This window comes from Ammospiza caudacuta, chromosome 8 (genome assembly GCF_027887145.1).
Source record: "Ammospiza caudacuta isolate bAmmCau1 chromosome 8, bAmmCau1.pri, whole genome shotgun sequence".
NCBI classification, from domain to species: Eukaryota; Metazoa; Chordata; class Aves; order Passeriformes; family Passerellidae; genus Ammospiza; species Ammospiza caudacuta.
The window spans coordinates 11237019-11379346 of record NC_080600.1 but is presented as its reverse complement, the minus strand read 5'-3'; the positions used below and the strand labels follow the sequence as shown (position 1 = coordinate 11379346).

Genomic DNA, 142328 nt, shown 5'->3' with positions numbered 1-142328 from the left:
GAATGACTTGGAGGAAAGGATCGAGAACACCCTCAGCCAGTCTGCAGATGACTCCAAGCTGAGGGTGCAATGCCACACCTGAAGGACTGAATGATGCAGAGGGACCTGGTCAAGCTCAGCAAATGGCCCATGGAAGCCTCATGAGGTTCAACAAGGCCAAGGGCTGATGCTGCACCTGGGTGAGGGCAACCCCCAGCATCAGTCGAGCTTAGGGGAAGAAGGGATTGAGAGCAGCCCTGCCAAGGAGGGCTGTGGGTACTGGTGGGTGAGAGCTGGACATACCCAGGCCATGTGTGCTCACCCCCAGAAACCAACCCTGTCCTGGGCTGATCCCACAGCATGGGCAGAAGGACGGGGGTTCAGGGTGAGACCTGGACACCTGCAAAGCTGTGGGAACACAGTTTGTGGTGACTGGGAGTGGGGCTGGGGCCCAGCCTCATCCTTAATGGGCTACAGCTGTGAGAAGCAGGTGAGCAGCACTGACAGCAATGAGCCATGGAGTGCCCAGGGGCACTGAGCAAGCACCAAAGGGAACAGAGGGCACACAGGTGCAGGGCATCAACAGGAGGGGATAAAAGGCTGGGCTGAAGAACAAGAAGGGCAGATGCTTGCAGCCTGCTGAAGAGATGAGGTCTTACTCTGTGTGGGTTGAAGCTTTCTGAAATTGTGTGGTGATGCTCTGTGTATGGTGGCCATCTCAACTGCTGTATGTGCTGTGATATATGCTGTGACACAGAGCTGCCTCCAGCCCTGGGACTCAGCACAGGAAGGACATGGAGCTGTTTGAGCAAATCCAGAGGAGACCACAGAAATATTCCAAGGGCCTGAGCCCTCTCCTGCGAGGAAATGGTGAGAGCTGAGGGTGTTCAGCTTGGAGAAGGAAAGGCTCCAGTGAGACCTTAGAGCCTCTTCCAGTGCCTAAAGGGCTTCCAAGAGAGACTGAGAGGGGCTTTGGACAAGTGTCTGGAGGGCAAGGACAACAGGGGAACGGCTTCACACTGCCAGAGGGCAAGGTTAGATGGGATATTAGGAAGAAATTCTTCCCTATTAGAGTGCTGAGACCCTGGCACAGGCTGCCCAGAGAAGCTGTGGCTGCCCTCGATCCCTGCAAGTGTCCAAGGTCGGGTTGGATGGGGCTTGGAGCAGCCTGGTCTGTTGGAAGATGTCCTTGTCTGTGGCAGGGGGGTGCAATGACTCTGTCACTTGATGACCTACCACTGCTGAGTATGTGGCACTGCCAAGCAATGGGAGACACAATGAGGAAGCAATGGCCGGAGAATGGGGATGTGCTTCAGGCTTCAGTTCTCTGAGGGGGAAGATGAGGCAGGACTGCTCACATCTTCTACACAACACCATCCTGAGCAGGAAGGCTCCTCCCAAGACAGAAGGAGATTCCTGGCTGTCTATCCCTATATCCTACCTAACCCACCCAACAGCATCCCCCCTGGGACAAAGGCTTCTCTCCTCTCAGGACAGAAGGAAACTGCTGATCACCCCTTTGACCCTACAAAACCCCTGTTGGGCAGGAAGGCTCCTGTCCCTCCAGAACAGGCACTGAGATTGTGGGCAGGAAGGAACAGAAGACTTGTGGCTAACTGTAGCATCTCAGGTGGGTGAGGGGGAAACCGGGATGCCATGGGAGGACACCCTTGTTTGAGAGACATCCTGAAACTCTTCCCCACAGTCTTCTGGTTTCTTCTGGTTCTGTAGGTTAATAATCTCAGTAACATCATCCCTGTTCTCCTCCCCAGTTCTGCAAAGTTCACTGTTTCTAGCTTGCCCATTGGCATGCCCTTGGCTTGAGGATACAGTGGAGGCTTGACGCTCCTGCACTGTATCCCCGTTGGTTGTTTCCTCCTTACTCTGCCTTCCTTCCACCACCAGTCCCTTTAGCCATTGGCCCCAAGATTGTGCTACCCCGCCTACTCCTGACTGTTTATAAACCCTGGACCCTTCTCTAGTTGGGGCTCTTCTATCCCTGAATTCTTTCAGTGTGCTTGTTATTAAACACCCACAGAACTGGAACTTGCATACAAAGAGCCCCTCCTGCTTTCTGCATCGGCCTGTGTTTATCAACTGACTGTGTGAGGGCCTGGTGCCTGCCTGAGCCATCCACCTTCTCCAGAGGAAAATGCTCTTGGGAGGGTGACTGTCCAGGCATCATCTGCCATGCAGTCACAGATTAACTGCCCCTTCTACCCAAAAGGATCCCTTCCAGGCACAAAGGCTCTTGCTCCCCCAGGGCAGGAGCTGTGCTTCTGAGCAGGGAGCAGCCATGGACAGTGTCAGCCTGTACCAGCTGTTGGACTCTGCTATCGAGGGCGAGGCTGGCATCAACTTTGCAGTCCTGTAAAAACTCCTGCAGGCCATGCTGGAGCAGCAGGAGACCCTACTCATGGTCTCCCCACTTCCTTAGCAGTGCTTGTCACTGTCCTCCCTGCACAGGCATTGTTTGAACCTGTGGCAGCAGGTCTTTGCCATTGAGATGGGATTCCATGATCCAGCATGGAGCCTGGCTTGGGTAGGAGGTGCTGGATCCATCCCTGCTGACCTGGCTGTGTGATGGACTGCACAGGGCAGGATGAGGGATCCGAAGCCATGGGTTTGTACTAGGGTCTCCACGAGGAGGTGGGCGAGATGAACACAGAACAATCCAGCATGGAGCAGGCCATAAAGATGATATAGCAAAGGCTTGGCCAGCTGAGCTGCTACCAGGAGGCAGTTGAATGCACAACCCCACCTCAGGGACTCTGCCACAGCTCCTGCTGCCAGCGGTGCCCAGGGGACAGAGCAGCATTGATGCTCTGGGCCACAGGTCCCGTGCCTGTGTCACGCCCCTGCAAGCGTGCTGGCCACCCAGCACCGGGACTGGTCCCAAAGAGGCTGTGGCAGGGCCTGTGGAAGGCCCCGGTGCCCTTCCCGCTCTGCTGCGTCGGCAGCCGTGGGGGCTCATTCTGCTGCCCTGAGCAGGCAGAGCAGGCAAAGCAGAGGAGCAGCTGCTTCTTGTTGAGCTGTTGCTAAAGTTCCTGCTGGGCTGTGCCTTCAACACTTGGGGCAAGGTCTTGCCTGCAAGCTGGGGCAGTTTGGGTGGGGTAGGGGTGTCCCCAGGGCACGTGGAGGTGTGTCCTGGGGCTCTCTGTAACACAGTGCACCGTGGTCGCCGTGGATGGAACAGGACAGAGCGTGCAAGGGTGACCCTTTGTGACACGTCGTGCTGTAGGTGCTGGTGACACCACGGCCACACCACAGTGCTCAGTGCACGCTGTGGAGCAGAGCAGTGCTGTGAGGAGTCCCCACACAGCCACGTTGTTCCTTGCTTTTCCAGGCGTTCTCTGTGGAGGTCACCTTGAGGCCACACTGTGGGTCTCAGTGACCCAGAGCCTTTCCAAGGTTTCTCTGCTGCAGGTGCCCTGAAGGGCAGTGTGTCAGACTTGCTGACCAGAGCCTTTACAAAATGTTTCTTGTCACTGTGGCAGGAGGCCTTCAGGCCAGGCTGCAGGACTTAGTGTCCTGCAGCTGTTCTAAGCCCTCCCCATTGTAGCTTTCTTCAAGGCACAGCTGCAGCCCTCGCTGCCCTGCAGCTTTCCCAAGGCATCTGTGCTGCCCTTGTTGCCCTTAATCCCGACAAGACATGGCAGAGAGACCTCCCACCCCACCCAAGAAGGTGGAGAATTGCCCTTGTGGTGCCGCACTCCAGCGACGTGCTGACTTGGAGCAGCTGCAGCTGCTGCAGAGGAGTGAGTGAAAGAGCTGGGCCACAGGGCTGGCCTGCAGCCAGCTCCACTCTGCCCCATCCCATCCCTTCCCTGCGGACATGCCCATGGATAGGACAGAAGAGGGGCTGGGGCATCCTGGGGCTGTCCCTGCCTGGGGAGACTGCAGGGCTGGCCTGTGCTCTCTGGCCTCTCCTGCAGCTCCTCAGCTCTGGCATTCCTTGCTCTTTGCCAGATGCAGCCAAGGACCCGGCACAAGGGCTGGATGCTGCCCGTAGCTGCTGGCGCTCTGTAGGCCAGGTACTGAGAGCCATCCCCTCCTTCCGAGCCGAGCAGCAGCACTGCAGCACTGCATGGATCATGCCTCTCTTCCCTGTTGCTCCTTCTTTTGCAGAAGTTCACAAACCTCGCTTGGTGTCGAGAGATGATCAGCATGTTCACCAAGGGTGCAGCAGAGGCTGGCCCCACAGCCCCTCAGAGCATACCTCCTGCTCCCAGCCTGGATCAGTTTGGGGAGAGAGTTGTTTCCAGTCCCAGTCAAGTAAGCGGCCTGTGGCCGGGGCTGGGTGTCCCCAGCAGTGCCGTGGCGCCTCAAGCCTTTGAGACCCGGCCCAATGTGGTGGCAAGGGAAGAATTTCTCAGGGGAAGCTGGGCAAGCTGCTGCTCTGGCAGCTCTGCAAGTCTCCCTGTGCCTCGTGTAGGTGCCAGGCTTTGTCAGGAACTTGCACCAGAGGCTGGCGTCCAACGAGCCTCCAGACGACTGGCTGTTCATGGACATCCTGCGGCTGACCGAGGAACAGCCCACTGACGTGGCAGTGACCCTGCTGCGGTGTAGCCCAACGTGTGACAGGTACAGGGCCCACCTGCCTTGGGGGCTCAGGCCTAGCCCTGTACAGCCAGTGCAATGGGCTCTGCTGGACAGGCAGAGAGTTCCAGGAGCCACTGGAGCCTCCATTTCCCAGCGCTGGCCTGTCAGCCCATAACCCTCCTGACGTGCTCCCTGCCTACCCCTCAGGGCACTGTGGCTCTGCCATCTGGGCCCTTGTGGCTGCCCAGGCCACAGTGCCCTGGCTGAGACCCCCGTGACACCCAGCTCTGGTCCTGCAGAGCTGCTGCAATCATGTGGAAGACCATCGCCTCGTCAGGAACGGCAACGGAAAAGGTGCTGCCCACGCTGCTCTGCGTGATGGACGGCTGGCCCATGCAGAAAATGTACACCGCCGACGGGGACAACAAGGATGTCTTTGCCCTGGCCGTGAGTTTCCATAGCTGGCCTTTGCTTGTACGCAGGTTGCTGCTCCAGTGCCTCTCCATCCTCTCCCCCACTGCAACGTATCTGCCCGCCTCAGGCACTGTGCTGACACCTGGCTTAGGGTTCAGGGGCACCAGGCCGGCTGCTCCCCCTGTGTCTCCCCTGGCCTCTCCCTTGTGTGCTCAGGCCTTGCCACTCCATGTTGAGTGCTGTCTCTGGATGGTTTATCCTTTGCAGGCAACCAGGGTGATTTGGGAGATTCTCCGCCTGCCCTGGTGCCCAGAGCCGTTTGTGGAATATTCCCCCCATCTCCTTGTGGCTCTGCTGTACCAAGTTTACACCAGTACAGAGCAGATGTCAGAAGAAGTAAATACGTTCTGGAAGAAATGCCAGGAGGAAAATGGCATTACCGCCAACCCCAACAGGTGCTCCGTGCCAGTCCTCCTGTCACTCCCACGTGCCCAGGGCTGCAGGCTGGGGTCCCAGCATAACCCGGGCTTTGCTCTGCACACAGCTTTGTAGTGAGCACTGTGAAGTCATTGCTGTACCATCTGCAATGTGTGAATTTACTGATGGCTCTGGAACGGAAGTGTGCCTGGGACACGCTGCTCCGTGCAGAAACCCACCACTATGCAATGGGTCTGCTGGCCAGGTGAGACCTCGTTCTGCCCACCGCCCCTCTCCTTTGTGCCCGCATGGCCCCACACAGTCCCCGCGGTCATGGGCGCAGGGCCTTGTCCCCAAGGGAGGGATGAGCGGACTGGAAAAGGCCGGCACAGGAGGGTGCCCGGGAGCAGCCGCCTCCCAAAGCGCCCCCGGGCTGCTCGGGAGCAGACCGGAGCTCTGTGAGTCAGCCCTGGGACAGGTTTGCCCGCCCGGCCCAGGAGCAACGGTGCCTTTTTCTGCCCGCCAGGGAGATGCGCCGTGTCTGCCAACCTTTCTGCTCCTGCATCGCGCTCCGCCTGCTCTGCCGGCTCAGCATGGAGGAGCCGTGCTGGGAAATGGCCTCCCTGGCGTTCCTGGTGGAGGTGAGCGCCACGGCCAGCGCTGCCCGGCTGAGCTGCCTCCCAGCCCTCTGCCCTCTCGGAGCCTCAGCTGCCTGGGACGCTGCCCGTGCCCTGTGCTTGGCTGCCTTGGCTGGGCCCCGTGCACTTGTGAGCTCCTGCCAGCTGGGCACCTCTGTGCCTGCTCTGTGCCTTTCAGGTCCTGGATTGCCTGGATTTGAATGAATGGGGTAACAACATCCTGGAGATCTTGACCAAGCACCTGCTGAGCGAGTCCATGGAGATGCGACGCCTGGCCCTCAGAGGCCTCCTGATGCTCAGCAAAGACCCCTCAATGGTGAGAAGGATGCAGCAGCTGAAGCTGTGCTGGCAGCGTGGGGCTGGGGCAAGCAGCCCCTTGGGCTTGGCTGGGCTGTGGCAGCTGTGGCAGCTGCTCCCAGCTCTCCAGGGTCGCTGTTCAGCTGCCTGAGTGCTTCGGGACAGGCCTTTGGCCTCTGTAGACTCCATGGCAGGCGGGTGGGGTTGCACTGCTGGAGCAGAGCTGGTGGTGAAGCTTTTCATGGATTCACAGCACAGCACACTTGTGTTCCACATAGGCCAAAAAAATGTGCAGCCTGTCTGAACCCCTCATGGATTTCCTGAGGAATGAAGACATAGAGGTGGTCAAGATGAGTCTGTCTGTGTTCACAAATATACTCATGAACAAGGATATCCTAACATCCTGCCCCACAGCCCCCAAACTGGCTGCCGCGCTCCGGCCCCTCTTTGACAGTGTAAGGCTCTGTGCCCCCAGCCATGGCCCCTGGCTGCTGCCCACAAGTGTGGTGCCCTGTGGCCTGTTGGGCCTGGAGAATCCAGTGCTGAGTTTTTTCCTTTCCAACAGGACAACAATCAAGTGCGGTGGCTCTCCATTGGCCTCTACAAAGATGTGATGGAATCAGTAGTGGAAAGGGGAAAAAAGGCCCTGAAGCCTCATGTGAGCGAGAGCCTGCTTCCCCTCTTCTTCCACTGCTACAACGAGAACCGGCGTGTGGCACAGGTGAGGCCTCCCGGGTGTCCCCTTGGGAGGGGGCTCAGCTGTCTGCCCAGCCCCTGGCACCTGACGGGCTCCAGCCTCCTGTGCCCTGGGCCGCGGTGCCATCTCTGGCTCTCTGCTGCTCTGCAGACCTCTCGGGAAACGCTGCTCTCTGCAGTAAACTTCCTGAAGAGAAGGGATCTCAAACAGCTGCTCAAGTTGGATGACCCGTGGAGCTTTGCCGAGCACGTGGTAAGGACAGGCTGGAATCCCCAGGCCAATCCCTGGAGAAGCCGCCTGCCCAGGGCACCCAGTCTGTGGGGCTGGCGGCTGTGGCCCCTGCCCAGTGCCGCCGGCAGGGCCACCAGCCTGCGCCCCACACGCCGCTCCCTTCCCTGGGCCGTGCGGGCTCTTCTCCGGGCCCCCGTGGCCCCGAGGCCGGTGCCGAGCAGCCGGGCCTCAGCGCTCGGTGGGCAGGGGGGGCCGTAGGGAGCGCCCGGCCCGGGGGCAGGGCCCGCATCAACCCTTTCCCTCCGTGCCCTGCCGCTCTCCGCAGCTGGCAGAGGACAGGAGCCGAGCGGCCGAGCACCTGCGCCAGGCCCTGCCCTACCTGCAGAATCCACAGGAGCCCGTGCGAGAGGCGGCCGTCAGATCCATTGGTGAGCCACCGAGCCGGCTCTCGCTCCCTCCCTTCCCCGTGGCCTCAGGGTCCGGGCCAGGGGCCGTGACGGGCTCTGTGTTCCTAGGGACCGCCGGGATGCTCATGAAAGGACAGCGGGAGGAGCTGCAGCTCATCTGTGAGGGTGAGTGAGGCCGGCGGGGTGTCTGTCTGTCTGTCCTGGGAGCTGCCAGGGGAAGCTGCACGGGGTGTCTGTCTGTCTGTCTGTCGTGGGAGCTGCCAGGGGAAGCTGCACGGGGTGTCTGTCTGTCTGTCGTGGGAGCTGCCAGGGGAAGCTGCACGGGGTGTCTGTCTGTCTGTCCGTGGGAGCTGCCAGGGGAAGCCGCACGGGGTGTCTGTCTGTCTGTCCGTGGGAGCTGCCAGGGGAAGCTGCACGGGGTGTCTGTCTGTCTGTCCGTGGGAGCTGCCAGGGGAAGCTGCACGGGGTGTCTGTCTGTCTGTCCTGGGAGCTGGCAGGGGAAGCTGCACAGGGTGTCTGTCTGTCTGTCCTGGGAACTGCCAGGGGAAGCTGCAATCCCTGCCCCGGCTGCGGCGGCTCTGCTCCTTGTGCGCACGAGGGGCAGCGTCGGGAGCACGGAGCCTTTTCAGAGATGTCATTTGTGGCCAGCACCTTCTAGCTGGTCCTTGTTGTGTCCTGCTTCCTCCAGGCCGTGGCAAGAGCTGAGTGGGCCGCTCCTTTCCGGGGCTTTCCTCACTCTGGCCATGGCTCTGTTTCTTTCAGCCCTTCAAGCCCTTAACTCAGATGAGAGCCCCTCCAACACAAACCTCATCGTTCAAGTCATGTTGGATGAAAGAGCTACATCACTAAGTTCATCTTCTGGATCAGGACAACCAGGACAGCAGCAGATGCCATGCAGGAGGAAACAAGCTGGAGATCAGAAGGGAGCAGCTGGAGCTCCAGGCCCAGCTAATGCTGGGAAAATCTGAGCTTGCCTTCCCTCTTTACTGGTCCCTCCCTGCGGCCCTCAGAACCTGCCTGTTCCCTTCTCCCAAGCTTTGCCATTAATAAACATTTCAGCTTCTTGACCTCATTTGTATCTTTGTGGCGCTGAAGTGGATCAAAACCTGAGCCCTGCAGCACACAGGCCCCGTCCTGCCGTTCTTTTCTGTGCTGTGTTTTGTGCAGAGAAGCAAAGCACATCAGGCTGGAAAGGTCCCTGCCCTGGAGGTCTGGTTTCACAACACTGTGAAAGACCTAAGGGTCTTGCTGAGCACACTGAAGGTCAGCAGTAGGACTCAGAGCCTGGATTTTTTTAGAAGAGTCAACTTCAGTATTTTCTGAATCCAGCTGTAAGGGATTCCGTGGCAAGCATCCACTGGGGGCAAAGGAGCTTGGAATGCTGGAAGTTATTCAAGAACAGGTTCCTTGGAAGCACAGCAGTGGTGCTTCCCTACAAAAGGGAGAGCAAGAGGGCAGAAGCAGAGATGGCCCTGATTTCTAGTGAGCTTTGGGTGTACTAAAAAGGAAGCAAATGAAGCAGCAGTACAGGTGTGTGGAGGGATAGAATTTAAGAGAACAGTGCAGAAGGTGATTTCACGCCTGGGGAGTTGCAGCTGTGCTCATCAGCAGAGATTAGGAACAGGCCTGCCCTTCATAGGCCACAGCTGTGTCCAATAAGAAGACTGCTACAAAAGAGTGGGTTAGCTGCGTGAGCAGAGAGTTGGAGTTGGTTGCTTCTGCTGAGAAGAGACTTGGAGTTTGTTGGCTGTGCTGTGAGGGAGAAGGAGTCAGTGCTGCTAGGAGCTGTCCATGAGAAATCACCCTGAAGGTATGGGAGCTTAATGATAAGATGACTGCAGTACTTCAGTTCAGACCTTTGCTGTATCTACTTGGAAACTGGGATTTTTGCCCCACCTTACATCTGTGAACCTTGGAAGCCCCTCATGGCATTAAAATTGTCCTAACTGGATTGATTGTAATAATGGTGAAATTAAACTCTCTGGAACACAGCAAGGAGATCAGCTGGCTCAGAAAGCATGGCAATTTTGGAGCACTTCATCCTTTTCATAGCACTGCTTGGTTTCTCTCCTTCAGAGCTGACACTCAGGTGTCTGTTCTGCTTTGGTATGTAATACATCTTGTGAAGGAAGGTGTGCCAAAGAGCTCCTCCTGATTTAGAGATCAAAGCCAGGACCTATCAAATGTGCTGATGAAAACCTCAGTTCAGTATATAAAAGAAGAAATGTTTCAGCCAGCAATAGTTTTCATGTAGAATGCAAAGCAAGGTGGTTGATGCATCTACAGCACAAATTAATGCATTTTATCTACTGGACTGACCTCAGGAACATTAAAAGAAATGCATTGTGCTGCTGCAGTGAGTTTTGAGCAGTCCTTTCAAATAGTTTTCATGTGTGATCCTCCTTAGAATATGAGATGTTCATTTTGCTCAGTTATATTTAACATGGCAAATAAGTAAAGGCATTCAATTCTAAAGTGAACTTTTCATAGAGTATCAAAGTGCTGCTAGTAAATTAAAACTACTCAATCTAGTGCATAATGAAGAGCTGTAATGCTCTGAATAAATCTATTGCTCAAATGTGTACTCTAATGAAGGTATAAGTCATTAGTGTTTGCCTGACTCTTTTTATGTGGTTGAAATTAACAGCAATGTAAGCCACATTGCAAACACTAAAAAAAACAAATCCCAAATATTGAGAAAAATATTATCTGTAAAGTGCACCATGGATAATCTGTGTGGATAAAATTTTATCTGCAAATGCAAAATGTAGCTTCTTTCAATTTTTTTTCTTTACTTTTTTTTGTACACAGCAGAGAAATAGAAAACCTCTTAAAAGCTCTTTCTAAAAGATCATATGGCAGCAGTTGGAATTTAGTCTATCAAAAGTGCTTCTCATGGTACATAAGGAAGTGTGATATCCCATTAAAACAGGGGAGAATATTATTAATTTCTATTAAAAAGACTAATGAAATGGAGTATGATATCCTGCCAGCTGTGGCTTAGAACTTTTTCTTCTTTCATTTGAATTAGAAACAGGAAAAGCCACAATCAGAGCAGGGCATGGAAGCGGTGGAGAAGGAAGTAATTTAGAAGTGTTCTCTTTCATTTTTCAAATCTGAAGGACCTGAGGGATTCAGCTCTTGGTTTAAACAAGAGCAGCCATCTGACATTCTGTAGCTCTCCAGAAAATGCAAGTCAAAAAAGTCTGGGCTGTGGGAATAAAAAGTATGGGTGGCTTTTTTCCATTTTGTCTCATTTTGATTTTTAACATGTGGGAATTTACCAATGCAGGGAGATTTCCTCCGTGCTCTGTAGCAGATGAGTTATATGGGCATATCACAGGGTTGACCCTGAATCTGTGAGTCGGTATGTTCAGCAGGAATGGTTTATACACATTTTGGTTATGGCACATCATGGTTCTTGCCATCTTCTATGGCATTAGAACAGATACTTAAGTGATTCTGGGCCTCAGCTGGCAGCCAGTACAAAATGCTGATGGAAATCTGTTCCCCCACAGCGTCATAACACCACTCCTGAGAATATCCACATTGAGCATTTTCAAGTGCACAGACCAAACATCCCAAAGGGAAAGGGGCAGATCTTATTGCAGTCTTGTGGCAATGCCAGAGGTCTGAGATTTACTTTGGTTGTCAAATTTTTGTTTGTTTGGTACTTATTCAGCTCCTGTGCAGTAAGCATATGATTTCTCTGCAAAGCCCCAATATCCCACATCTTATATCAAAATATACCTCAGTGTATAGTGCTCAGAATAAAGATGTAACACCACAGGTCAACTCAACCTATGAGAAGGTGCACAAAAAAAAAAAACAAAAAGCCTTGGCGTTCCTGAACGCATTTGTGTAACAAGTGTTTTGGGTTTCGCATGTTGTTACTCTTGAAGTTTAATGGTGTATTTCCACCCCCATGCCACAGCTTTCCTTCTGACAGGTGCCTATAAATCCCTGGCTGATGGCAGTCAGTGGAGCTCAGGTTTGGGCTGGGTCACTTCTGTGACAGGGCACTTTACAAGCAGGGCCACCAAGGCCAGCAACTGCACAGGAATCAGGTACAGACCAAGGGGCCTGGCACTGCCGGGCTTACTAATCCTCCTCTTGAAGCTCAATATCAGAAATTAATTAATTATTAATTAATTATTCTGTAATTTTGTGGCAAAACCCTGAGGAGGGTGGGACAGTAGGGAGAAGGGCAAGGGAGACCTGGGGGGTGGTCTTGCACACGTAATTAATGGTGTTTGCACATATCCAATGGTCAATAAAGAACAGAAAAAGCCACTCGTGTTCCAATATCCTTTTACAGGTCATCATAACAGCTTTGCCTATTTGAAGATGTACATCTGTGGGGTTTTCAAGCTCAGTTAGAAGCACCTTTCTACCAAAACTGCAAAACTGCTATTGGTAAGGGATGCAAGTACCACACGAGGAAAAAAAAATCACAGGTAGTGCAAGAGTAATTCAGTCTATTGAGCTACTCACAGCCATTGTGTGTTTTACTGTGCCCTACTGACATTGTGTTTTTTTCCTGAAAAATATTGGAAATCATTTTCACTGATGGAACTGATGGGGAATAATGAATCAATCACATGAGAGAGAGTGGATTCAGCAAGCTCAATGCAAACTATTGTGAAAAGTTTTTAAAAGTCTTTTTGTTCAAAAAATGTTTGGTTTTTTTTTTTTTTTCCTTCTCCTCAAGGTTATTCTGAAAGTAAATATTTGAGGCTGGCATGCAGTCTTGACTATTCTGAGAGCCAGTGAAGAAAGAAACAAAAATATCTACAAGCAAGCAAGAGGAATGAGTAAGGGAAGGTGAAGGCAGGTGCAATGAGTTGTGTGGATTCCAGGTAAGCTGGTGTAGGGTTTTTACATCTACTCCTGTAAAATGGCAGCTTTGGGTCTGAGAGACCCTGATGGGTCTTTTGGATAAAATGGGGAAACAGAATCGTTGCCAGCTTCTTTCTCTTTCACCCTGGCAATCCACAGGAGCAAACACTTTGTGCCAGTCAGCAACAATTCCTGCAATGGAATTAAAATGCAAGTGCATAAGTGAGTCCAGTCCTCTGACCATCCTGTGGAGGTTTTAATTTTGGCTAATGCTGAAGTGTGCCCTGGTAGGATTTGATCCCATCAGTGCCATATTGAGCTCCACTAGTTACAGTGCCCATGTTCTGAGGCCTTGCCCTTGTTTCCATTCTAAATCCTGCTTCTGCATGAATGAATGCCTCTCATTTATTTTGGTTAAAATTTGCCTGTCTGGTCTTGGTCCATGAACAACTCACAGTCCAATGCTCTTCAGCAGTTTGGTTCATTCAGAGCATAAATCTGAGTAAATTTTAGTTATATTTTTCTTGAATTAGTAGAGCATAAACTGCTCATAGTCCAGCTATTGATTTGGAATGTCAGCTAATTATACCTTGGTCCTTATTATACTAGTGATTGAGAAAGCTAATGGACTACATTCCTGTCTTGGTTTGGCAGCATGTAAAGGCTAAGCATTGAATGTCAACTGTAGTTTTAGAGTGAGATTCCTTGATAACAATGGTTTTTATGCATATATAATGTTTTTTATAAAACAATACTTACAATGTTTTTCATTTAAGAAGACGTAGGAGGGAAGAGGAGTTTTGTTATCAGAAATGTTTCCAGCACAGATTCAGACCCCACACTGAAGTTCAAACGAAGTCCATGGGTAACCCCAATGTCTTAGGTACTTTAATTCTCAGATTCATTCAAGACAATTTTGGAATTTCCATTCCCCCCACCCACTGTCTGCCAGAGCAATCTTTGTGCTCATGACTGCTGTAATACATTCATGTGCAAGGTGCTGTGATATCTTTATTTTCTGATGATTACCGTTTCTCCTCTCCTTGTAGTCTTAAAAAAACCCCAAACCTTTAAAACTGATGAGAATCAAACAGCAGAATATGGGGAAAACTGAAAAGTTTGTGCCTTTCTACCAATTCCCTGGCAAATGAGATACAGTACAAGCACAGTAGTACTTGAGCCTTGGTTTTTCAGACAAAGGCTGTGAGAACAGCAAGTGGCACGACATGAATCTGTTCTTGTGTCAGTTCCTTCAGTGAAAATGGAGCACAGTGGTGCTGCAGCCCCTGAGCACCCTCGGGATGGTCAAGAGCTGCAGAAGCAGGAGATGACCTGTTCCAGAACACCAGTTCCTGAAAACTGCTCTGCTGAGCTCAGGCACGTTCTTCTGGCTGTGAGGGGCTCTAAGACAGGGATGTTTGTTAGCAACTTTAATAGGAGTGAGAGACAAAGGATCTAGAGGCACTAGGGGACATGGCATTGTGGAGGAAGTGCACAGTGAGCCTTGTTTGTGGGGTTTCTGGATTTAGAATTCAGCATTCAGTGAAGGCAGTAACCAGGCTGAACCATGAGAAATACCATACTCTCCAGGCAGAAAAAAACACAAAAAGAGCAGGTAATTTGACTCACCCTTCGGATTTCGGACTTGCTGCTCTTCCTTTACAACAGCAGGCTGCATAAGAATTCATGAGACTAACCTGCTGCTAAGCCATCTCTCACAGCTCTTGTTAAAAACTGACATCCCTGTCAAGGGGCAGATATGAAGCACAGGTCCTGCTGTGACCCGTGAGGCTGCATGATCATGTAATTTTGTGTGCTGGAGTCCCTTTCACTTGCTCTCTCACTTAACCAAGACAAAAAGCTTAAAAATCTTGCCTTGATGTACAATCTGATTTTTCTCTTTGCTGCCTTCTGAAATTGGGTATGCTGGGTGTGCAACACTTGCTGGCCTTTCAGAAGTAAACCCTGTCCCAGTGACAAAACAATTGTGATTCTCCTGGTTAGATGCTGAAATCAGGTCACCCAGTGAGCAATAGTTACTGAATTAACCCTTGGGCACTTAGTGACTGAGAACTTAAAATTTTATTTTAAGTAGTTATTTAGTGATCCCTAGTTTCCTAGGGATCAATAAATAAAGCAATACTTACAAGTTTTGTCATTTAAGAAGATGTAAGAGGGAAGAGCGGTTCTGTTATCAAAAAAGTTTCCAGCACAGATGCAAATCTCACACTGAAGTTGAAGGTCCATGGATAACCCAATGTCTTAGGTACTTTAATTCTCAAATAGATCCATTCAAGACAGTTTTGGAATTTCTCTACAGGAACCAAAGTCTTCTCACCACTCAAAGCTCACCCATCTTTGGCCGCAGCCTGATTTTACATACATATACATACATACATATATATATATATATATGTATGTGTGTGTGTGTGTATTTCTATCAAACCATGAAAGTTTTTTCTATCTGCTGAGAAGCTGTGAAAGACAATGCATAAGGAGAGTATAGAGAGTGTAGAATGGGTAAAGATTAAGTCACACAGCAGCTGAGTTTGAAAGACATTTTCTGTCTTTTAATCTGTCCACTTTTGGCATTGTAAAAGTCTCTCCTCCACAATAGTCTCTCAAGTACTATATTTAATGATTTAATGCTGACTCTGAGAGTCCACTGGTGCAAAGAGTGTGACTATCTTAGTTAAAGTGACAGTGGGCAAGTCCTGCTCCACATGTTGGCTCTTTACAGTGCACAGAGCAGTGGGGGAGGTTGGCTGGGGGCTGTACCTGCCTCAAAAAGGCTTAATTATACAAGAAATATTGAACCAGTCCAGAAAGGGCACGTGGAGGTGTGTCCTGGGGCTCTCTGTAACACAGTGCACCGTGGTCGCCGTGGATGGAACAGGACAGAGCGTGCAAGGGTGACCCTTTGTGACACGTCGTGCTGTAGGTGCTGGTGACACCACGGCCACACCACAGTGCTCAGTGCACGCTGTGGAGCAGAGCAGTGCTGTGAGGAGTCCCCACACAGCCACGTTGTTCCTTGCTTTTCCAGGCGTTCTCTGTGGAGGTCACCTTGAGGCCACACTGTGGGTCTCAGTGACCCAGAGCCTTTCCAAGGTTTCTCTGCTGCAGGTGCCCTGAAGGGCAGTGTGTCAGACTTGCTGACCAGAGCCTTTACAAAATGTTTCTTGTCACTGTGGCAGGAGGCCTTCAGGCCAGGCTGCAGGACTTAGTGTCCTGCAGCTGTTCTAAGCCCTCCCCATTGTAGCTTTCTTCAAGGCACAGCTGCAGCCCTCGCTGCCCTGCAGCTTTCCCAAGGCATCTGTGCTGCCCTTGTTGCCCTTAATCCCGACAAGACATGGCAGAGAGACCTCCCACGCCACCCAAGAAGGTGGAGAATTGCCCTTGTGGTGCCGCACTCCAGCGACGTGCTGACTTGGAGCAGCTGCAGCTGCTGCAGAGGAGTGAGTGAAAGAGCTGGGCCACAGGGCTGGCCTGCAGCCAGCTCCACCTGCCCCATCCCATCCCTTCCCTGTGGACATGCCCATGGATAGGACAGAAGAGGGGCTGGGGCATCCTGGGGCTGTCCCTGCCTGGGGAGACTGCAGGGCTGGCCTGTGCTCTCTGGCCTCTCCTGCAGCTCCTCAGCTCTGGCATTCCTTGCTCTTTGCCAGATGCAGCCAAGGACCCGGCACAAGGGCTGGATGCTGCCCGTAGCTGCTGGCGCTCTGTAGGCCAGGTACTGAGAGCCATCCCCTCCTTCCGAGCCGAGCAGCAGCACTGCAGCACTGCATGGATCATGCCTCTCTTCCCCGTTGCTCCTTCTTTTGCAGAAGTTCACAAACCTCGCTTGGTGTCGAGAGATGATCAGCATGTTCACCAAGGGTGCAGCAGAGGCTGGCCCCACAGCCCCTCAGAGCATACCTCCTGCTCCCAGCCTGGATCAGTTTGGGGAGAGAGTTGTTTCCAGTCCCAGTCAAGTAAGCGGCCTGTGGCCGGGGCTGGGTGTCCCCAGCAGTGCCGTGGCGCCTCAAGCCTTTGAGACCCGGCCCAATGTGGTGGCAAGGGAAGAATTTCTCAGGGGAAGCTGGGCAAGCTGCTGCTCTGGCAGCTCTGCAAGTCTCCCTGTGCCTCGTGTAGGTGCCAGGCTTTGTCAGGAACTTGCACCAGAGGCTGGCGTCCAACGAGCCTCCAGACGACTGGCTGTTCATGGACATCCTGCGGCTGACCGAGGAACAGCCCACTGACGTGGCAGTGACCCTGCTGCGGTGTAGCCCAACGTGTGACAGGTACAGGGCCCACCTGCCTTGGGGGCTCAGGCCTAGCCCTGTACAGCCAGTGCAATGGGCTCTGCTGGACAGGCAGAGAGTTCCAGGAGCCACTGGAGCCTCCATTTCCCAGCGCTGGCCTGTCAGCCCATAACCCTCCTGACGTGCTCCCTGCCTACCCCTCAGGGCACTGTGGCTCTGCCATCTGGGCCCTTGTGGCTGCCCAGGCCACAGTGCCCTGGCTGAGACCCCCGTGACACCCAGCTCTGGTCCTGCAGAGCTGCTGCAATCATGTGGAAGACCATCGCCTCGTCAGGAACGGCAACGGAAAAGGTGCTGCCCACGCTGCTCTGCGTGATGGACGGCTGGCCCATGCAGAAAATGTACACCGCCGACGGGGACAACAAGGATGTCTTTGCCCTGGCCGTGAGTTTCCATAGCTGGCCTTTGCTTGTACGCAGGTTGCTGCTCCAGTGCCTCTCCATCCTCTCCCCCACTGCAACGTATCTGCCCGCCTCAGGCACTGTGCTGACACCTGGCTTAGGGTTCAGGGGCACCAGGCCGGCTGCTCCCCCTGTGTCTCCCCTGGCCTCTCCCTTGTGTGCTCAGGCCTTGCCACTCCATGTTGAGTGCTGTCTCTGGATGGTTTATCCTTTGCAGGCAACCAGGGTGATTTGGGAGATTCTCCGCCTGCCCTGGTGCCCAGAGCCGTTTGTGGAATATTCCCCCCATCTCCTTGTGGCTCTGCTGTACCAAGTTTACACCAGTACAGAGCAGATGTCAGAAGAAGTAAATACGTTCTGGAAGAAATGCCAGGAGGAAAATGGCATTACCGCCAACCCCAACAGGTGCTCCGTGCCAGTCCTCCTGTCACTCCCACGTGCCCAGGGCTGCAGGCTGGGGTCCCAGCATAACCCGGGCTTTGCTCTGCACACAGCTTTGTAGTGAGCACTGTGAAGTCATTGCTGTACCATCTGCAATGTGTGAATTTACTGATGGCTCTGGAACGGAAGTGTGCCTGGGACACGCTGCTCCGTGCAGAAACCCACCACTATGCAATGGGTCTGCTGGCCAGGTGAGACCTCGTTCTGCCCACCGCCCCTCTCCTTTGTGCCCGCATGGCCCCACACAGTCCCCGCGGTCATGGGCGCAGGGCCTTGTCCCCAAGGGAGGGATGAGCGGACTGGAAAAGGCCGGCACAGGAGGGTGCCCGGGAGCAGCCGCCTCCCAAAGCGCCCCCGGGCTGCTCGGGAGCAGACCGGAGCTCTGTGAGTCAGCCCTGGGACAGGTTTGCCCGCCCGGCCCAGGAGCAACGGTGCCTTTTTCTGCCCGCCAGGGAGATGCGCCGTGTCTGCCAACCTTTCTGCTCCTGCATCGCGCTCCGCCTGCTCTGCCGGCTCAGCATGGAGGAGCCGTGCTGGGAAATGGCCTCCCTGGCGTTCCTGGTGGAGGTGAGCGCCACGGCCAGCGCTGCCCGGCTGAGCTGCCTCCCAGCCCTCTGCCCTCTCGGAGCCTCAGCTGCCTGGGACGCTGCCCGTGCCCTGTGCTTGGCTGCCTTGGCTGGGCCCCGTGCACTTGTGAGCTCCTGCCAGCTGGGCACCTCTGTGCCTGCTCTGTGCCTTTCAGGTCCTGGATTGCCTGGATTTGAATGAATGGGGTAACAACATCCTGGAGATCTTGACCAAGCACCTGCTGAGTGAGTCCATGGAGATGCGACGCCTGGCCCTCAGAGGCCTCCTGATGCTCAGCAAAGACCCCTCAATGGTGAGAAGGATGCAGCAGCTGAAGCTGTGCTGGCAGCGTGGGGCTGGGGCAAGCAGCCCCTTGGGCTTGGCTGGGCTGTGGCAGCTGCTCCCAGCTCTCCAGGGTCGCTGTTCAGCTGCCTGAGTGCTTCGGGACAGGCCTTTGGCCTCTGTAGACTCCATGGCAGGCGGGTGGGGTTGCACTGCTGGAGCAGAGCTGGTGGTGAAGCTTTTCATGGATTCACAGCACAGCACACTTGTGTTCCACATAGGCCAAAAAAATGTGCAGCCTGTCTGAACCCCTCATGGATTTCCTGAGGAATGAAGACATAGAGGTGGTCAAGATGAGTCTGTCTGTGTTCACAAATATACTCATGAACAAGGATATCCTAACATCCTGCCCCACAGCCCCCAAACTGGCTGCCGCGCTCCGGCCCCTCTTTGACAGTGTAAGGCTCTGTGCCCCCAGCCACGGCCCCTGGCTGCTGCCCACAAGTGTGGTGCCCTGTGGCCTGTTGGGCCTGGAGAATCCAGTGCTGAGTTTTTTCCTTTCCAACAGGACAACAATCAAGTGCGGTGGCTCTCCATTGGCCTCTACAAAGATGTGATGGAATCAGTAGTGGAAAGGGGAAAAAAGGCCCTGAAGCCTCATGTGAGCGAGAGCCTGCTTCCCCTCTTCTTCCACTGCTACAACGAGAACCGGCGTGTGGCACAGGTGAGGCCTCCCGGGTGTCCCCTTGGGAGGGGGCTCAGCTGTCTGCCCAGCCCCTGGCACCTGACGGGCTCCAGCCTCCTGTGCCCTGGGCCGCGGTGCCATCTCTGGCTCTCTGCTGCTCTGCAGACCTCTCGGGAAACGCTGCTCTCTGCAGTAAACTTCCTGAAGAGAAGGGATCTCAAACAGCTGCTCAAGTTGGATGACCCGTGGAGCTTTGCCGAGCACGTGGTAAGGACAGGCTGGAATCCCCAGGCCAATCCCTGGAGAAGCCGCCTGCCCAGGGCACCCAGTCTGTGGGGCTGGCGGCTGTGGCCCCTGCCCAGTGCCGCCGGCAGGGCCACCAGCCTGCGCCCCACACGCCGCTCCCTTCCCTGGGCCGTGCGGGCTCTTCTCCGGGCCCCCGTGGCCCCGAGGCCGGTGCCGAGCAGCCGGGCCTCAGCGCTCGGTGGGCAGGGGGGGCCGTAGGGAGCGCCCGGCCCGGGGGCAGGGCCCGCATCAACCCTTTCCCTCCGTGCCCTGCCGCTCTCCGCAGCTGGCAGAGGACAGGAGCCGAGCGGCCGAGCACCTGCGCCAGGCCCTGCCCTACCTGCAGAGCCCACAGGAGCCCGTGCGAGAGGCGGCCGTCAGATCCATTGGTGAGCCACCGAGCCGGCTCTCGCTCCCTCCCTTCCCCGTGGCCTCAGGGTCCGGGCCAGGGGCCGTGACGGGCTCTGTGTTCCTAGGGACCGCCGGGATGCTCATGAAAGGACAGCGGGAGGAGCTGCAGCTCATCTGTGAGGGTGAGTGAGGCCGGCGGGGTGTCTGTCTGTCTGTCCTGGGAGCTGCCAGGGGAAGCCGCACGGGGTGTCTGTCTGTCTGTCTGTCGTGGGAGCTGCCAGGGGAAGCCGCACGGGGTGTCTGTCTGTCTGTCCGTGGGAGCTGCCAGGGGAAGCCGCACGGGGTGTCTGTCTGTCTGTCCTGGGAGCTGCCAGGGGAAGCCGCACGGGGTGTCTGTCTGTCTGTCTGTCGTGGGAGCTGCCAGGGGAAGCTGCACGGGGTGTCTGTCTGTCTGTCCTGGGAGCTGCCAGGGGAAGCTGCACGGGGTGTCTGTCTGTCTGTCCTGGGAGCTGCCAGGGGAAGCTGCAATCCCTGCCCCGGCCGGCGGCTCTGCTCCTTGTGCGCACGAGGGGCAGCCGTCGGGAGCACGGAGCCTTTTCAGAGATGTCATTTGTGGCCAGCACCTTCTAGCTGGTCCTTGTTGTGTCCTGCTTCCTCCAGGCCGTGGCAAGAGCTGAGTGGGCCGCTCCTTTCAGGGGCTTTCCTCACTCTGGCCATGGCTCTGTTTCTTTCAGCCCTTCAAGCCCTTAACTCAGATGAGAGCCCCTCCAACACAAACCTCATCGTTCAAGTCATGTTGGATGAAAGAGCTACATCACTAAGTTCATCTTCTGGATCAGGACAACCAGGACAGCAGCAGATGCCATGCAGGAGGAAACAAGCTGGAGATCAGAAGGGAGCAGCTGGAGCTCCAGGCCCAGCTAATGCTGGGAAAATCTGAGCTTGCCTTCTCTCTTTACTGGTCCCTCCCTGCGGCCCTCAGAACCTGCCTGGTCCCTTCTCCCAAGCTTTGCCATTAATAAACATTTCAGCTTCTTGACCTCATTTGTATCTTTGTGGCGCTGAAGTGGATCAAAACCTGAGCCCTGCAGCACACAGGCCCCGTCCTGCCGTTCTTTTCTGTGCTGTGTTTTGTGCAGAGAAGCAAAGCACATCAGGCTGGAAAGGTCCCTGCCCTGGAGGTCTGGTTTCACAACACTGTGAAAGACCTAAGGGTCTTGCTGAGCACACTGAAGGTCAGCAGTAGGACTCAGAGCCTGGATTTTAGAAGAGTCAACTTCAGTATTTTCTGAATCCAGCTGTAAGGGATTCCGTGGCAAGCATCCACTGGGGGCAAAGGAGCTTGGAATGCTGGAAGTTATTCAAGAACAGGTTCCTTGGAAGCACAGCAGTGGTGCTTCCCTACAAAAGGGAGAGCAAGAGGGCAGAAGCAGAGACCCCCCTGATTTCCAGTGAGCTTTGGGTGTGCTAAAAAGGAAGCAAATGAAGCAGCAGTACAAGGGCTGACACACGACTGTCCCACTGTACTGAGCGCTGTCCAGCAGCGCTGGGATCCTGGGTGCAGTTTTGGTCCCCACAGCTGAGGAATTACAGGTCCTGCCTCGTACACAGTCAGGAACCGAACCAAGAGAGACCAGAGGGAGGAGGCCCTTCCAGTCTCTCTTGGGCATGGCTGCCAAACAGCTGCTGCTTCTTCCTCCTCCTGTGTTTGGGGTTTGCTGATCCCAGAGCCAGGTTGTGCTCTCTTTTCCAAAGACTGTTCAGAACTATTTATTCCGAGACTGGGTTTCAAGCAGCTTTTCTTGCTCCCTGTTCCAAATGTGGGAAAGACATGTTCTCTGTGCAGTGGGGAGCCCTGCAAGGTGCTTACAAGAGCATCTAACCCAAATCTACCCTTTTGCAGTTTAAATGTGTGGTTTTCTCCAGCAAGACAGAGCTCCTCTGGCTCTGCCGGTGCCTGTTCTGCTGCCTTTGGGCTACCTAATGTTGGCATAAGGAACTTGCACCAATTCCAGAGTCTGCAGTGACAACAAAGATGCTGAATTTGAGACTGGTAAGTTGCTATGTTGACTATATAAGGCTAAGCTGGAGTCCTAAAACTCCTTTGATGCTGTGAAGTTTGCTCAGCAGTTGAGAACTTGAGTACAATTGTAGTTTTTCTCTCAGCTTTGAGAATCACAGAATCCCCCAGCAGTTTTACCTTCCCTCCTCTGGATTTGGATCTAATGTGGATAGATCAGCTGATTAGATTTTGTAGCTCAAAGAAATAGGAACAGGACTTTCCCACTATCCCATCTAAAGCCACCCTGTGCAAGTGGGAAGCCATTCCCTCTGTCCCTCCAGGCTCTTGCCCAAAGTTCCTTTCCAGCTCTCTTGGAGCCCCTTTAGGCACTGAAAAGGGCTCTAAGGGCTCCCTGGAGCCTTGTTCAGGCTGAACAGTCCCAGTTCTCCCAGAATATCAGTGAAATGCTCCATTTCTTGGACCACTTCCTGGTCCTTGCTGGCCTCTTTTGGACTTCCTTGAGGTCCTCTGCATCCATCTCAAAGCCACCACAGCTTGCACAGACAGAAGCTGCCCTCAGCTGCCTTAAGGGAAGAGCACATACAAACCTTCTGCTGTTGGCAACAGGGAGTTGGGGGAGAGCAGCCTGGCCTCCCAGCACTGCTAGAAAACTTTTCAGCTGAGGAAGGAGTTTTGTTTCACTGGAGACAGCAGCTCCCCCTTTGGCTTTAAACACAACCAAAGGCACAGTCATTGATTAGAGGCTGAAGAAAATGATGTATTCCAGTCCTGCCCACATCTCCCTCAGGGAACTGACAGGCTGCTGGGCTCAGACAGCTTTTCTTAATGAGACAGAATATTTTCACAATGATGCCATCAGAGAACAAACAGGGGTAAAGCACTTTTATTTACACTTACTCAATTTGTAAAACCATGTGTCCACTGCCATCATTTAAAGTGCAAGCTACATGTCTTCTGAACAACTGAAGGCATACCAGGTGCTATGTAAGGTAAAATACTGCCACCAGTAGTTATACAACTAACTACGAATGCCAGTAGCATAGTTCAAACCCTGACCAGCTTAGTGTGTTACTTGCTCTTGTATATTACCAGCCAAAAACATATTCCATTGCTTTGGATACAATACTTTCATCTTTCCTAGGAGTTTGTCTGTCAGAAACCACCTAGAAGGCAGGGAGAAAAACAAAAAGAGAAAATAGAGAGCATCAGTCAACATGTAGTTAATAGTTTTTACACTAAGCATTTATTTCTTCTTTTCCTAAGTGCTACTATATTTTGACAAAATATGTTTGAATGTTCAAAACAAGCCCTTAATCCCTGGCAAAGTGCCAAGTCATTAATTAAGTATTTTTTAATTATTATTTTAGAGACTGAACAGACTGAGCTTGTACTGGAACCACGTCATTAAAGAACTGACAGCAAAGGGTAAAGGTCACATTGAAGTTAATGTCAGCAAAGGCTCATTGAGGTAAGGGGAGACAACACAAAAACAAATGTTTCTGTTTCACTTAAAATACCTGATAGTCACTAGTGGAAGCCTTATATGCTGTTGCCAGAGGTCTCATGGTAGAAATCCTTGCACTGTTATTTGCAGGTTGTGTTGGTGTGCCAGCAGATTTTGTAGGTGGAGTGAAAATTGAGGACATTGAGGATGTAGAGCTTCTTTCATAGTTTTCCATCAGACTCTTAAATAGAGGGTTAATATAATGTAAACAAATACTGAAAAGCAGTATTCCAACCTTTATCATCTAAAATTATCTACTATTTGGATTTTTTTGATAAAACATATTTGGATCCCATCACTTTTTAGTATCATATATCCTTAAAGGAGACAAAAAAAAATCTGTGGAGAATGACTGAGGAATGACTGTTATTTTCATAAGCTAATGTACAGTACTCAGTGCAAAGGGCTGCAAGTATTAAAGGTCAAGATATTGCCAATACCTAGACACTAATAACTCATGTTAATATTAAGACTACAAGACAGCCATGTCTACCCCCTGTCGCAGACATTTCTCCACAGAAATCCTTTCTTTCAGATTTCTACATCTTCGGGAGGCCAGAGGCCCCCGAAGAGAAAGTAAACAATTATTATCAGCTGCTGGAGAATGCAACAAGAACACCTTAATTAGCTCATTTTCTATGTTTATAATTAAAAGCCAATCACCAGTGCAAGCTAAAAAACTAAATCCTTAAACACAGCTTTGTTGTAGATTCTTTCTATCTATTCTTAGCTTAGCTAGCTGCTCTGCAAACCTCTCTCTATATTCTATTTAATATAATCATAATGTATTATATATAATATATTAATAAATCAAACCTTCTAATTCAAGAAACAAAATTCACCGTCTCTCTCTCACCAACTGCACCCACACAAGTGCAGTAATAACGCCCAACTACTGCTTACAAGTGAGTGATCGTGTTTTTGTAGGGGCAGGTAGGAGAACAGGATTGGAATTTCCTTGCTAACAAATTTTCAATCCAAAGTACTAAGATCAATTCAAGAGCCAGAAGCACATAGTCACATAAAAAATAGAGAGGTACAATTAGGAGCAGCCACAGTCTTAACCTGCCATTAGGTATCTACTGCAGGCCCTAAATTCCAGTCAGAAAACTTATCTCAATTGTGTTTTATATTATGGTTTCACTTCCTTGTCTCATGCAGTAATGTAATTGTGTGCATTGTAACTTCCAAGGAACAGAGAGATTGCTCATAATGGTCTTTCTAGCAGGAAATGTGGACAAGTATTTAAGAAAAAACTTATGTAAATGTGTAACAGACTATATCTATATAGATGAACTACCTACAATTTGCAATTCCAAAAGAAAAAAAAATTAAACACATCAGGGAAAATAAAAAGCAAGGCCAAAAGCAGAGTGCCTTTGAACTAAAAGCAACTATTAACTTACTTTATCTATACAAGGCTTGACACCAATCATGATAGATTCACCAAAAATTTTTCCATCTTTGCTTAAGGCTTTCCGGGCTTGAAGCTTAGACTGATATCGAATATGCATCCAGTTTCCTGCGTTGGACATCTGAATGAGATTAGGTGAAAATTGTGAAATGTAGTTTTTTTAAATGCTTAATTCACAATGTTTCTGATTTAAGTGGCAAACTAAGACATACCACATGCTTTAATATGTTTCCATACTGAGCAAACTGTAGTAGAATATAGGAAGCTGATGCTTGAGGAAATCTGGAAGACAGAAAAAAGTACTCAAAACATTGAGTGGTTTAAGAATTCAGGTGTTGAGATACAACCCTATGAAGCCTTCACAGAAATGCAAAGAGAGCACTGTAATATCAGCAGCAGTGACCTGATATAAAATACCACCTTCTAGGCACTTCAGCACACACCCCAAGAGCAGAATGGTGCCTTTCTAACTAGAAAAAAATAATGTGTAGCTCAATTTAAGATGCCTCACTGAAATATATGTGTTTGCTTGCTTTAACCATAGCTGTAATTGCAGTACATACCAATGCCAGACAACATCAATGCCCAAGGATTTTTCTCATATGCTCTAAAGACTTCACCCAGGTTTTTCTGATACTTTGGAAATCAACTTACCCAAATACAGTTACCCATGTGTCATCAAGTTGATCTTCTGAAGTAAGGGAATCACCTTGAGTATAAAAAGGGTCCAGCTGAGCAGGAGATAGAGTAGTCTTCTTAGGCTGCCCAATGCTTGCAGGGCTGAACATGCTTGAAGCTGTTAAATTGAAATGGTATTGCTGAACAAATTTCTTTTGCAAGACAGAGGTTTATTGGAAAAGAATAAATTCAGTGTCAAGCATTTCACTTGTATATGGAAGAGTTTGATGGGGATTTACTCACAGACAGAACAAGTAAGTCAATCATAACTTCACATCTGCAAACACACTAGGAAGTTTTTATGACTAGCAACCTAGTGTTCTCTTTGACTTCAAAACACCAATAGCTTAATACAGTTGCCAAATAGGAACAGGCCAACAGAATTAGGCTTAGCAAGAAGCCACCAGTTCATACACAAGGTATCAAACCTTGTGAAGATGGAAGGCAATCCATCAATCTCAGCTTCTTCACTCAATTACAACCACCTCTGTGCTCAGTTCAGCACCACATTTGGAACAGGCAACAAGAAAAGCTGCTTGAAACTCAGTCTCAGAGTGAATAATTATTTCCTACTCACACCCACACACCTTTTGAAAAGCTAACAAATACACCACCTCTTCATAAACTAGCAAGGAACTGATGCAGCTTGAACAGTGATGATTTTTCTGTATTAGAAAGCAGTAAGAAAAGAGAATAGAAATTTTGACAGGACATCTACCTGCTCCTGGAGTTGATGGCAGAATTCCAGTGGATGGGCTCTGTGATAAAGTAAAGCTGGCCTGCATTAATATACAGGAAGTAACAAATTATTCTTATAGGTATACTGCTCAGATCAAGTGATTTAAACATTCAGGTAATAATATTAATTATTTGCCTTAAGTTATTCCTAACTTTTTAGAGAACAGATATTTGCATGGATTTTTAACAAAAAGCTTACCAAGAGCTATTAAAGAAAAGTTAATTGACAGCATATTTGACATATGCTTTGTGAAACAAAGTAGCTTCAAGTATCAATAATCAGAAACATTCTTAAAATAGTTCATGTCACTACTGCTGCACTGCAATAATTCACACATTCATGTGCATCCCGATGGAAAGGATATTAGTATCCTAATTTTACCAGCCCTTTCACTATCTAAAGGGTTCAGAAATCATGGGAACATAACCTTCCTTTCTATGGAGACTAGTACCAGACTTACTTTCCTGCTACTTAGTGCATAGAAGGAAAGTATACTTTGAGTTTTAGATGGTAGCAGTTGTTTTCTTTTTAACATAGGATTTCAACACTCAGAACAATTTTAGTCTACTTTTAGCCTGAATTATGGCATTTCTTAGATAAAAGATCAAACAGCCTGGAGTACCTGTAGACCTAGCAACATAGGTTCTGATAGCTGCTCAACATTTTTTGAAATTTAATATCCAGTCCTTTTAAGACACTATAGGATTCTGCCCTTCACAGAGAACCTCAGCTATCAGAATAAACTTTTCAGAAGGCAACACTCAATACAAAGACTGCTCCTTCAGTTTAAAGTGTTCTCCTTGCATCAGAAGAGTTCAGTGAAAAAGGACCTAGTAATGCTTCATTAGTTAGTTAAGCAGCAGAGATTATAATAAAATTTAGCTCATAGAAAGTTCAGTGTTTCTCCTTCAAAATTAACCCCAACTGTTTGATTAGATGTTTTATTCAGAAAAAAATTCCTTCTGTTTCCATAAGTGCCTCTATTGCCTTCTAAGAGGTAATCACAGAAACCTGGAATTATTAAGGTTGGGAAAGATCTCTAAGATAACAGAGTCCAACTGTTAACCTAACACAACCATCTTGACCACGAAACCCCTTGGGGACACTTGTCCCCAGGTGCCACTTCCACACATTTTTGAACACTTTCAAAGATGGCAATTCTAACACTTCCCTAGGTGGCCTGTTCCAATGCTTGACCACCCTTCCAGTGAAGAAATTTTTCCTGATATCCAATCTAAACTTCTTCTGGTGCAACCTCAGGCCATTTTCTCTTGTCCTATTACTTGTTACCAAGGGAAGAGACCAGCCTCTACCTTGCCACAACCTCCTTTCAGGTTGTGCAAGGGTCCTTCTGGCAATCAGCAGCCCAATAAACTTATGAGAAAGTGAAAAGCTGATAAACAAAGCTGAATTTGAGAACATAACAGACTTGCATAACTGAGGATCACTTGCATTTTTCACTTCCTGCGGAACTGAAAATTGGCGATAACAGCAAACTGCTTCATGACCACAGCTCTTGTTTGAACAGGTACACCAAACAACCTATTCTAAACAAGAGCATGATCTCTAGGCTCAAAACTCATTCTTCTACAGCAGTTTATACAGTTAAGTTTGAGAATTCACTGAGGCAGTAAGCTGCCTCACATCTTCTGCTAAGAACAGGCCAGTGCTGAAGACACTTACTGTTCTTCTTAAGGTCAGAGGTGTCGATCCAAGCCCAGGACTAGATAACTCATCATATATGCTTCTAACTGGTGGAGCACCACCTTTATCCTTATGTGAAGGGACTACTGGTTGTGGGGGAGACCCTCCTGCAATTCAAAGGAACAAGAGAAGAGCATGAGAAAACTTGTAATTTTGCTTTGGTGCTACTTGTTGTTGAAACTTCAGTAATACATTAAGCCATGCCCTCATGTTCATTGTTGTTGAGGTTTGATTGTTTCACTGGAGGTTTGCAGAGCCATCTGTCCTACCAAACTGTTCAGGTTTGAATGTTTATAATACAGAAGTCTTATTTAGAACTTTCAGACCTCTTATTAACCCATTATATTCCCTGTTTACATGTTCTTTCTCTGAAGTCCTGAGCATGGCTGTATCTTTCAATTTTAAGCCAGGCTAGAAATCTATTTTAATTGTTTCAGAGACTAACTTGCCTATAGTACAGATGCAAAAGCAAGATGTATAACAATTGAGATGAGATTTATAAAAATTGAACCATACCAAAATGTACAGAGACATTGCACATTACTGTCACATTCCCACTGTCCAAATTCCTTGGCTTCTTATCTAATTTCATATTAAATAAAAATTTTAAGTTCTTGAGAGCAAGGACTAGCTTGCATATAGACAGGATGAAGTGAAACCAGCCAGGATGAAGTTAAACCAGCTGCCCTCCCATTTTGTAAACTTTAGGACTTCCAGTAGAACAGAGAATTAAACTTCTTGAAAGAACTTGATGTATCTTAACTCTTTGTGTGGATTTACCCCAGGGCAAAAAAAATAGTTTGCATCAAGTTTTCATTTGCAAAATGTTTGGAAACCAAGCTTTTCCAATCCTAAATTCTGAGCTTTAAGGCTCTACTCTGAACTGTTTAACACATACAAGAACTGCTACTGTTACATGGAATAATGTGCATTATGTAAAGCACTCTCCCATCAAGGTTTGCAGTTTTTTAAGTGATGTGCTTGATCACTTCCTTTGGGAAGTTTGTGTTAGTATCTTACCGGTCATCTTTTCCTAAAATTGATACTCTGAGGCTATAGAAAACCCTTTAAAAACCCATTTGGTGAAATTCACATGATTACTTTCAATTTCATAAATATTTCCGTAGGAGGTTTGTTCCCAGATGTGTAAGGGCAGGCAGACAAGAGCAAGAAGCAGAAGACCAACAAACCTCCATTATGGAACATTTTAAGTTGAAAGGGACCTTGTAAGGGAAAGATCATTGAGTCCAATCCAGCCTGACATTCAAAGAAGAGAATATTTTATTAAGAAAAATTCTTGCAGTACTTTAATCCTCAATTTTTCCTTCAAAATGACTTCAAAATATTAACACCATCAGATGTTAAATTATGCCAACTGATTTAGTACAAAATCCAAGTTCACCCTTGGCATGTCAACTACTCACTCATTCTTCTCAGAGAAGAAAATAGATGTACAATACTAACATGGGTAAGAACTTCTCCTAGTCTGATTAATAAGGTGGCTGAAGAGAAATGAGCATCTACAGCTAGGAAAAGTCACTTCTCCAGTCCAATGACAGCAGACATCAAGAGTTTAGCAACAATCACTAGATACTAATTAAGAAGTTTATTTTCAGTTTTTCTCCCCCCAGTTTTTGTAAGTTTGATAACCTGTAAGTTTCCTTTTAGAATTCAAAGAAATAGAAAAAATTCTGCAAAGAAATCAGCAGTTTGCACAAGCTGCATTTAGTTTGCCAGCAGGTATCTCTGTTTTCAACATCAGTGTATGTGCAATTGACTTGTAATGAGTCATATAAATTGGTTCTGTATTAGGAGAGGTTTATTGCCTTCCCTGTAAAACAAACTTTTCCTGATACCAAAACTGTCACATTTAAAACATTTATTATAATTGAATACACTGAGTTCACCACTTACTCAATCAGTGGAGTTTGCTTATAGAAAGATCTAAAACTATAAGGATTCAAGTCTGCAGCAGTCATGCAGAACAATGAGACAAACCAATTTTTTGCTTTCAGGACAATTTTCCAACATTGAACAAATTCTGACCTGCAAGTAGGGGAGACCTTGTTTCCATGACACCGACTGAAGGGCCGTATAAAGCACGTGGCTGCGGAGTCACTGGTGCAGGTAAGTCACCCATCAAAAACCCAGGGAGGAATTGAGCACTAGTTCCTTGTTTTGGAGATGTCGGGGAGCCAAGAGTCATTGGTTCAGCTCCTGAAAAGAGAATTTTAAAATACGATAAAGAAAAGTGAAAGAGAAAGACAAGGCAGCTTTTTCCATTGTGGGCTCTATGAAAGAAACATAACACAAGATACAGGAAGTGATTTAGATCACAGAATCCCAGAACTGTTAGGCTTGGAAGGGACCTCTGGAGACCATCTACTCCAAACCCTGTGCCAAGGCATGGTCACCCAGAGCAGGTACACAGAAACGTCTCCAGGTGAGTTTGGAATATTCTGGAGGCTCCACAGCCTCCCTGGGTAGCCTGTTCCAGTGCTCGGCTACAAGAAGTTCCTCCTCACGCTGAGACAGAACTTCTTGTTTTGATTTACGGCCATAACTCCCCTCTCTGTCGCTGGGCATCACCGAAAAGAGCGTGGCCCCACCGCCTCTGAGATATTTACTTGTATCGATGAGATCAAAGCCGGTTTAATCATTCATTTTACAAGTAAGCCGAGTTTATCACAATGTTGCATTTTACGCAATTTCAAGTGGCGGCCGATCGATCTAACCCCGCTCCCCTTTCGCGAACCGCCCCTTCCCGGCGCCGTGTCCCACCCCGGCTCAGCAGCATCCAACCCCCGCCCAGCGCAGGGGCTCGGTCCCGGCCCCACAGCCCTCACAGCGGCGCGGGAACCCGCGGGGCGCCCCCGGCCGGCCCGGGCAGCGCAGCCCCCGAAGGGCGCCCGGCAGAGCCGGAGCGCGGCGCGGCCCGGGGGAGCCGCGGGCCCAGTTCACCTGCGGGCGGCAGCTCCATGGCGAAGGCGGCCATGTCGGCCCGGAGGGCGGGAAAGAGGCGGCGGCGGTGGCTCCGCCGGGCGCTTTCAAACCGGACGGAGCTTCCTGCCGCCGTCACTTCCGACCCAGCCCATGAGATGGTGGGACAAAGCGGGGCGGGCGGAGCCCCGTCATGGGGTGAGGGTGTCGGGGCCCGGCATCGGGTTGTGCCGGCCGGTCCCCTCAGGGCTGCCTGGCAAACGGTCCCTCAGGGACGGGCGGGTTGCGAACGGAGCTGAGGGAACCGCGGGCGCTGTTACCAAGGGCTGGTCCTGGGCTGCTCCCGCGGGCTGGGAACTCGGAGCGGCCTCCCCACCCTGCCTTCCCCACGGAAAGGGTGTCAGTCAGTGCCAGGCTGCCGGCGGCCGCCGGGACAAGGCAGTGAGCTGCTCCCCCGCCGATACGGGGGTCGGTGACCACGGACAGCGATGGTTGCCTGATCCCCGCATTAACGTTTAGCATAGAATCGTGGAATGGCTTGGCTTGGAAGGGATCTTAAAGCTCATCCAGCTCCACCCGCTGCCATGGGCAGAAACACCTTCCACTATCCCGGTGAGCCCCGTCCAACCTGGCCTTGGGCACTTCCAGGGATGGGGCGGCCACAGCTTCTCTGGGCAGCCTGTGCCAGGGCCTGCCCACCCTCTGGGTAAATAATCCAATCTCAACCTACTCCCTCTCTTTGAATCCATTCCCCCTTGTCCTGTCACTACAACTGCTCCTACAAATTCCTGTTCTTGAGCAATTCACGCTGAGAAGAAGAGAGGTCTTGGTTCAAACACACCAATGTCTTACAGTTAAACTACTGGTATCAGGACAGAACACCAATCTTGAAACCAAACATTTAAAATCACTTTAGCACACAATTTATCCAAACACAGTGATCTCTTTATTTTGTTGCATATTAATATATCAAATCATTAAGAGCTGGCGTGAAGGCCACAAAATACTATTAAAATCTTGTCAATATTTTTAAAAGCTTATTAAGACAGTAATTTCAGCCTGAGATCTCTCAGGAAGACAAAATTACACATCCTATGATCTGTTCTTTACATATGGTATGGAATGGAGTGAGGGGACAGCACCAGATGTAAGAAAAGCCAGTAGCATGAGCAGAGACAAATCATTATTAACATTTTTTGTATCTCTACTGAAAGGATGTACAGGAAAAAAACCCCTGCTAGGTCCAAGCCTGGACTCATCATGTTAGTGCACTTCAAATCACTACTAGATGAGAAACAATAGAAATACACAAAGCATTAAAGCACCCTATGCATTTGAGCATCCTCAAAAGACCATAGTTTTAATTAAAAAATAATGGCTGGCTGGCCCACAAAATTCAGTAATATCCTCTATAGTTACAATATAATTTTAAAATCCAATATCAGGGTACTTCATTATATGAACATTTTATTATCTTGTTTTTGCAACTAACTAGGAATGCACAGATTTGGAAAGAAAGCAACTTACCTCAGTTATTTTACTTCCTTTCTCTATTACCTGCATTTTCTGATGGTTCAGTAAGCAAATCATCATTCTATTGTTTTCTAATATTTCAAGGAAAACTGGGCTGTATCTTTTTATTAGTGCTCTTGTTGTAGGCAAAACTTCTCTGAAGTCAGTACAACACCATTTGGCCTTTTGATGACATGTTGGAAAAAACAGAGTCAAAGGAGGGTAAGAAAAAAATATATAAAGATTTGAAAATGCACATGTGAAAGGGGATTTCAAAATGACATTAAAATACATCCAATATCTCTTCCTGTATAGTCAAAACACATCATTTCACTTCTCTCTTTGGATCAGTCATGATTGTTTATGCTTCCATTTGCCTTTAAAATCTGTTCTTGGTACTTGTGGAGCTGCTCCATGAAGCCAGGGTTTGGACAAGCTGCAGGCCTCGCATTTTTCACCAAGGAAAAGGCTCTGGCAAAGCTCAGTCTTTCTGAATTCATGAGAAAACCAATGACTACAGCTGCTGCACGGGAGACTCCTGCATTACAGTGAACCAGCACCACACCATCCTCCAAGAAAGAAATGAAATGTAAGTTATTAACATAAGGATATTCATTAGGTAGATTACAAGTGGAAGAAACTTTACACAAAATTCTTACTGTACAAAAGACTTACTGTAAGCTCCTTGCTGAGCTCAAAGCAAATATTTACACATATAAGTAAATTCAAACAATGGATGATATAAGAATTAAATTAAGTATTCATGATATAAGCATGAAATTAAGTATTTTTCTACCCAAAAGTGCTTTATTATTACCAAATTAATCAAACTTCATTCATACCACAGTACTAAAACACATCCTCTGTGTTTCTTCCTGAGGCCTTACAGCAGCCTGTTAATGTAAAAACCAAATCACAGAGAGACACCTGGGATACTGAAGCATCTGATCTAATTGAGTGCCAGTTTTGAAATAGATTTTATTTGCAATATGGAAAGGACCTTGACAGTATCTTGTTAAAGGTTAAAAACATAGCAAGGCAGCAAAGAGTTGGGCACAGAGGCAGATTTTAGAACATCTTGTAGTCCCAGTTGCATGTTCCTTGTGCACTCTGCAGGGAAGATGCTGGGCAACAGGGATCATGCACAAGAACAGAAAAATTAGAAAAGACATTGTGTGATTTGCAACAGACCTTTCCACCACACCACTGGTACAACTCAGGCCCCTTAACTGGGAACTAGGGTACAAAATCCAACCTCCCATAAATTCACAAATGCTTTTTCTGAGGTTTGAATTCAGGCTTATCCTGAATTATGTATAAAATTAATGGGTTTTATCCTTCTTAAACGTTTCCCTCACAACCTTTGAGACACCTGAATGGTTCTTTTTAGATTTTGTTAAGAAATAACAAGCCCAAATTAACACAAAGACTACTAGACAATCTAGCATGTCTCAAGCAATGTTTGCAAGGCCCAAGCTTTGTGATGTTGTCTTGTTTGTGTGTTACACTATGACCTGAAAAAGCCCTTTGACACAAAAAGAAACCTCCAAACCCTCAGCACTTCCATATTCTGAATGACAATACTCAAACATGGCATGATGTGCTCAGATACTTGAGGCTCAACAAAATTATTCTAGTTTTAAACAGCCTGTTCTGTCTACCCTTAACAGATACAAGTTACTTAATGGGAATTTTATCCAGAGACAAAAAGGTCTTTTAAGCACCAGGGTTCCTTTCCAGGAACTTAATAGTTTAGGTTACAGATTTGGGAGCTACAATTATCTGGTATTTTAACAGACACACAGACCAGAAAATGGTTTCTGCTCCAAAAATAATTCAGTTTAAATAACAAGAAAAAAAAAGTATGAAATGGAATATTATTATTATCCTTGTTGGAGAAATTCCAAGCTGAGACTAGAAGAATGAGACACAACATTATGACAGAGCTAGGAACAGAGTCTAAGCTCCTGCATCCCAGCACAGCAAATAACAGTAACAGCCTTCCTTGCAATGGAAATCACATCTCCTATGCACTGCCTGCTGGAAATTGCTCTCTTAATTTTTTTTCTTTTCCTTTGTACAGTTTATTCTTTACCTCCCTCTTTCACATTTAAGTCTGATGCGTCTTTTTAAGTAACTGGTTTGTTTTAAACTGCCACAAATTATTTAGTGATACTCACTAATCCTGAAAATTACTGAACATGAATGAATCTGGGCCATAATATGAAACCAACTTTAATCCTGAGAATGTTTATCTTTCCTTGCTGAAGTACATTGTTTACAGTTCATACAAAAATGAATTAGGCATGTCATTGTTAACTAATTTTGTATTAGCTGTAAATACAGAATAAAAGTGAGGGACAGATGGCAAACAGGAAATTCATCTCTATTTACCAAGAACTTGCTCTGATGCTGATACTCTGAAATGGTCTGTGGACTTGCAAGAATCATGCAAGATTCAAGACCAAGTTGGGTTTTTTGAAAATTTTTATGGAGAGAGAAACAAAATCACCTTCCACCAGCAGAAAAGGTGATTATACAGTGGTTCTACACAGAGGGCAAAAAGCCTCATCAAGGGAAGAAATTTAAAAGAAGAATAAAGATTTTAGTGCAGTTGAAGGCTAATGAAATTCCTTTTAGATCCATTTTACTTTGCAGTGAACTGAGGCTTTTTCCTTAGGAAAGACAGGGGGAGCAATAAGGAGTGATGTTCATGAATAAGCAAAGATTTTCTCTTTGGAAACACAAGATTTCAGAAGTTTTATCATCAGATATTAAAGATATAACAAAAGTATCCCTCATTCACAGTATTATGACTGACATGGGTCACTGAACATGTCATGGAAAACCTGCCTGCCAAGTTGGAGCCTAGAAGAAAAGCTGAGCTCTGATCAGTATCAGAATTTGTGCCATGGTGTCTAGAGACTTGAGCCATTACAGTTTTAGAAAAGTGAATCCTGTTACAAGTAGCCAGCTGGCAATGGACAGTGCAGCCTTCACTTGCATCCTCAAACTCACATGCTCTCATACTTCCTTCATGGACTTAACCATGTTCTAGAAATAATTTCCCATATATCATGTTCTCTCACCAGTGAACATCTCTTCCTCCCCCATTTTAGGAGATGAAACAGGAGTGTCTCTGTGGTTACTTAAGCAGAAGAAAACTTCATGGCATAATTTATCAGAAGCTCTTTTGACACTATATTGTCAAAGTAAATAAAGTAATTTAAACCACCTAGAGATCTCTCTCTGTGTACCACTATCATGTGCTTTTTGAATTGATCTTGGAGAACTATTCCACCAATTACCTTCTCTTTCATCCACCTCTTCCATCAGAAAACTACTAATGTTGTTGTAAAAGTTTTCCTGTAAACTCCTTACCTACAAAACAGTAACTGAGATACAAACACCAGAGGCAGAAAGCAAAATTGTGCAGTTGTGAATGGCAACTCGCATTTAGAAATGAACTGGAAACTGTAATTAGAAACCTTGAAAAGGTCATTTAGTGATAATACGTTATCACATAGCTTGTAAATTATAAATGAGAGAAGGAAAGAACACTGAGACACAAAGAAAACTGGGGCAAGATCATCTTTTATCCCAATCTACATATACAATGAACCAGACAGATATGGAAAAATAGCACCTAATAATGTTTGGTTGTTGAGTTAGAGTTTAGATACCAAAACAATGGTTGTTGTAAATTGCACACTAAGCCTGAATTGAACAGCTCTGAGTTGGGCTACAGATAACTCTGCAAGCAGCCCCAGAAGGGTTTTTCAGGTTTTTTTCTACGTCACATCCTTTCAGGATTTTGTGAGCACTTAAATCACTTTTGGCTCCAAGACTACTTACACATTCTGATATTCTTGGTATGTATGTGGATTCACAGCATCTTCTTGGAGCAACCTGGTCTAGTGGGAGGTGTCCCTGCCCATGGCAGGGGTTTGGGGCTAGATAATCTTTAAGGTCCCTTCCACCCCAAACCCTTCAAGGATTCTATAATGAAAAGCACAAGGATGGTGAACAGCTGATGATAAACCACACAGAACTGTAAAAGCTCTGTTTCTTGCTTCTAATCCAGGCTGGTTTCTAATCCAAAACAACATCCCCAAAGGAGAAATAAATTTTCTTCATTTCCTTCTGTTAAGGATAGTGACTTGGATTTAGGATGCAGTTAGTTGTGTCACCTCAAATTAAGCCCTGGTCCAACTGTTTTCAAGATGCATTTCTCTGAAATGCAAGACTGTCATTCTGAAAAAGAGGTGCTGGAGGGAATGAAGATTAACAGCAGTGCTATGCTTCTAGGAATGCTTAGAAATTACTTGGAATTTCTATCTAAAACTTAAAAAGACATTTAAAAATTTAAAAATACTTTAAAACTATTCATTTGGCACCATATTTTCTTTTAACAAAAGAATCTGCTTTAGTTCTTACGTAGTGTTATAAATAATCTACACAGGATAACTGCTAACATAAATTTTTAATAGACCATACCTGGATCCTGGCTTTCTCAATAAACTCAAAACATTCAGGGAAATAGGAGGTAATATCAGTTTCTGGGAGGTCCAGAATGGAAATGGTCTTGTATATAAAGTCATCAAGGAAGGCATTTTGGACTCCATATGCCACATTTAGAACGTGAGTGACCTAAGTAAAAAAAAATAAAAGAAAAAGAAAAAGGCATTTTCTGAAGATAGCAAGCAAAACGAGCAGTAACAAAAGTGCATTAATCTTTAGGCATATACAGACTCTACCTTAAACTGATGCAATGTTTAGTTTTACATACATATGTTGTCTATGGTATGCTTTTCTCCAAGCAAAGTTTTGAAGTGTGCTAATACATACTGTGATAAATCTCAGGGTTTTTCTGAGAGGAAATGAAAAGATCAGTGCTCAAACACAGACTAAAAAATGGATTTTCAACAGAAAAGGGAGTTTTCATCACATGGTTGGAAAAGAAGAGAAAGCAGTAGGAATGAAAGCACAGACCACCCAGCAATTACCCAAATTTCAAGCCTGCTCTAACCCATCATCTTAACGTTCCTTCTAGTTAGTGAGCAGAAACATTTGCTGAAGCAGGAGGATTCAGAGTAAACCACACCTGTTCTTGGCAGGCGACACCACCTCTGGCCTCCTGCCATCTCTGCTCTGTCCAGGCTATAACCAGGTTGTGGATTATTTAAGGTTACAGTAAAATGACATTTAGATGGCACCAGATGCCAACCTGGTGCAAGCCCTGTCCTGCACAACCACCACTGTCCAAAGGCCTTATCAGCCCATTACTGCAACAGAGAAGAGTAAAAAGACAAAAATGTGGGACAGACTTAGAGAAGCTGCTTTGTTTTTCTAGTTTCATCAATCCACATAAGGCAAGGGGGAATGGTGCTGCTTAGTGTCCGAAATTAAATATCTCTGGCAGTGTAGGAATCTGTTACATTAAACAGCTCTAAACAATCATCACTCTTGCAGGGAAGCAAGATTCTTTTCAGTGGTACCTAGCAACAGGATGACGAGCAATTGCCACGAACCAAAATGTAAGAAGTTCCACCTCAGCATGAGCAAGGACTTCTTTAGATTGAGGGTGGCCAAGCACCGGAGCAGGTGCCCAGGAAGGTCACAGGGTCTCCCTGTCTGGAGACACTCCAAAGCCACCTGGACACGTCCCTGTGCCACGTGCTCGGGGTGACCCTGCCTTGGCAGGGGGTTTGCACTAGAGAATCTCCAGAAGTGCCTTGGAAGATTCTGGGATGCTCTGAAAGCATTTCAGCTTCTCGTGAAGCCAACAGAAACCCATCCACCTGCAAACGGAGCAGCCTCTTGAAAATACAAGTGGAATGCATTTTTCCTGAGGTTCGCTAGAGGATATTCCAGAATTTTTAATGTACAGGAGAAACGCGCAGCGCGCATGATGCGAGATGCCCACGAAACGCTACCTTGTGCTTCCTCATCGTCTCCAGGTCGTGAGCAGCATCCTGCGACCCTGCGGAGAGAGACAGAGCGTGCCCGTGTCTGCGCCGAGCTGGAGCACCGCACCCCCCTCTCCCAGCGCACTCACCCAGCAGCAGCCAGGGCTTCACCACTCCGACCTGCAGGTCAGCGCTCAGGTCCTGCACGAAGCCGCCGCCGGGCGCCGCCTCCTCCTCCTCCTCCATGTGCAGGCAGGCGCCGCGCCACGTCTCGACGATCCTGCGGCCGGTCAGCGTGGTGACGCGGGTGCGCTGCTTGCGCAGGTTGGCCCTGGAGAAGCTGCGGATCTCCTGGGCGAGGGAGTGCATGGCGCGACTGCCGGCAGTGCCGTGCCGTGCCGTGCCGTGCCGCGCCGTGCCGTGCCGTGCAGCGCCGGCCGCCCGTGACGCGGCCCCGGGGGCGGTACCGCGGTGCCTCGGGTGCCCCGGCCCCCCCCGGGCCGTCCTGGCGTAACTGAAGGAGCCTTTAAATAGAAAAGGCGTCTTTGCAGGCCGTGCAGCAGCGCCTGTCTGGCTCTAAGAGGGACCTGCTTGTCGGGAAGTGTGGGAAACATTGGAAAAATGGGAAATATTAGAGTTAAATATATATAGGGTTTATTTTTTTCCAAAAAGGTAAAATGAAGAAAAGGGAGACAAGGTGAAGCTGCTTCCCCCTTTATTCCCAAACGACTTAATGCCCATGTTTTCTTGTATTCTCTGTAGTGTACCTTTTGCAATGTTCCACAGCTGGTACACAGTCAGAGAACCACAGCCTGGTTTGGGTTGGAAGGGACCTTAAAGACCATCTCATTCCAAGTCCCCTGATATGTGCATGGACACCTTGCATTCGACGAGGTTGTTCCAAGCGCTGCGTTGGCTTCCAACTCTTCCAGAGATGGGGAGTCCACAGCATCTCTGGGCAATCTGTTCCAGTGCCTTGCCACCCCCACAATAAATAATTTCTTCCAGATATCTATTTCCATCCTTTCATTTTGAACCTGTTCTTGTCCTATCACTGAGGTTCCCGAAGAAGAATCCTCTTCCTTGTAGGTCCCTTCAGACAATGGAAGCCTCTGTAAGCATGTGAAACATTTTTTTGCGAAGTGAGATACTGTTAACTTAAATTCTACCAGAAATGCTTTTCAGTTTGCTAACAATGCTCTGTGCTGGCTTATAGAATAAGGAGATACTACTACAATACTTCTTCTCTTATATTATTCCTCAAACTTATGCTGGAGGGATCTGATGACTCTGAGAAGATCCTCCTGATAGTCCCCCAGAACGCAGCACAGACCAAAGGCAGCCACGTAAAGAGGTCTACAAATGCCTTGGCAGTTCAAGAAGCAGAGAAGGCTGTTAGGAGCTGCAAGAGCTTGAGTTATTTCTGGGAATGCCAGAGGCAGTTTTCTAACAGGAATGAGATATAAAATCGAGGTAATCTAAAAAAGGCAGAATACCCCACACACTACCTGCAGCTGATGGGGTGGTAGGATGTGTGGACAGCAGCACTGCAGCTGAGCCAGCCAATGTGTGCCCTCTTTCTGTTAAGTTCTCTTAGGCCTCTGTTTGGTTTGGGTTGTGTCTGGTGGAAATTAAGGGTGTAAAGAGGAGTTGATTTCTGGTAATAAAGAGATCTTATTCAGAGGTATAGGGAGGTCTTTGAGTCTTTGTTACCCATGGCTACAAGTGGACTGTGCTTCATAGCAGTTACCTTAAAGCAATAATGATGCAGAAGTTGATTAATTTGTTCTTTGTTAAGGCCTTATCAGTTATTTTGATGAAGTTGACCACAAAGGAAGCGATGGAGAGCTTTACGTCTGTGGCCCAGGCCAGCAATTACATAAAATTTCATGGCTGTTTTCAAGCTGTATTGGCTCCCTGTAGCTGCCTCTGTGAAAGACAAGGCTCTTAGGGTATCTTGCAAGAATGCAGAGAGCCTTGAAAGGGTTAAAAGCACCATGCCTAGGCATACTTGGGCAAGAACAAGAAGCATTGTAACCAATGTAGAAGCTAGATGAGACTTGGCAAGAAATAGAGAACGAAACTCGCAAAAAATGAAGGACAAACCTTGCCAAAACTTTGCAAACAAGTTTCAAGCAAGTTTTTCCAGTGAGGAAATCAATAGAACAGCTAACAACAGACTGCACATGCCTAAAGGAGAAAGGTGAAAAGGGCGCGGTGATGAAGACATCCAGCCTTCCCCAGGAGACCCCCGAGGAAGACACAGAGCCTTCCTCAGTGCCACCATCGGCATGCACTGTGCCTTGCATATGCTAATGATAGTGATGGGTTTTAGGAAATAATTTTCATAACTGTGGAAAATGGATTTATAGAAAATTCTCAAAAGCTAACAGAAAGCTCACACAGTGTGCATCTTTATGCAAACCTTGAGATAAGGAATGCTGACTTAGAAATGCCATAGAATAGGACAGACATTGTTAAGAGAGAAATAGAACTAAAAACAGGTTTTGAAGAGTGGCCTTATAAATAAGACTAGACACTTTGGAGAAATAGAACTATGAAAGACGCATTGTAGTAAGACCCACAAGGGGTAATTTTAGGTTATTAATTTTAAGGCATTTACAACATAGTGTAGCAAAAGCTGATAGACCAAGAAACGCTTGTAGTGTATTTGCAATTAAGAAATATTGTAATTAAGACTAGTTTTTTTTAGAAAACCCTTTTCTAAGGAAAACTATGAATGTAGCCATATATTGTGATTTGCTGTGTGCCCAGGTGTGCACTGTTAGGAGCAGTGATCTCCACCACCCAGTGCACTGAATAGAACAAATACCAATTTTTTGGACTTTGTCTCAGAAGAGTCTCTTGGCCCAGTTTGGGGTGATTCAGCCTCACATCAGGAAATTTGCAAGGCCTTAGCAAAATCTGCTTGCAGACAAGCCCCAGCATCCTCCCCTTAGAATAACCAGGTGCTTTGTTCCAGCTTCTGGCCCGTATGAGTATGGGGTGTGCTGTGTAAGCTTTTGCAAGACTAAGACAAATCTGCAAGACACTCGTAATTAAACTTAAGAACACAGCTAGGTATTGTTCCTTGATCTCAAAGAGGAAGATGCAATAGATGTGGATGCACAAAGGCAGCTGACTCCACAGTAATAAATTCATTTTCTGCTAGGGATGTTGATCCTTGTTGTAGCTGCCTTAAACACCAGGGGTCCCTACTGGACAAAAAAAATCTGTGCTGCTCTTTTCTCTCTGAAATCCAAACACACTGCAGATGTTTATATGCAGAATTATTATCTTTATATATATATATATATATATATTATTTAGTGTGTCCATTTGTGTCATAAGCATTAGATCTGTCTTGAATATTCATAGACACTATTTCTTATAAAGCAGGCATTTCCATGATGATGTCAAGTTGTTAATACTGTTCATTACAGGATGGAAGAGAAGATAATTGTGAATTAGTTTTAAACTGGGATTTCAGTTCACAGATGATTTCCTGTATTTGTCTTGCATGCTTTGCTGAGAGTAGAAGACTTCTTTAAAGGTGTGGCAGGAGCTGGATGTTTTCTCTACTTCCTTGGCTGAAAGTATTTATGGTATTTCTGGATCTTCAGGTTTTGAATAAGCTACATATCAATGCAAATGCAGTAAAGTAATTTTTAATGTTATGATTCTTCTGTTTTGTCTCTCAAGAAATTCAGCAGAACCTGTTCTATGGGTATACCGTAAGAAATGTGTACTGTAATTACTAATTATTACACAAAGCAGCTTGTACATATTCAAAGAGCTCATAAGGCAGTACATCTCTGTATCTATTTCCTTCCACTATTATTTTTGTCTAGGTACTGCCTGTACTTATTGATGCAAAAGAGCTGGCTCCCATCTGAAAAGTGATAACCAGACATTCCAGATAGCTGACTTTGAAAAACCAGCCTTGCTCTCTGAAAGATGCATATATTAGAGGGTTGAGCTAGATTGTAAAATGCACTGAAAATTGGTAGTTGATTCTTAGGCTGGTAATTTAACTGAAGTGGAGAACTGAAGCCTAATTAATATGCTAATTACATCACATTTCAACCTGCCTTTACCAGATGACTTTAAGGAGTAAGAGAAATGGGGGAGAAAATCAAAGTATTGTGAGCTAATATCTAACTCTAATAATGCCTCTGCTTCAAGCTCTATGTTCTGTGGTTGAAAATAACAGAGAAGTTGGAAATAACTCTGTGCACCAGTTGGTGACTGGATGACTGTGAATCATGAATGTAGTATGGTGATGAGAAATGCAAGTGTGACAGTGAAATGCATGAGGAGGTATTTAAAACAGAGAGAGGGAAATAATAATACCATTGTGTGAAGTTCTAATAAGCCTTTTTGGAAGTGCATTTTGCTATTTGGGGCAATGGAATTCAGGAGAGTTGATCTCATCCTTGACACAAGTGCAGAGAATAGTCTAAAGCTTAAATGGCACTGCATATGCCAGACTCTTATCAAAGCACTCTGTGGTACATGGACCCCTTGGAACAGGCAGCTCCTGTCCATGATGACTTGGGAGGGACTAGCATCCTGCAGGGGGACTATTTCACCACCATTTGTGCCAAAACACACTTAAACCCTTGCCTACTCCTGTAGGCATAGTTTGTGGTGATTGGGAGTGGGGCTGTGGCTGAGCCTTATCCCCAATTGGTCACAGCTGTGAGAAGCAGGTGAGCAGCATTGAAGGTAACGAGACACATGGCACTGACCAACCACCAAAGGGAACAGAGGGCACACAGGTGCAGTGCATCAACAGGAGGGGATAAAAGGCTGGGCTGAAGGACAAGGGCAGATGCGTGAAGTCTTCTGAAGTGGTGAGGTGTTACTCTTTATGAGCTGAAGCTTTCTGAAATTGTGTGGTGATGCTCTATATATGGTGGCTGTCTCAACTGCTGTGCTGTGGCATATGCTGTGACAAACTTCTGCTGGCTTTTCCCTTTCTGAAGCAGTTAGGAGTCACAAGCTCAGGGTAATTCACACCCTGAGCAATAGGGCAAGATACTCCAGCCATCCTGCCGTGTACTATGACCTGCTCCCATTTCCCTTTGGTGGCATATATTTCTCCTCCATGCCATTACCTTCATGGAGAGGTTTTGGCTGAAAAACACCCACTCCTTTGTTCTTATCAGTTTGTTTTTCATCTTTTAGACTTGGCATTATCTGGTGGTGGGGAAGGAATATTCTGGAAGAAAAATAGAGTCTCAGCAATGCTGATGGTGAGCGATTGGTCCTCTTTTCCAGCCTGGTTGTGTACCTGTGTCCCACATCCTGAATGAGGATGCAGATATTAACTTCTTTGCTCTCATACCCAGTAACATGCCTAGAAAATCTGTCATAAGTGGAATCCTGACTGGAAAGTGAGATTTCAAAAAGCTAGTGAAGTTCAGACAAAATCTTGAAATGTTATTTTATGAGGAAGAATGAATTTGCAGCAAGGCTGCTTCCAGAACTTAATATCATGAAGAGTGTAGAGTCCACAAGGATTCTCAGTTTTGTGTACTGAGCTCATTGCTGAGATCATCTGTGAAGGCCTAAGGAATTTTAAGCTTGCCAATTATTGTGGGTTTTGAGGGATTTTCCTAGGATGGCAGGATTAAGGAGTGATGGCAGAGGCAGATTAGGTATATAGCATTTTAAATGTGTTGCTATAGTAGTTGGACTAAATGTGAAGCAAGAGCATGCTGAAGGCTGTGTACAGCAAGCTAACAGGTCATTCCTGCCCAAAGTGCTGTAGTTACACGCATACTGTGACCTGGTTGTTAGTGAGCCAAGCTTTGCTGGAGGGTGTCAGTTTGCTCTGAATTTCTGCATCTGCCAGTTTGTAACACATTGGAAGTGCTAGACCCTATTGGCCAAACAAAGTGCAGTTACTTGTGTGTGGGAATAGGGTGAAGCCAGAGGTGCTGGGAGTCAATTGTATATGTTTTTGTGCCTTGTTTCTTCATAACTGTACTGCTGCAGAGGGCTTTCCACTGTAAGGGGAAGTATATATCCTAAGCACACATTTACATATAATTTCTTCCTGTATTCCTTTGGCATACAAATCAAAGCATCCATTAAAGCCATGCTGCATCCTTCTTGACCAGCTTCATCTATGCAGTGTGTTAGGTAAGAGCAGAGGATGCATCATGGTCAAGGCTAGAAACACAGCCAGATCCTCAACTCTTTGGAGTTTGGGGGACTGAGTTAGTGATCTAACTCTGATAAGGTGTAATATGGAAGCCCAGTCCAGACTGCTAAAGACTGCAAATAGAGGACAAATGGTTGCTGCTAATAATATTATTAAGTCTGTGAACCTTTTTCAAACTCTGCCTTTTATCCCTGGCCTGAAGGGTAGGCAGCTGCTCCTTGTTTAATATTTTATTTCAAGCAGCATAATTTGCTGGTGTCTCTAAAGCTATGCTGAGCCAGTGGTGTTTCCACTGGCATATCCTGTTAAATTGCTGCAGGGAAATCTCCCCAGAAGCAAAGTCATGCCCAAGGCCAAAGGCATGGCCCTACAAACACCAGGGCATTCCTCTCTGCTCTCACTTTGTGAGCAATCCATATAAATGAGAAGACAGGTTGACTGATCTAAAGATGTGTGCCTTTATAGTGTGTCAGGGATTGTGCTTAATGAAGAGCACTGAGGAACAGGGACTGAAATATTTAGTAGCCAAAGGCAGTACCCCGGGGGACTGGTATGAGGAAGATCTGGCAGTACTTGAGTCTGTGTTACATAAGTAGGATTTGAATTTCACTCCCATTTGTGCCCAGGTTTCTGTTCTCCAGGTGGACTTGAACTTCTCTGCAGTCATGTGTTAGCAAAAGCAGAAAAAGATTATATATATGTGTGTGTATATATATATATATATATATATATACACACACATATACAAGTTGTTCATGTAGCTTGGTGTAAAACCAAGTATTGAGATGGTGTTTGCAGGGGTCCCAGGATGAGGGAAGAGATGAGAATGTTGACTCCATGTTTGAGAAGGCCGATTTATTATTTTATTATATATATTATATTAAAACTGTACTAAAAGAATAGAAGAAAGGATTTCATCAGAAGGCTGGCTAAGAATAGAAAAGGAATGATAGCAAAGGCTTGTGACTGACCAGTCTGAGCCAGCTGGACTGTGATTGGCCATTAATTAGAAACAACCACATGAGACCAATCACAGATGCACCTGTTGCATTCCACAGCAGCAGATAATAATTGTTTACATTTTGCTCCTGAGGCCTCTCAGCTTCTCAGGAGATAAAATCCTAAGGAAAGGATTTTTCATGAAACATGTCTGTGACAAATTATGTCAGTTTAGTAGGAGTTAGGAAAAGTTCATCAAGAAATGGAACACTATCAAGAGACTACAAGAACTCTTTAACAAAAATGCCTATGTATGAAACACCTTCTATTCAGGCTGGCTGCTCTGCAAAGGAGTGATGAATAACTATGCAGTTAGTACAGACCATCAGTCACCAAAGGCAGTTTTTCTCCACCACTTGTCTATTATTTCCTTTTAAGTATACCTTCACTTCAGAAAAACCAGCCTGAGAGAAGCTAACCTTTCAGTAAAAGCTGAAAAAGCCTTTAAGGGTCAGGACTCTCAAAAAGAAATAAGAAAATATGAGCTCTTCTTTGAGAAATGCTGTTAATGTGAGTTTCTGTAATGCTTTCAAGTCCTTTGAAACCTGAAATGTGGTTTTCTTTCTCTATTTTAGGTGGCAGATGTGAAGTAAAAGGTTAAAATTTTTCAGTGGTTATTATGACTGATCTTAATATGTTGGGTTTTTGGGTTTTTTTGCCAGAATACTCAACTATCTATTTTGTACTTCAGATTTTAACAGTCTACTGCAAAAATGCAGTTCATCTGTCTCACAATTTTTCTCTTTCTCTACAGGTTTGTTTCAGTAGTCATTCAGGAGAGCTACTTTACAAAAATGCACAAAAATTTCTCTTGTTGCAAATGCCAAGCCTACAGCCTCAAAAAGTAAAATCAAAGAGGGTAAAAGTCAAATTTTATTTCAGAGTTCTTGTAGCATCTTATGTATAGATTTTGTTAATGTGTCATTTCCACAAGCATAATGAAATATTAATGTTACCATTTGTGCCAGGAAGCATAACAAGTTTTGTTTTGTTCCACAGAGTTCAGGAAGGAAACCCTTATAAATTCTACTCAGGATCATAAAACAGCAAATAGAGTAGGAAAATTATTTTATAGATTAGTGTAGTTAGGCTTGTAAGTAGTACCTGCTCTTACTGTTCATCATGAAGAGATCCTTCTATAAGTAGGGTAAAGATGAAGTGGAACATGATCAACACAGAATCCCACATCCTGAAAAAAAAAATTCTGGCGAATACTTTTCCTCTTCATACCATTTTTTTACCTTACCATATCACTAGCATTACAGAATCACAGAATCACAGAAATTCAAGGCTGGAAGAGACCTGTAAGATCATCAAGTCCGACCCATGTTCTAACAATTCAACTACATCATGGCAGCAAGTGCCACATCCCGTCTTTTTTTGAGCTCTTCGAGGGATGATGACTCCACCACCTCACTGGGTAAATGATTCCAGTATCTGACCACTCTTTCTGTAAAATACTTCCTTCTTAATTCTAACTTGCATCTCCCTTGATGCAGCTTGAGACTGTGTCCTCTTGTTCTATCCGTTGTCGCCTGGAGAAAGAGGCCGACCCCCAGCTCATCACAGCCACCCTTCAGGAAGTTGTAGAGAGCGATGAGGTCGCCCCTGAGTCTCCTTTTCTCCAGGCTGAACAACCCCAGCTCCCTCAGTCGCTCTTCATATGGCTTGTGTTCCAAGCCCCTTATTAGTCTCGTTGCCCTCCTCTGGACACGCTCAAGCATCTCAACGTCCCTCCTAAAGTGAGGGGCCCAGAACTGGACGCAATACTCCAGGTGAGGCCTCACCAGTGCCGAGTACAGGGGAAGAATGACCTCCCTACTCCTGCTGGCCACACCGTTCCTGATACTGGCCAGGATGCCATTGGCCCTCTTGGCTACCTGGGCACACTGCTGGCTCATATTCAATCGACTGTCAACCAGCACCCCCAGGTCCTTTTCCACCTGAGCACTGTCCAGCCACACCGTCCCCAGCTTATATCGGTGCAGGGGGTTATTGTGGCTGAAGTGCCGTACTCGGCACTTGGACTTATTGAACTTCATCCCATTTGATTCTGCCCATCCATCCAACAGTTCCAAATCTCTCTGCAGTGCCCTACGTCCCTCTAGCAGATCTACACATGTTCCCAATTTAGTGTCATCTGCAAATTTGCTAATAAAAGACTAAACCCTCATCCATGTCGTCAATAAAAATATTGAACAGAACTGTACTTGATATTTGTGTGCTGGAAGCAGTTCCCGGAAGGAAGGGAAGGAAGATTAAGCTGTCCAAGCCCTGTCTCTTTTTATGTCTTTAGTTTGACTCAACCAGCCCGGAGCTGCCTAATAACTTCCATTCCACTCACAAGGAGAGACCCAACTTTCCTTTTTCTCTCAAAATATTGAGGCAGGATATGACCTATGTTATTCCTTTAAATTCCTGTGTCCAAGGCACAGTTAAGCTAAGTGAGCCTTTGCTGCAGGATCCTAGAAGTTTGCATAGATTCAGATTTCTGACACACTTATGAAAGACAAGTAGATCAACAGGTATTAAATGCAAGACAATGTCCCTGAGCTGCAGCTGTTGGGGTGTGAGAGTGCACTCTGCAGAAGCAGTGATATCTGCTCATCCTCATGTTCTTCCTCAGCACTCCCTTCTTTGGCCACAGGATAGAGACACACAGGATACTGGACCTGACGGGCTTTTAATCTGCCCAGGTTCTTAGGTTTTTATTTTCCTTTGGTCAAGTGAATAATAAAAATTAGTAAGATCAGCCTGATGAAGTTAAAAAAATTCCATACAATATTTTATTTACATAAATTCTGACTCCAGAGGCTACATTTGTGGAGTGGGAGAGAATGCAAATTTCAGGTGACAGAGTAAAGTGAACTTGTAAATAGTGTGGATGGGAAAGAACTGTTATCCAGGTTTGTAATGAGGTATTACATGTGTCAGCTAAGAAAATTGTACTTTTGGGATATTTTTTTTTTTTTTTGCTGTGAGGACTGAGACAGAGGCATTAACATTTGAAGGATAGCTGAAATGACTCGAAAACCAGGGCTTCAAAAAGTAGAAAGACTTCTCTGGAAAAAGAGGTGGCATCCTGGAATATACCCACATAGGCACACTCAGAAAAAACCTTTTTTTTTAATGGTATACTCCAGAGTCAAAGAATGACCCAGATTGACCTAAACTGTCTCTTCAATGTGTTTAATTCTTTTTTTCTTCAATAACAAGGCAGACTGAAAGCTTAGGGGATTCTTTAATCATATTTTCTCTTTGTTCTCTACATTTTTTACTGAAATAACCATTCTGCTTGAACTCCAAAGCTGTTCCTAAGCTTTTAGTGCTCCTTTATCACTACTTTTAAAGTAACCAAAAGTTTCCATTCTGATTGCCTATTAAAGTAATTGATTAATTATTTTATATTAAATGAATTTCAATATGTGGACCATAAATAAGGTTCAGGATGATATAGCCATGTTTTCTGATTTACTTTAGAAGAAACTTGTATATAATTTAGACTTAAACTAATGGTTGAAAACTAGATTTGGATGTCATTATGAATAGATTTGATGGAATTAATTTACTATCTTGCTAACATCTTAATTAGGAACATTTCTTTCCTTTGTGTCTTGTAAAAACAATTCCTTTCTTCCTTTTCCATCCCACATTCTTAACCACAATTTCAAAATCACCTGAAGCTCGCTGAAGAACAGCTCTCAAGTGTTGAAGATTTCCATTTCAGTTCCATTCAAGTTTCACTGACAGGATGAATGTCCTACCAAAAAGGCCATCTAGTGTTTGGAGTACCAGTCAATGACTCTTTGTGAGCAGCACCGAGTGTTCTTGGCTTCATCTTAATATTAAAACTTCACAATTTTTTATAAGATGTAATGGCTGTTTTCTGTCCAACTCTAAACAATGAGCTTCATTAATTGAAGCAGATAAAATCTCTGATGCTACTTTGCTAATGGCATTCCTTGTTAATTCCTTGTTAATTCAGCAAGATAAACAAGAGACTACTTTTGACACGAACACTAAGAAGGGAAAAGATTTTTCTGCATTAGACATGATTATTTTGTGTGAATAACACTTGCCTGATCATTAACATTTTCATTATCAAGGTCAAAAAAATATTGCAGGGAAAACAAAACAAACTTGGAAGATATAGGTATAACTCATTATACATTATATATATATATAAGCCAAACTTTTTTCAACCATGTTAAAAGATAGTTATGCTATTAACATCCTTTAAAAAATTAAAAGTAGCTAAACATTACAACAACTTCAACACCAGCAAACCCCTAAACATTTTATCACTAAAAAAATGTATGTGTAAAGTTCTAAATGCAGTAGAACTAATCTGTGTAAGGAAATCAGCTGGTGATGATTGATATCGATTTTCTGATTAATGATTTTATTACTTGTTAGAAATCCTTAAAGTTGTGGCTTTATTTTACATTCTGCTTTATAACTCTTAACAGTAGTACTTAAGTTGAAAAAACAAATTTTAAATACACAAAATCCAAGTTGCTTGACTCATCTATAGAAGGAAATTCTTTGCTATCTAGTCCTCTGCTTCAGCAAAGGAAGTCATGCACTGTTTACCTAGAGAGCAAATCATTAGGAAATAAGTACTTTTTAAGTACTCATGCTTCCTGTAGGAAAACTATTGTACCAGGTTTCCCTAAAAGCAAAATTTTCTGCATATTATTTCAAAGAAGAACTTAAATTAGGCTACTTAAACAGCTAAAGATGCAGATTCATCCCACATGTTTTTATTGTGTCATGTAAGTTTGATGGCTGCACATAATTTTATTATGGCAACCTTAATAACCACTGAACTTCACTTCTTAGCTGCAGTTATTTGAACACTCCTTAGTGTTCACAGCCTTGTCCTGTCCTTCTGCCTTTCTCCACCCACAGGGTTTCCCACAGCATATGGGGATAGAATTTTGTCATATCATACTCCATCTCTGGTCTGAGTTATGTATTTCTGTGCTGTGTGAAACAACTGGGGGTTTTTACATCCTCAAAAAAATCCATATTTCTTTGTCAAATGAAAAAAAATTACAGATGGAAATGTGGAAGAAAACTGTAGTGGTTTTTCAAACTTTTCCCCAGCTTGATCATAGGTGTGACAATTTGGGTGGTACTCATGTCATTCTTCTCCACTAGCTTGCTTTTTGGCATACATTTTATTTACAAAAATCTACCATTTCACTCTTGTCACATGTAAACCTCTAACTTGCATTAATATCTTGTATTAAAGATCCCCACTGGCTGGTAAATGTGATTCCTAGAATGGAGGAAACCCCTTAATTTTTTGGATGTTCCTTGATTTGAATTTTCTGCTCTTTAAGGTAAGTTTGGGCAGGGATTGTTTTTCTTTAGTCTTTAATGGACGGATTGTAAAAGCTGTTGTATTTAAAGAGGGACTTGCTATTCCCCTGGGCTCTCATGACAGAAAGGGAGAAGACAAAGTAACCTCTAATAGGTTATTTTTGTACATTGGCAACTGTAACCACTGGTGCTACCCCATTTATCTAGGACAGGAGTGTAACACAGGCTGTAGAAAGTAGATCAGAGCCCTGGAGCTTGTGCATACCTGCCAAAAAAAGGCTCTGTAGGTAAACAAAGATAGTTAAACCTGAAGGCCCAACAGAAGCCCTACAGCTGTCTTGGTTTGAAAATACAGGTGTCTGCTAAGGAAGGCAGGAGCCTCTCTTGAAATGGCAAATGCAAACCCCCTCCAAATTATTGTAATTTTGAAATTAAGGGGGTCTCAGGCAAAGATATGGGAGTAGGAATAACAGTTCTTTACTAGGAAAATTTAAAATACAAATGCAGTAGTACAGGCTGCCCAAAGAAGCTGTGGATGCCCCATACCAAGGGTGGATGGAGCTCTGAGCAACGTCATCTAGTGGAAAGTGGTTCCTGCCCGTGGCAGGGGCTTGGAACATGATGATCTTTAGGGTCCTTTCCAACCCAAATAATTTTGTGATTTTCATTCCTGTCTGAAAGCCCTATAGTGATTAGTAAATTAAACTCTGTACTGAACAGAGAATTGACTTTAAAAGAACCAGAGCTGATCTTGACCCACATCTGAAGTGCTGTTTCTTACCCTAAACTTGTATTTGGAATAAATATAGAAAGCTATTTAAATGTTAATAATTAATAAATCATTGAGCAAATAGAAGTTGTGTGTTTTAAAAATAATTCTTAGCCTTACTTTCTTGTTCATTTCCTTTTGCCACACCTGTAAGAGCTGTGCTGTTCCTGACAAAACTTGAATTTCAATGTTATTGTGATGCTTGCTGTTAGATTGGTGAATGCAGACATTTTTATAATCTAATAGGCAATAAATTTTCCTGCTGGGAAATCTACCTATATTCCTGTAGTTGCTATATAAAGTTGCTGCAAAAGTGGTGTGACAACAGGAGCTTAATACTGCTGTCATTAAAATTGGTGACAAAACTGTGGGGTGCTTTAGTACATACATTGACATTGACCAAGAGCTTTGTTAAAAGTCTGTGTGTAACCTCATTACAGTGATAATTCAGATAATACAAATACACAACACACAAAAACTCACTAACTGGCTCAGTGACTTCATTCCACTTGCTTGGCTGTATATAAATTACAAATTCTGTGATTGTTACTGATTGAAACTTCTAGAACATCTAAAATGGCTAAAAAAAAGAACATGAAATTAAAAATGGGATGCTTTTGTGTTAGCTGTGGGTGTGTAGGCGAGGAACAAAAAAAGTAGTAGTATTTGTTCTTAAATGGCTTTAAGCTGAAGGAGGATAAGTTTAGATCAGATATTAGAGGGAAATTCTTTACTGTGGAAGTGGTGAGGCACTGGAGCAGGCTGTTCAGAGAGGCTGTGGGTTCCCCATCCCTGGAAGTGTTCAAGGCCAGGCTGGACAGAGTTCCTGCTCTAGTGGAAGGTTCCCTACCCATGGCAGGGGTTTGGAATGAGATCATCTTTAAGATCCCTTCCAACCCAAACCATTCTATGATTCTTATTTTGCAGCGCAACTACATGAGAAAACATCTTTGCTTTGAGTAGAAATATTACATTTGATATTAAAAAAAATATATAATGGAAGGCCGATGCTTTGTGTAGAATATTACTATAGATATATAATTAAATCACGTAGCATTTTATGCTTTATCAATTTAAATAGCAATTTGAATACTTCTGATGTTTTCCAGTAGACGCCAGTAATGAAAAGTCAGGTCTAACAGGTCTAACCTAATTAATCTTTACAACATTGTTGCTAGGTACTCCTGACTTTTGGACACAAAGCTAAGAAATTAAATCATCTGGTAAAGGCCAATGGATGAATCAATAGCAGACTTAAGATTGGAACTCTAGGTTCTTGCTTCCTAGTTTTATTCTGAATCATAAATTTTCTTGTAATTGCTGAAGTGGAGAGGTCAGTCAGAAACAATTTAACTACATTCTAGCTTCTCACATTCATTTCTATGCTTTCTAAAATAGATTAGTTTAAAATCTCTGAAAGACAGTCTAATTCTGATTTCTAATGCAAAAATGTGAACTGAAAATTAAATACTTGTATTTATATGCAAAAAAAGGCACAGATGGTTGTGCCACTATAAAAAAAAAATTAGATTAAAAGGTTAATTCTTAAGCCTGTCTCTCATTCCCTAGTCTGGGGATCCCTGCATCCCAGCTGGCTGTACTGGCCTCTCAGTGCTGAAATCATCTTCCTAAGGCATCACAACAAGGGGATGGTCTCCTGGAGGTCTGTTGTTGACATTTGTAGCACAGAAATCTCACCATTCCTTAGAAATATGTCCTTTTAATTCCTGTGCTTCAAGAGAACAAAAACCCAGCAGTGATGTGACTCATCTAGCTGGTGATATGGTGTTGCTCAGAATTTGCTGTACAGTGGTCTGGAACAACAGCTTAGGGGGATGGTGTGAGCCCTGAGTGGGACAGAGGGGCTGCAGGCAGCACCTTCATGGGTATCCCTGGGTTCTTCTCACTTCCCAGGGTGGTTGTGATGTGCTGGTGGAAGTGCCCTCAGAAGACAAGGGGCACCAGCAGTGACAGTGTGCCACTGTGACACTGCTTTAATCCATGCAGTGTTCTGCTGGGCCCTAGCTCTTAATTTCAGTTGGTTAAATTAAACAAAATCATAGACTCATCAAGGTTGGAATAGACCTTTAATGTGACCAGTCCAGCACTGCCACTGTAACTCCTAAACCACATCATCCTGTGCCAGATCCAGATGCCTCTTAAATATCTCCAGGTGTGGTGACTCCACCACCTCCCTGAGCAGCCTATTGCAATGCCTGACCACCTGAACAGTGAAAAAAGTTTTCTGATATTTAATCTGTCTATCCCCTGTCTCAGCTAAAGGTCATTTCCTCTCATCCTCTCACTGGCATGGCAGAAGAGACTGGCTCCCACCTCACTCCACCCTTTTGTCAGGGATTTCTAGAGGGTGTTGAGATCCCCCATGGAGTCTCTTCTTCTCCAGAGCAGCTCTCTCAGCTGCTCCTCATAGGAATATGAGCAAGAAGCTTCGCCAGCTTCCCTGGAAAGTTTCAGCCCCTCAATATCTCTCCTGAGCTGAAGGGCTCAGGACTGGACACAGCACTTGAGATGTGGCCTCACCAGTACCAAGTACAAAGGGATTCCCTGGTCCTGCTGGCCACACAATTTCTGATACGGGCCAGGTGCCATTGGCCTTCTTGTTGCCCTAGGCTTAGGTTCATCACAAGCTCAGGTTTATCACAAACTGGCTCAGGTTCAGCTTTTACTGACCAGCTGTTTTCCATTGAGCCCATTTCCAGCCACTCTGCTCCCAAGCTTTAGTGCTGCAGGGAGATATTGCAGCCAACATGCAGGACTTTTGTTGTTTAAGTAAAAAAATGGAGTCGATTAAATATAAAAGTGAAGGTGATGAAGTAAAAAAAATGGGGCTTTCATAGCCTCACAGAATGGTTTGGTTTGGAAGGGGCTATAAAGACCATTCTGTTCCATCTCCCCAGCAGGGACAGCGACAGCTTCCACCAGACCAGCTTGCTCAAAGCTCCATCAAGCCAACACCTCCATGGATGCGGTATCCATAATTTTATTTTTATTTAAGGTGTAGTATTTATTTAAGGTGTAAACCTTGCAGAAGAACGGGCATTCTTCGCCGTTCCGCCGCCCACCTCGGTGCTGTGCCCGAGCCCCCTCAGGGACCCCGGGACCGGGCAGAGCCCCGCGCTGCCGCCGCCCGCCCGCCGGGGGCGCCCGAGCGCCGCGCCACGTGATCCGTGCCCACGCCCCGCGGAGGCACCGAGCGCCGGGCCGGGCGGACAGGGAGCGCCGCGCCGGGCCAGGCCGGCGGCCGCGGGGCTCACAGCGGCGGGGCGGCCACCGGAGCGCCAGGATGTCGCGGTCCGTTCTGCAGCCCAGCCAGCAGAAGCTGGCCGAGAAGCTCACCATCCTCAACGACCGCGGCGTCGGCATGCTCACCCGGCTCTACAACATCAAGAAGGTGCGGGGGGCCCCGGCCGAGAGGGGGGGTGGATGGGGAGCCGCCCCGGCGAGATCCTCAGCGCCGCTCGGGCCGGCGCTCCGCCGGGCTTGCGGCTGTGCCGGCTGCGCCGCGGCCTAACGGCGGGGCCCGGGAGGCTGGGCGGGAGCCGCCCGGCCCGGGAATGGGGGCCCGGGGCTTCGGTGCGGCCGGCGCATCGATCCCGGGAGAGAAGGATGGAGGAATGGAGGAGGCCGGGCCGATCCCGGCGGCGGCCGCAGGAGCGGGGCCTGGGCCCGGCGCAGCCCCCGGAGCCGCTGCCGCTCCGCTGCCGTGCGTGACTCACACGAGCCGCGAGTGGGCAGCGCCGCGGGGCTTTTCCCACGCCAAAACCTGTCGCTACCGGAGGCAAAAAGGGGCTCGGGGTAAAATTAGTAAGTTTAATTTCGATAAGTTCGAGTGCGCGGTTGCTTAGCAGCTCTCGACGTGAGATGGAGCGGGTGCTTGGGGCAGCTCCCCGGCTGCCCAGGGCAGTGGGTCGGTGTTGGCCTGGTGAGGTGGCTGGGCCGTGCAGGAAACTCCGGGTCTGGGTGTTGGGAGAAGGGTGGGTCACGCCTCTTGTTAATTTCTCCGGTGCTCGCTTAATTTCTTTCTGGAGGTAATCGTTGTGCTTTGCTGTAGGAAGGAATGTAGTTCATGGCCGCAGAATCGTAAAATTATTTGGGTTGGAAGGGGACCTTGAAGATCATCTAGTTCCGACCCTTGCGCTGGGTGCTTGTGTCCTTCCCAGCTTCATTTTCCTCATGAGTGATAGACCGTCTGAAAGTGTATGGCCCCTCGACCCACTTTCAGTAATGAATACTACTCAGGATTTTATTACTTTGCCTTGAACACAATTATTTGAGAGGTTTTTCTTATTTCAAAGAAAATGCTAGTTACTACCTTTGAGCAGCGAGTACACCTTTGTGGGTTCAGTCCATTAAAATTTCAGTGCTGTTCCCATTCTGGGTTCAGCTGCAATGGCAAAGGGAGTTTGAGAGTTCCAGGTGCTTACTTGGTCCTCTAACTTCTGCACCCAGGTTTCTGTCAGGGTGACCCTGCCTGACTGATCTGAGGTAAAGGATGAGTTTTGTCAACGTTTTTTTCTCGTATGGGAAGAAGTAAGAACTACCAGAAGAAGTAATGACTATCAAGTGCGATGTTGATTTTAATTAAGGTGTTTTTTCAGGGAAAAAAGCCCAACAAACCAAGTGGTTAAAGTATTTAAAAGCCAGCGTTCATCCAAAGCCATTTCACTATTTGATATTCACTTTTATGTTTCTACAAATCTTCACAGACATAAATAAGGCATTCTAACTTGATGATTGCAAATTCCTGTCTTTCTGAGAGGTTCCTTTTAGTCTGTAGTTTTGTACATTGGAAAATCCCTTCAGTTAAATATAATTATACTTCTAACAAACAGAAATCCACAATTTATGGGGAAAACCAACAAAATGAGGAAGTTGTTTGTGTGTGTCCTTGTTGAGCTTTGAGATAAATATCCCAGGTGAAAAACGAGCAAAGGGAATTTCTTCTGAGTGCAGCCCTGCGTTGCAGGGCAGGAAACAGGACTGGAGAAACGAAACCTCTCCTTGGTAGCTCTGCCTTAGCCACTGTGAGTCTGGGCTGTGTTTTCATTGCCAGTGTTCTGATGCAGGGACATTTACCCCTGTTAAATGCTCCAGTGCCTACAGCCATGTTTCTGCTTGGCGTGTGTGCATGGCAGAGTCCTGTTGGCCCATATGGTGGTAGCTCTGCTGCTCTCCTGTTTCGGAAGTGATGCAGATGGACAGGCTCTCTGTAGGGGAGCAGCAGCACTGGGGGTGACACCACTTTTTCCTGAAATGCCAAGAGCTGAGTCCAAAATTGCTAGGTCTTGCACGCAGAGGGAGAGCAGGCATCATTAAGTGGCTTGATTATTGTGTCATGCGTAGTTTTGCAAATGTGGAGATGTCCCAGGCACAACTCTTGTGTATTCATGTAGTGATTTGTGAATTCAAATAGTAATTTCCTTCAGCTGCAGTCAGTACTGCTTGACAGGGGGAACTGGCCAACTCAGAGGGTGAGCCCAGAAGTCTTGGGACTGATTATTGTATTTTATTGTGAGTCTCTCTTCAGCCCAGCTGCAGCATCGCTCACTGCTTGGAACGCTTTGGTTTTGTTTATTTATTTTTTTACTCTCTTTAAGCTGTCAATCCCAAAATGCTGTTTAAGATTCTGTCAGAGCTCTGCTGAAGATGATATTGAAACTGAAAACCACACAATATGTGGGTTTGCGGTTAAAGGAAATGGTTTAGACTTTTTTTAATAAGAGGAAGTGAGAGATTGAAATGTGTGCAGCAGCAGTCGAGATTGTTGTAGATGCTGTCTGGAGAGTACAGATTTTCAAGGATTAAGAGCTTTTTCAACTGTTAGAAACAAAGCAGGAAAATTTTACTTTCCAAAGAATTTCAGAAGTTGTTAAAAGCAGTTAGTAACAATGATTCTTTGTCTCATCTTCCTATACAAAGTTCAGTTTTGTTGCTGTTTGCTTATAGCTGATAATTGTTCATAGTTTCCTGTTTACTGACCTTCTGTGCCCCTGTTGTCTTTTGAAACAGTTAAAAGTTTGTTGTTTTTAAAACAGACTGTCTGACTGTATGGTTTTTTTGCCTCTGAAAGTGACGTGGAAATTAGGAAAAGGGAAGTTACTAAGGTAATAGCAGCTGATGAGACAGAACTTAGATTTGCACCCTGCAAGGAGGTGGATTTTTTGTTGCTGTTGTTATTTTGAAGGATGGCTCTTTGCTTGCTGCATTGGGACCGGTATTAGTAATGAATTTGGAACTCTTTCACTTGTGCTTTCTCTCTTGGTTTGTTCCTTCTTTTTTAAAAGAATTTATCCAGAGTTGTCTAGGTTATTGTCTACTGTGTAACTTTGGTCATTACTTGCCTACAACCACGCCTGTGTAAATCAAAGACAGCAGGGTTTTTTCATGCCATCCTGGCTCAGGTGAAGCTTGGATTTCATTATTACCGTCCAGTCTTGTGTTGGTAAGCTTTGTGCAAATGCTGCCATTACTGTTGACTGTTTTGTTTGAGAGTGGTGGCAGCAGAGAATAATCTTTTTTGTGGGCCTTTTGTTTGTTTATAAAACCCTTGGATACCAGGATGTGTTTACAGTAAGAGATTTGATCTTGAAATACCTGAAGCAGAGATTTAGGCACAGCCAGTCAAGGGGGTGTGATTTTGGTGAGTGTATAAGTAGTACTAAAGTAAACAGAACTGCTAGGGATAGTAGTTAAGGTTTTGAATTATTTAGACTATATGTTAATCAAACATGAGTCTGTTATTTAGCATGAATTACTTTCCTAGCAGTGTTCTGCTGTTCTTCACAGTGTAAGTTTTACGTTTGTTCACAAGATGTTTTTTAAATGTTATTAACAAAACAAATTCTTTTGAGTTTTCAAACTTGGTTACGTAGTATCTGAAAAATGAGGATCTTAAACCAACTCTTAGATGTGAACTGCATCATCAAACTGAAGTCATAGATGAGGGACTTAACTGTTTGCAGAGGCTTTAGCTGACTTTGTTTTCTTTAAAGGTGTAGTAGTGGAAATACTGGATTTTTACCTATTTTGAAGATGTTAGTACTTGAATTTAAAAGTTGTAAAAGCTAGTTGATTGTTTTATTGGTAGAACCAGTGGATAAAGTGCACAGTTTTGTTCAGGCACTTGAGTAGTTCTTCAGGAAATAGTGGAAGAGATTTTAGATGATTTTAGGAAGACCATGGGGAAGTTTCCAATCTGCAGAGCTCTGAAGTTTGGAAGGATGTAGGATTAGATCACCCTTTGGACACAGAGCTCTGTGCTGGAGTGCAGACCTTTGAGCTGAGAGGAAAAGCTCACCAATAATTTAGTTCTGAATTGTAAGGTTGGTGTTGAACAGATAATGTCAGGTAGTGTCTTCAGGTCACTGGGAAGTGTCCCCGGGTGGGGCAGTATTGCCTCCACAGATGTCAGCAGTTCTTTAAAGGTTAAAATGGCAGTGAATGTTTGTGTCTGTGATCTTGGAGAAATGGCTTATGATACTGTCTTATTGATAAGCAGAGGAGTAAGCCCCAAACAAACTCGCAGTGCTGGCAATTAAAAAAAAATCTTTTGCTCAAGAAACAAACACTTAACTGGTGATACCATATCATACTATTATTTTTTACTCAGAAAAGCAATTAAATTTGTAAAGAAACAGACTTTATAATAAAATAAAAATGTCCCAAAAATATACAGAGTGGGTTTTCCCTTTTGCATCAAGAGTAGATGCCCAGAATTCTCTTGTTTCTTGGCTTACAAATACAAGTTACCTTGCCCCCTGTAATCGCTGTTCATTTTGTGTTAACACAAAACCAAATCCAGTTTTAGTTCCAAGGGATTTTTAAAGTTGTGTGCAGAGGAGATAGACCTAAAAAGTAATAACAGTTCCCATTTGAGGTTCAGAATAGATAGGGATTTCCCATTGCCTTGCTTCTTTTTATTAAGATGCTATTTTATGGACTACATTGAGGAAAAGTTTTGTGGCAGTGCAACTTCTCTTACTTTTTTTTCTCCTTTGCATTTCACCTGCCCCACATTTGATTAATAGAACCAAGGCCTTAAAGAGGTGCTGCAAACACAAGAGGACAATGTGAATTTATCCCTGTACAGACAGTGTCAAACCCAGTATATTTCATTCATTCACAACGTGATGGGTCACTCTAGTATGGACAGTTTAGAAGGTAATTTACATGTTGACTTTAGCAGGGCTGCTGATGTGACCTCATCTGATTGTTCTCATGAACAATCTGAGGAAGTGCAGTCTGGATGAAGCTGTGATGATGAAAGCAGATGCATCACCATATTAGGGAATGGCTGTGAAAATCTCAATGTCAGATGGGGATCAGCAGGGTCTTGTTGGGGTGTGTGTTACCTCTGCTTCCAGTCACTCTTTGATTCAACAACCTAGATGATGCCTACAGTGTGCTTAATAAATTTATATGTAGGAAACTGGGACAAGCTACAGAATCTAATTGAAATTCAGCTTGAGCTTGGAAATTGTAGGTATGGTCTAACAGGCTTGGAAGTGGCTGAGCAAGTATGGTTGTGAGCTATTTTGTGCTTAGTGGAATTTAAAGGACAAAATGAGAAGTAATGAGATTTAAAGTCTGAAGAAAATAGCTGGGAAAGGTTAGGGACATCCCAGGACAAAGAAAAGCCAGGTAAGTTTTGCTGCAAAAAATCAGGAATGACATGAGTTTATGTAAATGTGAGCAAGATAATCTGAAGGAAAAGTAAGTAATTTTTTTCCTCTACATCTCCTTCATTGAGATTCATTGAAAACATACCTGATTGACCACTCTTTTCAAGAAAGATGTGGACAAAATGGAGAAAGTTCAGGGCAAAATAATAAGGACAAGTGGTGCAGAAAATTGCACCCGTTAAAAAAAAGGGAATGTTCTTTCAAGTCAGCCTATAAGTAATACAAATTTATAAAAAATTAGGACCGCAGTAGAGAGATGGGGAATAGTTTATGCCATCCAGTGTGACCACCAGAGATCAAGAAGTGATGGATTGAATTAAATATTGGAAAACTGAATTGAATATTTGAAAAGACTGTGAGAATGTCTTTGAATGTAGCCTTTTTGAGACCTGTAAGTAAAGATGTGGCAGACATATCCCAGGAGCAACACAGATTCAGTTGATCTTGCCTTGGAACAGGAGAGGTAGGTAGGCAATTTCTTGTGGTCCTTTCTGGCCTTTTCTTCTCATTTCACATGAATTTACATTTCACTTAATTGAATTTCTGAGTAGTGATACTCTAGGATTTAAAGTAAGGTGTGTACTTGGGGTTCAACACACACCAAATAATGAGTAAACACAGGGAAGGTGTCTTGCTTAGATCTAGGAAACACTGGGCTGACTGTAACACCTTCAGTTGTAATTTTGAATTGATATGAAGGTACATTATATTTCCAATTAGGAACCCTAGTAAATAGAAAGTGCAACAGCTGCTAAATTTCTAATAATTTTGTGCTATATTTTGGATATGTCCAAGGCCTTTAGAGACTCTTCATAAAGTAGTTACATGGAGATTTTCTTCTGCTTCCATATCTTGGTTGAAACTGTAAGCATAATGTGTATCAAGAGGCAGGTTTACCTTTCATCAAGGTAACTGCAAGCATAAGAAATGTAATTTACTTAGTACAAAGTCACTCTAGCATGCTGGTGTGGGACAGTTAAATTTTAGCCATCAAAAGTATTAAACTATAATAATTTGTCAATGTGTTCCCAGCTAATTCTTGCATCTTGTTAGATAGACTTTACAGGGACAAGGCTTTATTCACAAAACTTAGCTGGGACCAGCCTGTTTAATAATCAATTTAGGCTTCCACAACTTAAAATACAGGCAAGGAGTTGTGGTGGGCTTAATGAGAGATATTAAAGCAAATGTGGTGTGAACCACTATTCAAAGCAGCTCTGAATTGTTTATTCCCCTCTCTTTCCTTCTCAGTAGTTTTGCTTTTTCAGAATTAGAGATTGCGGGTTCATAATATTAATTATTTTAAATGCATGGCAGAAACAAGGAGTATGTTATAGGTTTTATCCTACAGAAATATAATTAATGGTGAAAATATTTTTTTAATGTTATATTTAGTATAATTTACAGGCTGCACAGCTGGAAATCAGGCATGCAAACTTAAAGATATGTCTTAGCATGAAGCCTTTAATGCCAGCAGCTTTTCCAAGGCAAGAACAGTTTTACTGTGCTGCCTTTCTGGCCTTTCAAAAGAAAGTGCTGTAATAAACTGTAAATGGGACATACAGGAGCTTTTCCTGGTTTTTGGTCTGAGGCATCCTGAATTTCTGTTTACTAATCCAAGTTACTAACTTGGGGAATGGCATAGGTTTTACAGTCATTGAAATTCCATCAGTTTCCTTGTTAAATTCACAGTTTTGTTGTGCAGATTCATCTGTAAATGGAATTTAAAGGTGATTTGTTGACTGAGATTATTTCAGTGTATGTTGTCACAGTCAAGTGGAGCTGTGCTTAGCAGTGTTTTATCTCAACTCTGCATTAACAGCAAATCTCTTGAAGTAATAAATACATTAAATTGCTGCAAAGTATGGTTTATGATAATCTGCTGGTGTAGGAAGTTTGGGGATGAAAATACAAAATTTTCAATTCAAGTGACCCTGTTTCTCTTTTACTGGGAGACAGCCCTGCTGCTAATTTAGAGTAGTTTGGTTTAGCAACAACAAAAGGAAATAAATAATAGGTGTTTTCATAATACAATAAATATTTAGGCTTTATTTTTTTACCATCCTAAGCCATGTAATTCAGGTGATACTTCCCAGTATTCTTATTCAAGGGCACATAACAGGTTGGTGTGAATGAGTGGCATGAGTGAGGTTCAGAGGTTTTAAATGCAAGTTTGGGACACTGACTACTGACACTGATTGTACCTGGACATAAACTTCCTTTTATTCTTGCCACTTCAGCTGCATGGATATAGTCATTTTGTTGATTGATGGTTCTTATCTTCTCCTTCAACATCCTCTGCCCTCAAGTAGGAAGTCAAATGTTAAACTTAGATTTTTGCAGTGAGAGCTGTAACAGTATTGGGGCAAGAGGTCTCTTTGCTGTATATTAGTGTTGGTGTATTCTGGGCCAAAGGCAGCTGAAGTGGTTTCTGTTTTCCTGTTTAGAGGCCACTTATCTTAGATGTAGGCCTTAAGCAGATTTTTGTAGTTGGCTGCTTCTGAATGAGTACAACACAGAAAGTATAGATATATGTAGTATTCTTAATTTTCAAAGTGAAATTAGTATAGGAGAACCTAATAGCGTCAAGTGAGGAAGAGAATCTGAATTTTGTGTAATAATAATATAATTATTTACCTCAGTAGGACAGGTAGGAAAATGCTGCTTTAATTCCAAACATATGGCCTGAACATGTGCAAACAGTGCAGGTAGTCAGATCTCTCGGAAGCTTGATAGCTGTGCAGATGATAGCAAATCAGTATTGTAAATAGTGAATTTCTCAGGTACAGAAATCATGTTATTCTTTTTGGTAGTTGCACAGAATGCCTTTACTTAGTAGAGAGCTTATCATAGCAGGGTACCATTCTAAAGATCTGTGGAAAGAAATGCTGTGTAACTTGAAGAATTCCAGCATCTGAATCCATTAATTTTTTTTTAAGAATTATGTAGATTAGTTTCTAACCATAACTTAGCATGATCTTTTTCAGAATAGCTGCTTATCAGCTGTTCAGTAATATACAAAGGAATTCAGAGTTGACTGCTGGGAGATTCTTTGGGTATAATATTTTGGGGCTGAAGCAGCTGGAATCTCATAGCTTCAGAATTGTATTCTGTGAATGCTGCACTAGTAAGAACATTTCTAATTGGTGAAGTTCTTTTTAATGCTCAAAATTGTAGTAATTCTGTGTTGTGGGATTTTCCTGATAAGAAAAACTTGGTTTTGGCTGGTGCTTGGAATTCTGTGTGAATACTGGAGAGCTGTATTTGGGAAATGGCCTTTGTATGTTCTACCACAATGTTCCTACCCATTACAGTACTCACAAAGGATTTTGTATTGACTAATACAACTATTAAAAGAAAAAACTACATTTCTTATCTACATTCTAAGGCTGTTGCCCTCAATATCTTTGATCTTTTTACAGCAAAATTCTGTTTATGTGTCTTACCACACTTTGATGTTTGTGCAAAAGTGCTAGGATTGGAGTTTGCATATTAATTCTTTTATGCTTTATAGAGTAAACTATGGGGAGTTTGAAGTCCCTTCACCATTTTGGGAGAGGTTTAACTTATGGACACTGTTTTACCTGTGATGCTGAGTGCAGGTAATTATGGATGAAAACTGTTGATGCAACAACAGCTGGTTCTAAGATCTGTAAATACCAGTTCTTGGAGCTGAGCTGCTGTGGAGCATGGGAGAGAGAAGAAAAAGCATTGACCCACTCATTCAGTGACATCTCTTGTCCTCTTTCAATTCAGCCTAGGTAGGCTGGTGCAGTTTTCTAGAAGCTGGAATTGTGGTGTGCATGAGGGATGCCTCTAATATCTTGCAGGAATGTTCTTATTTATTAATCAGTCTGGTGTAGTTCATTAGTAGGAAGAGTTAGAGTTGCTTCAAGTATGATGCCAGCTAACTAATGATGGGGGAAGCAAAGGAGGAGCCCATTCCCAGATATTGAGAGGATTGCCAGTTAGACTGAGGAGAACACTTCTCTTTTCTGGGGGCTGAGTTCCTGAAGGCACAGGAGGATGTGCATGTTGATGTTTTCAGATCTCTGTTTCCTTCTGAGTGTGTGTGTAAGGGCTGGGGTAGAACATAAGTTTTAGTAAACATTTTGAAGAGCTGATTTATAGTAGGGAAGACATCTGTTTGTAGCAAAAATAAGGAGTGTTTGTGGAAGGAGTGTTTGAACTCAGACTGAAAAATTTATGAAGTCAACAGTGGCAGATTTCTTGTCTCCTATATAACAGCAACCATGCTGGAATTTAACAGGGCAGTAAAAGTACACAGGGCATGAATATAAGTCAGTTAACTTGTTTTCTTAGTAATCCTTCTAGTAGAGCAAGTTACATGTTTTGTGGCAAGAACAACAAATTGAAATAATTTGACAAAGGTTCTGACACCCGTGACACATAGTTAATTGAAATTTCGTAAATTTGAAGCTCTCTGTTGAATATTTAATGCCTTTTTACAGTATATAGCTTGTACTTTTGAATTGCATAGACTTTAAGGTGTGTACAGAACAGCTCTTTTTTTGACATGTGTGGTTTGCTGCTCTAAGGAGATTGAAGCAACAATTTAATATCTAACATACTGTGGATGTTGCTGAATTGGTTTTCATTATCAATTCCTGTTATATTATAGATATGATGCTGTAACAAAGTTTAGTACGTTTGTGGGAAATTTAGCAAATATGAGCATTTTGATATCAGAATAGTACATGAGTATACATCATGATGGTCATGTACTACTACTGGTAGGTGTTTTAGAAACTTTCAATAATGACTCTTTTGTTTGTTTTTTTTTCTTGGCTACCGTTTCTTTTTCAGGTATGTAAAACTTCACTGAGTTTCTCTCCTTTTTCCCCTGTAGTTGCATGTGATGTTTGTTAACTTTTTTCCCTCTCCACCTGAACTTAGTTTGGAAGTACTATTAGTAGTTACATATCTCAGTATATTCACAGTGCTTTGCACAATAGTTAAATTCTAATAAGTGTAAAGTTGTTTGTGAGTATTAGAATAATCAACATCCAGTAGAAAGTGTGCTGACTAGAGTAACAGATGGTTGTCATGTTCTCTTGGTTGTAGGTAATAGTCTATTAGTTCACATAAATGTAATACTTTAGAATTTAAGAGTAATTTGTTTATATGTAATTTTTCTCTCTTTTTATTACACTGCTTTCCCAGCAAGGACAAGTTTGGAAGGTTTGCAAAGCTTTTCACCTTCCCTTTGCCCGCTTGCCCGCTTTCAGAATCGGTCTCATACTCCATGACTTCTGTCTCTACAGTCCACAACTCGGTCATAGAAATCAATGTGGAAAAGTTTTTTAAATGAGTTGTCATTTGAGTTCACTCTGTTGTGTAGAAATGCCTAGCATGTAATTTAGTTTTGCATGAGACGTGAAACTCCTTTGCAAACCCCTCTGAGGAAAACAAAACTAGATGAATATTTGAGAGAAACACGATTTGAGCGCATATTTTGTCATGTAAGTAACGCTGCTTGTAGTGTGTTAGTCCCAATGAAATGGTGTGGCATGGCTCCCTAGTCAGAGTAGCAGAGCAGTGTCTGGCAGCATGCACTGTAGCTGGCAACAAACAGGAGGTGCTTCCCCAGGTGTCTGTCCAGAGAAGCTGTGCTGATCCGTCTACGTAAGTTATTGAACAGACCTAACACTTGGCTCTGACTTGGCATCAAAATTTAGTGGAACTTTTAGATTGCTGCTTATTGAACAGACCTAACACTTGGCTCTGACTTGGCATCAAAATTTAGTGGAACTTTTAGGTTGCTGCTTTTAAAGCTCAGCCTATGCTGCTGTGGGAATAAAGAACACGAGTAAAACTTCAGTTTAAGGAAATAGACTGTGTTAGGCAAATATTGGTGGTTTGATTGTGGGATGGAAAGCTGTCTTAGAGTTACAAGTGGGAAAAAAATTCAATGCAGATTGGTGGTGGGGTGTTTAGTTTTGTTTCACAAAGGATAGTTTAATCATTTCATGTGCCCAGCACTGTCCTCCACAGATGATGACATGATCGAGTTCTCTAACAGTTTGTTAACTCCAGATGAATACAATACTACCTCAAACCAGGAATAGCATTAAAAGGAAACATTTTTTTTTTCTCCTTCTTTTAGGACTGAGTTTTTTCCCTCACTGCTGTTCTGCACTAACTGCTTTGATACTTCCATGCATCTTTTTCAGTAGAAGAGCATCTCTGTACTGTTTCCCATTGCATATTTCAGCTGTGACAGTCCCTGCACTTTGCCTTTCATTTTATCACCTGCTCACTAAAAGCAAACAAACGAAAAGAGGAATCTTTCTAGTTTGTCTTCAGATTTGCAACTATCACTTAGCTTTACAGGGATGATTGTGTTTCTACTTCATTTTGTATTGTATTTTTTTATAGGCATGTGGTGACCCCAAAGCCAAACCATCCTATCTTATTGACAAAAACCTGGAATCTGCTGTCAAATTCATAGTCAGGAAGTTTCCAGCAGTAGAAACACGCAACAACAATGTAAGTATCAAATGGCTGTGTAACTATTTTTCTTACTACCCTTTCAGCACCATCTGGGAGGTTTACATTTTCTTATAAAGCATCTGATGCTGACAGTTGCAGTTGGAACATAGTTGTTGATTCAAATGTCTGGCAGGATACTTGAGAAGGAGCTGTCTTTAAGGAGAGACTATGAAACTGTAATTCTGGATGGGTTTTGTTTGGATAGGACTCTTTCTGGTTTTCTTTGTGCCTGCTCTCTTCCATGCCATTTCAAACAATTGTCAATGGGAAGAAATCCTTGGAAAAATCATGCCTTACTTATTAGAAAATCCTGGTGACCAGACTGATTGAAGAAGATGAAAGCTGCGTAACTTTATTTGAGATGTGTCCTAACCAGCAGATCAGTAAAAAAACACGTCTGCAAAGTGGGAAGAAGTGTTTGTACTTTACAGGTACCCTTGCCTATGGAGTCAGGGTTATTTATGCCTGTGGAAATAAAGAATGCTTTAGTACATGAGGAGAAACATTGTGTAGTACAGAAATATGGAAATAAAATTGTTTCCTCTTCATATAGTGAATTTAGTTGCAGAAGTAAATTATATTTTGCCTTTGAGTGGCTCTGTATTGCTGAGTTTGGCTTTGAAGCCTTTTTTTAGGTAATTGTTAGGCTAGAGGCAGGCATTTTGGCAGGTGATGTACTCTTGTTTCCCTGTTTCAATTTGAAACACAAGGGCCCTTCAGATGTTTGTTGTACCTGCTTATATTTCTTTCCAAAGGTGGGAAGTGGAGGTAGGTGTTGGGTTTGCATGTTCCCTGCATGCAAGTGCCTGCCTGTTTGGGAAGTTTCTGCAGAATGATAGGGGTGATAGCAATGAGAATAATTAGATTATTTTACATTGTCATCTCAAATTTTTATGTAGTGTCTCCAGTAATACCAATGGAGAAAAAACCCAAAGAAACCAGAAGAAAACTTTACCTTATGGAGGAAACAATTTCATTAACAATGTGCTTTTTCACTTTAAAACTTGTACATGCTTTGCACTATCTAATATTGCTCATCTCTGTATTGAATTTGATTGTGTGAGTTACAAATAGAGAAATTCTTTATCAAATTAATGTGAAAATAGTAAATCTGTTAAACCATGTTTGGTAAATGCTTCTGTGTTCTCTAACCTTGGGTGGCAGATCAACTGTTAAAAGATAATGTACATAGAATTTACTTACTGCAGCTGCATGTATGCTTTAAATGTCTTCCAGTTGTTGATTATCAGTTTGGAACTTAACTAATGATAGACATTTAAGGATTTGTTGCTGTGAAGTTTATGGAAAGAGATCAAAGAAAACTTGCTGTATTTTGACAATCACAGTTTCTAAAATAGGACACACTCACAATATTTTGTCATGGCTGTGTGTTTATTTACTATGAGCCAGCCAGGCCTGTGTTTATCAAACACAGTTGACAAAAGCCTACCCTCCTTATGGATGAGCACTCTTTAAAGCAGGATTTTAAGCTCTAGCAGTAGGCAGCTGGGGTGTCTGTCCTGCAGTCACAGCTGATGGCATTTCACTTAGTTATTTGCAGGTGTTTCCCACAGAGTGTTGTGACTCCCATAAAAACAAAAGGGTGATCAGAGATTTAAAAGGGCAAGAAGCTAATTGGAACAGAGACACATTGATTAAAGAAATATCACAAAGGGTTACTGCAGTGGAAATAGCTAAGAAATTGTGAGCTGTGTTTCTTCCTTGCAGTGAAAATTCCAGGACACCCTTTCAGGGAGGGGTTTTGGATTTTGTATGTTGGAGTACAGCAGTTGCCACTGCCTAGCACTGTGTACCTTTGCTTTCAACATGTCAGCAGGTGATGGTGCTGAACAAGCTTGCATTCAGTTTTAGAGAATAGATAGTGCCACCTTTTTTGATTTTTTTTAACCTATTTTAGTTGTTTTTTCTTAGGTATTGTCATCTACAGTGTTTTGTGTCGTAGAAATGAGTGACGCATTTGATTGAGGTTTCTAAGCAGTGTTTGCTGTAATCAGATTATCTTGGAAAGCATGAATTTTCATTCTGTTGAAACAAGTAATTCTGTTATATTTGCTATTGGTATCTTTTACATCTTTATCCATGGAAAACTGAGTTCCTGGTTTGTTCCTCCTTCGGTGTTTGATGTGCTGAGTCATCAGAGCAAAGTCTGACAGTTGCTGGTTTTCAATATTGTACTGAGAGTGAAAGCTTGTGGGTAGTTCGAACAGGGAAGTGGCTGATGAATCCTTGCTGATCAGGCTGGAAAATTTAATTGAGTAGTTCATTTTCCAGAGGATTAATTATAGATAACTGTGCACCTTATCAGTTCATAACTCTGTCTCCCATTGTTCGAGGGCAGTCCCTGTGATGTCTTACACCTGCCCTTTCTTTTGCAATAACCATTGTCAATCACATAATCTTGAAATTGTGCAGTTTGAAGACCAGGCTCTTAAACTGTTAATGAAATGGGCCACCAGGGTAGTACTGCTGCACACTGTATGAAATAACCTGCAAAGGAAGGAATAAACAAAAATATAATACAAGCAAAAATATAATACAAGCAAAAATTTGAAGGATTCAAAAAGTGAGAAACAAGATAGAGTCCTGTTTGAAAGGAAAGTTTCTTCTGTGTTTGGAGGTGCTTTATAATTACTACTTATAATTACTATAAATTGACTAAAGTTTTGTTATGAAAAAGCCTTCTAAGCTGCAGATGGCTTCCAAAAACTTTTTAGCACCATTGTTCTTGGTCAGGTGTATGATCTGATTGTGCTTGTATTGACTCAGAGTACCATTTATTGTTACTGAATTTCCTGGCCTGGCTTCAGAAGGAAAGTTCCAAAGTAAGGGATGCAGAAGCAGCCTGGTTTTTCTGATGGTTATTTAGACTTCATCCTGTTGTAAGGGGATACATGTGAGGTTCTTGTCACAGTGAACTCAAAAAAAATGTTCTAGGACCTAAAAGTTACTCTGTTCTCAGTCAATGCTAATACTTAATACCTTTTAAAACCAGAATAAAATACTTCACAATGGGGAGCTGGAGATGCAGAGAGGAAAAGACAGAAATTTTTTTTAGCTTGTGAGTAGGATTTGATACATCTGCTGCCTGTGCTGGTAAAGCTCCATGTCTTTATGTGATAAAGTTGTAGCCCCACTTCTGTTTTCTCAAATACCACCTAGAACAAGTAGTGAGAATATCTGCCTTCTTTCTTGAACATGTCTTTTTCTTGGTTTGTTCCTCAGCAATTTCCTTGTAGAAAAACTTTTTTTTACGTGTCTCTTGGAAAAAATTGATGTTCTGTCATTGCTTAGCACAAAGCAGACCAGTGAATCATTACTTTGAAATTCCTAAGTGTATAGTTAGTGAGGGAAAGATGTTTTCCAGATAATGCTAGTCTTCATCACCTAGTAGGTATGTTCATATCAATTCCATTTTTGTTTTGTATTGACTAATTTTCTGCTGCATTGTGTCTGTGGGGACTGGAAATAAGATCACTTGGGAGCAGAGGATAAGCAGTGTGAGCATTTCCAGTCTACCTGGGTTAGGATCTATTAGTTTTGAATTAGTTCACTTTATTGTTTTGAATTTTTGCCTTTTCCCTTTTAGATCCCAGTGTGTGTTTGGTTTGCCTCCTGTGTCTTTCACAGTTTCACTTCACAACAAGCTGGTCACATACAAATTAGATGGGTGTGGGACAGGTCGTGTGGGCACAGAGTGTCTGAACCTCCTTGGCTAAAGGTTATTAGAAGTCATTAATGCATGCTTTTATTAAATGCTTTCTGCTATTAAAAAAAACCTAAAGCCCACACTTTATAACCAGGCTTGATTTTTAGTTTGTGATGGGTGCTTTCAGTAATTAGTCTTTTTCAGAACACTTAATACAAATAATAACCTGATTTTCAAAGTTTTTTCTTTTGGCCCTGCAAGTGCTACAGGTTGTCAAGGAAAATGTCATTTGTTTGCTTGTTTCTAATGAAGCATTTAGTACTGTAATTTTCATAGCTCTAGTGAAGATAATTTAGAAACTTCTATCATCTCTGGAAAAGTAACTTTGGAGTCACAGCTCTGTTGCCTCATGTGTTGGTAATCCCTTTTTACTAATCATTTATTTTTGAGGAAATTATATAGTCATTAAAGCTATCACTGCTGTTTTCTCAAGTCTAACTTAAATTATTCCCATATTCAATAAATGGTAATATTTTTCTCCACCTTTCTGGGGTCTCAGATCTCTTGCATGGGAGACTTTCCAGATAACTTCCAAGTTGCTTAAGCAAAAACCCCCAAATTCCACCATAAAACTTAAGTGGCCTTTTCCATGAAGATTAAAACCTTTTCCAGGTGAGGGGGTGCCATGCAGAGCTGCTTTTTCACCTCTGCTCTTGCTCAGGGAGCTGATAGTAGTAAAGAGATAAATTTTCCAGAAGTCACTGAGGCAGCAGTTTAGGTTATGGATGTTCCTCTGCATGAGTGAAGTCAGATGATGAGCAATTATTCTCTGTGCAGCTTTGTATGAAAAGTTAAAATGTCTTATGCTTGAGAATAGAATATATTAATGATAGTTTCTTTCACAAGAAAATACAAAACATTTACAAATAAAAAAAAATTATCTACATGTTTACTAAAAAGTCATTCAAAATTCCAAGTGTTCAGACTTGCTTTAATGCTACCATACTTACTGTGCATGCAGGAGTGTCTGATGTCTTCAGTTGTTACAGATGTAAGACTGACTTAAAATGAAGTATCCTCTATAACAGAATATAGTATATAAATTTTTTCAGTCTAACAGTCATTTGTGAGTGAGCTTTTTTTTCATAGCAGTTCTAAGAGGTAATGTGAAATCCTAAAATCTCTTCAGAATGTTTCACCAAACAGAATTCTCATAATGTAACATCTTTTTTCAAAATAGTAAGTGCTGTCAGCTACAAAGTTTATTTTCTTGGTTTGACCTTTGACTGGGCCTGAATTAAAGATAGAATAACATCCAAACAGTATTTTTTATTTTATTTTATTTGTAATAAATCACTGTAGAACACTGCTGTAATTCATGTAAATCCATACAAGTCACTTGGCAAGGTAAATCAATTTTGCTTGCTCATGGCCTCATAGTGTCTGCAGTACCTGCAGAGGAGTGAATGTGTGTAACACTTTACTTTCTTCTTCGTCCATTAAAGCTCTCTTTGTTTTAATGATTGACATTTTAAGAGCTTGGCCCTTAAAAACCAAGAAAACAAACAAAAAACCTCACTGAGATGGCATTCAAAAAATTGTGTGACTTGTAAAAATATTGCAAAAATTGTAAATGAAGGTGAGAGAATGGGGAAACTGTTTCTTAGAGCTGAGAGGCAGATCAGTTTTTAAATAGAAGCCTTCCTGCTCCAGTTTCTGCCCTTATTAATTCCCTGGGAATGGTAAAGTTAGGGAGCATCACAGGTGGCTATTTCCTTTTCAAAACAGTTAACTTAGTGCTAGAAACTTGAAAACAAACTAAAATAGATCTGGTAGGTAGACATACATTAGTTAGTAAACATGTTAACTATTCTATTTTGTCTTTTATATGCAGCATAGTACTTCAGAAACTGCTTTTAATTTGAAATAAGAAAACCAAGGACACATCCATCATTCTAGAGTTAATTTACAGAATTTAAAACTATTTTTCTTTCCCTGCTGTTCTGCTATGGATTTTGTAGACACAGAGCTTTGTTCAAATTAATTGAGTTTTTCAAATGTTCATCTAAAGACTCTATGGGTGACAAGCATAGTGAGTATAACAAATGAAAGTAAGAAGACTGGCAGTGATGATTTATCTCTCTCTCCAAGAAATTTAACAGTCAGAATTTATGATACTGCTTTTTGGGGCTTATATTCCAGCTGGTGAGATTAAGTAGATGGTATTTTTGCTGAGGACATGGTAATATTTATGCTGTTGGATTGTAGAAACCAAATATAAGTGTTTAATGATCAGACTTGCAGGAAAAATATCACACTGATATAAGCAGAAAATTCACCTTTGTACTGTCTATTTCCAGATCATGAAATAAGACATTTATTCACATACTGCTGCTGCCAGTCAAATAAACATGATAAAAAATTGCAGGACTAGGGGTACCATTTGTTTTTACACACATAAGTCTCTCTGAACAACCTCTTCTAGTTGTCTCCTATTTTTCATGAGCCATCGTATTACATTGGTATTTATTCACATTATTTGTATGCAAGGTTTGCATCATTTCTCCCTTGTCTGAGCCATTCATATAAGCTTTAAGTGAGACTGTCTTGCATTTTTCAATTTTTTTCCTTCGCTTAATGTACTTTCTCTGGCATAATTGACTGTGTAAGGATCTTTGGGATTTAATACAAAGAAGGAAAAGCACAAGTTCAAGATCACTTCCTTCTCCTGTAGGTACTATATTCACAAAGTGTTAGCTTCACTCTTTCTTATTTATAAATAATATTCAAACATCATCAGAGATGTGGTATTTTGTTAATAGACAAAAGAAATAGTCTCAGATTAATTATTTGAGAGTTTTTTTTGATCTTGCCATATTATGCTGAAATTTCTACAGGTTTTCCTAGGTCTTAAATCTAATTCACCTCATTAAACAAAAATACTTTTGTTATAATTTGTCCTTTAAATTCTCTAAGAGTCAATAAACCACTTTCAATCTACAAGGATGAAAGTCTTGCTATAGTAAAAATAGCCTTTTGATGTTTAAATAGATATTTTTTCAGTTTATTCTATTTAAGGACATATCTTATTTTGTTGGTTATTGGCAACTTCCAATGACGAATTGGAGGCTAAGGAAAAAAGCCTCAAACCAAATACAAATCAATATAGCACCAGCAACTTCCAAACAGATGTTTAGAAGTTAGTGATTAGTAATAGAAATTAGTAATGGAAAGTTTTAATGCTGTGGTTGTGCAAAGAGTTACACCCACATTCTTGAGTGATAAAAAAGCAAATAAACATCCAAGACACTGCGTGCTTGTAAGCTGTTCTTCCAAACATCACTGATCAGGCTGTGCTCCATAAATTGAACTATTTGCCCTGTACTGATATAACAGTTAGTTTATATATTGTTTTGGTACTACTGTTTTAAATAAAAGTTTACTGACCCCCTCAACACTCAGAATTCAAAGGATGATCATCTCAACTCTCTAGGCAAGTTTTAACATCACTTATGTGTAAATATTTCTGGGAATATAGGTAACAAGATAAGAATGCACAGCAATGATTCCATAATCCTTAGCTGAATGTGGCAGATACCTTCTTATACTCTGTACAACTTCACAGAATTTCTGAAAATTTATTATTTCTTTTGTGATCATAGTTCCCAGCACCATCTCCCTTTTTGCCGTATCTCCCCATTTCATATAATGTGGCTTGAAATTGAATGTCCTGCAGGAGTGGCCAATTCAGTTGCTATTTGTTATACCAAAAACATGTGTACAGCAACTTATAATTTTGAGTCTCCTTTAGCATTGCACCTTGCTTAATATGATTTAGGATTGCAGTGGAGAAAATGCTGTTAAGGGGGTGTGCAGTGGTAGTGAGTTCTGGTTTTGTTTTTTCTCTGCACTAGAAATAATCTTACTTGTGGATCACACCCTGTCATCTCTTTCTGAAAATTCTTGAAAGGACTTCGCAGCTTCATTTGGGTCACACTTGTATTAGCTGCACAGAAAAAAACTATTTCTGCTTAGTCTTCTAAAAACTGGCAAGAAATGCTTTAAGTGCTAGGACCAGGGTGCAAAATTAAAACCACTCATCTTAACTGAATTTTCATTGTGTTGAGTGATGGAGCAGTCCTGAAAGTACAAAGCAGATTTTCCCCTGGAGTGATTCCAGGTGTAGGCACAAGCTGAAGCTGTGCTGGAGCTGCACAGCCATCCTGGAGCTCTGGAGTCTGTGTGACGATGCTGCATCCTTCATTGTCTGAGCTCAAGGAAGTTGAAGTTAAAGCTGTATGCTGGAAAAACTCCAACTTTAGTCCTCATGCTGAGGATCAAAATACAAATCTTGGGATTTGAAAACAGATTTTTGTACAGCAGCACATTAAATGGAAATAACTTATTTCCTGGTGCATGAGATTTATCAGGACAAGTTACAAAATGAACACATGTACTTGCACCTCTTTCAGTTAAGCCTCAGCTGATGAAAAAGACTTAAATAATAGATAGGCAGGCATTCAAAGTCCAATCCTTTGCCATAGTTTAAGAGTGGTCAGGAGTATTTTATAATGTAGCCATTCTGATTTGCTCATAACTGAGTATTCCTGTCTTCCTTGACAATAATGAAGCCTTGTTATGGCTCAAGACTTCTAAAAAATCTTCATCACCTCTGAAAATTCAGAGGAGAGAAATGAAACTTATCTCACATTTGTGAACCAGGCAGTTTGTTCTATGAATTGAGAAGAATTTTGATGCTTTAATAAAACTGATAATACAGAGCACAGCTTTATAAAAGAGAGTGAGCTGAAGAAGCATACTCAGGTCTAACCTCTCATGAAAATAAGCTAATCAATTTGAAGCAATTTTTTAATCTGTCCTATAATTGATTGCTTTTGTTGAGAAAAAGATGTTATTTAACTTGATCATCTTTAATTTAAAATCTTGCAGATTTTTGGAGGACACCTTTTCCTATTGTTCCTGTGCTTTAACTCATTTCAATTCCTGTATCAGGAAGGAGATGTAACTTGTAGCTGGATATTGCCAGTTAAATATTTGGATACTTGCAGTGCTGTGAGACTGTCATACACAGATAAACATAATGGCTGTTCACTAACAGCTGCTTTTTTGTGTTCTTAATTGTCTAAGTGATCAATCTTGTTCCTTCAGAAAATCTTTAAAAATAAATAGTATTTCATTCTGTTTAAAATATATATAAAAATAAATCCATGTGAGTTATTTTACCTTTGTATTCACATTTGCCTCTTCCATTTTATCCACAAGTGTCTAATGCTAGTGTTTGGCTTCTTTTATGTTTCTTTATTTTGTTGCTTTTGTTTGAATGTATTATTGTGTTTATATGGAACTGGTCAAAGAACCGTTACTGTATTTTATGTTTGTATCTACATTTTATTTTGCATGCTTAACGTGGCTTTGCCTGGATATTCTTTTTGGTAAGTTCAGAATTTAAAAGCATAATGTTTTTCTGTAGTAAAGTTTGTAACCTGCCACCTTATTTTCTTCCACCCCAAGTAACATAATTATTTTGGTTTTGGCATACTGATTTGTGCTCATGTACTGTTCTGCTTTTGCAAATTATACGTATGTGATAACATAACACTTCTCCTGACTACCATTTTCATCTCTAGCTGAGCTAAACAATATGACTCTGGTACTAATGTGTACTAATGTAACTTTTATCTTCAAAATGTAGTGGGCAGCTGTTAAAATGATCAGTGCTGAGAACTCTGTGTATTTGACACACACAGAGCCTCAGTCTTAGAAAAACCATGTTCCAGCTTCTTTGCATAGCCTGGTGGTTTCTCTGCGCTTCACAGGTATTACTTTGCAGCAGTCTTCTCAAGATCTTCTAAGAACAGTGTGCATGTTTATGTTTCTCTTGTAGCAACAGCTTGCTCAGCTCCAGAAAGAAAAATCAGAGATTTTGAAGAACCTGGCATTATACTACTTCACGTTTGTTGATGTTATGGAATTTAAGGTAAGGCATTACAAATGTGTAACTTGTTCTGTCACATTGGGTTTCTGTAATTTTATTGGTGAATTAACACTATATAATGAAATGGCTGAACTTGAAGCTCTGTTTTTCAAATAAAAAAAATGAAGCTCCATCACTAATCGTAGTAACGTGATTTAATTATATCTTTCTAAACTAAACTTATTCCTTTGTTTTTCAAGGACCATGTCTGTGAGCTGCTAAACACTATTGATGTTTGCCAAGTCTTCTTTGATATTGTAAGTTTCTAGGTTTAAACTTTCAATAATGTTTATATTCAGAGTCCTGTGGGGAGAAGGACTTGTTCTTGTTAGTTCAAGAAATATCACATCTCCAGTTACAAATGCAAGAGAAATAAAAACAAGGGAGGGTTCACATTTCTAATTTTTATAATAGAGAGATAGACCTTTCTCAGTAGGATTCTTATGGACAGTAGTAACAGTATTGTTACCAAACATAAAAAATTTTCAGTAATTTTTGATTTATTGCATCTGCAAGTTAACTCCTAGTCATCTGTATACTTATGCCTTGTGAGACTCACGAGAAAAGACTGTTACTTGTGTCCACCTAAGCTATGTGAGGAAGTTATTTTTGGGGTTGACTAAAACAACTACAAAAGCATCTAAAAGTCTTATATTTAAACCAAAATCACCAACCCCCCCAAAAAACACAGCAAAACCCACCACCAAACAAACACAGGAAAAAAAAAGCACCCAAAAGAAAATCTCCCAACACCTTTTCCTGTTGGTTTCAACTTTCTTAATGTTCTTAATGTCACCTTGTTATTTTTTGTCACTATTTTAAATTTGGCCAACTTAGATTCATAATATGAAAAAGGAACAGGTGTGTATTCTGTTACAAGGAAGGTGGGATATGTGATAGTCTTTTACATTTGGATCTTATTAAAATACAGTTCATAGGCATGGCACTGCTGACTGCTTAGTAAGCAAGAAAAGTTTTCCTGTCTGTCAGGTAATCTGTGATATTTAAGCCTGGAAGGATTTATCTGGATGTTTTGCTTTCATGAGTGTAAACAGTTCTGGGAATCTGAATGAATAAATTAAGGTTATAGAAAGTCACATGCCACCAGAACAAGAACTTTGTTCAAAAGACAGCCCATTGTATTAAAAAAATTGGTGGAAATGTAAGGAAAAATGTGTTATGCTTGTTTCTAAAAGTTTTTAAGTGATAATTTACTGGTTTTCATTTCTAGACTGTAAACTTTGATTTAACAAAGAACTATCTAGATTTGATTATAACCTACACAACTCTAATGATACTGCTGTCCCGAATTGAAGAAAGGAAGGCTATCATTGGACTGTATAACTATGCCCATGAAATGACACATGGAGCAAGGTAAAATACTGATTGTATAAAAGATGTGCATGATGTTAATGACAGTAACAGCTTCACCTCAGTGAATTGTTTGTTGTTGCTTTTAGTGACAGAGAATATCCACGCCTTGGCCAGATGATTGTGGATTATGAAAATCCTTTAAAGAAAATGATGGAGGAATTTGTACCTCACAGTAAAGTATGTAACTACTTTTCACAGGCATGCAGTAACCTTAATTGGGAGAAACATAGATAAAAAGTAAATGTGCAAGAGTTTGTTTTATTGAAGGCCATTTGGAATAAATTTTACCTGAGATTTCTGCTTACATTGAATGTCTAGGCCTGGGGATTACCTATTAAAAAGCACAACCTGCAGAAATACAGGAATTTTAAGATCTGTTAGTAAGGTGCCATTCTATTCACTAAGCATTAGATATTTATTAAAAATCACTTGTGGATCATCTGAGAATAGTTACTTTTGTGTTGTGTGTTAGCTTGTAGCTTGAAGTTAAAGAGATTCACAATATTTCTGTGAAGTTGATTGTTTTGCTCTGTGGCCATCCTAGATGAATGTGATTTTCTGTTTTCCAACCTAAGGGGCTTTGCTTTGGATTGTCCTTAAACTGGGAATCCTGGAGGTCACCACTGTGTCTTTAACAGTAGCTCCTGTACTCAAAAGCTGACACTTTGCTGAGTTGCCTGCACTGAGTTAAAGAAGCTCAATTCCTTTGGTTCTTTCTGTACAGATGTTTCTAAGTTTCTGTTCTTACACAGTTGGTTGTGTTGCAGTTCCACGGTGTTTTATCTAGGCTGTATTTTCCTGTAAGAATACCTTGGAAAAGTTACAGAAGTCTCAACAAAGTCAAAGTACATCTTGTTTTATCACTTCCCATTTGTTCACTAGATTTGCTAATCTGTCAAAGCAAACTAAATTTCTCTGATCAGGACTGACCAACAATTATAAAGACATTACTTTCTAGGTGCTTGCAAATTATTTGCCTAACAATTACAACTTACTTTGGAATCTTCAGAAGTAGCTTTAAGTTATTACCTAAAGTTTTTAAGGTTTGGGTTTTTCTTTACCTATTTTGAGGTTTAGGACTTTTGTACTAGGTTGTCTTTTCCTTCTTTAGCTTCCTTTCTAGATTTTTCTTGATTTCCTTAAACTTTTCAGTATTGTCACTAGAAGTTCAGAACTTTCCAGCTACTTTCCTAAGTGCTCTGAAGTGAAATAGTTTCCAATACTTCTAGCTTGTCTGTAATCTTATTGTTGTTACACTTTCCACAATTCCTGTCTTGTTAAGACTCACTTAGCTAATGATGTAATTTACAAGTAATCTTTTCTAATGCACATTTTAGCAAACATGCCTTACTTCTCAGTATTATCTTAGTTTATACTCTTGTATTTAATAGTGGGTCAGTCCTTTCCATTGACACATTTGTAAAGATGCCTTTCAGTCCAGTTTTTGCTCTTGTGATTATTCTGTGCTAGAAGCATAAATTGGGGTCAGGGATCTTTTCAGGTGCTGCACTACAGAAACATTCTTGGGCTGCACTCTTGTGGAACTGCACACTGAATTTGTCATTCTGTAATCCCACTGCTTTGCAGCAAATCAGGCAGTTGTTTAGTCCTTTACATTTAGCTTTGGCAGATGACTGTATTTTTTTTTGCCTGTGTGACCTCCTCTGCTCTCACACTGTTCAGGTCTGGCTCCCTGAGGATTCATTCAAGGACCAGTATTGAGAAAAAAGTCAGGGGAAAGACTTAGGATACACTTTCCCAGAGAAGCTTACTTTGCTACAAAGATATTCCTGCGGACAGTATCTGCTCAAAAGAATTATAGTTTGCTGCCATGGGGAAAGACATACTAAAGGAAGTGGCAGGGAAGGCACTGACACAACAGCTGGGATGCTTGAATAAGTAATGAACAACTTCCAGTTGTGTATGAGAGGGCTTTTGTGCCTTATTTTATGCCTTATTTTTTCCATGTCCTCTAATTCTGAACTCAAAATTTTGTAACTAACTAAAATAATAGAAATCAAACTCTTCCTTCTTTGCATCCTTCCTCTAGCCTGGAGTAGTTTTTTATATGTTAAATAAACTATGTGCAATGGGGTTTAACCTTATGTTTAATTTCAAAACTAGTTCAGTAAAACGTTTTGATGGCTGTTAGTAATAATGCTGAGGAAACAGTACTGACCATTCACACTAATCATTAGCCTGCTTTCTAGTCCCTTTCAGATGCTCTGATTTCACTCCAGATGGTCTATCCTCGACGGAATCTCTCAGCTGACCAGTGGAGAAACGCACAACTGCTGAGCCTCATCAGTGCCCCCAGCACAATGCTCAATCCTGCACAGTCTGACACAGTATGCTCTTTTAATTTACATTCTGTCAGAGAGTTAAGTAGGGTTTTCTGTAAAATGAATGTTGGATTACCTCTATGTGACTTTTAATCAGAGAAGTAAATATGCTGGTTAGAACAGGGGGAAAGTTTTCTCTCATTAAGTAAAGTTTCTATTACATTAACTTGTGCCTTCAGCTTCAGTAATTTGTTGACCAGAAGACGAGAATTTAGCTTCTGCAGTTGTAAAGGAGAGGAATCCTGAGTACCCTCTCAGGTGTTTGTGAGCCAGGAGACTGGAAATCAGAGCTGGTCCTTCCTTTAAAATTTATGTTTGCACTTGCTGCCTCAGCTATGATGTGAATGGTTGTCCTTCTGAAAAAAATTGAAGCTTTAATGGCTGTCAGGTTGTGATTAGTACATCAAAAGCTTTTCATTCTAGAATATTGTTAAATACAATGTTTATTGAAAAGAAATATTTGTCAAAATTTGTTCAAGGTGTTGGAGGGTATGGAAGCTCACTTAATATTCTAACCCTCAGTTTCTGAAGTGCTGAAACACTGACTCACTGTTAGTGGTCAGTGGCCTTCTATGATCAGCATTTAAGGCTTTGTTTGTTCCTTTTTACTAACAAGTACTTATAACTAGTGTGCTACAAATTACTTTCTTTTTAATAGATGCCATGTGAATACCTATCTCTGGATGCAATGGAAAAATGGATCATATGTGAGTAAAATATTCTGAAACAGCTCAGGGTTGTATTAAAAAAATTGTTTAACATTTAAAAGACCACTTGCTTTCTGTACTGTATAACAGCTGTGTTAATTACAGCTATTAATTACAATTAATAGCTTGATTAAATTTCATTTGTACTAATATGCAGTGAAGCTACAATTTAGCATGTGCTGCTGCAATAGAGTGTGTCATCAGTTTGTTCCAGACTTTGATTGGAAGTGAGGGCTTCAGTAATTCTGATGAAAGTAGTCAAGTAGCATCAGCATACAGTAATTAATTTCACACAAATATTGCAAAAATACTTCCATTAGAAGTGGGGAGGGAGGAATTTTTTTATATTAGAAAATGTTGTACATTAAAGAGTTTATTAATGATCTATGCAAACTATTTATACAAAGTGCATAATCATCTCATTGTTCTCTCACTGTCTTTGTGCATCTGATTTGTGACTTACATCAATGCGAACTTTTGAAGTTGGATTTATTTTGTGCCATGGAATCCTAAATAGTGATGCTACAGCTTTGAATCTTTGGAAACTTGCACTTCAAAGCAGCTCTTGCTTGGCTCTGTTTCGAGACGAAGTGTTCCATATTCACAAAGCTGCAGAAGATTTGTTTGTAAACATAAGAGGGTAAGCTTTTGTTCTCCTTTCAGCATCTCTGCTAAAACCCCATATTTTTTGAAGGACTCTTTCAAACAAATTACTTCTGTTTCATATAAATTTTGCTTAGGTACACAAACATTTTTGCTTGGTATCTTGACTGTTTCTTTACTGCATAAGTTTTAGGGGCCTGATTTTATAACCACTACACCTTTTTTTATCTCAGTTCTGAAAGCCTGGTGAATCAGTCTCTAAAATGACAAGTCTCTAAGATTGATGATCTCACCCACAAATCTCAATTTATTGAAGGGAAATTATGTTATGGATGTGGAGTTTGCTTGAAAAATTGCATCTTGCTGCCACTATTTCTGCAGTACATTATATGAAAACTCAGAAACAAAGTTGAGGCCTCTAGCAGCAAACACCAGGAGCATTTCAGTAGATTTTTGGTTTGATGATCTAGTTTTGGCATTTAGCTCTGCTCAGGAGCTGGTGTGTGTTTTCTGCTGTATCCTGCTTGCTATAATAACATTGTAGCTCCTCTCAAGTCCCACTCAGCTCTTTCTAAAATGTGCTGCTGATTCTTATACCACATGTGATTGCTTTTTACTTGCAGCTACAACAAGCGTATTAATGACATCAGAGAGTGCAAAGAAGCTGCTGTTTCACATGCGTAAGTGGCTTAAAAAGTTCTTCTGACAGATTTCAGGATTGGTTTTCTTAAAGCAAAATTATAAAGATTCTACAAACAGAATTTGTTAAATGCAGAATTAGTCATGCTTTTTCAAATGAATAATTTACTGATTGTTCCTTTAAATCTGGATTTGCTTAATGTCATTCCCAATTTAACTTCCCAAGTTCTGGATTATTTTTTAAATTATCAGGATGATAGTATTTAGTTTATTCATTAGTTATGTTTTGTCTGATTACAAAAGGTGAATGCAGATGAAACAGAAATGTTTTAATGTAGTCAAATGCACATCACGGAGAGGGGGCAGAGAACTTGGGCTTTAAATTTATTGATGCTTCAAGAATATATGGTGTTGGTGATGAGGATGCCAATTTTTTGAACCACATTCTTCAAAATTCTGACCTTTTGAAGTTGGTATAATATAATCTGCCTATGCTTGATCTTGAATGCTTTTGCAAATCAGGTATTCTGTGTCTGGCATAGTGGATAATGTATGTTCTTTTGATGCAGTGGTTCAATGCATAGAGAGAGACGCAAGTTTTTACGTTCTGCACTCAAGGAACTTGCCACTGTCCTGTCTGACCAGCCAGGCCTCTTGGGTCCCAAGGTAATGACAGCCCTTTTGGTTTGCATTTGTGCAAAAACCAGTGTGTTTCTCCACGGTAAATCCAATCTTTATTTTCTTTCGGGGGGAAAAACTCCTCACTTCACTTCGAAACCTGCTTAGATTTTAAGTTCTTGGGTTTTAGAGACTAGTTTCCTCTTGAGTGCACAAACTATTCAGCTGTTGTGTATATTGATAAGCTTGTGAACAATTGTGATAAGCAATTGTTCACAAACATTGTTTGAACAATTTTTGTTTTTCAGGCACTTTTTGTATTTATGGCATTATCCTTTGCTCGTGATGAAATTATTTGGCTTCTTCGTCATGCAGATAATATGCCAAAGAAGAGTGCAGATGATTTCATAGATAAGTATGTACATTTTTAATGCAGTTCCTTCAATAATAGAATTTCACAGACAAAATAGATTTGAAGGCAGTGGAATCTCAGAAAAGGTTGGCTATATGGAGCAGCTGGGAATGTTCAGAAATTTTTTTGGGGAATATTAAGTGTCCCATGCAAACAGAAAACTAGAAATACTGTCCTAGAAATTGGAGCACATCAGTGAAAATTCATACGTAAAATAGAAATATTTTATATAAGTTTTGGTTTTTTAACTTTAAAAGGCAAAAATAAAGTTTTTTTTCACGTCTTCATTGATTTTGCATTGATCAAATCAATGAAGGAGGCACGAAAACTTTCAGAAAAATTTATTTGTTGATTTGTAGATTGTCTCTTGTAGCAAAACTGTCTTTTAAATCAGCTAAGCTTTAGTTATGTAATACAGCTTTAGTGTCACCATAAGCAGATGGTAAAAATGAGAAATATGATTACAAGATTTTACAAGTGTGAATAGGCAGGAGATTTCTCAAGATTGTTGGACAAGGTTGAACTGAAAGACTGCAGGATTTTAAACAAGTAACAATCACAAGGCCATTTATAGAACTGGAGTGGGAAAATCTTGGATTCTCTTCACTGGATTTATGTGTTAATGAAAGATGGAGGTTCCAGAGCCTCTCTGAAACTACCTGTGCTAGTATTTCACCATCCTCATGGCTTGGAAAAAAAAAAAAAAAACCAACCAGAAAAGTAGTTATTAAACTTGTATTTTCCAGGTTTAACTACTTTTTGAGAAAAATGTTTTTGCAAATTGAGCTGTACAGAAGGGCTTCTTATTCAGAAAAAGAACTGAATACTTATACAAACCTTTGAGGATTACTATGGTGATATCCTGCTAACTTATGTCCTGTTGAGTAGATTTGAGCTTGCAGAGAAAATTACCTATGTAAGCTCCTTTTACAACAGTAACAAATACTTTCCTACAGAAATTAGCTATTAATAATTGTTTTAAAAGCAAGGTATAGGAGGAAAATCGGATGATAGAAATTTTTAAAAATATTTTGAGTGACATTTCTAAGCTTTTCCTTGTTTTTTTGTCCAGGCACATAGCTGAGCTGATATTCTACATGGAGGAGCTCAGGGCACACGTGCGGAAATACGGACCAGTGATGCAGAGATATTATGTACAGTATCTCTCTGGCTTTGATGCAGTGGTCTTAAATGAGCTGGTGCAGGTATGGCAGCATCATGGTTCTGCCTTCTCAAGTGCAAATTTTAACAAGGGCTTTTTGTCCAAAATTACATCATAAAGTGCATCCCAGTTTGTGGAGTTTGGTGAATGCTATGGAGTAAACCAGATGAACTTACTGCTTAATTCTGGGATTTAGACTTACATAAAAACATGTGGATTTTATATAAAATCACAGAATATCCAGAATTGGAAGAGACCCACAGGGCTCATCAAAGTCCAACTCCTGGCCCTGCTCAGGACACCCCAACAATCCCACCCTGTGCCTGAGAGCATTGTCCAAATGCTCCTGGAGGTCTGGCAGCCTTAGGGCTGTGACCCAAGCACTGGGGATCCAACCACTCTCTGGGGGAGGAACCTTTTCCTAACATTTTCCTTTCCTTTTCCTAATACCCAACATAACCCTCCCCTGACACAGCTTCAGACCATTACAAGTGGTATGAATTTATACACTGCAGTATTCATATATGAATATTATGAAGCACTGTTATGTTTAGAGACTGTAGAACAGGTACTGTCACTGAAGGAGTGTAGAAATCTTTTCTTATTTAGCCCAACCAAGAAATTATAAACTTTCTGAAGTGCTTTGGTTTTATTTCCTGGTGACCCCACTAGATGGAGCCCAAGCTGAAATGAGGGGAAAAATTTGCTTGAATTTTAGTTGACATTAATTCATAACAGCTGTCAAGCACCAGATTAGACAAGTGATTGAGAGGTAATTTGAATTTTTTTCAACCTTTAGGTTTCAATATCAGTTTTTTCTGGAATTATGAGAACCTCTGCATGGCATTACTTAACAGAAGTGTGGTCCTATTTAGTAAAACTACAAAGATTTATGTTACATTTTGTAAAATTTGAATGTTTAGTAAAATAAATTTCAAATTTTTTTAAATAAAAGTTTTGAGGGAAGGGTTTTTTGGACGTAAAGCAATGCTGATGTGGGCTCCATTATGCTCTGCAATAACCCAATTTTCATTGCAGACAGGACAGAAAATGTAGTGTAACTACATTTACTGACAGACGTTCCCATTTTGAGCTGATATTGGTTTGGAAGCAATCTTTTCTAAGTATTTGTAATCAGGCAATCAATTAAAAAGTGAAAGCTATTAAATACCACTATTTGAACTATTCCATTGATTAAGTTACCTCTTGTAGGTTTTTGAACATTTCAGAATATAGCTGATCAATGGGGCATAGATATTGACATTATTTCATAAACCAAGTTCAAAGTAATAATGATAATAACAGACACAACATTTCTTTTAGAATCTTTCAGTGTGCCCAGAAGATGAATCAATCATCATGTCCTCTTTTGTGAACACAATGACTTCACTAAGTGTGAAACAAGGTAAGTTTATATGATCTTTGGAAGATTGGCAGATTCCTCTGAAAAGTTTAATCACTTTTGTTTCATGTAATCAGTAGAAGGAGATAAAGTGATTTTGTTCCCTTGTTTCTCTTTCATTTTTGTATCTGCTTCTTGTGGTGTCTCCCTTTTTCAAAGGATGCTATTGGGTAGTAATCCAACCTTTTAATACAGAAAACATTACACATATTATCCTGTAGATATGTTAATTCCTTTTACTGCCACTGTACTGGATCAAAATTCCTGGGTAAAAACATGAGGTTCACTACCCAAATAACTCTTTAGTACTTTGGGGTTTTTAGAAGGTCTGATATAGTATATCTCAATTTGTTATTGTTTTCTAAGGGTTTTCTGTTCTATATTTTTCCCTGATGCAGTTGAAGATGGAGAGGTGTTTGACTTCAGAGGAATGAGATTAGATTGGTTCAGATTGCAGGTAAGAATTGGAAAATATACATGATGTTTCACTAACTTAAAACCAAAATGTTTCATAGATTACTGCTGTTCTAGGTTACTCTCACACTGCAAATGGGTGACAGGCTATCTAAAAACAACCTACTCTTAAAATCAAACAAATACTTCAAGAGATAATTTGCTATGTTTTGATATAACTTTGTCTGCTTTGGGTACTTTTTGCAAATCATCCCTTGGGGTGTTTATAACAGTTCAGAAATAGAATGTGTTGAGGCTGAGCTGTTTGGTGGGTGTGCAGGGTGTGATTCAATGTGCCTACACTGGTGAGGGAGAGATTACAAATTTGTGTTTTGCCAATACATTTGTTCAGCAGTTTGTCTGTGAATTAGTGCCATATCCAGTGGTTCTTTAGAGATTTCACTGAAAGGCAGTTTGCTGATTTTTAAGCTCTAGTGGAAAGAGAAGAATCCCTGCCTGGTCTTTAAATACCCAGGTGTCCTATGCATAGCACAAATATTATTTAACACTGATATTGAGCAATAGCAATAGAATTTGCACAAAAGCTGCTGCAGATTTAACACAGAAATTGTGTTTTCTTTCCAGGCCTACACCAGCGTTTCTAAAGCTTCACTTGGCCTTGCAGACCATAGAGAACTAGGAAAAATGATGAACACAATCATTTTCCACACAAAAATGGTAGATTCTTTGGTGGAGATGTTGGTGGAAACCTCAGACCTTTCTATCTTTTGGTATGCTACTAAAGTGACTGTACAAGTTTTTTATTATTTATTGTTTGGTTTGTCCTTGCAAGTGTGATTTTTAAATAGCACACTTTGTAGGAAGGTAGACCAGTGGAAGAATCAATTGGAATTTCTGGTTTCTAGCAGAATTAGTTTGAAAAAGATGTTTATGAACATTTGTCAGACTTATTCTGACAGTCATATAATTGATCAGGAATCGTTTGCAGATTTTTTCTTAATACTTCTTGTCAAAAAATGCAAGTTTTACAGTCCCTATGTGGCAAACATCAGAATAAGAAATTATTCTGGTAATAATAATGATGTAAAATAGATGTGCCAATAAAATGCATAGCAAGTGAATGTAGAAAACAAACAAAACTTCCCTATACTTTCATCATTTTTTGGTATAAAAAATGTGTTTATGATTACATTTAGTTTGTGTGAAGTAACCCTTATTTGCAGTAAAAAATATACATATTGCATTTAATTGTCTGGTTAATAACTGATTAATTCTGTTCAGTTTTTATAGTCGTGCTTTTGAGAAGATGTTTCAGCAGTGTTTGGAGCTTCCCTCTCAATCCAGATACTCAATTGCATTCCCACTGCTTTGCACTCACTTTATGAGCTGTACCCATGAACTGTGCCCTGAAGAGGTAATTTTTCAATTTTGGTTATTTTCATCTCTTATTGAACAAAGAGTGAACTAGAGCTGAACACTGCAAGAAGGTGTTTGTTATGGCAATTTAATATTTGAGGGAGGAGGGTGCTAAAAATATTAAAAAGGAGGTAAAACAAGTAGATACCTTGTTAGATGCATAAATCCTGCATAAATCTCTAAATCCTTTTCTCAAGTGAGAAAGAATTTTGATCTCTGCTTTAAAGAGGGATTAGCTAGGGTACAAAAATTAGATGACTTTTCAGGCTTAGATGCTAATAAATCCTCTCTGCCTGTTTAAACTTAGAAGCAACAGTTTTCCTCTTAAATGATATATACAATCATGGCTGGGAGAAGGAAATAGGAAGCTGGGAGTTCTATATGACTTGTTACAGTTTTCTTCAGTAAGAAAAAAAAAGTGATACACAGTATAATGCAAGCATTTGCTTTGATCAGAACTGGGTAATGGCAGCCTTGTTGGTTAGAGTTAGAATTTAAAAAATACTGTGGTGCTTGAAGAAATGGACTCTTTGTTAAAGGAAGCAGTTAGAATCTGAGGAAATTCTTTCTATTTTTGTTGTAAGGGCATAAATCCTTTAGTACATTTCCTGTATGTCCATTCACTTTGAAATTAGTCTGGGAGTTAACTTGGCCATTGTTATCTAGTACTTATGAAAATGTTGTTTTCATTGCTAACAGTGCTCATCTGAAACAATTAGTTGAGTAAGATTTAATGTAATATACACAATATGGGGTTTTCTTCTTTAAAAATAAAATTATTTTCTGCTAAGCTTCATTACAGTATACATCTATATAGATATTTTCCTTGTATGCTTTCCTTTAAATAGCAGACAATGCTATTTATACTAGACAAGCATTAAAAAGTTTCCAAGAAAGCTGAACCCTTCAGGACAAGAGACATCTTTGAGAACAGTTATATTAACAGTAGGAAATCAGTAGCCAAAGTCCACTGGACACTAGTTACTGTGCATTCAGCTGCTGCAAGCACATTTTGTCACAGCCAGCAGAACTTGAAATTCAATATCTGAATTGTATTCCTCAGTAACTATTATAATTTTGGAAAAATAATCTTTGCTGTGCTGCATGCAGTCTGTCATAGTGTGGCTGATAGAAAATAAACATCAGTGGTGAAAGGAGGATTTCAGCAAGACAGAGGCTGTGCTTGTGCAGATCCAGTGAGAAAGGAATAGAATCCAGAAATTAATGCAGCAGGGCTTTATTACTGACTTTTTCAGTGATCTGAAGGACACTGCTGTCTCTATAGCTTGAGTTGCATGCTCTTTTCCCCCTAGACTTGGGATTGGCACATACTAATGAAGGGGACATTCAGAGAGACCTTGGAATATTTGACACAGTAAAGCAGACTTGGTCCAAAATTAAATGTGAAAACCTATTCTTCAAACTTTTTTTGGCCTTTTTTTACAAAGAATATTTTTAATGGTGACTTTGGAAATTTCATGGTTCAGATTGCTTCCAAAAAGAAAAAACAGCCAGGAGTCAAGACTATTGAGGACTAAATAGTTTATTATTTCCCATATCCTAGTTCTATGATTAGTGAACTGTTCTCTGCAGTTCTGTAGGACTGATGGGAAACTGAAAATCCTGCTTTCTTTTCTCCCTTTTGAACAGCGACATCACATTGGGGATCGAAGCCTTTCCTTGTGTAACATGTTCTTGGATGAAATGGCCAAGCAGGCTCGAAATCTCATCACAGACATTTGCACAGAACAATGTACACTGAGTGACCAGGTGAGGATGGTTGTGTATGTTTTCATTTTTTATTTTATTTTAATTTGAGATTTTCTCCATTCAGCTTTCTGGATATTTTCTGTTCGCTTTTTTTTCTGTGTGTTCGGGTAAACTTTCTGTTTATTAAATTGAAGGTGATTTGAGCAGGAATTTTTAATACTAGAATTGTGTCAAAGGAAGAATGTGTTACTTGTGTGATGAAATGTGCTAAAAAAACTGGATTTTAATTTGGAGGGGCTGTTTCTTTTTGTTTACTAGTTGTTGCCAAAACATTGTGCCAAAACCATCAGTCAAGCAGTGAACAAGAAGTCAAAAAAACAGACTGGAAAGAAAGGAGAACCTGAAAGGGAGAAACCAGGAGTAGAAAGCATGAGGAAAAACAGATTGGTTGTGACAAAGTAAGCTGTTTCTTCTGTTCCTTTCACCTTGAATCCCAAATCAAAATGTGTTTCACGCATTTCAATATGTTTTACATATTGAATGCTTCTTGCTTAATTTGTTTGAATAAATTTAATTGGCTGTAAGTTTGACAGCTTTGCAGTTTGTGAGCTTATGATGCTTCTGTGGCTTGTAGAGAGACTGAATTCTGTTACATAAGTAATAGAATTTTTTGTCTCTTGAATTTATCCCCTTGGCTGTTTCCTTTCCTGAGCAGAAAGAACCCCTGTGCTGTAACAAGGCTTCTTAAATAGTCATATTAACTGTGGGCATGTGAGGCCAAGGAGTGGGTGGCATCTTTGATTCTACCATGCTTTAGCTCTCTTAATTACAGCCTGGACAGGAAGTTCTTGCTGTCTTCTAAATCACTTAGACATCTATTCTTTTTTGGGGGAGGTAAAAAGAAATCTATATATAGATTAAAAAAATATATCTCACATCACTGTATTTAATACAGATCAGTATGCAGTTGTAGGATGTTTTCTTGGCTAAAATATTGGTTTTTAAATATGCTAGGAAAGTGTCTTGAAGCAGAACATGATAACAAAGAGTTAGACCTGTTCTTGCTTTTGAAGCATTATTCATTCGTGTGCCTTCCATGATAGTATACACTTCTGTTACATTAAATATTTTTATTAATTTCTTGTCTATTTTTAAAGCCTGGACAAACTGCATACTGCACTTTCTGAGCTCTGCTTCTCAATCAATTATGTACCAAACATGGTGGTTTGGGAGCACACGTTTACCCCAAGAGAATATTTGACATCTCACCTGGAAATCCGCTTTACCAAGTAAGAAACATTGTAGAGTTAGAGGCATTGATAGACAAGACAAACCTTTGCTAGTTTATGTTGGAAATATTGTGTACTTGCTACATTAAACTAGGTTTTAAGGGTGGATTGTGAAACCTATGAGTAGAATCCTAGCAAAATGATTATAAGTCACATGTGCAGACATACACAATAGTCAATTCCTGTTTTAAATTAAATGTGTTGAAGTCCATATAATCTGTTTAATAGCCAGATCTGCCTTTCCAATCCTGTGTATTTTGTAGGAGCTGGTGATGACTGTTTGTAGGCATGTATTAAGATATGTATTCCCACCATTCTTTTGCACAGTGCTGGAGTGATTTTGAGTATTTGAGTCCACTGCCTTGCTAAAAGGAAGTCTAAAAATCAGAAGTCAAGATCTGACAAAGCCAACTGAGAATATGTGCAGTTACTTTTCTTTTTTTAATAATAAAGTGTTGGTGTTTGATATTCCTGTCTGTTCTAACTTTGATCTTCCCATAATTTTTTACAGAAATAGGCAAATGGCAACTTTTGTAGAGGACTTCATATTTAACCAGCCAGTTATCCTACTATTTTATACCAAAGATCACTGGTTATATATTTCAAGCAGGGTATAAGGCTTAATCAGTTTAATCATTAAGACATAATATTAGGTCACTGGAGCATTCCATCAGTAAGATAAGGTGGCATAAAAATGAAGATAACTTCATGGTATTTTAAGAAGTCAACTCTTCAGGTTTATGAATTTAGACCAGTGTTGGTCACTTGTGCTTATTTTGATTTGGGGAGGTCGCCTTTTGGATTGGGGCTGAAGCAACCAGGCACATTACTTTCAGACTGCTTTCCTTTTTTTTGCTTCATGAAAGAAACTTGTAAGCAGAGCAGAATAGACAGTTTATAATTATTTTTCAGACCTTCAAGTGGCATTTATTTCAGAGGCTTGCCATGTTCCTTAAATGACAGTGTCAGTGTCTCACTGTTGGGATTTCTTTACTGTTTTAACCTCCTCTGTGTCATGTGTGCTTGGACTGGAGCTTATTATTATGCCACTTAATCTTGTTATTGTATCAATTTTGAATTTTTTTTTTTAAATAAGAGACTACTTCAGAAGCAAACTGTTGAAAATACTTAACAACAACAAAAAAGTTACTCTAAATAATGTGTTCTTCTCCAGAGTAACTCATCCTGTTTACCTGTGATGATACTATCTACCAATTTCTTTTTTTTTTTTTTTTAATTGCTGTTCTGTCTTTGAAAAGTACGTATTACTTAAAAGCTTGGCTCTTAGAAGTCTAAGACCATTACAAATTGAAAATAAACACTACAACAGGTATTTGTTTACTAAGACTGCTTTTAAGGGTCCCCTGGCACAGTTTGCTTGAGGACCTGGTTCCAGTGACATACTGGGTAAGGTCCATGTCCATGTATGTTAAAATGCAATATACAGTTCTACTCTAGCTTGAAAGCTATCCTATGAATGTCTGTTATTAGAAACCTGGTTTTATTTATAGTGAGAATTTGAGCAAATTAAAGTATGTCCTGCAGTTTCTTGGTTCCTCGATTAAAGACAGAAATCAGACTGTGTTAGCTGAAGGGGGATGTATTTTTCATAATAGGATTTCTGTTTATTTACTTCATGTATATATTGGATATATTTTTCAATTCATACTATACTATAGCTATGTTGTTTTTTAAAAGATATTTCAAACTATAACAGCAGCTTTGGTCAAATAATTTTTATGTTAATATGCTTTGAACACTTCAATACATGATTGCTCTTGCATCTCCAAGAAGTTCTAAAAGACTTCAAAAAAATTAATTTATTTGTTGAAGTAGTTGTTACATAAGCCTTGTACAGTGTGGGTTGCTTATAAGGGGGAAAAAACTTAATTTAAAAAGGGCTTGGTGAGTATTAGTCTCATTAAATTTTTACTGGAACCACAGATATAGTTGTCTTTGGAATCCAAAACTGTTTTTAAAAGTTTGGATGTAGCATGTGCATTGATGAGAGTTTTATACTTGAGGATTTGCGAAGTATTCAAGTAAAGTGAATATTTTCCGTGCTTTAAAGTGTTTCAGACCAGGTTGGATGGAGCTCTTGAGCAACCTGATCTAGTGGAAGGTGACCCAGGAGGGGTCAAACTGGCTGGTCTTTAAGGTCCCTTCCAACCCAGGCCATTCTATGAAAATCTGTGGACATAAAATCGTCTTTATAATTGCATCTTTGTTGAATTTTACTAAGAAATTAATTTTTTTTCTTCTTATCCCTTTGTTTCCAAAAGGTCAATTGTTGGAATGACAATGTATAATCAAGCAACACAAGAGATTGCAAAGCCTTCAGAGCTGTTGACCAGTGTCAGAGCCTATATGACAGTCCTGCAGTCAATAGAAAATTATGTACAAATTGACATTACACGAGTGTTTAACAACGTTCTGCTTCAGCAAACCCAGCATTTAGATAGCCATGGTGAGCCAACCATTACCAGTCTCTACACAAATTGGTAAGTATTGCATCAATGCTTGTTATACATTTTTTAGAGATTTTTATTGTTGCTGTTGTTTAATGAAGAATCTAGACTTGGAGAAGTGGAGTTACATTAATTTTTCTTAAGTTTCCAACATCATATGTTTGTTTGTCTCTGTACCTGTTAAAAGCAGCTTGAAATTTGCCTGTTGGCAAACTCCTTATACTTATTATAGGGATGAGATATAGAGTGGAGTTATTTTAAATTTTCTTAAGTTTCCAACATCATAGGTTTACCTTTGTCTCTACCTGTTAAAAGCAGCTTGAAATTTGCCTGTTGGCAAACTTATACTTTTTATAGGGACGAGACATAGAGTAAAATCAGTTGAACTATGAAAATAAAGCTTTGGTGTATGGGCTTTGCTGTCCCTTGTCACACAGCTGTGTGACATTTCATCTGCATAGAGTATCCATGAAGATGTGCCTTTTCATCTAAAACATTTCTCTTTTCTGATAAGGTATTTGGAGACTTTGCTACGGCAGGTTAGCAATGGTCACATAGCCTATTTCCCAGCTATGAAAGCATTTGTGAATTTGCCTACAGAAAATGAATTGACATTCAATGCTGAGGAATACTCTGATATATCAGGTAAACTTTGATGTTTATACTATATTTGTGAAGGACAGTTATTGTATTGCTTGAGTAATTGGAATAACAGCAACTGTCAGAGCAACTGTTGCTGAAATAACAACTAACTCTTAGAGTTAACAGTTGTTATCCTTCAGTAGTATTTTAAGTACTTTTTATTCATGCTGCCTCTTGTCTCACTTTTCCTGTTTTTGCTCAAAGTAGCATTGCATTTAAGCTAAAGAGATGTGTGTCAGTTTACTACCATACAAATTCTTGTCTTTAAAATTATGCTTTCGAGTAAAATATTGGGCTGCAAATAAGTGAAGATGGAATATTGGAAATAGAAGAATTTCTTTTATTTCTCAGAAATGAGAGCCCTTTCTGAACTTCTGGGACCATATGGCATGAAGTTCTTGAGTGAAAGTCTGATGTGGCACATCTCTTCACAGGTTGCTGAGCTTAAGGTAACCTTGGAAGCTGGTGGGTGGGAACATTAATTGAAGTCTTCTTTAAACAGAAGGAACTTCAATGTTCAGAAGAACACAAGAGATCTGCATTTTCTTAGCTGTTGATTGTCCTCTACATAATCACTTTTCCCTTTCTGAAATAGGGTGCTTAGCATTGAGACTGCAAAAATATTTTTATAAGAATAAGCGCTCTATTTTTTGCTTGAAGAGAGTTTAAAAATACAGCTTGGCACAGCCTAAGTTCCTCAGCTAACAGGAAATTTGGATCTGACATTTTAGAGATGTGATTATGCAATCTCAAATTTAAATTTTAATCTGTTAAATATTTGGAGAATATTTCAGGAAAGTTATTACATGTACTCTAATCTTACAAGTTGCATATATGAGAGCTGTTAAAAATTAGAAACAGACATATTTTCTTTTCTTTTGGCCAAACTGAAATGAAAACTACTGCACTTGAGTTTAACTGTTTCAGGCTAAGGTGTTGGGACTTGGAACTATGTCTTTGCATTCTCATATTATAGAAAGAAGAAAATTTCAAGTAAATAGCATCAAGGTTTCACAGTCAACTTCCACTCTTGATCCCATTTTTCAGTTTTACCAACATTAAATTTCAGCATAATCAGTGAAAACAGCAATCCAAAAGAATTGATGACTTTTTGAATTTATATTTTTTTATAATATGTATACTTTTCTTCTAAAAAGCTGAGTGGCATAAGGACCTATTGTCTGATTTTCACAGAGTTAAATTCCTTTACTTTAAGATGTGGTACACATTGCTCAATACAAAAATCATATTCTTAGGGGTATCTAAATCCTCTGCTTTTTGATTCAGAGCTTGCTTTTGTGTATAGTAGTGACTGATCATGATATTGATGTTGGAGTCCCATTAAGAACACAGTGGATACATCTGTATTCCCTGGGGTTAGTTGTTTTTCTGCCAAGTTGAAATGTACTAAATCAGGCATTTATGCAGCTGACATGCTGAAATCTAAAGCTGACATGGATCTTTGCTTCTTTATAGAAACTTGTGGTGGAGAATGTTGAAGTTTTAACACAAATGAGGACCAGCTTTGACAAGCCAGACCAGATGGCAGCACTCTTTAAAAGATTATCATGTGAGTATCTAACAAGATCCTACTAAAGATACACAGATATTTTCTATATTTGTCTTTGTAAAGAAAATGGGAAAAATTAATTTCTCTGTATTGAATATCCATAAGCAGCAAAATGTACATGACCTCATATAAACTGAGGGATCATTTTGAACTTTTCCAGTCTTCTCATGTACAAAGTGAGATTTCAGTGTTATTTAGTGCACAGGCACAATATTAGTGATGAATTTTGAGCATCATTTCAGGGATGATAATACCTAGCTGTAGCGGCATTAATGTGGAAGCCTGATACATAGCTTAATGTGAAACAAAAAATAATTACAGTAAAGAAGCATTTTTGTCCTCAAGAAAGCACAGAACAGTGCTAGAATCCAGGACTGCCAGCTGTGTATACTAGGTTTCATTCCAGGAAGTGGTAATTGTGATAGTCTTCTACTGAAAATCCCGTTGTGGATTCAGCTATAAAAACCTGCTTTAGCACTGCTTATTTTGGCTCTTTTAAGGAAAGGCTTTGTTTCAGTACCGTGTTGCTTTCAATATTTTGTGTAATATTTTTTTTCTCTTATTTAAAAAACTGATCTTTTAAACTTCAACATTTTGTCCATTGTTCTCTTTTCAGCTGTTGACAGTGTTTTGAAGAGAATGACAATTATTGGTGTTATCTTGTCTTTTCGGTCGTTGGCGCAGGAAGCACTTAGAGATGTAAGAAAGAACTGAATATGTTCTGAATCATTTTCATTGTGTTTAACTTAATGGAATGGTAGGATATTTGAACCTAACTGTTCAGGAATGCTTAAAACATTGTCATCTTAAAAGGTTGATGACATGTGGGTAAAATGGCAATACTCAGTTGTAACTGAACTTGGAATTGCAACTTGGGGTGAGGGAATCTGTTTTTTGAGTACTGTTCGGAGAACTGTTGCATTAAAACATCAAATTTAGTTTAGATCATGTTTTCTGTGTTTACTCATTTTAAAGCCTTTTATTTCTCTCCTTCATTGCAAACTCTTATTAGGCTTTAATGTGTTAAATCTACAAACAAATTTAAATGTGTAAAGTAAAACCCATTAAAAAGGAAAATAAGCCCAGTAAAATAATGGTAGTGTCTAACTCATAATTAACATGGGAAGCAATTTTTCTCATTTTGTGCATATTTGTGTCTCTTAGGTCTTATCCTACCACATTCCTTTCCTTGTAAGTTCCATTGAGGACTTCAAAGATCACATTCCAAGAGAGACTGACATGAAGGTAATGTTTGGCTGAAAGGCTGGTAGAGTAGTTTTGGAGTTAACTGAAAATACGTAAGCAACAAGACTTTCATGTTTAGTGTTGAACATCCAGACACAAAAAACACTCTTTTTCTTTTTTTTTCTCCCATTTTCCCCCCTCTAAGAGCTTAGTAAATGTGGATCTGCAGCTTCTTAATGTTCTAGGGAAAAAATCACAACCAACTGATAGAATAAGTACAAGTCTCTCTCTGCCTGTGATCACATTTGAGAACTTTGATAGACTTAAGAACAAAATTTATCAAGTGTTAAAACAAGACAAGGGGAAGAGTGCTGAGCTGCTCCACACTGTGAGCAGTACAGCTGGTAAAACAAAATATTTCAACACTGTCTGGGTGGTTGGAGTTCTGTGCATGTAATAGTGACAAGTCTGATTTTTAACTTAAATTGAATTTTTTTGTAAACCCACTGTATGAAATACTTGTTTATAAATGCTGTATTTGTAGATGTTGGCTGATGCTTTAGATCTGGTAGAGAAAATATGTCAGTTTCTTTTGAACATGAGAGAAAGATGTAGAAACAGCTAATTGGAAGTCAGGGTGTTGCTTTGGAGGTAATGTGGGAAAGTATATGAGTTTTGTTTGGCTTGACACAGCAAAATTACCATCTGGTTCACAAAGTACAGACACAGCTGCTCAGTGGAGGTTAGAAACAAACAAAATCTACAGTCTCTGTCTAACATTTGCCAAATCTCTGAAATTCCTTAGTGCCTCAAACTCATTTTAAGCATGACAGCAAAAACTTGCTTCATCATCTTGACATGAAAGCCTTCAGTGTTGTCTTTCTTCTGGTCCTCAGGTGGCAATGAATGTATATGAACTGTCATCAGCTGCTGGATTGCCTTGTGAGATTGATCCAGCCTTGGTAGTAGCACTGTCTTCCCAAAAATCAGGTAACAAGTTCCAACTTCAAAAATAAAAATGTTAAAAAGAGAAAAGAACTGTTTAAAGTGCTGGGTGGAAACTTGTGTATCTTGACTCCTTTGTTTTCCTTCAATCAACTTTATAAAGGGCATAAGAGGATTAATTACTTGTGCCTGCTGTTTGTTGGTGTTAGCTTGAGAATCTCTTCAAATATGCATGAATGGATGTGCTGACCTAGAAAAGGATACCAGGTAGATGTAGAGGGAATTTAATGGTGAACACTGCTGTAATTCAACAATGACAATAAGAGTGTCTTGTGAACAGCTCGATCAGTTCTGTTGCACAGATGTGTGACAAATCTGTCAGCTAAGTGAGCATTAGGAGCTGAATGCAGCTTGTGAATTTCACAGTATTTTGTTGCCAGTGTGCCCTACAAGTGTTAACATGAACTTTACAAGGGAAAACAGTAAAATAAACATGTTAGAGAATTTACATTTATCACGCTTCCTCTTTGTTGCTTTAAGGCACTGCTGTGTAAGCTTTTCAGTTTTGTTTACTCTGGCATGTTCAAAGACATGAATTAAGACTCCTGAGTGTTTTTTGATGGTCTTCAGCTTTTTTCCTATCTTCCTTACTGAGCATTTCATGACTTTTTTTCCTCCTGATGTGCTCTGGATAGTTGATGTTAGAATGAGACCATGAATATTTAAAATGGTATATAAGTTGTTTGTTCTTACTTCAATTGTAGTTATTTTGAGAGGGGAAAATACTTTTCAATATTTGAATTTAAGTCCCAAGCACAATTTCTTTGTGCACATAGAAAAAAAAAGCAACCCAAAGTGTATTTGTTCTATATACATTATATGTATAACATACAAAAGTATACTATTGTTAGATATCTGGTATCTAAAATGCCATGTTAAATAGATTGTTTTCATTGTGGTACAGCTATGAAATGTTTAAGCTAGGTCAACAAAGAGAATTTCTGTATATTCTCATAATGGTTTATGATCTTGTATTTTGATTGCTACCTTTGGAATTTGAAATATTTTGCTTTTATTCACTTTTCATAGACATAAATTCTGCATGTCAGTAATTGCTGACTTTTTAAAAACTGATCTTAGGCTAATGGGTGATAATGCTGCCATTTTTGTAAGCACAAATTGACATGAGCGCACCATCACCTTCTGTCTTTTGCCAAAGGGAGATGCAAGAGAAGTTCTTCCTAGCTTACAGCAATAACTGGATTTATACCAGCATGAAAAGATCACTATTGTGTTCATCATATTAAAGGCTTACTAACTAAATCATGAGAAGTAATAGCATGGCAGTGGCTTCTTTTTCTTTTCCTGGATAACAGACTGGACATTTTGCAGCTCTGCTCTGTTTCTTTTGGCAAAATTGACATTAATATTCCTCTTTTCACAATACAAACATTGACTTTGTTGGATTTTGCTTTAAATTTCAATTTGATCAAACAATTTATGTTCTAATCTGCCTGCAGCTGAAAGGAAATATTTCAAGATTATTTCTTTAATTAAAGAACTTTCTTATTTTTGTTTTTTAGAAAACATTAGTCCAGAAGAAGAATATAAAATTGCTTGCCTTCTAATGGTCTTCGTGGCTGTGTCCTTGCCCACTTTGGCTAGCAATGTGATGTCTCAGTACAGCCCTGCCATTGAAGGTAATGTAGAGTCAGCTCAGTATTTGCTGGGAATGCTGTCTTCAAGTGGTTCTGGAAGTGTCTTGAATACATTCACCTTTAATATTTAATTTAACTATATTTAATTTTATATTTGTATATATTATATATATGTTTATATTTATATATAAACATATTTTATATAGAAAATTATATTTTATTATATATATTTATATTTAATTTTATATTTGATTATAGTGAACAAATTAAAAAAGCAGTTAGGCTTAATTCAGGCAAGTTTTTCTGAAAGTACTTTAAAAAACATTTACTTAACTCTTGTCTGAGATGACTTTCTGTGAAAAATTAGTTTGGTACTTGAAATTTTCAGAATAGTTCAGACACTGCAGGGGGCAATCTTGTCCTAACATGGAATCATTCAAGCACACATTCTGCATTAATGAGAGTGACACTATTTAATATAAAATATTCTACTAAGTATTAATGTTTTCATAATCTTTACATTGGCCTTGGGCCAGTCACACAAGGTGTCCTTTATATATTTTATGTGCTGTGTTCATACTGCCAAGCATAAAATTTTGGAAACAGAATCTGGAAGGTGTAAGGGGTGAACAGAATTATTTCCTACACAATAGTTCAGCTTTATTATTTAAGAAAAAATAATCTTTGCCTCAACAAAATTCTTTGCACGTAATCCACAGTTTTCTTTCTCTTTTTAAGTTGAAAAAAGGCAGTACTGTTCAAACACACTCAAAAGTCACCTTTTGGCTCTTCAAGCTGTTTCCTTTGTGATGTGTAACATGACTCACATAAAGACCATGTTTATACTGCTTCCATTCACTGGGATGCATGTTTTCTTTAATTAGTTTTGAAACTTGCATTATTTTTAATATGCTCAAAAATTGTAACTCACAAAGTAAGTGTAAACTGGGTTCTGAATATTAAAGTGCCAGGAAGATAGAAAAAATTTTGAAGGCTTTCTGTGTCACTGAATGTAGTATGTAAATCATGTTTTTTAGAGACACAGGATTGTTGTTTTACATGGGATTAATCAGCCTTTTCTTCAGTTTTGAATTATTAGGGATCTGTTGACTCTAGTTGCATTTTAAAACAGATAGCATAGACATCTCCAGTTGTGGAAAATGTTAGATAAATCTGATGTATGAGTAGAACTTGAATAATGCTTTGAAAATCAGAGAATTTTAAAGTTAAAAGGTTTTTCTGATGAATGGGGAGAGCAATCTGTAACCTGTTTTCTGTTATTTGTGCTCCTGTACTATTTCTGTTGCTCTTGGCAAACTTTTTCCAAGTCATGATACTTGAATAAAAATCTTGGAATATAGGTGAGAGCAGGCAATATCTAATGTAATTGATGAGGTGCATGGGTAGAAACTTCCTTGTTTGAAGATTATCAGGTTGGCTGTCTTTACTCAATCCAAATGAACTTTTTTGTATGTATGTAAGATCACATCTCTTAAAAAATTACCTATAGTTTTGTAAAAGAAATCCTCTGGGAGCACTTCCAGCTGCCAGTTTCTCCTTCAAAGGATCTTACCAACTCTAGAGTCTCAAAACCTGCAAGGCTTGCCAGGGGGGCAGTACTAAAAGTTTTACTGGTGTTTATATTTTCACATTTCCCCCTCTGCAAATTAATTGCTAAGAAAATGACAGGCTAGCTGGAGGCTCTCCAGCAGGTTAAATTTCAGGTGGGTTTGGCTTCCTCAAATTTCCTCTCTTCCCAAAACCCTCAGCATGCTAAAAACATGACTATCATGTTTTTAGCAGGCTGCAACAACAGATAATTCTTCTGTTGAAGATAAGCAGATATTCTTCTGCCTGTTTTATATCATGTAGCTTAAAAATTCCAGTTTATGTGGTTTCATTTACATTAAATAACTCTTAAGATGAAGTCAGGCAAAGCCTTGTTTCAAAGTGAGCTCTTAAAATATAGTTAATAGATGACATGAAGCTGTGGCTGGAGAGAAGTTACATCTTGCACTCAAATAAGCCCATATTAGAAGTTGTTCTGTGAGACATGGCCTGTGTATTACATAATTTTTTACTGAGTGAGGTCTTATTGAGAGGAAAATGTAGCAAAAGGTATACATAAAAAATGTTCACTCTACAAAAATAACTGAACAAACAGAACAGACTTTGTCATTCCTGCCTTCCCTGTATAATACTACTTTTTCTTGTGTTCTACCCTTATTGTAGAACATCTGGCTTGAAACACTTAATATAAATGGTATTTCCAGAATGTGAACTTAATAAATTCTGCTTTATGAAGTAAATTCCCTGGACAAATCCTGAATTAATCCATCAACGAGTCACAGATTTGAAGGAGTTTCAGCTTTCTAATCTGGCTAGGCATATCTCCCAAAAACAGACAGTGCTTGGACAGCTGTAGCAATGTCTGTATTCCCTCTGTCTGCTTCAAGATCAAGTCTGTTTCTTCCACTAGTTCCAGATAAAGGCTCAAAGTCTTAACAGACCTTTACTTTTATTTCCAGTACAGAATTTGAACTGCTAGTCGAATACCAGGCTAGAAGTCTAATTTATCGAGAGGGTAGAATAGAATACTAGTTTGCAAGAGCCCTGGTTCTTTTCTAAATATTTGAAACCTGTTGTGAGTTGGAACACAGCAGTTCTTTTGCTGAATTCCCTTGTTGATGCTTTTTCTACAGCCTGAGACATAAAAATGAAATCTCTTGAATAAAATGAGCCTCTTCAAAGACAAATACAAATTTGAATCAGAGTTAAGCAAAACAGATTTTCTTGACTGATGTTCATGTAAAAAATAGGAGACAAAGTTGGAGTATCAAATGTGGGGGCCCTGCTGAAGGAGATCCACAGGGATCTTCTCTGGGACCTACAGGTCAGCATATTCACAGACCACCTGGATGGAGGGGCTGAAGAGTGAGGTCAGAAAAATCTATGTATCATGTGAAGCTGTTGAAGATAATATAGGAATGAAGAGCTGCAGAGAAGTATGATACTGAGTGAACTGGGCAATAAAATGACAGCTAAAAGTACTTTTAGGTAACAATAGTGATGTGCATGGGGAAAAAATTGATTTTTCTCATGTGGAGTGATGGGGTCCAGCTGACCTCACCATTCAAGCATGAACTTGAAGTGACTGAATGAAAAGATGAGCTCATTGCTCAACAATGGTCAAAAAATAAGAATCGGCATGCTTGAGTACTTGTTAACTCCTTCAAAGACCACCTCCTTTTCATATGTTCACGCTTGCCTAAGATACTTGCTCAAGTGTATATTAATTTTGTATTAAAGTGATATATTTGACTTAATTTGCCTGGAAGAAATACCAGGTTTACTGAGTTCTTCTGCTCTTTGTGAAAACTGGTGTCATTTAACCATCTTCCAGGGCTCTGAAGCCTGGGTGAACTTTAGGCAAATGTTACATCTGAAAGTGAGCAATAGAACACCTTTGTTCTTGAGTACCTGCAGATCTGTCTGAGTGATACTGTCTGGGCATGAGATGTTCATTTACACAGAGGGGAAATAGTCAATTAGCTTATGAAAATCCTATCTTTTTGGCCTAGTCAAGTGTTAACACTTTAAAGTTTTGTAGAAACCAAATAAACTTCCAATATATCCCTTATTTCTAAAAGCCCCAGGTTGTTTCTCAGGTTGCTGTGACCATTAGGAGATGGAAGGCAGAGGTGTATTTTGGTGACTTTCCTGATAGCAAGTTTAGTGTGGAAGAGTTCCTTGCTCTCATTATGTAAGATGCTAAAAGTCCTCCTTTCATTGTCACAAGTCTCTTTAGTATTTGGTGATATTTTCCAAAGAATACTGCCTTTTCCAACATGGTGCTGAGTTGTTTTGAATGTTTTTTGTTTAGGGCATTGCAACAACATTCACTGCTTGGCAAAAGCTATCAATCAGATTGCTGCAGCTCTGTTCACCATCCACAAGGGAAGCATTGAAGACCGTCTCAAAGAATTTTTGGCTGTATGTATAACTTTATTCCATTTATTAAAATGTACTGTTGGTTTGGGATGCAATGCAATTGATTTAATAGAAACTGCTTTTGGTGCACAACAGACTATTTTCTATATGTTTCTATATACAAGTCTATACATAGATTAAATTTTGCAATAGTTCTTTAAAAACACTTGTGTGTGATGTTGGAAAGTTAGAGGAGCAAATCAGAGCAAGTGTCATAATTTTTTTCAGTACAATCTTTAGTATTTTAGCACATACTATTTCTCACATTGTGTGGCCCATGAGTGGGCAAAAAAATATTCAATGCATACAAAATCAAAATTCTGTCTAGCTGATTTTTCCCATGATATACCGGATACTTTATTTAGTTACCTTCTTTGAAAAAGTAGGATAAACTTCAGGTTTGAATTTTATCCTTCAAAAGGTATTGTACCTTTTGACATGCCTGCTCTTCTTAAACATGAACAGCCAGGTAGCAGCATGTTGCAGAGGTAGTTGGGAAGAGGAAATTTTTTTATGCCTCAGAGTAGACTGAAGATGAAAGCTACTGAAATCCTTAGTGATGCTTAGGAAAAAAAATCAGAAGTTTTTAGGTCATGGTGACCTGTTTTAAATACATTTTGGTGTGCTGCTTGAGTAGAAATAATTTTTTTTTTAAATGACTCCTGATTAGGCAGTACTTAAAGGAAAGGAAAGGTTAAAACACAGCATCACTTTAAATAAAAAAAATTACTATTGATTTTGAGTGGGTTTTGATTTTTCTGTTTGACATTAAAATATGTGGAGAAAAAGCCCCTTCCTCTTTATTTTAGGTAACTTTCTGTAACTAGAAGTTCACAGAAACAATCTTTCTCTTTTTTGGTGGAAATTCATTGCATTTTGTAAAACAGAAAAAACCCCTTTGGCCATTGACCTTGTCTAATGCAAGTGCTGGATGTAAAACATGAAAGAGAAATGGTTGTATCAAGTTGCATACATTTGACAAGTGAAGAAAACCAGTATAGTTTCATGTGATAAAAACACTTTTGGTATGAGGTTTGCATTCTTTCAGTGTTTATGGACTGCTTTCAGACCACTGCTTTTACTGCACAGACTATGACTTGATGGTTCAGATATTTTGTTAATCTTTCTTTTTTAACACTTACTGTTAGTCTGAAAGAAAAACAGTTCTCTTGAGAAAGAAATTACTGCTGCTGATGATCTGCTTTCCTGTCCAAGTTAATTAAATATGAAAAAAACCTTAGGAGGTTCTTTAATGCTGATGAGTATGTACTGTGTATCTTTTGAAGTACACATATTAACTTCATATGAAAAATTGATTCATGACAGTTTTTTCAAGAAGAAGGTTGTGAAAAAAGCTGTTTTTAAAGTTAGTATTTTAATTTAAAATCCTTTTCTGGTAGACATGTTGTTTAGGAATGTTGTGAAGGCCGAAATGATGATTGTACATCTGAAAGTTGGAAGGGGTTTCTTTCAAATTTCTATAAGGCATGAAAACATGGTGTATCAAGGCATCTAACAAATTAACTATTTTACTCTATTTTATTCTGTGATCCTGAGCTTGTAAATACCTAAGTACATGTTAGAAGTTTTTAGGATGTCTTCTAAAACTAGGATAACATGGTTGCTGATGGCAATGCCGTTTTCAGCCTAGAGATAATATTGATATGGGGGGGTAACATAAAAGTGGATCTTTATTGGAGCTGCAGGGACAGTTATGGAAAAATGTCCCCAAAAGCCCACAGAGGGTGAATACAGTTTGTATAACTTTAGCAAATTAGCATAATTGACAAAAAGCATCAATTAGGAGGACAAGTGGTGATGCAATCACCCCCCATCCTGGTTGAGTTCCCTCTCTGGAGCCCTCCCCTTGGTACTAGCTGTCCTTTGTTTATGAAAACGTGTCTCAAAAAGTTGTTCTCAACCCTGGTAGCCAGGAAGAGCCATGATAGCGCAGGGGCCTTGTGCCCCCAGGGCTTGGAGCTCTGGAATAAGTTTTCTGTCTGGGGAAAGGGCATAGAAAAGAACTGGCAAAATGAGCTAGAATACAATAAGGCTACAGAGCTCCAAATATATGTGTAAAGAATACAGAGAATACATAAGGAAAAAAAAGACAAAAATCAATAGTCATCATTTCCCCCCTTTTAGAGACTAACAAGACACTACCTTCTCTAGTCTCTACTCCATATTTAATCCTACCACCAGTTTACACAATTGGCTACACAGATGCTAACTATAACTACAGCTACTATGAATATTTTTTCGTCCAGGCCCAGTTTGGCAACAATGAAGTGAGTGTATACTGAAGGTATATTGATAAAGTATTATTCATTGACAGTTAAGATGACATTTCTTCAAAGCTACTTCTGTTGCAAAATGGGTAAAATTTCAAGCAATAAAAATTTCTATCACTTAAAACCTTACAAAAATGTAGTAAGTTGAAGTGTATATTGAGAAGGACAGAAGTGAGATGTTGATCTCCTGGGAGTTGTCATTGATTTCAGGAGACATCGTAATTGTCAACCAGTGATTACAACAAAAAGTTCTCTGCAATGAATTAATTCACTTTTTATATTAAAATAGCATGTGTCATTAATTAAACACTATTAGGAATAAGCCAATATGGCACATTGAGACTAAAGGCCAGTGATGGTTCATGTGCTCAGGATTACTTTCCTTTGTCATTATTAGTACAATGATGAGTCCATTGGCTTTGTCTAACAAAACAGCAGAAGCTCATCAATGCTTTGTTTTATTTATTGCTTTGAAATACTCATTTTGTATAGCTTGCATCATCCAGTCTACTGAAGATTGGCCAGGAGACAGACAAAACAACTACAAGGAACCGAGAATCAGTTTACCTACTACTAGACATGGTGAGCATTTGTGTGGTTTTTTTTCATTCCCCCAATGTGCATTTGTTACTGCCATCATCCTTTATTGCTCAGAACATTTTATCATGTTCAGATAATTTTCACTGTTTGCTTAGTACTTACCATACATGTAAGAATCAGTGTTCAGAGTGTGTAGGAGAGAATCCTCTCTGCTCAGAGGATTTCCTCTCAGTATCTTTTGGAAGATAACTACTTATATAGGAAAGCTAAATACTTGCTTTGAGAAGCAGTGAGTTTAAATGTAGGGAGTTTAAATTTAAGGGGTTTTGTAAGTTGGGGGTTTTTTTTTGTATGTATTTATATGTAAAGTTGTGTTTAGTTTATTATAAGTAGATAGTATCTGGGGAAATACTATCCCTAAAAATATGCTGTACATATACTAGGGAGAAGCACTGCTATAAATTTGGTGCAATTTATTTTCACTGTGAAATATGTGAGTGGTAATGGGATGCAGGCTGGAAGGATCTACATGAAACAGATTATCAGTAGCAGGCAGCAGAAGATGCTCTGCAAAACCTTGTGTTTCTGCTATTTTTCAGATTGTGCAGGAGTCTCCATTCCTGACAATGGATCTCTTGGAGTCTTGTTTCCCTTATGTCTTGCTGAGAAATGCATACCATGCTGTCTACAAACAAAGTGTTACATCCTCTGCCTAAGTATCTACTTACTGGAGATAAGACATAGCACGCATCTGTGTGGCCTCAGTTTTATCTGTAAACTGTGGAGCTATTTTACTCTATGGCCTGATGAACAGTTTTGTGAATTATAAATTTTTTCCATAAAGTTGTATTCCTAAACAGTGGTTTCTTAATATGGTTGTACTACAATATAAGCTTGGTTGATTTTAGGTTGCACACTTACGGAAAATTTCTTTTCTCATTCCTTTCTTTATTTTATTTTTTTTTTAACTTTAGAGCACCAGTTATGTTTTAAAAATACTACTTCTGCTATATGTTTTTTGATATTGATCATGCAAAACAAAAATTGCTTGTTTATTTCCAAGAAGAAAAATGTATGTAGTGATTATTTTACATAGAGTAGCTTTCATCTGTGTGTAAATTATTTCAAATAGGGAGAGTTACAAACTTGTACCTATTGTTCTTATTGAAAACAAATATTGGATGTGCATTTCTGTGAAGTAATTACAGCATTTCTAGTTTTATTTTGAAACGTTCACCAATCTCCGTACTATGACACTATCTAACATTAAAAATGTTATAGGACTGCTTATCCTACAGACAGTGATCCTCTCCCAATTCTCTTAAACAACTGCAAGTGGTGGTGTTTGTATAAAGCATAGTGGAAATTTTTTTTAAACTAACTTCTGTGGTGCCCTATTGGCATTAACACTACCATTGTACCCTGCTGTATAATAAACATTCTTACACATTTATCATATATTGATAAAATGTTAGCCCTTAACCACTTTTTATATGTTTTAAATTTTTGAAATTCAAGTGTACCTTCCATAACATACAATAAACACTAGACTGTATTATCTGTAGGTGAATTATTTTTAATATAAATGTTATCCTAGTATTTTAAGCTTTAACTGTGCTGTTGTGCATTGATTTACATCTCACAGTTCATTAAATATCAATACTTAGAGCTTTTATGTGAAGACTTCTTTTAATCCTTCACCTTTTGCGATAGCAAATCTTGTAAAAGGATGGAAGAAGGAATTAAAAGCAATGTTAAAAATGTCACTTTAGTGCCATTATCCTTTAAATCTTATTTTTACATAATAAAGCAAGAAAAGCATTTATATAGTATGTAGTTATGCCAGTTGTACCCATAGAAATAAGTGTATTGTTAAAGTATGAAACTTGAAATACTCCTAGAAGGGGCGAATGTTGCTAAAACCGTAACATCAGGCATGACTGAGACAGATGTATAATAGTCCCTTTTTTATCAGTCATGCAAATTGGCCTTGCAGGGTAGCATGGGCTCATTTAGCCTGAAAGCTGACCAGATGGTTGTGCTCTGTAATCCCTGATGTATAAAGCTGTGTGTTCCTCAACAGGCTCTGGACATTGTATAGAGCCCCTGTTCTTGGTGCAACTTCTGTGCATGCTGGTAACTTTTTCTGTTATGAAAGAGCTGTTGTGTGCTCAGTTACAATAGCTTCCTCTGTCCAGAGGAAAAAAGTACTGGAATAAAATTGTCCTAAGGAAGTAAGACAGTACATCTATATTTTTCCTAATTATGCATTTTATGTTCTAACTATGGAAGTGTTTTTAAACTGATAAGTTAGTACCATAATGAAGAAGTTTGTTCATAAAGTAATTAGGTTGAATGCAAGACTTATGAGTTCTTAAATATTACTCTGTAATATTTATAGTCTAATACATTCAAATGTTCTGATTTCAATTAAGATTTTGATTTTGATGTAGCCTTTTGTGGGAAAACAATGCCTGTTTTCAAGATGGATTCTTGAAAAACTCAAGTTTAAGAAATAACTTTTGTGCCTTTCATATTTTAACAAAACAATTATATGTGTCTATTTGCCTCAGATTCCAGATTTCTGCTGTCTGTGATGTTAGTGAACCAACAGAAAACAGGTAATCAGTGATAAACAGGTAATGAGTTGAGTATCTCTGCAAGAAGCTGCTTCTGACACAGTTGGATTAGATTTAGGCATGAACCTTTTAGACATTTCTGTGGGAGTCCTTACATGTGTCTGGCACAGAAATCCCTGAGGTGATGCCTCTTTAACTACACTACTCCTTTTTAACTTGGGCAAGATCAGAACAAACCACACAAGGGAAAAGCTGGGGAAGAATCATGTGGACTCATCCATGTGTTGGTTGGATTTGGGCAGGGCTGGAAGGGTTTCCTTGTTTTGTTCTTGCTGTATTTCTGTTGTTCCTGCTTTCAGCTGAGCAACCACAGGACTGTTTAGGGTTCAGCCTGCTCATGGAAGGCAGAGCACGTCAGGTCTGGTTCTCAAGGCAACCTGTGTCCATGCACTGCACAAACTGTCACAAGCCTGGTGGAAGGAAGATAGAGAAGGAATTTTTCCTCTGGAGCCTGCAAGACCATGTCCACAATTTAGTAAGTTCAACACTTGCCACTGTATGTGGAGTCATCTCAGGTGGCCTTTTGTGCCATTACAAACAAAATGTGTTTGTAATTCCTGGAGCACGAAGCACAGATGGCTGGGCTGAGTTGGCCCCATATGGAGCCAGTTTGGATCAAATGTCTGATTCATGGGGGAGGGTTTTGCCTCATGTGAGAAACAGTGCAGAAGAAGAATGTCCTGTTGCTGCCCACAGAATTATTTTTATAGTTTAAAAAGATCTGTCTGCCAGGACAAAAGATTATCAGTGAAAGCAAGGGCTACTCCTGAACCTTTTTTTGCTGTAGTAATTTGATTTCTATATAGGAAAAGGAATTGGTAGCACTTGGACTGTACCACTTTTTTTACACTAAAAGGCATTCTCCCAGAAAATGTTGGAATGAGGCCAGTGATTTGAAGAAAGATATGAGCCTTCTTCAGCAGGTCGTCATGGGCTTGTATGAATTGAAAACTTATTCATTCCAGATTCAGGAATTTCAGACCACAAGTAAATATGCTTGGCCTCTAAACTGCATTTTTTCCAAAAGCTTCCCTTGTCCTGAGATTCAGCATTGTGATTCATACTAAAAACCAAACCCTCAGTTACTTACTAGTAACTTACAAATTCCTTAAGGTCAGGTATGTCTGAACTAATTATGTATTTTTTCTTTCCTGTGAACTGCTCCCTTGAGCTGAATGAAATGCCAGGCTTGGAGTTTAGGTGTAGCAAGTCATCCTGTTCAATCAGTGAAAGAGATTTTTTTTTTAGACATAAGCTTCAAATTGGTTTCACATCCAAATTCAAGCATCCTTTAACACCATAGTGCATTTTGGATACAATACAAGTAATTTATTGCTGTTGTATTCACTACTAAATGGGGCTGATAAACTGAGGACTGGAAGAATACAGGGAAGTGCTTCCATTTCAGTCCTTGTGGCTTGCCCTGAAACGTGGACACAGCTGGCTGTCCATAGCAAAGTAATTGACATGGCAGCTACACACATATATGAATTGGTTTCATGGGGAGGAATGGTTTTCAGTGTTGTCAAATAACCAGCTTTCAAAAGTACTGAAGTTCTACCTGTATTCTTCTGTAAGTACAATTTTTAAAAATAATTTTAATGATAAAGCTAAATCTTCCCCTGAAAAGACAGAACTTTTTTACTTTAATTGACCACTCCTTGTATGCTTTTGCTATTTGTCATGTTACAAAGTCTGTAAATATTTGTATTAACTCATAGCAAAACCAAAATGTCCCCCTGACCTGTGTCCAAAACCATATTAATTTGCTATTAGTCATGCTTTTTCTAGCACTCCTGGGTCAAAACGACCTGTTCACTAGATATGGTGTCAGTCTGTCTTAGACAACTCAGGAAAAGAATTTGTGAGTATTACATTCAGAATGAAAAGCCTCTGTTGAGCTTTAAATGACGTAAGGGTATTTTAAATAATTTCTCATGTAGACTTTAAGGTTGTTGCCCTGCTCATGATCACAGTAATCTCATGAAGTGCCTTCTCACAAAAAGTGAAGGTAAGCAATCAAAATGATACTCCCACCTGTGTGTAGAGAGATGCGAGCTGCAAAGTTATCACAGCACAGTGTCAACCCCAGTGCTCACAGTCCAGTTCACTTCCCACTGACCACAGACTTTGCTGCTCACATCATGTGTGTACCAGCACGTGGGAAAGACCATATCACAGCCAACCTGCAAACTCTTCTTGCCCTCTCTGCCCTTGGCATTAGCCTTTGAGTCTGGCTGAATGTGAGGGAATCTCGATGGGCACTCAGTGCAGAGAAGTCTCATGTTTGGCAAAAGCAGTAGTCCTTAATACAAATTCAGCTGTCTTTTTAACAGTAAGGACACAGTCTCAGCAACAATGAAACAATTGCTTGCATAGTCACCCAAAGGAAAGAAAAGTATCACAACAAATGCATTGTAAACTGAGACTGTTGCAATTATGGTGATACAGAAGAGGATTGAAAAGACAAGGGAGGTAAGAGGGGAAAATGCTTATCACAGAGCCAGCAGAGAAGTTGGGAAAGACATTGCTCAGTGACTCTGATTCCATTTTGTGACTCTGAAGTCACTGGATGTTTTGTGGATCAAATCTATATTGTATCTCACAGACTTCAAAACCACATTTAAAAATTTCAGCTGATGTATCCTCTTTGTTCCACACTGCACATGAAGCAAACTTATCCAGCCTTAGGACTATTCGTAAATAAAGGATCCTTGCAAGTGTAAAACTTTTAGGTGTCTTACCATGAGCTTTTGTTTGCCAAGACCAAGTCAGCAGAACTGGATAGGACCATCTCTCTCATGCCTGCTTGTCAAGAAACACTAAAGGAGGTATATGCTGATTGGATTTAGTTCCATGTATGTCTAAACTGGAAGATGTTGAGTGTTACAGTGAGATCAGGTAAGTGAAAGATTTCATCTCAGCAGTTTGTTATTTTGGATAACAAATCACTTCAAAGGGCTGAGAAAGTGGGTTGAGCCTGTGGCACTTGCTTTAGAGGTAACTTTATTAGGAGAACAATTGCACCACTGTTTCCATAACTTTTTTTTTGAGTGCTAAGAAAATACGTGAACTTTTATCTAGTAAAAACTCAAAAACTAGTATCAAGGAAGTTACAATGCATTTGAATTTTATCATATAATACTAATTATTTGCTGGCTAATCCATGGTCCCCCAGGCACTGGTTAGAGGTGGTCTCAGTCCTTTGGTAAGGGGTATTGGGATCCTTCAAAGAGAGGATGGGCTCATTGGGTATTTCATTAGTCCTTAATGAGCAGGTAAAATACACAAGCTTTTCTAAGTCACAAAGAATTGATCAAGTTTCTTCCTACCCAGTTAAACTGGCAAATATTTGTATGTATGCATGTGAGCTGCCTTGCTACAAAAGGATTTGTTTTCAATTTTAGTTTGCAGGCCTGTGGCTTCAGGGAGAGGGGAAAACACAGCATTGTTGTAAGAACAAAGGTTTTATAAAGGTGGGGGCAAAAAAACCCCAAACAACACACCCTACCCTGAGAAAAGCTTTTTGGAAGGTTGGTTTTATGGAATTTGTAAAAGCAATGCTAGGGGAGGGACAGCAAAATGGCCACACTTAAAACCTGTAAATAATTCCTAGAAAAATGCCACTAGCTTTCCCCCTTGGTATTAGTTGAGCTATGGAAGTTTTTTGAGTAGAGAACTAAAGTAACTTTAAAATATTTAGTACTCAATAGTATTATCTTATTATTTAACCTTTAAAAAAATAGTTTAAAATCTTAGTATCATCAGGATATAATTGGAGAAAAATAAGCATAGTAATAATTTACTGGCTCTGATTTTTCTTATACCACAACTAAAGTGTGTATGGGATAGAGAACTCAAAGTCCCAGACTTCCCAAAATGTCCCCCAAATCCCTTTTGAGGGGGGTAGGGCTTCAGCATAGCTGAATACTTCAAAGGACTGTAAATCATTAGATATGCTGTGGACTGCTGCAAGGGTCTAAAAGATCTGGTAAGCAAGTAAAAAGCTTCTACAGAAAAATAATATTTTCTAAGAGATTGGACACTTATTTTAGACTAGACTGTGGATTATATTAATGTATAATGGCTTCACACTGAAAGAGTGTGTGGATTTATGCTCATAGACCACCTGCTCTTCCTTAATTTTGGGATATTTTTCTACTTTCATTGCTATCTCTCACAGAAGTAAAAATAAAGTGGCAAAACATGGAACAGCCACAGCAGACACTTCAGCCTCAGTAATTCTCCCCAATTTTAAAGCTTTTCAGTAAATCAGAGATGGGATGAGAAATTGAGTTGTGAAGTTAAAAATAAGCAGCCAGGAGCTACTCATGTGAAAAGGCCAGCTGTGCAAGGGTCTGACAGAGCACCAGTGAGCATACAGGTAAGGCAACTGGGAACCTTCGTCTGGGAGAATTAATAATTTCTCTCTCTGGGTTAGCTTTTTAACATGAAATTGTTTTTACAGGGCTAGATTTCATAGTTTTCAGCTTGCTGGAGCACGTGCTGTTTGTATGGCTCAGCAAGTGTGTAAGGAGCTCTCAGGAGAGGTGATTCTTCTCCCACATTTGTTGAGGCTTCCATAGTGAACCCTAAGAGATCCCAATGGCTAAAAACATGAGTAAAAATACACAGAAACTGGACTCGCTGCAATTTATAGGTATTACTTGATCCTTGGTGCATCACACCCAATTAGCTCCCACTGAAATGAGCAGTGAGGCTGAGTTTCAGCACCTGGTGATGGTGGGCTGGTACTGCAAAACTCAACTGTGTATACAGGGCTTATTTTTAGGCATGGGTGTGATTGATTTGGCACTTCATACTGCAGGGCACTGCTAATAAATCTGGGTAAGCAGTAGCAGAGGCAGGCTCAGGCCATGGAACCAGAGAGGCTGTAAATCTGAAATAGTGAATTTATGGTTTAACAAAATTAAATTCAGAGTGGTTATGGCCTTTAAGCTAGGCCTCTCAAGTTCTTTCTGCAGAGCCAGGCTAGAAATGCTGTGTAATGTGTAGGGTATTATAGACCTCTGTGGGTTTGGGGTTTTTTGTCTTAAACTCCATCTGGAAGCAATTATAACTTGGAGAGGGTTCAGTGGATGTGGTTGTGTCTCTGTCGTGGCCCACAGTGGGAGAGGAGGATGTATTTTTTATTATCCTCGTGGTCATTGTAATAGGGTATAGCGATTTGTCACATTAGAGTAACAAATTGAATGCATATTGAAATCGAATGTCTGTACATAATGCCACCATTGGTGCTATCTCACAGTCATAAACACTTGAGCAGGAGTTTAAAGCAAATAAAATTAGAAAAACCTGTATGTTAGCAAGCAAAGCAGCCAAGCATCCTCCTCTGTGTCCCCTCCCATGCAGCAGCAGGACAACCAGTGGAGCAACAAGTGCCTTCAGGACACTAATTACATGTCAATCAGTGCTGTTAAGTGACTGTGGATGGTTGTGCATCTTTGTCCTGGGAAATTGGTACATTAACACGATGAGGAACAGTGGAATTAAGTGAAAGCGGAGGTACTTTACTCTGAAACACATGCAAATGCTTTCCCAGTTTGAAGCCCAGGAACTTAGGTACTGACCAACTTTTATGGCCTCTGAATTTAGGCAATTTAATTTTAAGCTATTTTAATGTAGGCAATTTAATTTAATTTTTCTCCAAATTTAAGATGTGCTCTCATTTTTAAGAAAAAAATGGTAGTGTCATCCCTTGCTTTAAGTGACTGCACCCTTGGTGCTAAACCAGGGCTCAGGAAAGCTGTTGGCATTGTAATTCAGCTGCACAAGGAACAGGAGTATTTCTGTTCCACCACAACCTCTTGGCTCACACCTGCACGATATTTTACAGTGAAAATGAGCTGGGAGAGTTTGGGGGAAGGTTGCTAAGACACATCAGGAGGTTCAGCTTTCTGTCTTCTGCTCTAAGTCCCTTCAGCTTAGTGCTTTGAGAAACTTGCAACTTGCAATACATCTGGCACTGAGTTCCTACAGAAGCATTCAACCAAGTTCCAGTGTCCAGGTGGAAAATCAGCATTGCAGGTAGCAAATTTCAGTATTGAGAAGCTGTAAACTCTGACATGACCATAAAAATCTGGGAAAAATCCTAAACAGCAGACAAAATCACTGCAAAATGAGACTGCTGTGGGAGAGATGTGCCAGTATGTGTCTTTGTGGATAGACTTAAAGCCTGTAATACAAAATTGGCATAAGGTTGTCTTTGAAAAGCATGTCAGTTAGGTTTCTTGGTGTTTAAAGATAAAGCAGCATATTTTCATAGTCATACTACTAATTTTACCCATAACATGGATGCAAGCACTGGGCAAATAGGTTATTTTTTCTGGGAATTCAGGCACACTGGCAATTTGAGAAAATATTACTATGAAAAAAAAATCTAGAAGGCATGCAGACCCCAAGAGCAAGGGATAGTTAATAATGGTCTGTCCAATAAAAACAGCCTCAAATATTAGAGTCTAAAAACTGCATTAAAAGAATCTTTTCTTCCTTGCTACTTCCATACCATCCATGGAGAAGCCTGAAAGATTATTAGAATAAGTTAAGAGTCCCCTGTGTTTTATCTTCCTGAGGGAGTTGTAACAAGACCCTGGCTGAAACAGGAAATATACAATAAATCCCATTTTTATGACTCTGTAAGTCAATGATTTTATGGTTTTAGTAACAGGCATGTAAGAAGTATTTTAAGGTTTATTTTTCAGTGAGTTGCATGGTTGTTTTTGGTTTGTGGTTTAGTGTTTGTTTTTCTAAGGCAGTGTTTGTAAGCAAATTAAGTCACATGTAATCCTGAGATTGCCAAAGAAAGATTGAGGACAACAAAAACCTGTTCTAAAGAAGTATTTTTCTCAGCTAGTTTTATTCTTGGGCATGTCCTGAATAGGTACAGTCACACCTGCACGTTTTTTCCACCTGGAATGGGCAGGACCAGACCATAAAGAAGGCTTGGTTTACAAACAGCAGCCCACTGGGTCCTTGGGCAGCCTGACCCAAGGGATGATGGAAGCTCCCCAAGCACAGAGTGAGCTTGCATCTTCTGTAAACACTGCCACAGGTCACTGGTCTGAGGGGTCTGGCAGAACATACAAGCTCAGAGTGGAGAGATGACTTATTTAATGTCACCTAGAGCTTACAGACTAATGCAGGCTGTTCCCTCCCAGTGCTAATGAAGTTTATGGTATCTAAAATACAAATGTGCCTGCACACAGGCCTCTGCATCTTCAGGGCCAGGAAAAACAACACCCTTCTTCTGCTTTTTTTTCCCTGATCTCTGATTTTTCCTCTCTGAAATTCATAGAACCATACAATGGTTTGGGTAGGAAGGGACCTTAAATATAATCTCATTCCACCACCTGCCATGGCAGGGACACCTCCCACTATTCCAGGTTGCTCAAAGCCCCTTCCAACCTGGCCTTGCACCTTTCCAGGGATGGGGCAGCCACAGCTTCTCTAGGCAACCTGTGCAGGGCCTCATCACCCTCACAGGCAAGAATTTCTTCTAATATCAGCCTAAACCTGCTCTCTTTCATTTTGAAGCCATTTCCTTTTTTCCTGTCACTTCAGGTTTGTTTTAGACACATACTCATTTCCCAGCCACTTGTAGACTATGGAATTAAATGCATCCACAGTAAGTACTTAGTATCTCTCCTCTTAGAAATGTAAACACAGATTTGTTGATCTGCTGAGCTCTGCCCCAAGCCAGAGTAGGTGGGACATGTTTTGAGCTGGTCCTTCACCCTCCCTGCCTCCTCTGACCTATGAGCTTATAAGCTTACCCCTTGCTTATAGAGGTAAAATGCTGGGGTGTGTGTATGGGGATGTTTCTTATCTCTAAAGGGAGACTGTAACACTTCAGGATAGAACTGATACCAACAAATACACTTGGGACTGCCTTGACTGCAGCAGGTTAATCTTGACCAAACCTGTATTTCTTACTCTTTTGTGTTTCTTACTATTGCAAAGAAAGCTTCAGATTTCAGTTTTATTTTTTCAATGAGGTCGCATTTCTATATTTCTCTCCAGTAGCATAGTTCCAGCTTGGATTTGAAATACATGTATTTCTGTATTTCAAGCCATGAAGTTTTCCTGATGGACAGTTCTAACAGTGGAGCTGAACATCAAAGCATCTCAGAAAGCCAGCTCTTGCTTCTTAAGCCTGTTACTGTTTATCTGCCTCCTGCAAGAGAAAAACAAGGGGTGGGGGAATAGATACTGCGTAAAGGAAAAAATAACAAAGAAATAAATTAATGCCAGGTGTCTGGAAGCAGTTCCTTACTTAGCTTCCTTTTGGGAAAAGGTGAAACAAAAAACTCCACAATCCCTTTTTATTTCCTCTGCAGCCCTCCTTATTCTGCTCTGTTTCTGTATCCCCAAATAAAGTTGGTTGGCCATTCCCAGAGCTGTGAGGGTTATCCTGCCACCTCCTGCTGAAATCCATCCTCATGGCACTCCAAGGTAACCAAGCTGGGTTTTTTTGGGGTTATGGATGAGTAAGTTGGACCTCAGGCACTATGCACTATTTTAAGTTACTGTGATACTTGTAGGGAATAATAATAACAACAGTAATGATGACAATAATAATAAAACAACCAACAAGTTTTTCTATAATTTTTGTATGAGCTACTCTAGAAGCAAATCCCTGCCCTAGGCCTCAAACCCACTGAGTTCTTGTTTATTCTAGGAAATGACTTTGTGTGATACTATGGGCTGTATTATTATTCTTTAAATGTATAGGTTTGTACCAACCCCCAAAGTGTACCACAAAACTCACAAGTATGCAGTGCTGATCTCAGTCTGCTGCTGCCTGGGCACACTTTTATTAAGAAATTCTTACTGGTCATGCATGACATCAAGTTGACAGAATGATGATACCATAATTTGACTAAACCCTTTTGGAGTTGTCCAAGATAAGGAATTTGATTGTTGTCACAACCCAGCCTCAGAGTTTTAGCGCTGCCCTTGTTGATGGAAGCTGTAGGAAGAGATTTTTTCTTCATAAATCGTAAGGAATTGGTGGAAGAGAAGGGGGTGAAATTCCTGACAGCACTGTGGTAGCACCCAGAGTAAAAGCTACTTTGTATTTTGAGACTGGTGGAAAATTTCAGGTACCACAGCACATGCTTTCTCAGCTAACATACACACTCCTGAGTCACCATTTTCAGTATGCACACACATTATAGTTCCAATTAGCAGCACTGGTGTTGTGCAGCAACTGCATGTGAAGACAGAGGGTAGGTTGGTAGCTTGCTCTTTTCCTCTAGCCATTTTGTTTTCCTTCTAGTGTAACTCTACCTGCAGAGCAGAGCACTGTAGCTGCATTCTGATAGCATGAAACCACTGCCCTCCTCTTCACTGTCTCTTTTTCTGTTTTACTAGACTCCTCCTCTGTTAAAAAAGGTGTCAAGGCTGGCCATAGTGCTTCTGTATAACAGAAAATACCTTGGCAGACACAGGGGGTGTAAATGTTTGGTTAAAGTAGCAATGTTTCAGGTCAGTAATCAGACTGCCTAGTTCCAGCCAGAGGTGGATTTTTACCACCTCGTTTAAGCTGATTTATAGTGGAAGCATGAAGAGGTAATGAATGCAGACAGCCCTGCAGGCCAGCAGCCCCCATCCTGCTAGCAGCCCATCCTCTCCCAGGCACCAGCTGCACCAGGAGCTTGCCAGCAGGGCAAGTGGGCAGTGCTCTGCCAGCTCAATGCATGGGAGGTATCAATGTTCACACCAGCACTGGGAGATGTGAAGCCACTTTGTATAGGAATGTGTTTTAATGTTTGTGATCTCATGGGGATGCCAGCATTTGCTGTTCTGAAAGAATTTTCAGTAATTTTACTCTTTGAGTAAAGAAATACAAGGTCATCTCATGTAATCTTGTAGACTTGGGACTAAAAAATTAAGCTTATGGACTTCATAGTCTTATTGCAGGCATAGGAATATTCACTATTATCAATGCTTTTTCCTGCAAAACACAGGAAAAATTTATGCAATTATCAATTATCAATCTGGAAAAAAGTCCCAAAGATGGGACAATTTCATAGTGAAGTAAAAAATATGTTAATTCATGTCAATAGGTGCTTTGCATTGCTCTGGCCTGTTTCCCTGGACTCACTCTCGGGGATGCACTGCTCTCACACTCACTGCTGTCAGGTGTATTCAGTTCCCACCACCTGGGTAAGGTTTTTATTACACCACATGGTTTTTAAACATGTATTCTTTTACACTGCTAGGGAAAACTCAGGCCTGAGGCTTTGCTATGACTAAATTTGAAGAGCTAAGAGGATGAGTAAACCCAGTTCTCTCTAATTCCCTCTGCAGAGGAGCAAGCTTCCCTTTACAGGTAAAGCCCTTTCCCTTTCCTTTGGCTACTTGGCAAGCCTGGATGCAGGCACAGGGTCATGGGTAGCCTGAGTGATGCCTCCTAAGGCTGTCACATGCACATGTGTGTGAACATTTCTGCCTCCCTTTGAGGCCCAAATTTTCTTCTAGGAGTGCAGGGAACAAGGTTTGGGTCTTTGAAATCAGCACCTGCAGTGGTGGGCAAATAAAAGGTACCTGTACTCCACTGGCCACATCACAACTCCTTGTTTGCTTGGCATGTGCCTTTGCTGGAACAAGGACATCAGCAGCTGAGTTAAAGGGATTAAGGTTTCATCTGCAGTCATAAAGTGAAAAACTTCAGTAAAGCCTTCTAGGCTTAGACCCTGTGTTTGTGAGCCTGTATCCATGGCTGCTTTCACAGCTTGTTCACATTTTTGGTCTGATTTCTGAGCACTGGCTTGTGGTAGGTGTGTTTCTACTCAAAGGTTTGATTTAGGGGCAGAAGCTGGAATAATAAATGTGTGATTGACCAGTTGCTCGTATGTTTATAACTGGAAAGAACTTATTCAGCTAATAAATGTCAGCTTGTGTTCTCTGTGCAACCTGGTCCAGTGGAAGGTGTCCCTGTCCCTGCAGGGGGTTGGAACTAGATTATCTTTAAGGTCCTTTCCAACTCAAACTGTTCTGTGATTCTACGATTATATGAGGGCACGTTTTTTCTGATCAAGTCAGAACTCCTTTTGCTGCACCACTGTTTTGCGAGGTATCTTAAACAGTATCCAGCCTCTTCAATTTTTTAAACCTTCTGTAAAGATAGCATCCCCAGCTTCTGAGCTGAATCTCTGTCATTTTTAAGCCTCTCAACATTATTACTCTCCTCTAAAACCCTCATCTCAATGTCTATGTGCCACGCTTTTCGCGTGCACCTCCTGCTTAAGCAGTGCACCCAGCATAGTGTGTGCAAAAAAACAAACAAAAAAAGAGGTGTTTGTTATAAGATAAGAATATATCTCCGAGAGATGGGTCTGAAATCACGTTCAGGCTCCCAGCAAGGCTTTTACTTCGGGGAGAATTCAAGCTCTCTCTTGAGAGAGAAATGTCTCCTGTCGGGTTCTTCCCAGCAGGCGAGCCCCCTCCCCAGCGCAGGGCCGCTCTCCTTTGTTCGGGGCCGGGCTGCGGGGCGGAGGGGCGGGCCCCGGTGCGCGCCCGCGGGGCCGGGCCAGGGCGGGCGGAGCCGCCCCCGCGCCGCGCCGCGCCCGCTCGGCCCCTCGCTTACCGTCGGGCCGGGCGGCATGAGGCGGGGGCTGCCGCTGCTGGCCCTGGCCGGGCTGCTGCTGCTGGGGCGGCCGCCCGCGGCCCGGGGGGCGGCCTGCGAGCCGGTGCGCATCCCGCTCTGCAAGCCGCTGCCCTGGAACATGACCAAGATGCCGAACCACCTGCACCACAGCACGCAGGCCAACGCCGTGCTGGCCATGGAGCAGTTCGAGGGGCTGCTGGGCACCAACTGCAGCCCCGACCTGCTGTTCTTCCTGTGCGCCATGTACGCGCCCATCTGCACCATCGACTTCCAGCACGAGCCCATCAAGCCTTGCAAGTCCGTCTGCGAGCGCGCCCGCGCCGGCTGCGAGCCCGTCCTGGTCCGCTACAGCCACGCCTGGCCCGACAGCCTGGCCTGCGACGAGCTGCCCGTGTACGACCGCGGGGTCTGCATCTCCCCCGAGGCCATCGTCACCGCCGAGGGCGCGGGTGAGTGCGCGGGGACCGGCACCGGCGCGGGGACAATGGGCGGCGGGCGGGCGGGGAGGGCAGCCCGGGAGCCCTGCCTCCCCTCCGGCTGCTCACTCGGATTCTCTCCGCTCTGCCCTCCGCTCTTTCGCTGTCTCCTCTCTGCCTTTAGCAGCCGCCTCGCTGCTGGAAAAGTTTTGCTGTTGGGCGCAGAGTGTGTGTGACAAGTGACAGCCCCGCCACCGAGTGTGGGAGTTGCAGCCCTCGTTGCACACGAACGGGAAACGTTTCCGTACCGCTCTTCTACCGGAGATCCATCGGCAGCGCTTGCTGGCACAGAATGAAGAGCCCCCCAAGTGAGGGGCAGCCCCCCAAGTGAGGGGCAGCCCCCCGGCTGCCGGTTCCCCCTCTGCCCCTGCTCCTCTCTGCTCCTCTTCAGCCGCTCCTTCCCAAAACAGGTTGCTCCCTTCTCACACAATGCCAGCACTCCACAGATTTTTGGGAAATATCAGGGCCCAGAGGAGCCACAGGCAGGAGCTGGGGGGCCGGGGACTCCCCAGCTACTTCTTTGCCAGTGGTGGCACATGCACAGCTGGAGGGGAGAAAACACGCTCATCTTAGTGGTTAGCACCGAAGGTACAGTTACAGCACAGGTTCCCCAGCAGGTCCCTGGGCTCTAGAACAACAGCCAGGTGAGGAGTGCAGCAAAATGCAGCCTTCCCTTGTGGTTTGTTCCCAACATCCCTGAAACCAGCCAAGCGCTGCATCCTGCACCCGAGCCTGATGCTGTGTGACCACTGTGGCCTCAGAGGGGCTGCTGGAACTGCTCAGCTTTCTCTCTGCATCCTGTTTCACCAGCTGAGCTCACTGTGATCCCACAGGGTGGCTGGTGCTGGATATCATCCAGCACCACTGTCTGAGGCAGGAGCATCTCTGCACAGTCAGGTGAGGACTGCTGACTGCTCAGACCATGCTGCAAACCTGCTGTGCCTCAGGGATCCTGCTCTTGTCACAGCTGCCTTTGGGCTGGAGGAGTTGGCAGGACACCCCTCCAACGTGGTGAGCTGAGCTCCACAGAGATATTGAATACAAGGGGCTATTGAACAGGAAATTAAAGCAAGCTGGTGGGTGGTTATCACGAGTGAGCTCTGACCTTTTACAAAGTGACTTCAGTTCCTGTGCATTTTCAGGAAAGCATTTGCTGCTGGTGGGACCAGGCTACCATTTTCTCTGGTGCAAAGTTTCAGTGCTGGTTGCTCTGCCAGACCTCTCCATCAGAGTACTGGGAGAGCAGTACTGGGGTGGGAGAGCAGACCAGGGGGGTCAGAGCAGCATCCATGCACCCCAGGAGCTTGTTGTGCTGCTACCTGTCTCCTTCAGTGCCCACAGCTGCAGTGCTGGGTTTTGGGAGCTCACTGACACGCAGTGGATCTCACCTCTCTCTCTTCCTCCAGCAGTGGCCTGGGAATGAAAGGGGGATTTTTCATGCTGTGCTCAGCACAGTATTTTACTGTGCTTCTGTCCCACTACTAAATGCTTTATGTATCCCTCTGCCAGTAATGCCAAACGCTGTAATTCCTGTTTTCTTCTCCTAACAAAATCTCACGCTTCAGTTTCCTGACCGTGCTCCCCAGCTCAGCCTTCCCAGGTAAGCTGCTCTCTCTGTCTCCATTTATTTACAGACCAGACAAACCCTAATCCATCTCTGACTCTATTCTCTCACCCTCTGCACCTCCTGAAACCTCCATACTCTCATATCTCCAGTTATTACTGCTATTTCTAACTTCCCTTGCCTTCCCTCTTGCCTTTTCCTACTTTTTTCCCAGCCCATGAATGTAATCATCTATTTTTGTCATCAGCTGCTGCTCTCTGAGCCCTGCAGTCCTGCTGGGGTAGTTTTGGGGAGAGATGTGGTTTTGAACACCAAGCACCTTTTTCTGCAATATTGAGGTGCTTTCAAAACCACCTTAAAAATGGCTCAAGGTTTGGCAGGTCTGCAGCGATTTGAAAGCAATCACATTCAAATCTGGAGGGAGGAAGCTTGGCTGAAATCGCCCCCGAGTTACCTATTTCTGAGGACCTCAGCAGTACAATAACCTCTTTGAGGGATTCCAGGGCCAGATCCATGAAAACTCTCTTTCAGTGGATGAGAACCTGATGACATTCTCATTTCTGGGCTGAATATTTTGAACAGATGCATTATGCACCAGACTGAAAGAATCCTTCTTGAGGGAATAAAACTGTTCTTTTAGAAAGCAGAGGGAATGATTCCTGTTCTAGGAAGAGGTAAGGTGAACACTTTCAAATCCAATTCTCCAAATAAAGGATTGCAGCTCAGTAGAAGACGCAAATAACCAACTGCCTGACGAGTAGTGTGCAGAATCCCTGCTCTTATTTGCTTTAATTTATCTCCTAAGCATTCTAGCCCCTTCTGCTGTCTGTACTGCACCTAATAGAGTGGGCAGAAATATAATCCATTGTTTTGTGGCTGTTGTAGTCTTCAGAAGTGAAATCTTGTTTTTGCTTTCATTCTTTTGCTACCTGTAACGGGACTCTGCTGTTTCCTTTCCTCTTGAAGTTTCTGCATATTTCTGCATTTTTTCTGCATTATTGTTCTAATGTTCTGGTGAACATTAGAACATTTGTCTTGTCCCTTCCATGAGAGCGCCTTAAGGATGATGTAGTCAGTGTTTGTCCTTGTCAGAGCAGGGACTGGGTTCACAAGCCTAATTTCCATCAGTTATATTCCCAGTAATTTGTGAGTGTTGCAAAGTATGTGGTTGGTAAAATCTATGATAAATCTCAGTAAGAAGTTCACTTTCAGCTGTTGAGGCACAGTCCACCACAGACATCTTCTAGGACCTCTCTTCATCTGAGTCCAGGTGTTGAGGAAGATCCAGACCCTTCCTGCCACAGCACCAAAGGGCTGCTTTGTCTGTGATGGAGAAAGCTGACAGCAGTGCTGTGTTTTGGGCTCAGTTAGAGGAATAGCTGTGCACACCCCCTGAGCTTGTGCTGGTCTCCAAAACCTGAGTGGGAGTATGATTGGGAGGTCTCAAGTTCCTCAAGTTACAGAAACTGACTTAAAACATGTGGGAAGTGTATGTTTCTTGATTTTTCATTCTCTTTGGGAAACATCCGGGTTCCTTTACAGCCAGAAAGCAGAGGGATGCTGCAGGCATGGTGTGGGTGTTCTGGAGGTGTGATACTGAATAATTTGGCTTTTTGTGGAGGATCCAACATATCAGCATCCAGCATGGAGGATGAAAGAGCATCCTGACAATACATTAACACCCTGGGTGTCAGATTAGTGCATGCTGTCTGAAGTCTCCTATGGCATTTATCCCACATCCCTGTCCTGGGCTTTTTGGAGGAGAAAGTGGTTCTGTGTGCAGACATTAGTATCAGCTGTGTTACATCTCTGGGAGGTGCTGTTCACTTGCTCCATGTATTTCATTCTTCACATGTATTTGCTTATTCTTCCTCCAATCTATCACATTATCTGCTTTCCTCATTCAGGGCCCTGTCAAACTTCCTTAAGTCTGTGAAGCACAGGAACTGCTGAGAGAGAAAATTATCTCTCTAGAATTCTAGAATAAAATCTAGAATTTCAGAGGCAGGACCTTGTCTTTAGTTTTGCAGGTAATAAGTGGCAAGTGTTGGCATGGGGATGCTGACTAAAAAAGCATCTTCAACATGTGTTCTTGGCTGCTACTGCCTGGCAGAGTGTTTATGTCTCAAGTGAAATGTTTATTCCTGTTTTGAAGAGGGAACTAGCAACAAAACTAGAGCAGTGTGATGGGTTCTGTGTATATTGGAAGTCAGATCTGTCAGGCAGGTTGTCTCACCTTATCTTACTTAGATAAGAACATAGCTTGAAGGGGTGTTGGCCTGTTACTAAGATGTTGGAGAAAAGGGAAGCCACATCACAAGGTATCAACCATGTGTAGTTAACACCCAAACTATCATAAGATGTCTAAGGAGAACTTGAATTTATTTTTTTATTTTAAAATATTATCTCTTAAACATTAAAGAAAATTGTACATTATTCACATGCTGGACACCTATTTCTTAAATCATATGTGAACCCGCGATTTCTCCATGTTGGCCAAGTCCTCCATGTCTGTCTGGATGAGTTCATAGTAACCCAGTATGTTAATTTGGCATTGAAGGTTAAAAAGGCAAGTGAACAAGCCATTTCTCATGCTTGTTTCTTATTTATTATTACCTTAATTTCCAAAACAGTGTTTTCCAAGCTCCAGGTCAAGTTTGTTCTGACTCAGTCTTTGCCTAGCTGTACTTAGAGCAGTTGATGTGCATGACAGTGCCAGGGAAGTGTTACAGACTGTGCTGAGGACAAGCAGTTGTGCCCAGGTTATTGTTTTATAAGGTTGGGATTTGTTTAGGTCTTTTCCTGAAACATGAGAGCAGCCCCATTTCTCAGTTAAATAACAAAATTATTCCAAACTTCAAGCCGGAATCAGGACAGGAGAAGTAAATAAGGGATTTTAAATCTCATTAATGAAGATACCATCAATGGTGTTATGTGCTCACTGCAGTTCAGCTGCCTTTGTAGGCTGAGTCCCCTGGATTTTACTGTCTAAGCATTTAATCAATACCTGGGCCATTAAATGCCATCAAAACCTGGTGGGATTTGTTGTGAGGAATAAAATGTTACGTGGAACAGCCATGTTGCTGCCTGCTCTACAACTTGGAGTTAGAGTTCTTTGTAATAAATGTTAACTAGAATAAATTTTCCTATCATTTGGCTTTCCATGCATGTTTCTGCAACCAAATTAGCAAAGATCCTCTCTGTATTAATAGCTGAAGTGACAATGAATTCATGCATTTTTTGTGGAATGGTTTCTTAATTAATAGTGCTTTAGATATCTAAATCTGAAGAAGGAGCCCAAGCAGCAGCCACTGGCTATGGTTTAGTTCTTTGGAGCACAGTGCCTGGAGTGGCTTCAGTAATAGTTGGGCCATATTCTTTAATCACAGTGTCAATCAGGATCATGGTTTTTTTTGCCTTCCTCTGCCTTTTTAACATTTTTATTTATTTAAATAGTGGTATAGGAAAAATGTTTGCTCAAAACTAGGTATTGCCAGGTTGTTTCTCTGTTCCAAACCTCTCATCTAAATCTGTGGTTGCAGGCATTGTTATTTTGTACACTTACTGTGTAAGTGGCTTTCATTTAGCTCTCCTTGTTAGTGTTTGGTTTTGGTTTTTTTTAAAATATAGAATCGATCTGAAAAGAAATTAATTAGGATGGCATACTGGAAAAAACAGTTTGGATTTGTCCCCTGCTCCTAAACAAAATTTAATAGGAAACTTTTGGATAGTGTTCCCCTCGTTGGGGATCCAGCTAACCATCACTGGCAGGTATTTATTTTGGAAAGATTGCTTTGCATAGACAGAACTTGGCAGAGGGTTTGCCCATGAAGAGACATGGAACAATAGGAAGTCAGTTGTTTGAGGGATTTTAAATAGCTTTTTTTTCCCCCTCCTTCTGTCAGTGTTGCAGCTGAAGGTTTCAGCTTGGTGGAGAGAGGCCTCTGTCTATCAGCTGCTGGGGACAGGGGCTGGGTGGGTGCTCACACACACTGAGACCTGACCAGTAGCTGATGGCAGGCCTGGCCTGGACCCTCTTCCAGTCTCCTGTCTGGTGGGTAAGCAGGGACCAGACTGTAAGAGTTTAACTGGGAAAAGGGTCAGAGAAATGAGAAGGGTTTCCAGAAAGGTGTCACTGAGTGGCAGAGGCCTCCAAGCCCATGCTCCTGTCCATCTGTAGAAACCAGCCATCCCTGCATAGGCATGAGCGCATTGGAAAGGATAAACACCAAGGCAGGGTCAACCCTTGCCTGGCCCAAGCCCTCCCAAGTCCAGAAATGAGCTATGAGCTGATGTATGGGTACCTGTTCACCCCTGCCCTGCTGCCTTTGTGCAGGCACACAAACAGGAGGCACTTCCACTCCTGGCTGCTCTGCACTCAGTGTCTGAATTCCTCTGGCTGCACACAGAGCTAATTCATTGGGAATTCTGGTTTGGGGTGGGACAGGTGACCTGGCAGTGCAGAGTTAGCAGATGCCTCGAGGCTGTGGTGTGCTGTAATTTGGTTAAAAATAAGTTGTGTACCTGAGAGTGTGTGGGGACATCTGGTAAAGCAGGTCAGTTCCATGCTTGTTTGCATGTTTATACTGCCCATACCAAGTGCTCACTGGTTGTCCTGTGTTGGTGTGAGCTCCAAGGGAAGTTCCTCAGCCAATACTTGTGGGCATTGTACTCCACGTGGGCCAGGGAAGGCTGTGAACCCTTTACTGCGCTCTGGTTTATTTTGAGGTGCAATTTGAATGTGGATTGGACTAGGTTTGCTCAAGCACCACAAAGTCATGTCTGTTTGGATTCATCCTTAGTTTAGGTAGACACTGTGCACTTCAGAGCTTCTTTTTCCTTCTGTGGATGGGAGATGGTAAGCATTTCATGTGATACTTCTCTTGTCTTCTCTGTGATTTTTTTTCTGTCCCCAGTAACAATTTTGATACAATGGGCAATGTGCTTTGAAGGCATGAACAAAGTATCCCTGAAATACCTATTTTGGTAAGAATTTTTGCTTGCTGGGTCACATGAAAAACCAGAGGAGTTGGCTTGGTCATTTGCAGATAGCTTTTGAGAAGACCTGAGAAGGTGGCCAAGGCAGCTAAGTGAGAGGGGCAGGGAATCCCGAGAGCTTTCTCTGCAGGGCAGTGAATCCTGAGAGCTTTCTCTGCAGGGCAGTGAATCCTGAGAGCTTTCTCTGCAGGGCAGGGAATCCTGAGAGTTTTCTCTGCAGGGCAGGGAATCCTGAGAGCTTTCTCTGCAGGGCAGTGAATCCTGAGAGCTTTCTCTGCAGGGCAGGGAATCCTGAGAGTTTTCTCTGCAGGGCAGGGAATCCTGAGAGCTTTCTCTGCAGGGCAGTGAATCCTGAGAGCTTTCTCTGCAGGGCAGGGAATCCTGAGAGTTTTCTCTGCAGGGCAGGGAATCCTGAGAGCTTTCTCTGCAGGGCAGGGAATCCTGAGAGCTTTCTCTGCAGGGCAGGGAATCCTGAGAGCTTTCTCTGCAGGGGTTTTGGGTGCCCAGAGTGGGGAAACATCTGAGGCCAGCCCTAGGTACACAGAAAGGTTTGTATGGCCACCTCTCTGTGGCTGGAGGGTTCTGCAGGTGTTTTGTCTGTACTTGGAGCAGATGGGAGGATTATCAGACCATAGACCTCTCTCTATGCTTTTACCACATCAGAAGGAATTGTAGATTTAAAGCTACAACTTGGCTGAATGAACAAGACAACAAATAATTGGCCAAGGAGGGGAAGAATGGGAAATGTGGTTGTCCTTTTGTTTGCCATTTGCAAGAGGGAAACCATTTCAATTCCTCTTCCATCACATTCTGGAACGCCAGAGTGCATTTGATGCAATATAAAATGCGTTCTTAATGCATTGAGAATAACTCAGGTGAATAATCAAAATCAAACATGAAAGAAAGAATCAGCTTGGATAGTTTGACTTGTTAAAAGGCAGCATGGTGAAGATTAAAATGTTCTGTGGAAGTACCTGATTGCAAAGATCAGATTGACTCCTAAAGATGTTTGTTTGTTTTTTCCTCCATAAACAAAGATCCTGTGGTAGTTTGGGACTTTCTTTGCAAGAAAATGGATCTGATGTTTTATTAGCAACAGGATATTGAATATAAAAGAGCATCTATTCAATCTTCCTATGCTGTTTTGTATACTCTTTGCGTTGGTTAGAATAATTATTCCTGAAGTCTCAAATTTTTTTAAAGTTAATTATTACGTAAGAGAATTAGTTGTTTTTCAGCTTTACTCTTGCCCTGACTGTGATTTAGCTCCATCCTCATTTATGTAAATGAAGTTTCATGTTGCTTTGAGTAGTATAAGTATTCATTAAGTGTAGATTTAATTTTTTATTTTAACAAGGATGGCAAAATTAGAAGGTTAGCTAAGTCATATTATTTTTCTTGTAAATGGGTATTACAGAATTTGTGATTATATAAATATAAAATATATAAATATATACATATATGTATATATACTTGGCCCTTATAATTTAATCCACACATCTGAAGTCATCATGAGTGCTGAGTATCAGGAGTGTCCTGGGCTGTCTTACAGCCAAAACCTTACAGCTCAGGCTGCAAGACAGGAGTTTTATCACATTTATTCTACACTGCAAGGCAGCAGGATTGCCTCCATGATTATGTAAGAATCTAAGAAAGTTGATTGTAGGATACCAGATTCCAGAATTGGAAGAACAGCATAAATGAATAAATGTGCAAAATTACAGAAGGGTTTTTTCTTTGAAAACTCATTTGTTTTTCCATTTTATGTGCCATTCTAATGAAGTGTCCTGCATCTCTCCCAGTTCTTATTCCTCTTGCATTTATTTTGTCCTTGGCTCATTGAAGGTTATATGCATGAACATACTTGTTTTTCATGATTAAATATATGTATAAACCCATTAAATAGTGTGATTTAATAAATAGGTTTGAAATGATGAATTTTAATCTGGGACACAGTCCACTTATGAATGTGTCTGAAAGCATTTCTTTGGGCAGAGTGCCTGTTTAAACTTCTGTTCCTTATCTGTCCTTCAGAGTAATCTGTGTGTTTTTAAACTGAGGGGAAGGTCTGAAACATTTATTTTGGCATTTGCTTCAACAGTGTGATTGTGGTTGGTTGATTTGATTTCCTCAGTAACCAAAAAAATCCCCCAAAGTAATTTCTCCTTCATCATCTAATTAAATGCAAACACAACACATGTTTTCTGTAGGTGATCAAAATTCATGGCATAAATGTCAACCCTTGTCTGAAACCTGCCAGTCTGTAGCAATGGAAATGGGATATTTAGTCTGCTTCAGCCTTTAACATGATATGCTGGATTCAGGTGAAATATGGGTAAGACATTGTGTCAACTTTACTGGAGTGACCTCTAGAATATTGCAAACTGTTTATTAGTGAAGTTATTAAGTTTCCACGTACTAAATATTACAGAAAGAGAAAACATAGTCATGAATGTGTAGTGAAATAATCCAATATTAAAAATACTAACTTTTTTTTACATATTTTACAAATCCATGGCAGATTTCCCTATGGATTCTAATAACGGCAACTGTAGAGGCGTTGGTAAGTACACTTTTATAAAACTGTATAATAATTTTTATAAAATTGTATAATAAGCTGTAGACTTTCAAATCCTTTAAATATTTAATTAAGAGAGGTACTAAGTGATAAATACTTAGTCTTGATTGAGAATACTGCAGATTTTGCGTTTGCATTCCATGGGCAGGTGGGATTTGGGGGTTGGTCAGCCTCAAAATGTGCATCAAAGCAGGAGGGCTGTGCTGATTTTATTAAAAGTTTTGTCTTGAACAGAGAGAGTAATCGTTAAATTGATTTTTCCCTGGGCAAAACCAGTGAAGATAATGGTTCATTTTGACCTTAAAGTTTTCAAATTAAATTCAGTACTGTTTGTAGATAATGGCAGTGCTCCCTTTAGCCTGAGGAGGTTGAGGGTGGCACCTTCTGAGGCTGGTTTTATTCCAGCAAGTTCCCTGTTGCTTTTTATTGCTGTTTTGGTTTTGCTGGAACTGAATAAAAACCCTTGAGCATTATCACTACTTGCCAATGCAAGGAAGCAAAGCCCAGGATGGTGGCTAATAATAATTATAGGAATGTGAATCTTTTGCCCATGCAAGCCAATGACTGTAGATTTTCTTGTATTTTATTATGACTCCATCCTCTTAGATCTGTGTCAATAAATTGAGACTTGGAAGCTGTAGTACTGACCTCCATGTCTTTCCTTCTGCAGAGGTGCTGATGAGCTACAGTGTGCACTGATGTTGACCTAAAAGGTGTTGAACCTAACATTAGGTACCTATAGATATAATTTCAGCATTAAGCTCTGTGACCAAATTGCAAAAATATATTAGTAATGCCCAATATACTGTAATAATAAACTGTATATAATACAATAAACTGTATATAATACAGTTTAAGATTTTAGTCAGTAGGTCCCAATGTGAAAGCAGCTATATTTGTGCAAAATGTTCTTTAAATCACAGTGCATACCCTCTAGAAGCCCAGGTACAGTTAAAAAACCTCATAACAGCAAACGCCTTAACAGGCTTTGCTTTAAATTGTCTTGAGCATGGGATCATGTCTGGAGGACTTGCTAAAGATATTTGTTACTAATGTTAGTATCTTCTTAGTTTGAAGCCATTTTCAGTTGTGTGGCATTGAGAAAGCTGGGATTTCATGCACCATGTGGACTGTACAGAGAGCATACAAGCTTCACTCTGAGCATGAAGCAAAGCTGTGTGCTCTCATTGTCACCTTAAATCCAAACTATGAGGCATATCTTTACTGCTGCCTGTCCATAGGCATGTAAGTCCAGTGAGTGACCCTGCAGTGGAAGAGTAAAGTTTCAGTCACATTGTTCCTGTTGTGATGCTTTTTGATGGCTGAAAGCAAAAGCAGACCTAAAAAAATCCCATCTAGAAAATAGACTAAGGATGCACAGAAAAATTGCTGCTGCAATATCTGCTTTTACTGTTCAAACATGATTTCTAGTTCAGTGTGCTACATCTGTCTGAACTGACAAACACAGTTGGACCACCTAAAAGGCCATGTCTCAAAATGGCTTTGTTTATGTGTTCAGTAAAGTAAATTTAGAGCAGTTTTGTTTGTTTGTTTGCAAGTAGCAAATTGATACATTTTTTTTAAAAAATCCCATTCTCAGCTTTGTGGTTTCTGCATCTTATTGCTTGTGCTGCTGTGCATGGTCACAGGGAGCAGTACTCATGGCTTATCCCTATTTGAGACACCTTTTTTCCCTGTCAGTGTCTGCTGGCAAAACCTTCCCTCTCAGTCTGCATGAGGGTTTTTTGGGAGACCTTTTTTACCTCTGTTGGCAGTAAAGTACATGATTTTCTGCTTCATCACATGCTCCTCAAGTCTCTTAGAAAATGTTCTAGAGTGTTTATTTTATATCCTTTGTTGACCTGGGAGGTGTTTGCCAGGTTTGAGTGCCTTTACAGGTCAGGATTACAGCCAGGTTTTCCATCATTCGCATATATTTAAGACAACACAAATGTTTCTTGGTAGCAATCCATGGGGAAAGCCGTTCTCTCCATGTCTTTTGGCATTGACAGAGTGAAGTTTTCAAATACAGGGACTTTGAGCAGTTTGTAGTCCTGTATTTATTTGAAAAGAAGATTTAATGGCTGGCTGTGATCTCAGCCAAAGCCAGTGGGAGCCTCTGCTGCTGTCTCTGTGCTGGGGACATGCCATTGTTGTAGTGTCAGAGCTCTTCTGCTAATCCTGGCAGCATCTGAGGAGGCTGTCGGGTAAGATGGGATTTTCCCTCAGCATCAGGTGATGCAGTACCTTTTTATAGCCACCTTTTGTGGGTGTTTCCACTCCCTGGGGGAAGGTCAGCATTTGCCTTCCTTGGAAAATCACTGTACCAGGAGCTGGGAGAGAGGAGTTGGATCTGGCTCTAACTTTGTAACTGACCTTGGCAAATGACTTTTGTGTTAGTTTCTGTATCTCTAAATAGTGATTAGGATTAATGCAGCATTTTGTATGGTTCTTTTAAATGTAAATTTAAAAAGCATGAGGATGACTAGGATGTTCTTCAATAAGAATATAGGCATGCCAATAATTTAGAAATAGACTAACAAAATATATTCTAAAATTAATAAAGTAATACTGCCTTAAAACTGAAGGAAATGTGAGGCTGTGTTCTTGTCTTGCAATTTAGCCTATTTTATTTTACCTGGGACACAGTGCAAAGTTCTGTAGAGCAGGAGAACATTACAGTGTGCCACTTGCTGGACTTGAGTGCTAAAGTGCTTGTGTGAGTGTGGGTCACAGGAGCACATCTTTTATTCTCTGCTCCAAGGCAGCTGTCATTTGGCCTGCAGTATCCATGAGCTCACAAAGGCAGAAGGGAAGGCAAAAATCACTTCCCTTCTCTGCTTTTGTTGTTTTAACACAAACACATAGGGAAGTTAAAGTCTGTAGGGCTCTATATATAGATTCCTGAGGATGTGTTTGAAATTCAAGGAAATAATATATTTTTCTTTTGAAATGTTTTCCTCTTTCCTGTATTTTTTTTTTGTATTTTCAACTACAAAAATTCTTCCAATAGAAAATAATGATTCCATCAATTTAATTTTTTTTTAATATGCAGAAATCCTATATAATCAAATAAAAGTTCTTTTTCAGACTCTTCATGTTAGATTTAACTAAATCACTAGCTTATATGCATTGATATTTAGAATGATGGTGCATAGAAATAAACTACATTAAATCTATTTCCATTTATGCCAAATCAAATGTCAAAATATACGCACATGCACATGTAATACTGGGATCTGCTGTTTTAAATTACTCCACCAAACCACACTTAGACTGGTGTAAAATAAAAAGTAAATATTTGCAGTAGAACAACCAGCCCTGAAATACCAGTGGTGTTTATGAACACCACTGTGGCTCTGGAGCTTCTGCATTGGCATTCCCTGGGCACTAATGAAAATGTTTTTACCTCTCTTAGAGTTCCCAGCTGTCTGGCATCTGCACCTTTGGAAATGCTGCTCTGACAGTGCTCATTTGTTTTGTTTTTTTGAAGGCTGTCCTTCTGGCCACAAGGGCTAAGAAATTCTCTATTTTCATTAAATTTGGGCTTCTGGTCATAATAAAATTGTGTAAAATTTACACCATTGCTCATGGTGGATTGGATGGACCTCTCAGCAACCTGGTCCAGCTGAAGATGTCCCTGCTTATTTGCCAGGGGGTTGGACTAGGTGGCCTTTAAAGGTCCCCTCCAATGCCAAATATTCAATGAATGCCTGCTGGCCAGAATATCCCAGTTTGCTAAACTGACCTGAGATACTGACCTGATAATACTCAAAAAAATGTTCAGTCATGCACTGCCATGGTATTTTCTTTCTGTGTCTCTGTTATGGTCTGTATGATAAAAGGAACAGAAAGGAGGGCATTCCTTAAGTGTAGCACAGAAGAGAGTGCAGCATTGCAAGGATGGAATTACAGCACCTGTGAGCTCAGAATTGAACATTGAATTGGCTTAAAATCATGATTTTGTCACTCCTGTCTCAAAGTCTGTGTGTCTTTGTTGTTGTGCTTTGGTTTGTTTTTGGTTTTTATTTTTTTAATTTCAGTATGTCAGGTTGTTCTCCTAAAAAATATTTAAGGTCTCATGGGCAGTTCCTCATCTCCCAGCAGAACAGGCCAGGAATGCCCTGTTGTTTTTTAGTGTTTCACTGTAATAAGCAAGTCAGTTCAGTGAAATTTTTGTTAGGTGTTTTTTGATTTAACCCTTTTCTGACTTAGAGATGGGGTAACTGAGAGGTGTTTTAAAAACTTTTATTCCATTTTCAGTCCCATGAGTAGGGTGAGACAATACAAGGTGTTATAATTCACACCATCCCAATCTTTAGTGTTAGTTTCTGTATCTCTAAATAGTAATTAGGAATAATGCAGCATTTTGTACACTTCTTTTAAATGTAAATTTAAAAAGCATGAGGGTGACTAGGATGTTCTTCAATAAGAACATGGGTATGTCAGTAATTTAGAGATAGAACTAGACTAACAAAATACATTCTAAAATTCATAAAATAAGCCAATACTGCCTTAAAACTGAAGGAAATGTGAGGCTGTGTTCTTGTCTTGCAATTTAGTCTATTTTATTTTACCTGGGTCTAATCAGAAGCCAACTATTTCCTAATTACAATACACTATAAGTGTTTCTTGGCTTAACAAGATTTAACAGATCAAATTAAAACAGGTGATAGATCATAGTTGGATGACTTGTTTAAAAGATCAAGTTTTACACCTTATCGAAAAAAGGTAAAGATACAAGATAAATCTATGTTCATTAATTATTATAATAATAATGTTAAGAATAGTATCTTGTGTACTTCAGTGTATGCGGCGGTCAATGAGCAAAACCATCAAATTTATTTCTTGGATTTATTTTCTATTAATCCAACTCCCACACTGTGTGAGCTCCAGGTTTTGGGAAGATTGTCACTGAATACATGTTTTTTTCTTTCTAAACAAAGCTTTTTGTTTCTGTAGAGCGCTGCAAGTGCAAGCCAGTGAAAGCTACCCAGAAGACCTACCTGCGGAACAACTACAACTATGGTGAGAGCAGCTGCACTGCCAGCTCCCAGCCCTTCTAAACCTGCAGCAAGGGGCAACTTCTCATTTAAAAAGCCTAAAAACTTCACTGTTACTGCTGGTAACCCAATATAGCTTATTGCAGGTGGAAAGTATAGCCTGAAATGTTTCCAAATTAGGATGGAGGGGATTAGCTTGATACGTTAGTACAAGGGTATCTTTGTTATTTCAGTTTTAGTGCAGGCATTTGGGGTTTGTGTACTTGTCAGGTGTGAACAGTGATGCAACAGAAATGGCACTGTGGGCTGCTGTGCCTGAGCTGCCTCTGTGATTGCCAGTACCCTCAGCTTTTGCAGAAGGGGATGTTTGTAGCAGCTCTCATGCCCACTAGCTCTCCATGAGATCTGACAGGTTCTTTTCCTTCTGGTGTCTCAAAGCCAGCAGTGAGCATCTTGCCAGCTGTGTTAGGCTGTCTGTAACACCTGTAAAAGTGCACATGGCCTGCTCTTCAGGCATATCATAGCTCCAGGCTCATGTTTTTCTTCATACTGTCAGTTTCAAGCAAATTAAGCCAGTAAAACCACTGAATACATATCACAGGGACTGAACATTGGGCCCTTCCTTATTGCAAAAACTAGGCCTTTTTAAACAGTTGAGACTTTATCAGTTATGAACCTAAAGTATCAGGATCAGTTGTATCAGTTACAAACTTCGAGTTAAAACTTTATTAGTTTTAAACCATAACCACCATAACCCAACCAACCACCATACACCACAATGTGAGCACATCACGATTATATAACTTCTTTTTCTACCCCTAATTCAGCTCAGTCACTTTCCCACAGTCCTTTTCTACTTAGCCAAAGTTGCAGGCCTGAGCAATGATTTTACAAGGGTAACAAGCACTTATTTTATAAAGCTTTATCAATATGCAGTACTTCCTTTTTTCCCATTAATCAGGGGAAGAGCTTTAAGGTCAGCCAGCATTAAGGCTTTATTTAAATTGTAGTAATTGTATAATACTTATTAGGATTGCACATTTGTAAAGCCAGAATCAGATAATCTTATTTTAAAAGTAGTTTGCTGTTAAAAGCTAAAAAATTACAGCTATATTCAAACACTTTCTTGGTCAATAGTCAATTTGATGTTGTTTTGGTGAATTTGTTTATAAAAAATTAGAGTGACTATTCTCTGATCAGAAACTGCATATGGCAGAGTCATTGGGCATGCTCCTGTCCATTTTCTTAAGCTTTTCAAATTAAATGGGTTTTAAAAGGCATTTGAAATATTCTCCAAACTAAAATAATATTTTATTTTGAGATCTTAAAAGGTTTTGAGAAAGGGAATCACTTAGGGTAAATTGTTCATACTAGATACACAAATTGGTGTTTATTGGCAACTGTATTTAATGTGCCTGCAAGACATGCTGGTTAATGGCTGTTATGGGGAGGAGATGTGCAAGTCCATGGTTTTCTTTCTTCTCTACTACCTTTTTCACACAGGAGACATTTGGAATTTGGGCTATCTCCCATTTATAGTGTGGAAAAGGACTCTTTGAATGATGTGGCATTCTCTAGAGCACGCCCTCTGGGTTGGCTTTGCATTTGTATGTGGTATCAGTTCACTGGTCACCCTGAGAGAATGAAAATCTTTGCCTTTGAAAGGCAGCCTTTCCTCCTGTGCAACTTGAAGCAAAAAGAGAGGCCAAGAGAGGAAACAATTAGAGAGGTCATTGGGTCAAGATCAGGAGCATTTGAAGTTCAGAAAGAGCAGAGCAGATTAGTGCTGGGTCACTGGAGAGAATAGAAAAGGTAAGGGCCTGTCATCCAGCAGGAGTAGTGATATGAGAAGTTTTAATGCACATTCCCTTTCTGTGTAAGGTTCAGAGTGATAAAGTTTGCTCATCTGTACTGCAGGTAGTCAGAGAGGGAACAGTCACAGCTCAAGGGAGAGGGAGAGCACACAAGAAATAGATTTAATATATTTAACATGGAAAGGGTGAAGAAAAAAGGAAGGAAGTCAAAGCCCAACTTAAGCAGGACATAAATCCAACTGGTACATAAGTCCTGCTCCTGACCATTATTAAGGGACACACTGAGCTACCTGCACCTCCTTGGTGGAGGGTGAAGTAGTGAAGAGATGGAGGCAGAAACATTGCAGGAGTTCAGCTAACTTCTGATGAGGGACCATGCAAAAGAGTAATGCCAGAGGTCACCAAGAGCAGCTGGGGAGTGACCTGCATTTTCTGCTGCTGCTAACAATGCTCTTTGTGGCTTTCCCCAGTCATCCGCGCTAAAGTGAAGGAGGTGAAGACTAAATGCCACGATGTCACTGCAGTAGTGGAAGTAAAGGAGATCCTGAAATCTTCCCTGGTCAACATCCCAAAGGACACTGTAAACCTGCACACGAATTCTGGCTGCCTGTGTCCACCCCTCAGTGCCAATGAGGAATACATCATTATGGGCTACGAGGACGAGGAGCGCTCCAGGTAACTCCTCCTGTGCTGTCCTCAGCTGTTCTCCTGTCATAAAGCTGAAAGTCAGAGCCAAAAGGAAGGAAAACTTGGTCTTCATGGAGGGCAAGTCTCTCTACAGGCACAGAGATTTTAGTTTTGTGTGTGCTGGGTTGTATAGCCCCTTGATGGATTTGTCTCTGTTGTGTAGGTTACTCTTGGTGGAAGGCTCCATAGCTGAGAAGTGGAAGGAACGTCTTGGTAAAAAAATAAAGGTAAGAAAATACCTCACCAGAAGTCAAATGTTGTGGGTGCCATAAAACATCTACCTGTCTTTGCAAAATAAGGGAAGAAAATTCGTGTGCTGCCTCCAGTTAATCAATATCATGTATCAAAAACCAACTTGGTGTGTTATTTTCTTTATTACTTGGAACTGCATGCTGAGTAAATTAAAGGGATACATTGAATTACCCCAAAGTATCCCATTGTAGCAGCAGTCAAAAGCTATGTCTCAAAAAAGCAAATAGCAGGGACTTTTAACTCTGTAGCAAGCTGTGTGTTCCACAACACCTGCTTAGTTGGGGTTGTGATATGAATTAAAAAAAACCAAACAGACCAGGGGGGTTTACAAATGTTTTTCAGACCATGTCATGGGCAGGGACACTTTCCACTAGACCAGGTTGTACCAGGCCCCATCCAACCTGGGCTTGGACACTTCCAGGGATGGGGCAGCCACAGCTTCTCTGGGCAACCTCTGCCAGGGCCTCCCCACCCTCACAGCCAAGAATTTCTTCCCTATATTTTATATAATCTAATGTAATCTCATCTAATCTAATCTCTGTCACTTTAAAGCCATTGCCCCTTGTCCTGTCATTAAATGCTCTTGTAAAAAGTCCTTCTCCATCTCTGTTGTAGCCCCTTTAGGTATTGGAAGGTCCTCTAAGATCTCCCTGAACCCTTCTCCAGGCTGAGCAACTACAGCTCTCTATATGAAAATATATTCTAATTTTTTCTGACTTAAATGTTTTCTAATGCCTTCCAGGTTCTGGAAGGATTACCTTTTTATGAAATAGATTTAATATATTCAACATACCTTTTTATGTTCTGATGCACTGCAAAGTGTCAGTGGTTTTGACATTGTCAGGAGTGTCACTTTACACTGAATATTTTCATTTTGACACAATTTCTCAGCCGTACATTTGCCATAGTGGTTTTGCCTGTGCAAACCAGTCTTCTCTTCCACTCAGCACTTTCTTCATCAGTGTAAGGGTCACTGGCAGGAAAACACTGTTGTGTTTATAAAAGCAGGATTTTCTGTGCACATTTCTCCCATCAGTGGAGATTACAGGAGTGAAAGATATAGGGATTTTATTTCAAGTTGTTGTTTGATTTGGCAGAACCCTGGGAAATCCAGTGCCACAGAGAAAATATCATTTTACTGCCATGAGCTGACTTCTGCTCAGTTTCAGCTCTTGGATGATAACATTATTTGTTGGAATTTTTTTGGGGAACACACTTACTTTCTCACTTACCGCCTCTGCCCTCACACATGGCCTGGGGGTGTTGAGGACCCTGCCACATCACCACCCACTTCTTATCATCATTTTCTTTCCAAGAGCATCAACAGCTGTGCAAACTACATTTATTATGTCTTTTTATTGTTGTTGTTTTAACTGTAATTTCTATTGCCTGCAAAAATAAAAACAAATATTTTTTGATTAACAAAAACCCCTTAACTTTTTTTCCTCCTGCTTCCCCCAAAAAATGCATGAGTGGCTTCATTTAAGTTTTATTATTTCGAAGGTGAGTCCCCCTTGTGCTGAAGCCTTGGATCAGACCCTTCATTCCCAGAAGCTGCAGGAAAGCCAGGAAACAGTTTCCCTGTTTAAATGGGAACTTTTAAATGTTTAACATTTAAATGGGGACTTTTCTCAATGAGCTCTCATTGCACCCTTAAGCCCAGCATGGTCAGGTGACATGATGGAAACAGCAATAGCACCTTTTGCTGCTGTTTGTGAACACATTTTCTGTGTGAAACTTTTGAACAGGTGGATCCGTAGCCTCTCTGGTAATTTCTGTAGGGTTACTCTAGGACACAAAATAAAATGATGCCAACACTGCAATCTCTAAGGTAAAAGAGGGGCAGTTTAATTCTGACTCCAGCATTTATAGATTTCCAAAAGTGACAGTGGATTGAAGGATGACAGTGCCATCTCTCCAATGACACTGGACAAACCAAGAGTCCATCAAATTTCTCCTCCTCCAGAAAAGAATGTAAGAAAACAATTATTTCCAGAAAAGTGTGTGAGAAAGTTCATTACAAGAATATAAACATCAGAAGGCTTAGAAGAACAGAGCAACACTGTAGCCTCTCTGCTAATTTCTGTAACAATGGTAATTCCTGTGAGCTCTCGGGTAATTTCTGTAGCCTCTCTGGTCTCGATGGTCTCTGGCTGACCCCAAGATGTGTCAGAGAGTCTCTTTTCCCAGCCTGGCAGCTGAAGAAGGAGTCAGGATTCTTCTGTTCTGGTTTTCAAGGTTGTTTATTTGCTGTTATCTATATCATTCTTTTCCTGGCCTGCTGAGGTCCATTCAGCAGGTCAGTCAGTGGCACACTGCCCACCTTCAGGGCGGTGTTGTCTTTTTATACTAAAAACTACGTGTACTTTATTTACAATGATTTTCCAATACCTATTACCTGTGTTAGACAGCGTGTTCCTACCTGAAACCAATCCAAAAGTGCCACCATCACCCAAAAGATGGAGGCTAGGAAGAAGGAGACAGTAGGACAAGATTCGCCCAAATTCTTCCATCTTGGGACCCTGAGCCCCCATTCTAAAAACCCCAAAATTCTACTTTTCATCCTGTGACAAACTAACTGTCATTCTACTTAAACTTTTGTGACTTGTAAATCCTCATAAAAGGTCGGTAATTTTTTGCATGGGTCATAATCAAAGGCACAGGGGTCTTGGGCTCTGTGCCAAGGTCTGTGAGGCCCCTGGCAGGGGTTTGAGCCATCCAGGACAGCCAGAGGGATGTCCTGGGTTCTGACATTCTTAATTTCTGTGAGCTCTCTGGTAATTCCTGCAAGATCTCTGTTAATTCCTGTGACCTCTCAGGTAATCCCTGTGCAATCTCTCTGGTAATTCCTGTGATCTCTCTAGTAATTCCTGTAATTTTCTGGTAATACCTTTAAGCTCTCAGGTAATTTCTGCAATCTCTCAGGTAACCCCTGTGCCATCTCTCAGGTAACCCCTGTGCCATCTCTCAGGTAATTCCTATGCAATCTCTCAGGTAATCCCTGTGCCTCTCTGTTAATCCCTGTGCTGTCTCTGAGGTAATCCCTGTGCAATCTCTCTGGTAATTCCTGTAATCTCTCTAGTAATTCCTGTAATTTTCTGGTAATACCTTTAAACTCTCAGGTAATTTCTGCAATCTCTCAGGTAACCCCTGTGCCATCTCTCAGGTAATCCCTGTGCCATCTCTCAGGTAATCCCTGTGCCATCTCTCAGGTAATTTCTGCAATCTCTCAGGTAACTCCTGTGCCATCTCTCAGGTAACCCCTGTGCAATCTCTCAGGTAATCCCTGTGCCATCCCTCAGGTAATTCCTGTGCTGTCTCTGAGGTAATCCCTGTGCCATCTCTCTGTTAATCCCTGTGCCTCTCTGGTAACCCCTGTGCCATCTCTCAGGTAACCCCTGTGCAATCTCTCAGGTAATCCCTGTGCCATCCCTCAGGTAATTCCTGTGCAATCTCTCAGGTAATCCCTGTGCCATCTCTCAGGTAATTTCTGCAATCTCTCAGGTAACCCCTGTGCAGTCTCTCAGGTAATTTCTGCAATCTCTCAGGTAACCCCGTGCCTCTCGGTGCTAACGCCGTTTGTTTCCCCGCAGCGCTGGGACCAGAAGCTGCGGCAGGCGGGCAGGGCGCGGGCCGAGCCCGGCCCCAGCGCGGCGGCCCCGAAGCCCGGCGGGGCCCGGCAGGCTCGCAGCTGGGCGTGACAGCGCCGAGGGATGCCGGATGCACGGGACTGTCTGCCGGGGCTTCCTCTTGGAGCAGCAAAGGAGAAATTGCACTATTGCACGTTATATTCTATTGTTTACTACAAAGTCATGTTCTAGCTTTTATTAGGTTTTATTCTCCCTCTTTGTTCTCCACCTTTTTCTTTTTGGATATGTGCAAGTTCTGGAAATGTATATTTTTTGGTTTTTTCTGTTGCTAAGAACTGTAGAAAACTGCCCTTATGAGATGAAGAAAGACAATGTTCAATTTACCTTTTTATCTCCTAAATCTTCTCTGGGAGAAAATTCTCATGCAAGTAGGAATGAAATCTGGCAAAAACCATTGCTTAAAGTCATGGCTCACATGGGCTTTCCCTGTTCATTCTTTCTTGGTCACTGTTTGCTGAAACTTGTTCTCTTTTGGGTAGGTTATCATCTGCATTTAAATGTATAATTTTTTATTCTGAAATATAATTCTGAATTACATAAATTTTTTTTTTTGCTAAAAGAACTGTTTGAATCAGTACAGCTTTATTAAGTTTTCTTACAGATAAACCACTTGCATAAGGCAAACTCTAAATATTTCCCTGTGCATGTACACAGGGAACCTGGGTTTTCCAGTGCTTTGGACCTTGAAGGAAATATTATCTAGTTCTGTAACCATAATTTATAACTAAATTTATGCTTCTTCTCTTATAATGGCAGTTTTTCCCCTTTTCTCAGCTGAGTTATAGGAGTAGACAGACTCACCAGGCCTGTTTCTCAGTTCAGGTCTGCAGTTTAGCCTTTTGATTTTGTGGTGTTTTTCTTAAATCCGTGCCTACATAAACAAGTGTTCAATGCTCAGTAACATATGTCCAATAAAAGAATTGTAGTTGCCAACCACAGACCTTACCTGACATCATATTGCTAATACTACCCTTGAAAATATAAAAACAAACAAACAAAAAAAAAAACCTTAATTTTTGTGCTTTAATAGAATTCTTTGCAGATGGTGCCAACATATTGGAAATTATCTTTGTTTTTCTACTCTCCCATGCTTAAAAGAAATCAAAAAGGGGTACATCAAAGAACAATCCTCTTTGGCATAGTCTGCAGAGGGGAACCAGCTCTACTGAAAAAGAGAAAATGGCTGTTGTGTCTTTAGTACACTAGGCTGACTTTCATAAGAAAATCGTGTTGAGTTGTTGGGTGGCTTGAAGATATGATGGTGATAAATAGGACTGAAGTATTTGGGAATACTATAATAATGATGTTTTAAG

At 41.5% G+C, this 142328-nt stretch overlaps 4 protein-coding genes and 1 long non-coding RNA gene across 9 annotated transcripts; 3 read left to right on the top strand and 2 right to left on the bottom strand.

Moving 5' to 3' along the window:
- Window positions 1-9357: 9357 nt before the first annotated feature.
- On the top strand, window positions 9358-13396 carry LOC131560960 (uncharacterized). Its single transcript, XR_009275033.1, has 4 exons — window positions 9358-9432; window positions 11941-12038; window positions 12334-12481; window positions 13241-13396. It is a non-coding gene; the product is annotated as an uncharacterized LOC131560960 (long non-coding RNA).
- A 9283-nt stretch (window positions 13397-22679) lies between these two features.
- NUP35 (nucleoporin 35) lies at window positions 22680-30899 on the bottom strand. Of its 2 annotated transcripts, none has more exons than XM_058809710.1 (9): window positions 30801-30899; window positions 29886-30056; window positions 27819-27946; window positions 26115-26175; window positions 25373-25514; window positions 24931-25000; window positions 24711-24839; window positions 23318-23485; window positions 22680-22963 (listed from the first exon to the last, which is right to left on the bottom strand). In XM_058809710.1, the coding sequence occupies exons 1-9, from the start codon at window positions 30832-30834 to the stop codon at window positions 22886-22888; spliced, it is 981 nt and encodes a 326-aa protein (XP_058665693.1). In that variant the 5' UTR covers window positions 30835-30899; the 3' UTR covers window positions 22680-22885. The 2 variants fall into 2 exon arrangements, with proteins under 2 accessions (XP_058665693.1, XP_058665694.1); XM_058809711.1 differs by having other exon boundaries at window positions 30621-30832.
- Window positions 30900-31772: 873 nt separating this feature from the next.
- On the bottom strand, window positions 31773-38578 carry DUSP19 (dual specificity phosphatase 19). Its single transcript, XM_058809792.1, has 4 exons — window positions 38350-38578; window positions 38228-38274; window positions 36789-36941; window positions 31773-32860 (listed from the first exon to the last, which is right to left on the bottom strand). The coding sequence occupies exons 1-4, from the start codon at window positions 38567-38569 to the stop codon at window positions 32639-32641; spliced, it is 642 nt and encodes a 213-aa protein (XP_058665775.1). The 5' UTR covers window positions 38570-38578; the 3' UTR covers window positions 31773-32638.
- A 16097-nt stretch (window positions 38579-54675) lies between these two features.
- NCKAP1 (NCK associated protein 1) lies at window positions 54676-108258 on the top strand. Of its 4 annotated transcripts, none has more exons than XM_058809832.1 (32): window positions 54737-54880; window positions 65355-65372; window positions 66570-66680; window positions 76262-76348; window positions 76546-76602; window positions 77577-77719; window positions 77806-77896; window positions 79930-80067; window positions 80720-80768; window positions 81252-81408; window positions 81995-82051; window positions 82580-82676; window positions 82937-83043; window positions 84113-84245; window positions 85526-85607; window positions 86003-86061; window positions 86643-86788; window positions 87300-87432; window positions 89085-89204; window positions 89463-89602; window positions 90302-90433; window positions 92716-92934; window positions 93416-93546; window positions 93895-93992; window positions 95020-95113; window positions 95730-95812; window positions 96278-96358; window positions 97195-97288; window positions 98827-98943; window positions 102785-102894; window positions 105675-105764; window positions 106322-108258. In XM_058809832.1, exons 1-32 carry the CDS (start codon window positions 54773-54775, stop codon window positions 106436-106438), a joined length of 3399 nt encoding a protein of 1132 aa, XP_058665815.1. In that variant the 5' UTR covers window positions 54737-54772; the 3' UTR covers window positions 106439-108258. The 4 variants fall into 4 exon arrangements, with proteins under 4 accessions (XP_058665817.1, XP_058665816.1, XP_058665815.1 ...); XM_058809831.1 differs by having other exon boundaries at window positions 76256-76348; XM_058809834.1 differs by lacking the exon at window positions 65355-65372 and having other exon boundaries at window positions 54676-54880.
- An 11730-nt stretch (window positions 108259-119988) lies between these two features.
- Window positions 119989-141949, top strand: FRZB (frizzled related protein). Its single transcript, XM_058809543.1, has 6 exons — window positions 119989-120442; window positions 129553-129594; window positions 134572-134637; window positions 136897-137101; window positions 137277-137340; window positions 140959-141949. Exons 1-6 carry the CDS (start codon window positions 119989-119991, stop codon window positions 141064-141066), a joined length of 939 nt encoding a protein of 312 aa, XP_058665526.1. The 3' UTR covers window positions 141067-141949.
- Window positions 141950-142328: the final 379 nt, after the last annotated feature.

Bases quoted from the DNA above. Each gene is read 5' to 3' on its own strand.
- NUP35 (XM_058809710.1), bottom strand. From the start codon at position 30,834: ATGGCCGCCTTCGCCATGGAGCTGCCGCCCGCAG. The intron at 30,057-30,800 runs GTGAACTGGGCC...TTCTCTTTTCAG, and splicing joins CATGGAGCTGCCGCCCGCAG to GAGCTGAACCAATGACTCTT. The intron at 24,840-24,930 runs GTATGTCTTAGT...AATCTCATTCAG, and splicing joins GAAACATATTAAAGCATGTG to ATGTCCAACGCAGGAAACTG.
- DUSP19 (XM_058809792.1), bottom strand. From the start codon at position 38,569: ATGCACTCCCTCGCCCAGGAGATCCGCAGCTTCTCCAGGGCCAACCTG. The intron at 36,942-38,227 runs GTAGCGTTTCGT...TTTTTTACTTAG, and splicing joins AGACGATGAGGAAGCACAAG to GTCACTCACGTTCTAAATGT. The intron at 32,861-36,788 runs GTATGGTCTATT...TCTTTCTTGGAG, and splicing joins TTGAGAAAGCCAGGATCCAG to GATGGTGTGGTGCTGGTTCA.
- NCKAP1 (XM_058809831.1), top strand. From the start codon at position 54,773: ATGTCGCGGTCCGTTCTGCAGCCCAGCCAGCAGAAGCTGGCCGAGAAG. The intron at 81,409-81,994 runs GTAAGCTTTTGT...TTTTACTTGCAG, and splicing joins TTGTTTGTAAACATAAGAGG to CTACAACAAGCGTATTAATG. The intron at 87,433-89,084 runs GTAATTTTTCAA...CCTTTTGAACAG, and splicing joins ATGAACTGTGCCCTGAAGAG to CGACATCACATTGGGGATCG.
- FRZB (XM_058809543.1), top strand. From the start codon at position 119,989: ATGAGGCGGGGGCTGCCGCTGCTGGCCCTGGCCGGGCTGCTGCTGCTG. The intron at 129,595-134,571 runs GTAAGTACACTT...TTGTTTCTGTAG, and splicing joins CGGCAACTGTAGAGGCGTTG to AGCGCTGCAAGTGCAAGCCA. The intron at 134,638-136,896 runs GTGAGAGCAGCT...GGCTTTCCCCAG, and splicing joins GCGGAACAACTACAACTATG to TCATCCGCGCTAAAGTGAAG.